The sequence below is a fragment of the Dendrobates tinctorius genome, unplaced genomic scaffold, assembly GCF_039654945.1.
Source record: "Dendrobates tinctorius isolate UK_male_01 unplaced genomic scaffold, ASM3965494v1 ptg000165l, whole genome shotgun sequence".
Classification (NCBI taxonomy): Eukaryota; Metazoa; Chordata; class Amphibia; order Anura; family Dendrobatidae; genus Dendrobates; species Dendrobates tinctorius.
The window spans coordinates 12,780,882-12,925,060 of NW_027361832.1; the positions used below are offsets into that span (position 1 = coordinate 12,780,882).

Below are 144,179 nucleotides of genomic sequence, written 5' to 3' on the forward strand. Positions count from 1 at the left end.
AGACATATATTTTGAATGTGTACGCTATCCATACATGTTATCCGGGGATACGGTACCCTTTCTAACCTTTGTGCAATCACGTGCAATCCATACTGGGCCTAACACCGTCTGAGCCTGCCTCCTGAGACATATATTTTGAATGTGTACGCTATCCATACATGTTATCCGGGGATACGGTACCCTTTCTAACCTTTGTGCAATCACGTGCAATCCATACTGGGCCTAACACCGTCTGAGCCTGCCTCCTGAGACATATATTTTGAATGTGTACGCTATCCATACATGTTATCCGGGGATACGGTACCCTTTCTAACCTTTGTGCAATCACGTGCAATCCATACTGGGCCTAACACCGTCTGAGCCTGCCTCCTGAGACATATATTTTGAATGTGTACGCTATCCATACATGTTATCTGGGGATACGGTACCCTTTCTCACCTTTGTGCAATCACGTGTAATCCATACTGGGCGTGAGAACGGCTGGCGAGCTGTTAAGCAAGCTACAGCACCTGTGGTTTGCACACGTAAGTTTTTCATTTTTTCAGGAATGACGGTTAGGCCTAATTCCGGAACTGCGGTTGACCTGCACTTACTGGGAAATCATCGTTCGCGGGTAATAATTGTAATCAGTGATCCCCATCACTAACGTTGTTCAGCGGGTTATCTGCACCTGTAAGCGACAAACGCTGGCCTTTTCAGTGTAGCGCACATGCAGCCACGGACATGTAAGGGCATGACACACCAGTTATTGGCCAATCTCATGTTCCAGAGCCTCACGTGTCCCTCTAGTAAGCCGGACTCGGACCACGGGGCATGACGGAGTCTCGTTCGTTAATGGAATTAAGCTTGCAATGTGTGCATCTGTTCTGTAGCTGGCATGGTTGAGGTTTCCCAGGTGGAGTCGAATTTAACCGTAGGCTCCACTCCTGGTGGTGCCCTTCTGGACATTCCTTTGAGGTTCAGCTTTGCAACCATACTGCCCACGTAAAACAAACAATTTGCCTTCATGAACGCTGTTTGGAGGGTCATGACTCGTGGGAATAACGCCGCCCAATCAGTTAACCTGCTAGAGAGATCCTTCGTTGCTCCCAAGCATGACATCACACTCCCTAGGAGGAAGGTAATGCCACTGTGGCGACCGTACTCCTGGGGGCGACACAAGTGCACTGATGCCCAGCCACTGCTCGATGAATCTGCTGGTACATTGACCCAGACCACTACATTCCCCTCGCACGCTACACGGCCTGAATCTGACCCTGATGAAACTCAGGTTACCCTTCCCATATACAGTTCCATCTTACACGGTGACAAAGAGGAAGCTGCAGATGAAAGTGCAGGTTCTGCCCACCCACCATCAGTCACACCACCGTACTATCAGGGGCCCTGTGCCAGTGCCGTCACCAACGAGTGGGCCCCCCCTGCTTGCTCAGGATCACAGCACTTGCAAGGTTGAAATACTGTGCAGTGAGATGGAAGATGGGGACGACGAGGAGTCCAGACTAGTACAGGGATTCCCTAGCGAGGAGACTTATTTGATTGTTTTCAATGTTGGGACAGCAATTTTTGGGGAGCACGTTACTCTGGAGAATGATAGATAGGGCCCGCCATACACTGGAACATTCCAAAGGTGGACATCAGACACTGGAGCAGCATTTACAGGGCCCATTATACATTAGAGCATTAGAAATGGGGCCCATTATGTTTGGAGCATTATTTGGGCCCATAAGACAGTGGAGCTTCATCCATGGGGACCAACATATACTGTAGCATTATGTGGAGCTCATCATATACTGTTTCAAACATTATATGGGACCAATGATTCCGTATGGAGAAATAGATGGGCCTCGTCATGAGATGTAAAAAGTGATGTATTTTTCATTGTACTATACCGCTATTTCTCTGCCGTATCGGAGCATGATGAGTTTTGGTATGTGTTAAAGGGGCGCTCTTTCGCCCAGGGCACATGAAAACCTGGAGCCAGCCCCCCCCCCACAACTTTAGCCAAATAACCTACATTTTTCAGTGCGTAACTTGTATTATGAAGTTAATTAAGGTTGACAAGCTTAAGTAAGAAGAATTGATGCTTTTGGCATTCAAATGGGCACTGTAGGTGTGTTTCCTGTCCTCCTCTCACTGCCGACTTTTATTCCCCATTGACTTACATTGGGTTTCGTGTTTCAGGACGACCCCGACTTTTCCCTATAATCGGACGATCTTGCTCGACCCGACTTTTGGAAAAGTCGGGTTTCACGAAACGAAACGCGACCCTAAAAAACCAAAAGTCGCTCAACTCTAGTCAGAACTGCTGCTGAAAGTGCTGGCAGTTTGTGCTCATTTTCGATGTTCTCACCATGTTGCTGGTCATCTGTCTGTGCTTCTTGCTTCACTTCTGCCTTCCCGCTCACTGCCTCATATATGATGTACCAAAAAAAGTTGGAACAACATCTTTCATATTCTGGAGAGACTGTGCGAGCAGCAGCAGCAGCCAGTAGTGGAGTTTCAGTTGCAGCACATACGGCTGAGTAGCTTTGCAGAACAACACCACTTCACCATCACTGAGTGGACCTCCATGCGGGATGTGTGAGCCATGTTGCATTGCTTTGAATATTCCACCAATATGGCCAGTGCTGATGACGCCATCATCAGCGTCATTATACCTGCTGGAAAAAACATCAGGTCATGATGGATGAGGTGGTGTCACTGGAGGAAGAGGAGCAGGAGGAGCAGGGCCAATTCCCACTGTTATCAGGCATGTCATCCACATATGTCTCGGAGGGTGTGTTACTGTCCCAACAGTGGTCAGGAAGACCAACTGTACAGGCAGGAGACAGTTTGAGAGGATGAGTAGGAGGAGAAACAACTATGTTCACAGCAGGCTGGCACTCAAATCAGCTCAAAGGCATCACTGGCGCATGACTGGGGGGATACAGAATACACAGACGATATATCTCCCACTGAAGACAGCTTGTCGTTGCCTCTGGGCAGCCTGGCAGACATGAGCCAATACATGCTGCAGTGCCTGCACAATGACTGCTTAGTTGCCTGTATTGTTACTAGCACTACAAGGACAATGTATCATCATACTTTCATCACTGGAATGGGATGAAAGTAACGGCAATACAAGCACATGCTGGCAGAAAAGTTACTAATGGCTTTCCCACCTGACAGTGGGCGCTCCGTAGAACAACAAGGCAGAGGCGGAGGCGGAGGCGGAGGAGGACTTTGCCAACATAGCACCTCTGAAGGCAGGGTTAGCATGTCCAAAATGTGGCAAAACTTTATGACCACACCAAAACATCCCGCACCACCTTGTAATAGGGTCCATATTATCAGGAGCCAAAGTTACAACAACATGGTGGATAGTGGAAGAGTAGCTGTCCACACATCTCCCCGAACTAACTGATGGGTCTGCCAAATTTAACTTTTGTGTCTCCAAATTGGACACATGGCCTGAACTCGCATTTTATGCCTTGGAAGTGCTGGCTTGCCCTGGGCAAGTGTACTGTCGGAACATATGTTTAGCACAGCAGGGGGTGTCATCACAGGCATGCATATCTGCAGGTCCACATCCAACGTGGGGAAGCTAACATTCCTTTAAATGAACCAGGCGTGGATCCCACAGGACTTGTCCATACCTTTGGATGACTAGACAACTAGAACAGCCACACCCAGCCAGTATCCAACTCTATTTGCCATTTGTTTCTATTGGATGCCTATACCCCAACTTAGAAAACCTATGAAACTGTGTTGGCTACCTCCTCCTCCTCTTTTTTCACCTTCACCACCATGTCCACGTCTTCCTCCAGCTGGACCTCCGCTCCCTGGTTGTAGCTTGTTAGTTTATTTTGGGTTCATTCTATGTTTTTTAAGTCAGTTTCCTATTAAAAAACAAAACAAAACAAAAACAATGTTGAATTACTCCTCCCTTGCATCTTCTATCCATACTGCCACGTTCATACAATTGGACGTACACCATGTGGTTTTTGATTGCTAGTTTTAGCTTTGTTAATACTAGGTTGTTTTAAGTCAGTTCCTTAAAAAATATATATATATACATATATATACAGTATATATATATCTAATATATAAAGCTCAAAGTGTGTATGTATGTATGTATGTGTGTATGTATGTGTGTATGTCTGGGATAGGCATCCGCACCGTCGCAGCTACAGCTACGAAATTTGGCACAGTCGCACGTCTGGACCCCGAGAGCGTCCTAAGCTATGTTGTGAGGCGAAATTTTAACCCCACGCATTCCAATTCATCAAACAATTTTGCCCCTGCATACTGGGGAAACAGCGTGTGCGTATCATGCCCCGCCCCTCATTATGATGTCACAATGGTTGCCATGGTGACACTGATGTCATCATAGGTTGCAAGCCCCGCCACTCATTATGATGTCAAAATGGTTGCCTATGGGATGGCGGATATGTATGATGGGTATATGGGCATGAGACTATGGGATGGCGAATATGTATGATGGGTATATGGGCATGGGACTATGGGATGGAGAATATGTATGATGGGTATATGGGCACAGGCCTATGGGATGGAGGATATGTATGATGGGTATATGGGCACGGGCCTATGGGATGGTGGATATGTATGACGGGTATATGGGCACAGGACTATGGGATGGAGGATGTGTGATGGGTATATGGGCATTGGACTATGGGATGGAGGATATGTATGACAGGTATATGGGCACGGGACTATGGGATGGACGATATGTATGACGGGTATATGGGCACGGGACTATGGGATGGAGGATGTGTGATGGGTATATGGGCACGAGACTATGGGATGGAGGATATGTATGATGGGTATATGGGTATGGGACTATGGGATGGAGGATGTGTGATGGGTATATGGGCACTCGACTATGGGATGGAGGATGTGTGATGGGTATGTGGGCACGGGCCTATGGGATGGAGGATATGTATGATGGGTATATGGGCACGGGCCTATGGGATGGTGGATATGTATGATGGGTATATGGGCACGGGACTATGGGATGAAGTATAATTATAATTTGTTATAACTAACCACAGTTAGTTACTATGCCCGGGCAGCGCCGGGCTCTTCAGCTAGTATATATATATATATATATATATATAGACAAGCGTGGTCAAAATTGTTGGTACTCCTTGTTTAATTACAGAAAAACCCACAATGGTGACAGAATCTGACAAAAGTAATAATAAATCAAAAATCTATGAAAATGAACAAATGAAGTTCAGATATTTCTTTTCAACCATGTTTCTACAGAATTTAAAAAAAATAAAACTCATGGTCCGCTAACAAAAATAGGTTTACTATTGGGTTCCTGGGAGAGTGCAGTGTTTTGGTGAAGTAGATTTTCATACTCACTTCCGATTCGCCTACCACGATTCCAATTCTTTCGGTCTTCAGAATGAGACAACCACACCAGCTTTTAGTTTCAAAACCCTCATTACTTATCAACACATTCTGATACAGGGAGTAGAATGTAATGCATTTTCCTTGATGTTATTTCACAGGCAACTGTATTTTCATGTTGATGAAGAACACAGGCACAGTTCTTACACTACAAATCACTGCAGAGTGCTTCAGCCCTAAGTGTTACTTAGTTTCCTTGAAACCTTGACGTAAGGGAGAGCTCCTGCTCAAGCTTACTGTTTCTGCAACCTAATTATCCTGAATCCACCTTATAGACAAGGTTTTCTTTTCCACCGGGTCCCCTCCTAATCATGTCCCCATTTTTGACAACCAAGAAAATAGAAGTGGAGTACAATTCCATTGTTCCTAGCTGGAGTATTCATGCATGGGGAACAGGGGGGCATGTTTGATGAGGAGAGGGGGTGTATCAAGGCCAGAGGAGCTTTTTTTAATTTTTTTTCTTTAATAACTTAATGTGTGGACATTCCGGCAGCCAATCAAGAGGCAGAAACCTTCCACACCGTCATGACACAAGGTCTTCTGTGATTGGCTGCTGAAATTACATGCTCATGTCCATATAAAAAGCGGACATCTTGTTTTGCTGGAGACATTTTCTCAATGACACAGTGCAGAGAAGGTGCTCCTACTAGTGCTGGTGCTGAAAGTGAACTTGTCACTTAGATAGATAGTATCCTGTCCTGCATGAAATCGATTTTCCAGCATCTAACTAGATTGTGCTAAAACTGTGTTGCAGTGTCAGGAGGCCCCTTTTGCTAATCAAAATCATTTGGGCAAAATCTGTGTTGCAGTGAGGAATCAGGAGGCCAGATTTCCTCTTAGAAATCGTTAGGCATAATATATGGGTTCAGCCAGGGGGCCTAATTTGCTAATCCAAATCGTTTGTGATAAAACTGTGTTGCGGTGAGGAATCAGAAGGCCACCTTTCCTCTTAAAACTCATTAGGCCTAATGTAATGGTTTAACCAGGAGGCCGTATTTGCTAATCCAAATCATTTGGGATAAAACTGTGTTTCAGAAGGCCACATTTCCTTATCAAAATCGTTTGGGCTAATAATCTGGTGCCGGTACCAGGCCTCATTTCATAATCCAAATCATTTGGGATAATAGTCTGGTGCAGGCACCAGACCTTATTTCATAATCAAAATCTTTTGTGTTAATTCTGTGTTTCCACCACCAGCCCACATTTCATAATATAAATCCTTTGTGCTAATAATGTGTTGCAGGCACCAGGCCTCATTTCATAATCCAAATAATTTTGGATAATAGTCTCATTTCATAATCCAAATCATTTGGGGTAATAGTCAGGTGCAGACACCAGACCTCATTCTATATTCCAAATCATTTGGGATAATAGTCTGGCATTCAAAATGGAAGAGTGGCCTGAGTTCACCTGCCATGCCTTGAAGATTTTGTCATGCCTGGCAGCCAGCGCTCTTTCAGAATGTGTCTTCAGTGATGTTGGTGTTGTCCTGACAGATAAGTGCATTCGGCTGTCTCATGAAAGTGTAGACTGCCTAACTTTCATTAAAATGAACAAGTCATGGATCTCCAATGACTTTTGCCTGAGGTGGAAGGTGTGTCAGAGGCCTGGTGTGTGACAATAATTTTTTGAAATGTTTAGACTACAAGTTGGGTGTTAGGCGTTGGGAATCCTGAGCCTTGCCATCTGCATTCTCCCATTCCCCTCTGGCTGCTGTGGAGCCTGCTCAGCAGACTCCACGATCCCGGCGTTCTGCCCACACTAGCATCATGGGTTTGGTTGCTGCTGCCACCTCTGGTCCAGTTATGGCAATGCAGCCTGTCCAGCAGCAAAAGACTCCAGAGTCTAAGTTCTCCCTTCGCTCCACTGAGCATGCTCAGGAGACGATCTGCAATTGGGGATCGGGAGTCACATGCTGAAGTCCTTCTCCAGTTCTGATTGGTCCATCTGGAGGATCAGGGAGGTCCCAGAAGGGCACAGCTATAAAAGGCGCGCATGACCACCCCGCCATGCGCTATGATAGACTCTGAGGCTATAGTACTAAGTGTATGTGTGATGATGGATGAATGAGCCTGGTGACTGACGCATTATAATTCCCCCCTCCTCTGATATTATGCATGTGTTAGGAATAGGAATTGGAGTCAGCACAGCAGTTCTGACACTGCATAGCGTCACAGTGTTCCTCATCATTTGCCTCTTACTAGAGTTGATCGACTTTGGTCGGATCGGGTTTCATGAAACAAAATTTGTTTCAGATGAAACTGGTCCGACTAGGACAAAAAAAGTTAGAGTTTCGTTCGAAACCCAACCCCAATGCAAGTCAATGGGGAATAAAAGTCGGCATTGAGTGCATGAATGTCATCCGCTCAATGCCGACTTTTATTTCCCATTGACTTGCATTGGGGTCGGGTTTCGGACGAAACTCTGACTTTTTTTGTCCTAGTCGGACCAGTTTAATCTGAAACAAATTTTGTTTCATGAAACCCGATCCAACCAAAGTCGCTCAACTCTACCTCTTACGCCTTGGGCGTCAGCCAATATAGGCCTCCTTGGCTACTGCTATCGCAGCGTCCGCTAGTTACGCCGTGCGCTTTAGTAGCGCTTTTCAGCCTGGTTATTAGGCTGGTTAGTGGCGTCCGTCAGGGTGGATACTGCACACGTTGCAGCAGTGGTTCACACCCCGTGACCTGTGACGTGTGGGTGTCTTGTTGGTTGTTAGCAAACATGTCTGACACACTTCAGTTCACCCCAACTGACCATGTTCTCTTCAACTAGGTTTTGTCCATGCGATTTGGCCAGCCATACCCAGAGATTGTGGATCCGAGGAGGAGACGCATGTTGGTCCATCCATTTTTGAGGCAACAACTCACAAGAGGTCATTTTCAGCCCCTCTATTCTTCACCGCGGGATCATCAGGAAAAATTTTACAAATACTGTCGAATGAGCCTTGCAACATTTGATCTACTCTTGGAGCTAGTGCGCCCTGGGATCCTGGGATAACCTTTCAGGACACAAGGATGCGCAAATCTAGATCTGCAGAGTAGCGACTTCTACTCACATTACGGTATGTACTACACAACCACATTCTCTATGTTCATGATGTGTTGCCCAAAGTATGTTTTTTATTTTGTCCTAAGTTTAATGCCCTCATCTTATTCCAGATATATATAAACTTACAGACCAGAATGTTATGTGTAATATGTACTGAATATCACGTAGTGATTGTGCGACCAAATATATGTGTGTTGGTAGATATGAATCACTAACAAGTTTGGTATGTATGTACGTGGTGTTTTGTTAATTTGTGCATTCTAAAATGTTCCATTTCTGCTGTTCTTCAGCTTCCTGTCCACTGGCCTGTCATGCCGCCCTTCACCATGATTTTCTCATTGGAAGATCTACAATTTCTGGCATAGTCAGGTCGACATGTAGTCAAATATGGTCAAGACTACATCAACTCGTCATGCCCCAGCCCAGGATGGAAGACTGGTTGAGGATATCAAGGGACTTTGATGAGGAATGCCACTTTCCTAATTGTATTGGGGCCCTTGATGGCAAACATATCCGGGTGTGTAAGCTGCCAAACTCTGGCTCACAATTCTTCAATTAGAAACAATACTTTTCTGTTGTATTGTTGGCTCTGGCCGACCCTCAATACAAGTTGATAATTGTTGATATTGGGGCCTATGGAAGGACAGGAGACTCTAGAGTCTTCAATACTTCCATTATGGGTCGGCGGATATGCACCAACCAGTTGGATCTACCACCACCACGCCAGCTACCAGGATCCACTCAAGAATTAGTCCCTTATGTCCTTGTGGCAGATGAGGCATTTCAGTTAACGCGCAATGTCATGAGGCCATATCCCCGGCGCAACCTGGACCACCGGCGCTGAGTTTGTAACTTGCGCCTATCACATGCTCGGCGAATGGTGGAGTGTTCCTTTGGCATTCATTGGGCCAAATGGCGGCTCCTACAGTCTGCCATTCAGCTGAGTGAACAGAATGTAAATTAAGTAATTAAATCATGTGGCGTTCGCCATTACTTCACCAGGATACATGATTGCTCCTCCTCTGCTGGTGTTGTGCGTTGGTCAGACAATGTACGTAGGGCGAGACCACCTATCAACCCTCAACGTAGACCGCTCTCTGGGCTCAAAGTGCGTGATATTTTCACATATTACTTTATGTCACCTGAGGGGGAAACTTCTTGGCAAGAGCATGCTGTGTCTATGTTGTAAATGTTTCTTTTTGGGCTTTGGGAAAATATATATATTACAACCCCTTATGTCTTTTCTCTGTTTATGAATCAATGTGTAAGCATATGGCAGCATGTCGTGATGTAAGTGCATCATTGATAAAGACAACAATTGAAAGTTAAAACTTTTTATGTATCCTTTTTTTAAAGGCCTTGTGAAGCCTTATGTTATTTAGCAAAATGGCCAGAATTGGCCTTAGAACACAAACAAATTTTTATAATGTTACAATACAGCATTTAACCACAAAAACACACACAATCTTATAAATTGTAGTATGTAGGGGGGGAGAAGGCGGCAGCCCAGCCTGTGTTGCCTGATGGCTAGTGTGGCCACCTTGGCCCTCGGCCTGAGTGGGGGCATACTCTTGCCCATGATGGAGGTAGTGGGCCAGCTCATGGGCTTGAGGTGGATACTGGGCACTATATTGGAGACAACTCTCCTGTTGAGACTGGTAGGGCCGTGAGTCTAAACCACCAAAATGGCCATGTCGTCCCCAACCAGATTGGGACCAGCCTCCAACATTGGCTGGGAACAAGTGGCTAAATTGGTGTGCTGGGTTATACCCTGACATTTGGGAATGATGTTGCCAATGTTGGGTGGGGGGAGAAGGGTGTGAGGTGTAGGCCCACGTGTAGGAGGATCCTCAGACCCTGATTGAGCAAGCACTTGGGGGTGTGGGTTAAGATGCATGAGATTCCTGGGTGACAGCTGCCACCTCTCCAGAAACTCAAACAGCTCATAAGGGGTATTGGGGAATGTGTGCTTGCGTCAATTAGGATCTGAATGGATCCTTGCACACGTAGCCGCACCTCACGAGGAAGGGAACAAAGATAATGGACAAGGCTGCGTGACTACTCCCCATCATCAGTGGCAACTCTGTTACGAGAATTTTGGTCCCCTGTATCCACATTGGTCCTGGTATCAGTTGCAGGGATATCGCGCCTTCGTCTACGTCGCCTGGATGGCACAGCAGGCTGGGGGGAGCCCTCTAGCCAAACAGTTGGGCTGCTGCTGTTGCCCTGTTCATCCTGGATGTCGGGTGGTGATGCAGCTGATAGTCCTTGTTGTGGCTCTGTTCCTGGTGGTGGTGTTTCTGGTGGCGGCTCAGGTTCTAGGGCAGGATCAGGTCGAGCCAGAGAAGTCACTTGGGCCTGGCTCCTTGAAAGGTCACAAGATGTGCCAGACACCTCAACCCCTCCACCTACAGGATCGATGATGGGTTGTAATTCAGACCCTGTCTCCCCTTCAGTGATGTTAGACTGAGTTCTGTGATTAAATATAAAATGTAGAAAAAGGAAATTTTTGATCGGGCCCTATAAAGCATTTGTGTCATGTGGTGTTTTTGTTATACTTATGGTCTGAGATCCATAATTGGAGCGAGGAACGAGAGGCAGTCGAAATAAACATATTTCTGCTTTGTGTGAGCCCCTGAACCACTTCTTGCCTGCTGCTGGCGCTCACGGCGATACTGGTCACAGATGCTGCGCCAGCGTCTCATCACACCTTCGACTGCAATGTGACATAAAAGAATGAAAACTTACAATTTGCCTAAAACAAGTTTTTGAACTAGTATCAAAGTCATGTGGCCTGCTACGGTGTGAGTTCTACCCAGGGTGGCATATAGCATTGGTACAACCAGGCCAGATGCACAGGGTCGCAGTAGCTCATGTGGCAATTAGCAACTCTTTAAACTGTTTTTGCTAGGCATTATGAGGAGCTTGGGGACAGGGTAACATTCTCTCAGGGTCAAACAGTGGGTCCAAAAATAATTTACAAGCCACAAGAGCCCAATATCAGAAGCACAGGATGTGGGGGGGCCTACTTGTAAAATGTTTTTTGGATGGCAGGTAATTTGACATACATAACACAGGTCAACGAAAAAAATTTTTTTTTCTGGTGTCCAAAATATTTTAATGAATTTGGGGTATTTTTGGGGTGCTGATTCTGAATATGTCATCAGTTTTGCCAGATTGGCTCAAGTTTTTGAGATTTTTGGTATCTTATTTATAGCACTTGTTGGTAAATGCGACGCATCATCTCATTAATTTCTTTGGATTAGTACTTGAACTGAGCAGTTCTCAATATAGTTTTGTGTTAATTAGTGTTCTAAAAGTTTGTTCATAGCTTGATTTTTGCACTAACTTTATGTTGTTGTCTGTTTTCCAGTGAAAAGCATGAACTCATCATGAAGAAGTTGTCTTAACGATCCAGACTCATTCTGTTACATTTGTGGTGAATATACACTGCCAAAACATAGAAGAAACATAACACACTTCGTAAAAAAAGTGTATTTTGCCTATTTTGGGGTTATGCTTGGGGACCAAGACAAGTTTTGGGCACCACACATAGTGTGCAAAGCATGTATCGAATTATTACGAAAATGGAGCAAAGGACAAAGAAAAAGCTTCAAATTTGGTGTTCCAATGGTGTGGAGAGAGCCAAAAAATCATCATGCTGACTGTTATTTCTGTGCAGTGCAAGTGCAAGGATTCAATAAGCATAAGAAACGAAAATGGGAGTAACATGGAATCTGCAAGAAGGCCTGTCCCTCATTGTGAAGATGTGCCTGTACCTGTGTTTACCATAAATAACAGTCATCATGATGATTTTTTGGCTCTCTCCACACCATTGGAACACCAAATTTGAAGCTTTTTCTTTGTCCTTTGCTCCATTTTCGTAATAATTCGATACATGCTTTGCACACTATGTGTGGTGCCCAAAACTTGTCTTGGTCCCCAAGCATAACCCCAAAATAGGCAAAATACACTTTTTTTACGAAGTCTGTTATGTTTCTTCTATGTTTTGGCAGTGTGTATTCACCACAAATGTAACAGAATGAGTCTGGATCGTTAAGACAACTTCTTCTTGATGAGTTCATGCTTTTCACTGGAAAACAGACAACAACATAAAGTTAGTGCAAAAATCAAGCTATGAACAAACTTTTAGAACACTAATTAACACAAAACTATATTGAGAACTGCTCAGTTCAAGTACTAATCCAAAGAAATTAATGAGATGATGCGTCGCATTTACCAACAAGTGCTATAAATAAGATACCAAAAATCTCAAAAACTTGAGCCAATCTGGCAAAACTGATGACATATTCAGAATCAGCACCCCAAAAATACCCTAAATTCGATGAAATATCTTTGGCACCAAAAATGCTGTTGACCAGTGTAATTTATGTGCACGTACTTATGTGCTGCTGCTCCTCACGTGGCCGATCACCAAAATCAGGGAACATTTTGCAACATATGCACCTCCATGCAGCCTCCTTTCTTGCCCGGTCGGCATAATATGCATCCCGTTGGTCCCATAATTCTGGTGCGATCATGCACAAGAACAATTAGCAGCTCCACATTATGATTCTGGTAGGGTGCCATGATGCTGTACTCCATGGAGGCGTACTTCCTGTATGTCCGGATCGCTTTTTTGAGCTAATTTACATGTCTAAGCTTCCTTATGATGGATTGGCCCATTTCCTGTCACCAGGAAAAGTCTTGCGTATTTCTCGCAAGTCACACGGGTGGTCCGTGTGTAATGCGATTTTTTTGCGCACACATAGACTTGCATTGGTGTACTACGGTCGTAATACGCTAACAATCGCAGCATGCTGCGATTGGCATGGACCGTAGAAAATATGCTAGAAAAATACGGCTGATGGGAGCTACCCCATAGAGAATCATTGGTCCGTGGGCAATGCATATTTTTATCGCCTCATACTCGTCAGTATTCCTCTCTAGTGTGACACCGGCCTTATACTGTTCTCTACTCTGTGGAAATTTGTAGGTTAAGAATAGTCCAATTACAATGGTCATTACCAGTCTATCAATATCAGCCTGCAGCTGTCTGCTTTCCCTTAGCTGGTTATTAAAAATAGGAGGACCCCATGCCATTTTTAATTCTTTTATTTATAAACACACTCACACGTAATTTTTTTTTCCTTTTTTCTCAAATTTTTCTGTTTGCCCTGGCAAGCAGGGTAATATTTTGGGGTTGATGTCAGCTATGTAACGTCAGCTGACATCAAGCCCACAGGTTAGTAATCAAATCAGTAAGTAATCAAATGCCCCCATTACTAAACTGATAAGTGAGTTGTTAAAAAAAACACAGACACACAGGAAAAAAAATACTTTATTTGAATAACGACTCCACCACACTCGCTAGTTTACCTATTTATCAATTCAAAATAAATCCAGGAAGTTTTGGAGGTAATCCAATAGTGAAATGTCCCAGGACGCCCATCGAATCCTATGCAGTCTCTTTCTGAGAAAGTTCTCAGGACGAGACTTCATAGTTCACTTGCTGTCAGTGCCAGGCACAGAAATTCTCACTCTCCTGCCTGATGCATACTGCTAGCGAGCTTAAGGAGTCTCATTCTGAAAATGAAGAGCAATAGAGTTACTCATGGTCAGTGAGTGAAATATGAAGTCTCATCCTGAGAACTTTCTCAGAATGAGGCGCCATAAGATTTGATGGTCATCATGAGACCTTACACTCTTAGATTATCATCGGAACATTCTGGATTTTATTTTTATATAACAAATGGATCTGCTTTACTTGTGCTTGTTATCAAAAATAAATGGGGCCGGAAGTGCACACATCGGGAAAGCTTGATGATTACTTGCGCTGCAACCTTTCAACAAGCTTTGGTCGGGCTGCTGAATCCAAACAGTAACACGGATTTCCATGAGAAGACTGTGTTTGGGGTTCGTGCACAGACACTAAGTGTCTGATACAGAACTGCTGGCAGCGGATTATTCAGGATATTCCCCAAGCGTGTGACAACAGAGCTTCTTTATTCAGGAACAATCAGGAACAATATATGATAAGCTTAATAGATCAGGAATAAATCATTTGTGTGTTTCTATCTGTGCATCATCTGCAGCAGGCTGCTTCTCTCAAACACAGACACAGGAAAAACAGGAAATACAGTCACATGCTATCCCTGTGTGAGCCTCTTGGAGTATTTTTATGTTCTAACTTTATGAACAGCATACAAATCTAGCAACTGAACACTCAGGCAGGACTGGAGTTGTTGCACCAAACATATTCAAGCATAGAGGATGTGTCCCATGTGTTGTAGTATAAAGAGGATCTGTCAGCCATCCTGCATGGTATTGTATATAGAGGATCTGTCAGCCCTCCTGCATGGTGTAGTATATAGAGGATATGTCAGCTCTCCTGTGTGGTGTGGTATATAGAGGGTCAGTTTGCTCTCCTGTGTGGTGTGATATATAGAGGATCTGCCAGCTCTCCTGTGTGGTGTAGTATATAGAGGATCTGTCGGGTCTCCTGCATGGTGTAATATATAGAGGATCTGTCAGCCCTCCTGTGTGGTGAAGTATATAGAAGATGTGTCCTGTGTAGTATATATAGAGGATATGTCCTGTGTGGTATACAGAGGATCTGTCAGCTCTCCTGTGTGGTGTAGTATATAGAGGATCTGTCAGTTCTCCTGTGTGGTGTAGTATATAGAGGATCTGTCAGCTCTCCTGTGTGGTGCAGTATATAGAGGATCTGTCAGCTCTCCTGTGTGGTGCAGTATATAGAGGATCTGTCAGCTCTCCTGTGTGGTGTAGTATATAGAAGATCTGTCAGCTCTCCTGTGTGGTGTAGTATATAGAGGATCTGTCAGCTCTCCTGTGTGGTGCAGTATATAGAGGATCTGTCAACTCTCCTGTGTAGTGTAGTATATAGTGGATGTGTCCCGTGTGGTGTAGTATATAGAGGATCTGTCTGCTCTCCTGTGTGGTGCAGTATATAGCAGATATATCAGCTCTCCTGCGTGGTGCAGTACATACAAGATGTGACCCGTGTGGTGTTGTATATAGAGGATCTGTCAGCCCTTCTTCTGGTGTAGTATATAGAAGATCTGTCAGCTCTCCTGCGTGGTGTAGTATATAGAGGATCTGTCAGCTTTCCTGTGAGGTGCAGTATATAGAAGATCTGTCAGCCCTCCTGTGTGGCATAGTATATAGGATCTGTCAGCTCTCCTGCATGGTGCAGTACATAGAGGATGTGTCCCGTGTGTTTTAGTATATAGCAGATCTGTCATCCCTCCTTGTGGTGTAGTATATAGAGGATCTGTCAGCTCTCCTGTGTGGTGTAGTATATAGAGGATCTGTCAGCTCTCCTGTGTGGTGTAGTATATAGCGGATCTGTCGGCCCTCCTTTTGGTGTAGTATATAGAGGGTCTGTCAGCTCTCCTGTGCAGTGTAGTATATAGAGGATCTGTCAGCTCCCATGTGTGGTGTAGTATATAGAGGATCTGTCAGCTCTCATGTGTGGTGTAGTATATAGAGGGTCTGTCAGCTCTCCTGTGCGGTGTAGTATATAGAGGATCTGTCAGCTCCCATGTGCGGTGTAGTATATAGAGGATCTGTCAGCTCCCATGTGTGGTGTAGTATATAGAGGATCTGTCAGCCCTCCTGTGTGGTGTAGTATATAGAGGATCTGTCAGCTCTCATGTGTGGTGTAGTATATAGAGGATCTGTCAGCTCCCAAGTGTGGTGTAGTATATAGGGGATCTGTCAGCTCTCATGTGTGGTGTAGTATATAAAGGATCTATCAGCTCTCCTGTGTGGTGTAGTATATAGAGGATCTGTCAACTCTCCTGTGTGGTGTAGTATATAGAGGGTCTGTCAGCCCTCCTTGTGGTGTAGTATATAGAGGATATGTCAGCTCTAGTATATAGAGGATTTGTCAGCTATTCTGTGTGGTGTAGTATATAGAGGATCTGTCAGCCCTCCTGTATGGTGTAGTATATAGAGGATCTGTCAGCTCTCCTGTGTGGTGTAGTATATAGAGGATCTGTCAGCTCTCCTGTGTGGTGTAGTATATAGAGGATCTGTCAGCTCTCCTGTGTGGTGTAGTATATAGAGGGTCTGTCGGCTCTCCTGTGTGGTGTAGTATATAGAGGGTCTGTCGGCTCTCCTGTGTGGTGTAGTATATAGAGGGTCTGTCGGCTCTCCTGTGTGGTGCAGTATATAGAGGTGAGAAGGAAGATCCGGCACTGGAGACTTGATAAAATCCACGATAAGTTTTATTCACATAATTTCATGATAAAACCATAAAGGGGAAAACAGACCCCCACGCCTGACGCGTTTCGAACCTTACAACAGGTTCTTCCTCAGAGACATGAGTCTGAGGAAGAACCTGTTGTAAGGTTCGAAACGCATCAGGCGTGGGGGTCTGTTTTCCCCTTTATGGTTTTATCATGAAATTATGTGAATAAAACTTATCGTGGATTTTATCAAGTCTCCAGTGCCGGATCTTCCTTCTCTCTTCATGTTTGCAACACATGGTGGTCAGCCATTTGATCCCTAGGCACGACCGGCTTATAGGACTATTTTGGTGAGCACAAATTTCCACCACCATGCTTTACAGTAGGTGTGGTGTTTGATGGATGCAACTCAGTATTCTTTTTCCTCCAAACACGACAAGTTGTGTTTCTACCAAACAGTTCCAGTTTGGTTTCATCAGACCATAGGACATTCTCCCAAAACTCCTCTGGATCATCCAAATGCTCTCTAGCAAACTTCAGACGGGCCCGGACATGTACAGGCTTAAGCAGTGGGACACGTCTGGCACTGCAGGATCTGAGTCCATGGTGGCGTAGTGTGTTACTTATGGTAGGCCTTGTTACATTGGTCCCAGCTCTCTGCAGTTCATTCACTAGGTCCCCCCGCGTGGTTCTGGGATTTTTGCTCACCGTTCTTGTGATCATTCTGACCCCACGGGGTGGGATTTTGCGTGGAGCACCAGATCGAGGGAGATTATCAGTGGTCTTGTATGTCTTCCATTTTCTAATTATTGCTCCCACAGTTGATTTCTTCACTCCAAGCTGGTTGGCTATTGCAGATTCAGTCTTCCCAGCCTGGTGCAGGGCTACAATTTTGTTTCTGGTGTCCTTTGACAGCTCTTTGGTCTTCACCATAGTGGAGTTTGGAGTCAGACTGTTTGAGGGTGTGCACAGGTGTCTTTTTATACTGATAACAAGTTTAAACAGGTGCCATTACTACAGGTAATGAGTGGAGGAAAGAGGAGACTCTTAAAGAAGAAGTTACAGGTTTGTGAGAGCCAGAAATCTTGATTGCTTGTTTCTGACCAAATACTTATTTCCCACTATAATATGCAAATAAAATGAAAAAAAAACAGACAATGTGATTTTCTGGATTTTTTTTTTCTCAGTTTGTCTCCCATAGTTGAGGTCTACCTATGATGTAAATTACAGACGCCTCTCATCTTTTTAAGTGGTGGAACTTGCACTATTGCTGACTGACTAAATACTTTTTTGCCCCACTGTATCAGCTCTCCTGCGTGGTGCAGTACATACAAGATGTGACCCGTGTGGTGTTGTATATAGAGGATCTGTCAGCCCTTCTTCTGGTGTAATATATAGAAGATCTGTCAGCTCTCCTGCGTGGTGTAGTATATAGAGGATCTGTCAGCTTTCCTGTGAGGTGCAGTATATAGAAGATCTGTCAGCCCTCCTGTGTGGCATAGTATATAGGATCTGTCAGCTCTCCTGCATGGTGCAGTACATAGAGGATGTGTCCCGTGTGTTTTAGTATATAGCAGATCTGTCATCCCTCCTTGTGGTGTAGTATATAGAGGATCTGTCAGCTCTCCTGTGTGGTGTAGTATATAGCGGATCTGTCGGCCCTCCTTTTGGTGTAGAATATAGAGGGTCTGTCAGCTCTCCTGTGCAGTGTAGTATATAGAGGATCTGTCAGCTCCCATGTGTGGTGTAGCATACAGAGGATCTGTCAGCTCTCATGTGTGGTGTAGTATATAGAGGGTCTGTCAGCTCTCCTGTGCGGTGTAGTATATAGAGGATCTGTCAGCTCCCATGTGTGGTGTAGTATATAGAGGATCTGTCAGCTCCCATGTGTGGTGTAGTATATAGAGGATCTGTCAGCTCCCATGTGTGGTGTAGTATATAGAGGATCTGTCAGCCCTCCTGTGTGGTGTAGTATATAGAGGATCTGTCAGCTCTCATGTGTGGTGTAGTATATAGAGGATCTGTCAGCTCCCAAGTGTGGTGTAGTATATAGGGGATCTGTCAGCTCTCATGTGTGGTGTAGTATATAAAGGATCTATCAGCTCTCCTGTGTGGTGTAGTATATAGAGGATCTGTCAACTCTCCTGTGTGGTGTAGTATATAGAGGGTCTGTCAGCCCTCCTTGTGGTGTAGTATATAGAGGATATGTCAACTCTCCTGTGTGCTCTAGTATATAGAGGATTTGTCAGATATTCTGTGTGGTGTAGTATATAGAGGATCTGTCAGCCCTCCTGTGTGGTGTAGTATATAGAGGATCTGTCAGCTCTCCTGTGTGGTGTAGTATATAGAGGATCTGTCGGCTCTCCTGTGTGGTGTAGTATATAGAGGGTCTGTCGGCTCTCCTGTGTGGTGTAGTATATAGAGGGTCTGTCGGCTCTCCTGTGTGGTGCAGTATATAGAGGGTCTGTCGGCTCTCCTGTGTGGTGTAGTACATAGAGGGTCTGTCGGCTCTCCTGTGTGGTGTAGTACATAGAGGGTCTGTCGGCTCTACTGTGTGGTGTAGTATGTAGAAGATCTGTCAACTCTCCTGTGTGATGCAGTCTATAGAGGATCTGTCAGCTCTCCTGTGTGGTGTAGTATATAGAGGATCTGTCAGCTCTCCTGTGTGGTGTAGTATATAGCGGATCTGTCGGCCCTCCTTTTGGTGTAGTATATAGAGGGTCTGTCAGCTCTCATGTGCAGTGTAGTATATAGAGGATCTGTCAGCTCTCCTGTGCGGTGTAGTATATAGAGGATCTGTCAGCTCCCATGTGTGGTGTAGTATATAGAGGATCTGTCAGCCCTCCTGTGTGGTGTAGTATATAGAGGGTCTGTCAGCTCTCATGTGCAGTGTAGTATATAGAGGATCTGTCAGCTCTCCTGTGTGGTGTAGTATATAGAGGATCTGTCAGCTCCCATGTGTGGTGTAGTATATAGAGGATCTGTCAGCCCTCCTGTGTGGTGTAGTATATAGAGGATCTGTCAGCTCTCCTGTGTGGTGTAGTATATAGAGGGTCTGTCAGCTCTCCTGTGTGGTGTAGTATATAGAGGATCTGTCAGCTCTCATGTGTGGTGTAGTATATAGAGGATCTGTCAGCCCTCCTGTGTGGTGTAGTATATAGAGGATCTGTCAGCTCTCATGTGTGGTGTAGTATATAGGGAATCTGTCAGCTCTCATGTGTGGTGTAGTATATAGAGGATCTGTCAGCTCTCCTGTGTGGTGTAGTATATAGAGGGTCTGTCAGCCCTCCTTGTGGTGTAGTATATAGAGGATATATCAGCTCTCCTGTGTGCTCTAGTATATAGCGGATTTGTCAGCTATTCTGTGTGGTGTAGTATATAGAGGATCTGTCAGCCCTCCTGTGTGGTGTAGTATATAGAGGATCTGTCAGCCCTCCTGTGTGGTGTAGTATATAGAGGATGTCAGCCCTCCTGTGTGGTGTAGTATATATAGGATGTCAGCCCTCCTGTGTGGTGTAGTATATAGAGGGTCTGTCAGCTCTCCTGTGTGGTGTAGTATATAGAGGATCTTTCAGCTCTCCTGTGTGGTGTAGTATATAGAGGGTCTGTCAGCTCTCCTGTGTGGTGTAGTATATAGAGGATCTGTCAGCTCTCCTGTGTGGTGTAGTATATAGAGGGTCTGTCAGCTCTCCTGTGTGGTGTAGTATATAGAGGGTCTGTCAGCTCTCCTGTGTAGTATATAGAGGATCTGTCAGCTCTCCTGTGTGGTGTAGTATATAGAGGGTCTGTCAGCTCTCCTGTGTGGTGTAGTATATAGAGGATCTGTCAGCTCTCCTGTGTGGTGTAGTATATAGAGGGTCTGTCAGCTCTCCTGTGTGGTGTAGTATATAGAGGATCTGTCGGCTCTCCTGTGTGGTGTAGTACATAGAGGGTCTGTCAGCTCTCCTGTGTGGTGTAGTATGTAGAAGATCTGTCAACTCTCCTGTGTGATGCTGTATATAGAGGATCTGTCAGCTCTCCTGTGTGGTGTAGTATATAGAGGGTCTGTCAGCTCTCCTGTGTGGTGTAGTATATAGAGGGTCTGTCAGCTCTCCTGTGTAGTATATAGAGGATCTGTCAGCTCTCCTGTGTGGTGTAGTATATAGAGGGTCTGTCAGCTCTCCTGTGTGGTGTAGTATATAGAGGATCTGTCAGCTCTCCTGTGTGGTGTAGTATATAGAGGGTCTGTCAGCTCTCCTGTGTGGTGTAGTATATAGAGGATCTGTCGGCTCTCCTGTGTGGTGTAGTACATAGAGGGTCTGTCAGCTCTCCTGTGTGGTGTAGTATGTAGAAGATCTGTCAACTCTCCTGTGTGATGCTGTATATAGAGGATCTGTCAGCTCTCCTGTGTGGTGTAGTATATAGAGGCTGTTAGCTCTCCTATGTGGTGTGGTATATAGAGGTTCTGTCAGCTCTCGTGTGTGGTGTGTTATATAGGATCGATCCTGTGCGGTATTTTTACATAACTGCATGGTGGGCACCAAGAATGATTTTTCTCTGATGGGCCTGTAAGAAGGGGCCAGAACAGTAGTCGTGGCCGAGGATACCAGGGCCTTGGTATCATGGCCTCCTCTCACAGAAAAATTGTCATCTTCTACTGGCTTACCTGTTTGGGGTCCTGATTCACCGTCAGGGATTCCACTGCGGTGTTGCACAGCTCCTGTACACTCAGCTTCAGTGCATAGGGTGGAAAGAACGGACACAGATACCGGTTCAGATGCCAAACAAATTATTTTACTTTTCTCTTCAACGATCCCAGGCACATCCGTTACATTACAGTCCACAGCATTCCTCCTGCACTTTCCCTTTCCTGCTTTCTTGTCCTCACGCACATTACGGGGTAGTAGCACCCTTGGCGGTACCGCAGCATCACTTCTGTAGGACCTCAAGACATAGGGGATCCCGTTCATCGGTTTCGCCCCTGACTTACAAGCTTCAGCCCTATTTAAGACCTGCCACATTGTGAATATTCTGCGCCCTGCATGACTCTTGAACCACGTTATTCTCACCTTTCGTTGCTGCCGTGGAACACCGTAACTCCTGGGGTGCTTGGGTCTCATCCAACACCCACCTGACTGTGCCCGTGCACTTTTCTTCTAACAGAACTTTTCGTAGCTGCTATGTCGTCCTTGGCCTAGAGCCCTTGTGGACACTTAGTGCGTCTTTGCCCATTTAACTTATTCCTATCTCCTACACTTACTTAACCCAAAGCAGATCCTCCTACAGTTAACCCTCTGTGAACTTCCTATCAGCTATACCTAACAAGGCCCACTAGTATACCCCCATCTAGTGGCCAACTACAGAACTACTCTTACTCATGTCTAAGAACTCTAATAGTGCCCTCCTCTGTTGAACCCGAAGGATGCACTAGCTTACCCTAATCTCTACATACATATACGGAACATTATATAATAAAATATATTACAATTTTACAGCATGGTAACACATATATGATGTGGCAGTACCAATAAAGCAATGGCAATACATTATAAGTGTAGCAGTACCAAGAATAATTACACATTTTACATTAGCACTTCTTAAAGGGAGGTGACATTAAAGGAGACGTCTTGCTTCACTCCCTTACAGGCCCAAGGTACTCCAGTCCGACGCTGATTATATTCCACCATAGTATGGCATGTAACGGAATATGCCATAATCTTTATGAAAATCTGTATGAAATGGAAGACACCTGTGCAGCCACACAGGAGCTCAAGTGGTAAGGGGCCCATTTTCACCAGCAAAATATCAGGATCCTGTCAGCGCTGGAGGACTGCCACGGCTGAGCAGGGTCACTCTCCCAGACTACGGGAGGGCCCGGGGTCCGAAACTGCAGGGAAAGTTCTGAGAACAGGACCTGTGACACTAAAGGTAGTAAAGAGTACAAGGACCTACGATCATGTGACCACAGGGGGCGTGGCTTAGCATCCTGCTGCAGTAGATGACTGTAGGATTCTCTTACAGGAATCCTGGAGTAAAGATTAGGGGAACTCAGGTCAGACAAGCGGGGGGGTCATACACAGAGTGGGCAGCGAGGTACCAGAGGAGCAAGCAGAGAATAGTCAGAGCGGAAGCAATGAGTCATACACAGAGATAGCAACGCAGTACAAAAGGAACAGGCAGAACTCGTAACAGGGACAGAACCAGGTCAAAACCAAACAAGCATAAAGTATCACAGTCACAAAGCACACCAGGGTCACAAACACTCAGCCAAGGATCTGAGTATAAGCGACGAGGAATGAGCCCACAATGAGGCTATAAAAAGTCTCCCAGAATCTCAGAGTGAAGCCGTCCAGATTAACCTCTGACCTACCTAATCCAATGAATTAAGCAGATCATGACACAAAACAGGTGCAATTATGCATTATGACGAGCTATTGGACTGTAAGGGTGTGTGCAGACGCTGCGGAATCCGCTGCGGATTCATCCGCGCGGATTTTGCAAAAACCGCAGATAAAACCGCAGGTCAAAAGACCTGGGGTTTATCTACGGTTTAGCCTGCGGTTTGGTCCTGCGGTTTCACCATCTCCACAATGGTGGAGATGGGAAACCGCTGCGGATTCCGCCGAAACAATTGACATGTCAATTCTTTCTGCGGTTTCAAAACCGCAGGAAAACCGCACGGATAAATCCACACCGTCTACACAGCGGTTTTTGGTTACCATTCATTTGAATGGTACTGTACACCACAGCTAAAACTGCTGCGGGTCCGCAGCAGCCAAAACCGCTGCGGAACCGTGTGCACGTAGCCTAAAGGGCCCACATATTTTGTTTTTGCACAGAGGCCCTCTCTGTGTTTTCCAGTGAGTTGAGGGCCTTAACAGCGAATGGATACAGTATTAGAGTATGTGTGCACTTGACATTTTTTCAGGCGAACACACACTTTAATCTACCTGAAAAAGCAGAAAGCTAGCACTAAAAAGAATGAATATTTGCACTGTATTATGAAAATGACTTCTTGAGCACATGTTCCATCTTTTGCACTTCTTTAACCGCTTCTAAAGATGCAAAGAGGTTAAAAAAAGTAAACTGACCATTCTTCAGGTAGTCTCCACTTGGAAGATACACAAGTTTATTGGAGTGAGAAAAAAGAGACAAGGGAAAAATATATCACAAAAAAACAACCCAAAAGATGCCAATAAAGGCTCCTTGAGACAAAAGATGCTGTTGTGTCATGATCATGAAGCATCTTCCTCCTGAAAAATGTCTAAAGGACAATGGTGCCGATTCATCAAAACTGGTGTAGCAAAAACTCGAGTAGCGACAGTCTCGACACAGGACACGATGCCAGATTCAGTAAAAGGAGCACTCTATCTAATAAATTCAGCTCCTCTACTACGTGGCGAGCACTTCCATGTGCTGCGCCAGAGCTGTTACTCCAGTCGGGGACTAGAATAGCATTTCTGCAGTAAGCAACCTTAACAAATTTGAATAATTCACCCGGACGATGTAGCCATGCCTCCTTTTCTCCCCAGCTCTGCCTATTCCCGCAGAGCTAATCCAAAGTGATGTGAAAATGCCAAAAGTAGCAGATTTGTCCCATAATACTTGAAAGTGGGGAGAACTCCTAGATTTCCTAGATAGTTGGGAGATCTCCGGCCACTGCTAATACTCATAATTTCATAATCTGCTGTGCTGCTAACTGAAAAACTTGTTGAGTATTTTTAGAAGGTTTTTTCACTATTTAATAGTGCTACTCTTGAATATATGTATACCGTATATACTTAAATATAACCTGAATTTTTCAGCACATTTTCTTGTGCTGAAAACATCCCCCTCGGCTTCTACTCAAGTCATTGTCCCAGAAGATAGAGGGGGAGCGGCAGCAGTGGAGCAGGGGATCACAGGAAGCAGGAGCCGGTGGCTGCGACTAAAGCCTGTGTCCGCTGCTAAAGATAAATTAATATTCATTGTGCTGGCTGTGAATATTCATTTTTCTGTATTAGCACGTACAGTGTAAGCCGCAGCCGCCGACATCCAGCAGCTGCCGGGTGGTTACGTTTGTCCACTACTTAAAAGAATTGAATATTCAACTCTCTGCACTCCCATAGGTGCGGAGAGAAGTGAATATTCATTCCCTTAAGTAGCGGCTCACGTGATCGCCTGGCCGCTGCGGCTGACACTGTACACGCTACTTAATAGCAATGGATACTCACTGCACTCCACTCCACACTCCACACTCCACTCCCGGCATGGAGAGCAGTGAGTATTCTGGCAGCTATGCTCTGATTGTAAGCAGCGCATGACATCCCTGCCATATGCTGCTTACAAGCATAAAGCAGCTGTTGGCACCAGAACAAGATGCACACGCTGCGAGGGAGCACAGGAAGGGTAAGCAGGATGGTTTATTTTTTTATGCTTTTTTGATGAGAGCCATGCATACCAGGCTAGAGATGAGGGTGTCATGCATACAAGGATAGGGATGAGGAACCATGCATACAAGGAAAGGAATGAGGGTGTCATGCATACAAGGATAGGGATGAGGGTGCCAAGCACACAAAGATAGGAATGAGGCTGACATGCATACAAGGATAGGAATGAGGCTGACATGCATACAAGGATAGGAATGAGGGAAGCATGCATACCAGGATAGGGATGACGAGCCATGCAAACCATGATGGTAATGATTAACCATGCATACCAGGATGGGGATGAGGGGGCCATGCAGACCAGGATGGAGATGAGGGGGCCATCTATACCAGGATAGGGATGAAGAGGCCGTGCATACCAGGATGGGGATGAGGAGGTCATGCATAGCAGGATGGGGATAAAGGGGCCATGCAGACCAGGATGGGGATGAGGAGTCATGCATACCAGGATTTGGATGAAGATGCAATGCATACTCAGCTTATACTCGAGTCAATAAGTTTTCCAAGTTTTTCGTAGCAAAATTAGGTGCCTTGGCTTATATTAGAGTATATACGGTATACATCATAGCATAAGCTCCACAGGACTTGTAGGAATATTACTGACCATTTATAATTAGCATATTTCCCAGAGAAGCATTGCAGCTTTAAGTCTCCTCACCTCGACATGCTTAGCATGTCATTCTCCGCAAGGAGAAATGATACTTCTTGGATAACGGTTCGGTCAGACACCTCTCACAGCCAAACCAGATATCACACTTTGCACTGATGAGGGGCAGTAACCCAAAACACAGTGTCTGCAAATTGAGATTCTGGCTTGGCTTTTATCCTAAGTCGTGTAACAAGGCTCGTTAAAGGGTCGACATTGACTTTTAGGATTGCTAATTCCTATAGGTGGCACTAGAGTTCTAGTCCTCTTCCTCGCTGAAGAGACAATTTGCATAATTGACCATTTATAAACATAGATGCCAAGTTTACATTGTACAGTGCATTGAAGTATTCAGAACTTGTTGCCCCATTATAATACAACTTGGCAGGGTCAGGCTTGCATACTAGACACAATTCTTGTACTGGCCATACAAAGTCTGAACCAAAGGTGTAAAATGTGTAAGGCATTGAAAACAATTGACAATCATAATCAGTTACAGTCGTGAATGTATTTAAATTGTGCAGATTATCTTCTCTTTTTTTCTTCAAGCCACAGAGATATGAGATCCACAGACAGGTAATTAACAATCTAAAGGACAAAAGCAGTTGGAAAGTTAATTATGTGTGATTATCTTACAAAAGAAGGTGATTATGCAGCTGAATGACAAAGGAAAAGTGTTCAATGGAGACAAAAAAATGCCATGCTACAAACTGATGGAACCAGGGCCACCCATTGCTAAATTAGAAGCACTACATTCCAGTTTGTTGTTTCCAATATAACAGCGTTTCCAACAAAGTTAGACAATGGTAGCTTCAGAGATTAAAGCCCACCGCTTTTTTTGTTTTAATCTTCCATACATTTTATCTTTAGGAATCCAAGTAAAATAAATGAAATGACAGAGTATATGGCAATTATTTTTAAGTGGGGTGTACTACGCGACAACGGAGGTCACATGGCAGAATATTGGTCATGTTTAGCAGAAATAATACAAAGTACATGTTTTTGGCTTTGTGAACATAGCAAAGCTACAAGAGTAGACTTTGTAGGGCGGCACACATGGTTCCTATTCCGCAAAAGTACAATTAGGCCAATTTCGAACATTTATAAAACACTGACCGTTATCACATCAGAAGAGTCTTTCAACTTGAGTAAACTGCTCATATAAAGCTAATCCGAAGATATGGATAACAGAAGGAATCCGAAAAGGACAGAGCTACCGTATGAAGAAACTTATTAACAGAAGCAGACAAACCATCGGTCCAGCTACACTGGGACAGAGGTAAAGAGGCAACTATCACCTCCAAAGCAGGTGGAACCATTCATTATGATTAGCCATTGGACTGAAAAGTCCCCATATACTGGTTTTGCCCAGGGGCCCTCTTCTGTCCATATCCTCCCCTGCTTATTAGCCAAGACTAGCCATAATAGAGTTGGGTAAACTAGTGATCCAATATTATTTCAAATAAAAAAAAAGATTGGCAAAAGGCATGCAAAAATACATTTCACTTAGTAAAGTTCAGAAAACTGAATGGGAGGAGATACAGTTTAGATATTAGAAAAAACTTTTTGACAGTTAGAGTGATCAATGAGTGGAACAGGCTGCCACAAGAGGTGGTGAGTTCTCCTTCAATGGAAGTCTTCAAACAGAGGCTGGACCGACATCTGTCTGGGATGGTTTAGTGAATCCTGCATTGAGCAGGGGGTTGGACCAGATGGCCCAGGAGGTCCCTTCCAACTCTACCATTCTATGATGAATTGTGTAAAAATAATAATAATAAAAAGTTTATACAGCTGCTATTTTATACTCTTTCCAAAAAATTATTAAAGGTTTATTCTTCATATTGCTGCATCTAAAGATGGACAAAAAAGTTGGCTATGATTAGGATGAAACACAAATCAAATTAAAAAAAGAAATACACCGCGCTATACTGGGAAATGAAAAAATAATATAACTGAGTACTCACTTGCTGGTGTGTGAAAAAATCACGTGGTGGTGGATGTGTAGCAGTATCCTGAGACTATTCACCTTGTCATAGATGTATATTGCCTTTCATTTGGATGCCAAAACTGCTGAGTAGATAATATAGGGTTAAATGGGGGTGAGCCCATTAGTGTGTTTCAGAGGAAAAAAAAAAAAAAATGAACTAATCTTGATTTACTCACTTGAGTATGTCAGAACCATATAAAATACATGGTGTAAATGTAGCTGTTGCTAGGTATTAAGATTGGAATGTTGCAGCCTGTTTCTGATGTAAAAAAATGTAATAGTTGAAAAATAAAATGAAAGAGGGGGATAAATAGATGTTTGGGATGATAACTGAATGCTGACCTTACTGCATGCCAATTTCAACAGGCAAGGTCAGAATGATTAATCCTGTGCAAAACAAATGATGGCACAGGTCCAGCTTGTGCCCGCTAGTGGAACGGGGTGCTTGATTCTGGTGCACTTACTTGCAGGGCCAGTGCTCAGTGAGGCAGGCTTGGGTGCTCAGCGTGGGGGCTGCAGCAGTAGCTGCTGCTGCTAATCCGTATGGAAGTGGAGACCGCCGCTGCCTTGCACGCTCCAGCCGAGAGCAACGCTGAGGGAGTCGGCGTGTGATGGGGCGGGGCTAGCGTGACGTCACACTGGGGGTAAGACGGTGGCTCAAAGGCGGCACAATACCGACATGTTTCGAGAGATAGCTACTCTCTTCATCAGGGTAGCTCTTTAAAACAGGCACCAGCACAGAGCCTGTTATTCACCAGCTGCATCTGGGAATAGTGGACCTTCCTTCTCTGTCCAAGTGGACTGGTGCCAGTGTGTTAATCTTAAACTAAATCAAATTAAAATTAATTTTATTTAATTATAATAGAGTTAGATCCAGGCTATAAAGAAGCTAAAAATGGTTATCCTGAAATAACCTGACAAACATATGATAGAAAAGCAAATGTCATTTCTATAGGGTTGAAATGATCCTATACATCATAAAAACAGTATAGAGAGAGATGTTTTATCAAAAACATAATTTTTCCGTAGACGATAAACAACAGAAGGGAACACGTGGCTGTCCTCTTATGGCCACATCATAAATATGGGATTTAGTTTTCGATTCTATAGAGATAAAAAAAGAATGCTGAGAGGGTTCAAAGATGGGCACTTGGGCAATAAATTGTAGGATGGAAGGGTTCCTAGGTTGCGTTCACACGATGCACCTGTGCTGCTGCCAAGGAGCACTTACAAACCACCGCAATGTTGAGCCAGTGAGATCTTTTAAGGTTATATGCACACGGTGCGGATTCTGCTGCGGATCCGCAGCAGATTTGGCCCTGCGGATTCGCAGCAGAACTGCATGTGATGTACAGTACCATTCTTTTCTATGTAAAACAAAATTCGCAGTGCACATGCTGCATTTCTTTCCACGCAGATTTGGTGCGGAATAATAAAAGCAGCATGTCACTTCATTTGTGCGCTTTTGCTGCGGTTTTCCACCTGCTCCATTCTAGAAATCCGCAGGTGGAAAACCACAGTGGAAAACCGCACAAAACATGCATTAAAACCACACAAAAAATGCACTAAATCCGCAGGAAAAATGCAGATCATTTGACCTGCCGATTTAGTGAATTCTGCACAGAAAATTCCTAAGCAGAATAAGCGCCGTGTGCACATAGCCTAACTGCTTTTTAAACGCTCACATTATTTTCAGGGCAACCAGTTGCATCAAGAACAAAACCATGTTGCTGTAGTGTTTTGTCACACCATTCCTAAAGTATGTAAACACAGTTTTTAAATGAGAGGCTGGACATTATGCTATGTTCCTACGCTTGGAGGTGATCTCAACATGAATAAATATACCACCCCCAGAAAAAGTTTTCATGAGACAATTGCGTCAGGAGTCATGGCTCTTCATTGCCAACTGTGAAACAATTTTCTACAAACTGTTCTCTTTTTCTTTCTTTCAATGCTCTTTTTATTGGAAAAAAAAATTAAATCTAACAAACAGTCGAAGCCGTATCAGAAATAAAAGCTTCAATAAGTACTATCGGCAAAAATTTTACAGAAGCAAGTTTTTGTATAAAAAACTCAATCATTGCGATCAAGAAAGTTATTGAAACTTTCATTATTTGTTGTAAAGAATGAGATAGGAAAACCGAAGAGAATCCGGAAGAGAGAAAGGGAGAGAGGCAGCCGTAGGGAGGGGGAGAAAATTGAAGAGGAGGGGGAGGAGTAGGAGTAGCACCCTGGGATATGCGTTTAGTACGGTTTGACGGTTTAACTTTTATGACGTAATTACAGCAAAGTTGTTGTGTAGTGGGTGGGACTGTAGAATTCCAATTAGGCTCTTTGGCTCCCCGAGGAAGCATAGCGAAACACGTATTTAATGTGGGAGGTGGAGGTTACATGGAAACATATACTTTAGAGATGCTTTAAGTCTGGTATTTTTATGATTACCTTGTGACATTTAATGTGTTGTGCTATGTTGTGGTACTTTGATGCTTGCTTATTAGTTTTTCTTTCATCCAGTATTGACATTGATACATTAGCATATGTTGTGTGTCGTCACTCATGTAAAGGTACTGTCACACTTAGCGATATCGCTAGCAATATCGCTATAACTTGTGACGTTATAGCGATATTGCTAGCGATATCGCTATGTCTGATACTTACCTACGACCCGCTCCCCCGCTGGTTATCGCTGATCGCGCGAGAACGTTCAGGACTGTTTCTCGTCGTCAGCTTCCTGCGGCGCTTCCTGTGGAGAGACGAGCGACGAGCGTGGAGCAGGGCGGGAGGATGTCAGGATTGCCTCGTCTGACAGGTAAGTAGCGACCCCCGACCCCTTCGATGTCGCTGGTGAGATCTGCCTGTGTGGCAGCTCACTAGCGACCACTTAGGCCGGTTTCACATTAGCGCTTTTTAAGCGCACGCACGGCCGGGGGTAGCTCCGCCCCCGAGCCGGCACTCTGCCCGGCGTGCCCGCCCCTTGCTTGTAGCGCCGCCTACTAGCGGACAGCGGCGCCTGCGATCGGCGCACCCTATCTTTAGCATGGGGTGCGCAGATCGTGCGCAGGCCGTGCGCTAGTTGCGCTTTGACCTGCGCTGCGCACTTTTGACGGTGCGCCGTGCGCGCCAAAATCAAACTTTTCGGATTTTGGCGTGCACGGCGCACCGTCAAACGTGCACAGCGCAGGTCAAAGCGCAACTAGCGCACGGCCTGCGCACGATCTGCGCACCCTATGCTAAAGATAGGGTGCGCCGATCGCAGGCGCCGCTGTCCGCTAGTAGGCGGCGCTACAAGCAAGGGGCGGGCACGCCGGGCAGAGAGCCGGCTCGGGGGCGGAGCTACCCCCGGCCGTGCGCTAATGTGAAACCGGCCTAAGTGATGCACCAGCGATCCTGACCGTGTCATATCGCTGGTCGGGATTGCTGGTGCATCGCTAAGTGTGACAGTACCTTAAGGTGGTTCATTTCTGACCTTCTAATTATATTTATCACCAATACATAGTTTTTTATTATATATTTATCTTTAGGATGGTCAGATATACTCCACCCAATCATGCGGCTTTTAGGTCTTGATTTTTACTGATATTCACTTTAGCACCGCTCCTACATTCTTTATGGAATAATCATTAGGTTATTTTCATGACTACTGTCCCATGCATTAATAATGTTGTGTTCCTCCACCGCCTCTGGTTTTAATAATGTCTTGTCTTGTTGTGTTTTCATGACTAGAGTTGAGCGAATATGTAGAGATTTGGTCACCGAATATGAATTTACCATATTCATGCCATATTGATACCATATTTGTACCAAATTTGTTTTATGATCAGCTCCGAACATATTCGGTCACTTCTACTCCCATTGACTCCAATGTCGTTTGGCTATGCTCGGTGAATGTTGAAAAAACAATTTTCACCGCCAATTGTAATCGGAACAGAATTTAGAAAAATTTGCTCAACTCTATTCATGACATCTAATAGGGTTGTCACCATGAATAAAGACAATTGTAATAAAGTCGGGAGGGTTTTGTGATGACAGTTAGAGCACTTATCTAACTTGGAACCTACCACTACAGATTCAAAATGTATTTTCTCATCAGCCTGTATATTCAGAGGAGAATAAAATACAAATTTAGGGCATATATAACTATTTATTCTGTTTTCCGCTTTTAAAAGCTTGTGTTCTTATTTACAGTGCCTTGTGAAAGTATTCGGCCCCCTGGAACTTTTCAACCTTTTCCCACATATCATGCTTCAAACATAAAGATACCAAATGTAAATTTTTGGTGAAGAATCAATAACAAGTGGAACACAATTGTGAAGTTGAATGAAATTTATTGGTTATTTAAAATTTTTGTGGAAATGCAAAAACTGAAAAGCGGAGCGTGCAATATTATTCGGTCCCTTTACTATCAGTGCGCAAACTCACTCCAGAAGTTCATTGAGGATCTCTGAATGATCCAATATTGTCCTAAATGACTAATGATGATAACTATAATCCACCTGTGTGTAATCAAGTCTCCATATAAATGCACCTTCTCTGTGAAAGTCTCAGGGTTCTGTTTGAAGCACAGAAAGCATCATGAAGACCAAAGAACACAACAGACAGGTCCGTGCTACTGTTGTGGAGAAGTTTAAAGCTGGATTTGGATACAAAATGATTTCCAAAACTTTAAACATCCCAAGGAGCACTGTACAGGCGATCATATTGAAATGGAAGGAGAATCATACCACTGCAAATCTACCAAGACCCGGCCGTCCCTCTAAACTTTCATCTCAAACAAGGAGAAGACTGATCAGAGATGCATCCAAGAGGCCCATGATCACTCTGGATGAACTGCAGAGATCAACAGCTGAGGTGGGACAGTCTGTCCATAGGACAACAATCAGTCGTAGACTGCACAAATCTGGCATTTATGGAAGAGTGGCAAGAAGAAAGCCATTTCTCAAAGATATCCATAAAAAGTGTTGCTTAAAGTTTGCAACAAGCCACCTGGGAGACACACCAAACATGTGGAAGAAGGTGCTCAGGTCAGATGAAACCAAAATCGAACTTTTTGGCAACAATGCCAAACGATATGTTTGGCATAAAGGCAACACAGCTCATCACCCTGAACACACCATCCCCATTGTCAAACATGGTGGTGGCAGCATCATGGTTTGGGCCTGCTTTTCTTCAGCAGGGACAGGGAAGATGGTTAAAATTGATGGGAAGATGGATGGAGCCAAATACAGGACCATTCTTGAAGAAAACCTGTTGGAGTCTGCAAAAGACCTGAGACTGGGACCGAGATTTGTCTTCCAACAAGACATTGGTCCCAAACATAAAGCAAAATCTACAATAGAATGGTTCACCTAAATCCAATCGAGAATCTGTGGAAAGAGCTGAAAACTGCTGTTCACAAATGATCTCCATCAAACCTCACTGAGCTCGAGCTGTTTTTGCCAATATTATTCGGCCCCTTTAACTTAATACTTTGCTGCACCACCTTTTGCTGTGATTACAGCTGCAAGTCACTTGGGGTATGTCTCTATCAGTTTTGTACATCGAGAGACTGAAATTATTGCCCATTCTTCCTTGGCAAAAACAGCTCGAGCTCAGTGAGGTTTGATGGAGATCATTTGTGAACAGCAGTTTTCAGCTCTTTCCACAGATTCTCGATTGGATTTAGGTCTGGACTTTGACTTGGTCATTCTAACACCTGGATACATTTATTTGTGAACCATTCTATTGTAGATTTTGCTTTATGTTTGGGACCAATGTCTTGTTGGAAGACAAATCTCGGTCCCAGTCTCAGGTCTTTTGCAGACTCCAACAGGTTTTCTTCAAGAATGGTCCTGTATTTGGCTCCATCCATCTTCCCATCAATTTTAACCATCTTCCCTGTCCCTGCTGAAGAAAAGCAGGCCCAAACCATGATGCTGCCACCACTATGTTTGACAATGGGGATGGTGTGTTCAGGGTGGTGAGCTGTGTTGCCTTTATGCCAAACATATCGTTTGGCATTGTTGCCAAAAAGTTCGATTTTGGTTTCATCTGACCTGAGCACCTTCTTCCACATGTTTGGTGTGTCTCCCAGGTGGCTTGTTGCAAACTTTAAGCAACACTTTTTATGGATATCTTTGAGAAATGGCTTTCTTCTTGCCACTCTTCCATAAATGCCAGATTTGTGCAGTCTACGACTGATTGTTGTCCTATGGACAGACTGTCCCACCTCAGCTGTTGATCTCTGCAGTTCATCCAGAGTGATCATGGGCCTCTTGGATGCATCTCTGATCAGTCTTCTCCTTGTTTGAGATGAAAGTTTAGAGGGACGGCCGGGTCTTGGTAGATTTGCAGTGGTATGATACTCCTTCCATTTCAATATGATCGCTTGTACAGTGCTCCTTGGGATGTTTAAAGTTTTGGAAATCATTTTGTATCCAAATCCAGCTTTAAACCTCTCCACAACAGTATCATGGACCTGCCTGTTGTGTTCTTTGGTCTTCATGATGCTTTCTGTGCTTCAAACAGAACCCTGAGACTTTCACAGAGAAGGTGCATTTATATGGAGACTTGATTACACACAGGTGGATTATAGTTATCATCATTAGTCATTTAGGACAATATTGGATCATTCAGAGATCCTCAATGAACTTCTGGAGTGAGTTTGCGCACTGATAGTAAAGGGACCGAATAATATTGCACGCTCCGCTTTTCAGTTTTTGCATTTCCACAAAAATTTTAAATAGCCAATAAATTTCGTTCAACGTCACAATTGTGTTCCACTTGTTGTTGATTCTTCACCAAAAATTTACATTTGGTATCTTTATGTTTTAAGCATGATATGTGGGAAAAGGTTGAAAAGTTCCAGGGGGTTGAATATTTTCGCAAGGCATGGTATCTTAGAAACTAAAGTTTGTGTTCAAACATAGTGGCCACAATAGATGTACCGTCATTTTTTTCAAGTAAAACAACAAATGTGACACATTTGATTGATGTGCCACATTTGTTTTTTTCTCTTGAAAAAGACGATGGAACGACGTTGAAATGCATTGTGAATAAAAAGCATTTTCCTCATCATCATTTCAGAAGAATTGATTCACTCCAGCAGTGCAACCCAACTACATCCAACTGGATCCAATATCTCCTGGAGGATTTATCCACCAACCATAGGGCAGCAGCAGCTATTTTTCTTCATGCCTACATAGGAGTTGTGCCTGTTACAAGTCCATCAGCTGAGCAAAATCAGTACTCTCCTACTCTCCCTCCTTGGAGTATCACCCTATTGTGTGCTGTGTTTCTCACTCCTCGATTTACACAATAAGAGAGATGTTCCATACAAGGATGCCCAATTCCATTTCACCATCATAAAAACTGCTCATAGATGGTCTAGTTCAAGATCACTATTGTGTATGGAAGAAGTCTCAAAATGTTTTTATCTTTTGAGCTGCATTCAACTTTGTGTGATGGCTGCTTGCCATATTCAACCCAGAAATTGAAATAAGAAATCCTGAAATGTCAAACATTTGTAGATAAATTAAGACACTGGAATTACTGTATGTCATCCATATTGCTAATCTATATATATAAAGTTGAGTGTATGTATATCTGTATGTGTATGTATCGAGCAACACCCATTCCACAGAGCCCTTCCCACTCCGCATAGCCACAGAGAAAGAGACCCTGGTCCAGGGACACCTGACAACAGTTGTGACACACAGCTTGGCATCACATACAGTACACTGCACATATATACAGGAGGAGATGACATACAAGTATATACTGTATACAGGATGAGATACCATACAGGTATATACTATGTACAGGGGGAGATGACATACAAGTATATACTATATACAGAGTAGATGACAAGCAAGTATATATTATACTGTATACAGGAGGAGATAACATACAAGTATATTAACCGACCGCTGCGCTATGCAAATGACTTTTGACTAACCACTGCCCTAATCCGTACCTCCCACTCCCGACTCCAAGACTTCTCCCGTGCTGCGCCAATCCTCTGGAATGCTCTACCCCAAGATATTAGGATCATCCACAATTTGCATAGTTTTAGGCGCTCGCTCAAAACGCATTTGTTCAGAGCGGCCTATCACATTCAGTAATCAAAGTCATGTTATGTTTGTGTGTGTGTAGCCCATTCACTATCTCCATCTAACCCCCACCCCCTGAAGATGGCTGGACCGTCATTGTAAATACATCATTGTAAATACAAACCTATGCTTTGTATCTCCCCCACCTCATTGTAGATTGTAAGCTCCACAAGCAGGGTCGTCTTATTTCGCTTTAATTATTGTATTGTTAACGTTGTTACTTATGACTGTTGTGTTTGAAACTGTTCAACTGTAAAGCGCTGCGGAATATGTTGGCGCTATATAAATAAAGATTATTATTATTATTATTATTATATACTATATACAGAAGGATATGACATACAGGTATATACTATATACAGGGGGAGATGACCTACTGGTATATACTGTATACAGGAGGAGATGACATACAGGTATATACTACATATAGGGGAGCTGACATACAGGTATATATTATATACAGGGGGAGATGACATACAGGTATATACTATATACATGAGGAGATGACATACAGGTATATACTACATATAGGGGAGCTGACATACAGGTATATATTATATACAAGGGGAGATGACACACAGGTATATACTATATACATGAGGAGATGACATACAGGTATATACTACATATAGGGGAGCTGACATACAGGTATATATTATATACAAGGGGAGATGACATACAGGTATATACTATATACATGAGGAGATGACATACAGGTATATACTATATACAGAGGAGCTGATATACAAGTATATACTACATATAGGTGAGCTGACATGCAGGTATATATTATATACAGGGGGAGCTGATATACAGATAAATATTGTATACAAGGGGAGATGACATACAAGTATATACACGTGGATATGGCATACAGGTATATACTATATACATGAGGAGATGACATACAGGTACAGTGGGGAAAAAAAGTATTTAGTCAGTCAGCAATAGTGCAAGTTCCACCACTTAAAAAGATGAGAGGCGTCTGTAATTTACATCATAGGTAGACCTCAACTATGGGAGACAAACTGAGAAAAAAAATCCAGAAAATCACATTGTCTGTTTTTTTTTTCATTTTATTTGCATATTATGGTGGAAAATAAGTATTTGGTCAGAAACAAAATTTCATCTCAATACTTTGTGATATATCCTTTGTTGGCAATGCAGAGGTCAAACGTTTTCTGTAAGTCTTCACAAGGTTGCCACACACTGTTGTTGGTATGTTGGCCCATTCCTCCATGCAGATCTCCTCTAGAGCAGTGATGTTTTTGGCTTTTCGCTTGGCAACACGGACTTTCAACTCCCTCCAAAGGTTTTCTATAGGGTTGAGATCTGGAGACTGGCTAGGCCACTCCAGGACCTTGAAATGCTTCTTACGAAGCCACTCCTTCGTTGCCCTGGCGGTGTGCTTTGGATCATTGTCATGTTGAAAGACCCAGCCATGTTTCATCTTCAATGCCCTTGCTGATGGAAGGAGGTTTGCACTCAAAATCTCACGATACATGGCCCCATTCATTCTTTCATGTACCCGGATCAGTCGTCCTGGCCCCTTTGCAGAGAAACAGCCCCAAAGCATGATGTTTCCACCACCATGCTTTACAGTAGGTATGGTGTTTGATGGATGCAACTCAGTATTCTTTTTCCTCCAAACACGACAAGTTGTGTTTCTACCAAACAGTTCCAGTTTGGTTTCATCAGACCATAGGACATTCTCCCAAAACTCCTCTGGATCATCCAAATGCTCTCTAGCAAACTTCAGACGGGCCCGGACATGTACAGGCTTAAGCAGTGGGACATGTCTGGCACTGCAGGATCTGAGTCCATGGTGGCGTAGTGTGTTACTTATGGTAGGCCTTGTTACATTGGTCCCAGCTCTCTGCAGTTCATTCACTAGGTCCCCCCGCGTGGTTCTGGGATTTTTGCTCACCGTTCTTGTGATCATTCTGACCCCACGGGGTGGGATTTTGCGTGGAGCACCAGATCGAGGGAAATTATCAGTGGTCTTGTATGTCTTCCATTTTCTAATTATTGCTCCCACAGTTGATTTCTTCACTCCAAGCTGGTTGGCTATTGCAGATTCAGTATTCCCAGCCTGGTGCAGGGCTACAATTTTGTTTCTGGTGTCCTTTGACAGCTCTTTGGTCTTCACCATAGTGGAGTTTGGAGTCAGACTGTTTGAGGGTGTGCACAGGTGTCTTTTTATACTGATAACAAGTTTAAACAGGTGCCATTACTACAGGTAATGAGTAGAGGAAAGAGGATACTCTTAAAGAAGAAGTTACAGGTCTGTGAGAGTCAGAAATCTTGATTGCTTGTTTCTGACCAAATACTTATTTTCCACCATAATATGCAAATAAAATGAAAAAAAAAACAGACAATGTGATTTTCTGGATTTTTTTTCTCAGTTTGTCTCCCATAGTTGAGGTCTACCTATGATGTAAATTACAGACGCCTCTCATCTTTTTAAGTGGTGGAACTTGCACTATTGCTGACTGACTAAATACTTTTTTTCCCCACTGTATATACTACATATAGGCCAGCTGACATACAGGTATATATTATATACAGGGGGAGATGACATACAGGTATATACTATATACAGAGGAGCTGACATTCAAGTATATACTACATATAGGGGAGCTGACATACAGGTATATATTATATACAAGGGGAGATGACATACAGGTATATGCTATATACAGGATGAGATGACAAGCGGGTATATTCTATATAGAGGGGAGATGACATACAAGTATATACTATGTACAGGGAGAGATGACATACAGGTATATACTATATACAGGAAGAGATGACATACAGGTATATACTATATACAGGAGGAGCTGACATACAGGCATATACTATATACATGAGTAGATGACATTCAGGTATATATAATCATTATCATTTGTTATAACTAACCACAGTTACTTGCTATGCCTGGGCAACGCCGGGCTCTTCAGCTAGTTACATCTATAATATTGTCAATGTGGATGTGGTATTGCAGCTAGTGCATATATGGTCATGCCTTTGGGCTTCAATTGTGAGTTGCAGAAGGGATTGCAATCAACATGTGGTTGCTAACCAGTGCTATATAGTCATGGCCGGTTTTAGACAAAGTAGGGGCCCTGGGCAAAAGTTAAAAGCAGGGCCCTAAACGCTCACATATTGCACCATCACACACAAACATTAAGTTGGATTTACATGCGCTAAGTTCAGACTGTGAAAGGAGGGTTGATAGACAATATTCAATTCGTTCGGTGATTGTTTTCCGGCCCCTTTACACCGGCTGATGAAGAATGATGGACACAGAACGATCACTATTAAGGCCCCGTTACACATAGCGATCTCGCTAGCGAGATCGCTGCTGAGTCACAATTTTTGTGACACAACAACGATCTCACCAGCGAGATCGCTGTGTGTGACAGCGATCAGCGATCGGCCCCCCTGCCGGTATCGCTGATCGCTGCAGGAAAGGCCAGGACTTTTTTTGGTCGCTGATCTCCCGCTGGCCACCACGCATCGCTGCGTGTGACAGGCGGGAGACCAGCGATCTGCTACACATCGGGTATCCAAGGGACGTGCGTTCCTTGATACCTGATGTGTTCGTTAGTTACCAGCTCCCTGCATCAGCGCGCTGGTTACTATCGTGCACAGCGACACCGGGCACTCGGCGTCGCTGTGCTGATCGCTGGTGAAGCTGTCTGTGTGACAGCTCACCAGCGATCACATAGCGATTCATCAGCGATTCTGACACATTGATATCGGTGTCAGGATCGCTGGTGAGTCGCTATGTGTGACTCCAGCCTTAGATCAATCTGTCTCCGTTCAGTATCATGTTCTCAGCAGCACATCTACAGTTTACACCAGGCAATGTGCTGCTGAGAACATTTATTTTTGTTGCGACAAACAATCCAATCACCCGATGAATGAGCAGCATTCTGCTGATTTATTGGGCGATTGCCAACATGTTTACAGCTATGAACGTTTGTCTGTGCAGCTGTGATTTATAAATGGTTACTACATACGCACAGTATGTAACACACACATATGTATACACACAGATAGCGCCCACACATGTATACACCAAACACATGCACACTCAGGAGCCCATCTATTCTGATATCTTTACTAATATATACCAACAGGAGGCCATATATTCTAAGCTCAACCCCAAACCAACACACACAGACACACACACCAAATGGACATGCCAGATCACTCTGTCCCGACACATCATCTGTTGGGGGACAATCAAGAGGCATCCATACGCATTGGACTGTCAGCTGAACCGATCAATATCAGCACGTTCATCTGATATTAATGTCATTTGTATGGGGGCCTTTGTTTTGCCATTTTATAATCTTTCAAAATTTAATAAGGTGTTTATGACATTATTAACCCATACTTACACACAAATTACAATTATGAAATAAGTGAAATGAGAGTCATGCATCCTATAAAATTCCTAGTTGGTGACTCATTATGGTGTTTGCACCAGAAATCTGGCATAAACACCTTAATATATTGCAATATTTTTGCTTCGCTAAACTAGAAGATGACGGTACTCTAGCGAGCTCTTTATTATGAATAGCGTGCGCTACGCCAGTGTTTATAAATTGCCAACATAGTGTACATCAGGTTTTGGCCATGAACATTTCAAAAATATATCAAAGTTGATTCATCAAAAATCATCCATTCCTACCATAAATTCCAGATTACAATTAATAATTTCTTTATTAGAATTACATGCAACAATTGACCTTTTGTATAAGTAGAAGACCAATAAATGACCAATAATCAGGAAAACAATTATTGGCAAACAATTGTTTAATATCTTAACTATAAAAGCAGTGTATAATATATGTATGATTGAAGCATAGCTCCAATTGAATTCTTTTCTAACTATCGCTCTAGTTTTGAAAAACTTTGGCAAGGAATCCATAAGAAAAGAAGATAATGGTGGAATGGAAAGCTAAAATCTTAAAGAGAATCTATTCAGAAAATTACTCAGATTTTTGAATCACATTTATTTTTTCTTTATTTTTTGACATTCTTATTTCTTAGAACACGATCTTTAAAGAAAAAATACAGTTAGTAATCTTGCAAATTTCATTATGGCAAGTAGGGCTTTTTTAGATTCTTACTGTCCTTTTAGGAAAACTTTTGAATAAGGCAGAGGCAGGATTACTACAACAGGTATCATTTCTATACGCAGCAGATAACACAGGATCCACCAATCACAATAGGCGATAAGACGGAGTCTGAGCATTCCTTCTACTGTATGTACATGTGTTGTTTCATGAAACAACAGGAAGCTAGAATCTAAAAAAAAAAGTACTAATGGTCTGTGTGAATATTGCAAGGTCTCTATTTTTAATTTTTCGCACAGATTTTTCTAAGAAAAAAATATCAAATAAAAAATAGATGTAACATAAAAACCTGATTTAAACAATAGGTGGTTTTCTGATAAAAGCTTCCCTTTATAATGGAGGCGGCTGACTGCTCATTTCAATATCTACCCCCACCTCAGTTTATACACTTCCTGAGACAGAGCAAGTAGATGGCTCAGCTATTGAAATGATATTAACTGCAGACTCCTGTAAAATAAAAATTGAAATAGCGTTTCATAGGGCAGAACATCTGTAATGGGGTGAAATATAACATTTCCTAAGACCCCCCCCCAAAGAACGTCTCTCACCTTTATTTGTTGTGTTCAGAAGTTATATGGAAGCTGGCATCCCCTCTGCCGGCACCAGACTGGTCCTTATAGGAAATCAGAATCGAAAATGGCAAAATTATGGTGACATTTGCCGCTGTACATTGACTGAAAGATACATATAAGTCTCTTTATTAATGTGATCACACCCTTTGTTAAGACATTTGCATATGACAGTATTGTATTCCAAACAATGTATGTAAATGTAAATGTTTAATGAAGGCACCAGAACCAGAATGTCAAATGTGTATCTTAAAGGGAATCTGTCAGCAGGTTTTTGCTATGTAATCTGAGGACAACATGATATAGGGACTGAGACACATATTTCAGTGATGTGTCCCTTATTAATCTGTGTGCTGTTGTTTCCATACAATGAAAGCTACATCAGGAAGAGTTTATCACTGCACCGACTAGCCCTCTCCTGCCAAGTGATCCGACCATGCCCCCTCCTCTGATAAGCAGCTTACTGTCAATATACAATGTACACAGGAAGCTGTGGTGTGGGTGGGGGCAAGTTTCTGAGCTCTGCTTCATGCTACATCTAAAAACAGATTATGTCACAACTATGCAAAAGAAAATATACAAATTAGCCATTACCACCAAAGAGCTGCATCAAATCCATCTAAACCAATACCCTGCTCTGTAATGAAAAGGAGCAGGAACAATAGCTGTCAATATATGGGAGAAAAATGGTAAAGATATGTGGTCAGATCCCAAATAACCAAACTGTGGCTTATCCCGTTAATCCATTTTATTTTTAGTTGAAGGTGTAGATTATGACATATTGAAAAGAAGAAATTAGATGTGATTTTATTTGATATTTTGGAAGCATCTAGGGGTGTCTGGTAGGACAAAGTTTATTGTTCAGAATTTTGAGTATAAATAGAGTTATTAACATTTATTAAATGTTGCATTCCTTGTCAGTTTGCTTTGTTGCAACTAGCCATATGTACTATTTGTACAGTCATTGTTAACACTTGTAAGTGTGGGCTGGGATTACCTTGGAGGGGCATAATTAAGTGACTATCGGGTTTTGCTAGAGCCTCTGATGGTGAAGATAGGCTTTGTAGCCATTAGTTAACAAGTACCACTTCAAGTCAGTCCTTGGGTCAGCAGCAGCTGATTGAAAGTTCAGTGGCTCAGGTCTGCAGTAAAGAGGGACGAGACAGAGGCTTAAGGCCCCGTTACACATAGCGATGTCCCAGTGATCCCCCCAACGATCCAACATAATGGGATCGCTGGGATATCGTTAGGCTGATCGCTGGTGAGCTGTCACATAAACAGCCCCTCCAGCGATCAGCACCAGCGACCAGCACCAGCGATCAGCGACGCTGGATGCTTGTTTCTAATGTAAAAGTCGGGTATCTAGGAGCCCAGCGGCTCTTGGATACCCGCTGTTTACCTTGGAAACCAGGGTACACGCTGGTTTCCAAGGTAAATAGCGGATATCCAAGAGCCGGGGGTCTCCTAGATACCCGACGTTTACATTAGAAACCAGCGTCCAGCGTCGCTGATCGCTGGTCTCTCGAAGCCACACGCAGTGATGCGCGCTGGGCAGCGGGAGACTAGCGATCAAAAAACGGTCCAGGACGTTTGAGGACTATCAGCGATAACCAGCAGGGGGGCCGGTTGCTGATCCCCGTCACACACAGCGATCTCGCTGGAGAGATCGCTGATGTGTCACAAAATCAGCGATCTCACTAGCGAGATCGCTGTGTGTGACGGGGTCTTTAGTCAGATGATCTGAGGACAAGGCAAGCAGGAGAGTAAAGTGGATGAGGTCAAGAGCAGAGAGGTCACACAGGATGAGTAAAAAGGTAGCTTGTTTCATTAACGGGAAATGGAATGCAGGCGAATGCATAAACGTGTGCTACAAGGTAGGAAACAATGTTCGGGCTGGGAATAGTAGGAGAAGCTGCCTAATAAAGGCTCTTCTAACACGACATAGCCCAGAGAACCTACTCTCTGCAGGACCTAGCAGTATTAAATTATTGCAGAGACCGGCAACGCCCTATAAGGCTAAATGAATTCCACAACCAGATGCAGCAAGGCAGCATGAGGAAGACTAGTGGAACAGCCTGTCTTGGAGAGAACCACATGGTGAGTAGAGAGGCACCGAGGAGGCATGCGAGTTACCTCCATCACAGTACCCCCCTTATGCCCCCTCCTTACTTGGCCAGACCGTCGGAGCAACCTCTCAAGGATGACAGGGGAGTGGATGTTTCCATTCAGCTCCCAAGACATCTTTGGAACACAAACCCTTCCAGAGTCCAAAATGTCGTTTACATCAAACACATCTGGAGGGCCTCCAGCAAAGGACATAGGAGCAGGAGAACAAACCTTGGAGAACCGGTTCGGAACTACTGGCTTCAAGAGCAAGACATGGAAGGCATTTGGAATCCAAAGACTAGACAGCAGCAGAAGCTTATAGGACACCAGGTTGATCTGTCTGAGAATCTTGAAGGGACTAAAGTACTGAGGAGCAAACTTGATAGGCACCTTCAGCTGAATTTTCCGAGAAAATAACCAGACCTTATCTCTGGGGTGATACTGAAGAAAGGAACGTCTCTTCTTGTCTGCATACATCTTCATCCGAAACAAGGCCTTAAGGAGAGAAGCTTGTGTCTTCTGCTAGATCTGGAGGAAGTCTCTGTGTGAGGCATCAGCTGCAGAAATCCCAGAAGGAGCAGACATAGGAGAGGATACTTGAGGATGCTGGGAGTATACCACGAAGAATGGAGATGCTCCGGAAGACTCCTCAACACGGTTATTGTAGAAAAATTCTGCCAAGGGGAGTAGTAGCACCCAGTCATCCTGACAGGCAGAGATGAAGTGACAAAGGTAGCTCTCGAGGATCTGGTTTACCCGTTCCACTTGCCCACTGGTCTGCAGATAGTACTCAGAGAGAAGACCAGCTGGACATTCAGCAGTTTGCACAGGGCTCTCCAAAACTTAGAAGTGAATTCGACTCCATGTTTAGAGACTATGTGAAGAGGGAGATTGTGAAGACAAATTGACAAATTACATGCTGGAAGAACTGTGTGGCAACCTGAGGAGCGGAAGGAAGGCCGGTCAGAGGTATGAAATGAGCCATCTTAGATCCACCTTGACCAAGATGGTGTTGCAAACCTCGGAGATGGACACATCCGTGATGAAATCCACAGCGATATGTTGCCAGGGAGCAGAATAAACTGGCAGAGGCTGGAGGAGGCTAGCAGGCATATCCCTGGAAGACTTGTTTCTGACACTTTGTGAATAAGCAGTTACAATTTACCGGATGTCTTTGATCATTGAGGACCACCATTAAAGGTGAACAATCAGCTCGGTGGACTTACATATGCCCATATGACCAGCAAACTTGAACTCATGTCCCTAGGACAGAATTTTCTTCCTTATAGCAGAGGGAACAAAGGTCTTGTTAGGAGGAATGTCCTTAAAAAGGACAGGGGCTTCCTCAATAATCCTGAGCGGGTCGATGATGTCCTGAAGCTCTTCCAAGGAATAGGTCACATCAAAGGATTGAGACAGGGCATCTGCCTTAACATTCTTTTCTGCAGGAAGGAAGTGCAATTTTAAGTTAAAATGAGTGAAGAAGAGTGCTCACCTGGCTTGGCCAGGATTATACCACTTTATGGACTGCAAGAAGGTCAGATTTTTATGGCACATGAAAATTATCACTGGAGAGCTGGCACTCTCTAGTAGATGTTTCCACTCCTTAAGTGCCATCTTGAATGCCAGAAGTTTGCTATCCTCAATAGTATAATTTTGCTCAGCCATGCAAAAGAGTTTGGAGAAAAAACGCAAGAGAAAGACTTTCCAGAAGAAGTTCTTTGCAGACTCACTGCTCCGACACCATCAGATGAGGCATCTACTTCCAAGAGAAACTGTTTGCATCGGAGTGAAGCAGCCCCGGAGCACTCACGAAGGCCTGTTTCAAATGCTGAAAAACTGACACTGTGGACTCCAACTAGTCTCTGGCATTGGCTCCCTTCGTGATTAAGGCAGAGTTACTGTAGGTACTAGAGTTGAGCGACTTTTGGTTTTTTAGGGTCGCGTTTCGTTTCGTGAAACCCGACTTTTCCAAAAGTCGGGTCGAGCAAGATCGTCCGATTATAGGGAAAAGTCGGGGTCGTCCCGAAACACGAAACCCAATGTAAGTCAATGGGGAATAAAAGTCGGCAGTGAGAGGAGGACAGGAAACACACCTACAGTGCCCATTTGAATGCCAAAAGCATCAATTCTTCTTACTTAAGCTTGTCAACCTTAATTAACTTCATAATATAAGTTACGCACTGAAAAATGGGGGTTATTTGGCTAAAGTTGAGGGGGGGGGAGGGCTGGCTGCAGGTTTTCATGTGCCCTGGGCGAAAGAGCGCCCCTTTAACACATACCACAACTCATCATGCTCTGATACGGCAGATAAATAGCGGTATAGTACAATGAAAAATACCTCACTTTTTACATCTCATGACGAGGCCCATCTATTTCTCCATACAGAATCATTGGTCCCATATAATGTTTGAAACAGTATATGATGAGCTCCACATAATGCTACAGTATATGTTGGTCCCCATGGATGAAGCTCCACTGTCTTATGGGCCCAAATAATGCTCCAAACATAATGGGCCCCATTTCTAATGCTCTAGTGTATAATGGGCCCTGTAAATGCTGCTCCAGTGTCTGATGTCCACCTTTGGAATGTTCCAGTGTATGGTGGGCCCCATCTATCATTCTCCAGAGTATAGTGCTCCCCAAAAATTGCTGTCCCAACATTGAAAACAATCAAATAAGTCTCCTCGCTAGGGAATCCCTGTACTTGTCTGGACAGGTGCTGTAGCTTGCTTAACAGCTCGCCAGCCATTCTCACGCCCAGTATGGATTGCACGTGATTGCACAAAGGTTAGAAAGGGTACCGTATCCCTGGATAACATGTATGGATAGCGTACACATTCAAAATATATGTCTCAGGATGCAGGCTCAGACGGTGTCAGGCCCAGTATGGATTGCACGTGATTGCACAAAGGTTAGAAAGGGTACCGTATCCCTGGATAACATGTATGGATAGCGTACACATTCAAAATATATGTCTCAGGAGGCAGGCTCAGACGGTGTCAGGCACAGTATGGATTGCACGTGATTGCACAAAGGTTAGAAAGGGTACTGTATCCCCGGATAACATGTATGGATAGCGTACACATTCAAAATATATGTCTCAGGAGGCAGGCTCAGACGGTGTTAGGCCCAGTATGGATTGCACGTGATTGCACAAAGGTTAGAAAGGGTACCGTATCCCCGGATAACATGTATGGATAGCGTACACATTCAAAATATATGTCTCAGGAGGCAGGCTCAGACGGTGTCAGGCACAGTATGGATTGCACGTGATTGCACAAATGTTAGAAAGGGTACCGTATCCCCGGATAACATGTATGGATAGCGTACACATTCAAAATATATGTCTCAGGAGGCAGACTCAGACGGTGTTAGGCCAGGTATGGATTGCACGTGATTGCACAAAGGTTAGAAAGGGTACCGTATCCCCGGATAACATGTATGGATAGCGTACACATTCAAAATATATGTCTCAGGAGGCAGGCTCAGACGGTGTTAGGCCCAGTATGGATTGCACGTGATTGCACAAAGGTTAGAAAGGGTACCGTATCCCCGGATAACATGTATGGATAGCGTACACATTCAAAATATATGTCTCAGGAGGCAGGCTCAGACGGTGTCAGGCACAGTATGGATTGCACGTGATTGCACAAAGGTTAGAAAGGGTACCGTATCCCCGGATAACATGTATGGATAGCGTACACATTCAAAATATATGTCTCAGGAGGCAGGCTCAGACGGTGTTAGGCCCAGTATGGATTGCACGTGATTGCACAAAGGTTAGAAAGGGTACCGTATCCCCGGATAACATGTATGGATAGCGTACACATTCAAAATATATGTCTCAGGAGGCAGGCTCAGACGGTGTTAGGCCCAGTATGGATTGCACGTGATTGCACAAAGGTTAGAAAGGGTACCGTATCCCCGGATAACATGTATGGATAGCGTACACATTCAAAATATATGTCTCAGGAGGCAGGCTCAGACGGTGTTAGGCCCAGTATGGATTGCACGTGATTGCACAAAGGTTAGAAAGGGTACCGTATCCCCGGATAACATGTATGGATAGCGTACACATTCAAAATATATGTCTCAGGAGGCAGGCTCAGACGGTGTTAGGCCCAGTATGGATTGCACGTGATTGCACAAAGGTTAGAAAGGGTACCGTATCCCCGGATAACATGTATGGATAGCGTACACATTCAAAATATATGTCTCAGGAGGCAGGCTCAGACGGTGTCAGGCACAGTATGGATTGCACGTGATTGCACAAAGGTTAGAAAGGGTACCGTATCCCCGGATAACATGTATGGATAGCGTACACATTCAAAATATATGTCTCAGGAGGCAGGCTCAGACGGTGTTAGGCCCAGTATGGATTACACGTGATTGCACAAAGGTTAAAAAGGGTACCGTATCCCCGGATAACATGTATGGATAGCGTACACATTCAAAATATATGTCTCAGGAGGCAGGCTCAGACGGTGTCAGGCACAGTATGGATTTGACGGCCCAGATTACACAGCGGAGGAGCAGGGAGAGGTAAAGATTGCAAATGCTGGGGCCCTGCCCAAGCAAGGGGGGCCCACTCGTGGGCGTCGGTACTGGCACTGGGCCCCTCATAGTACAGCGGTGTGTCTGACGGCGGGTGTGCACCACCACCGTCAGAGACGCTTGATTGCACTATGAGGGACCCTGTGCCAGTGCCCGCGCCCAAGAGTCGGCCTACCCACCTGTCCAGGGCAACGGCACTCGCACGGTGTCGTGCGCTAGGTGGTGACCCGGCCATGGGGGGGGAGGCAGCACAGTTAGGGAGTTTTAGAAAGTGGCATATGTTGATGTTGGACATTCAGCTGATGCAAAAGGCGAAATAGGTGAAGTACCAGGAAGAGGTGGACCAAAGCAAGCCATTTTTCTGTCACCCTATGTGTCATCAGGGGAAGGTGGGACAAAATCCTTGGAAACCCATGCGTGGTTCATTTTAATGAAGGTTAGATCATCCACATTTTGGGTTGACAGACGGGTCCTTTTTTCTGTCAGGATTGATCCAGCTGCACTGAAGACTCTTTCCGATAGCACACTTGCAGCTGGGCAAGCGAGCTCCTGTAAGGCATATTGGGCCAATTCAGGCCAGGTGTCCAGTTTAGCGGCCCAATAGTCAAAGGGGAATGACCTGTGTGGGAGAACATCGATATGGGAGGAAAAGTAGTTTGTAACCATAGTTGACAACTGCTGTCTCCTGTCACTTTCCATCGATGCAGTATTACCAGTTGTGTGAGCGGTATTTGAAAAATCAGTCCACAACATTGTCATGAAACCCCTGTCTCCAACGCCACTTCTGCTGTGTGCACCACGAACACCTCTGCCAAGCTGCCCCCGGCCCGTACGGCTCGTGTGAGAACCATCACCGCTGCTGTGTGCGGGGAATGCCTCAAGCAACCGATTTACCAGAGTTGCTTGTTTATTAGCCAATATTAGGTCAAGGTTCTCCTGTGGCATGATGTTTTGTAATTTGCCTTTATAGCGTGGATCCAGGATGCTGGCCAACCAGTAGTCGTCATCGTTCATCATTTTGGCAATGCGGGGGTCCCTTTTTAGGATCCGCAAGGCATAATCTGACATGTGGGCCAATGTTCCCGGTGTCAATGATGCACTGCGAGTGCTGGGTGGAGGAGCACTTTCTGGCAAATCCACATCCCTCCAGTCACGCACAAACCCTGTACCAGACCTTGCCACGCCAACATTTTCACTTGCCCCACGAGATGCATCCTCCTCCCCTAAGTAATCATCCCCATCATCCTCCTCCTCCTCTTCTTCCTCCACCTCGTCCAGGAGAGGTCCCTGAGCAGACAATGGCTGAATGTCATCAAGGATTCCCTCCTCCTCTTCCTCCTCATCAACATTGGCTGCAGACGCCTGCTCCTTAAGGTGCGTCAAAGTTTGCATGAGCAGACGCATAAGTGGGATGCTCATGCTTAGGATGGCGTCGTCTGCGCTTACCAGCCGTGTGCATTCCTCAAAACACTGAAGGACTTTACAAAGGTCTTTCAGCTTCGACCACTGCACGCCTGTCAACTCCATGTCTGCTCTCAAAGTGCCTGGCCGTGTATCCTCCCACAAATGCATTATGGCCTGCCTCTGCTCGCACAGCCGCTCCACCATGTGCAGGGTGGAGTTCCACCTTGTTGCATTGTCGATAATGAGGCGGTGGTTGGGAAGGTGGAGCAATCGCTGCAGCTTCTGCATACGAACGGAGTGTACAGGCGACCGGCGGATGTGCGCGCACAGTCTTCGCACCTTCTGGAGCAGGCCTGTTAACTCCGGATAATTTTTGAGGAAGCACTGCACCACCAGGTTCAAGGTGTGAGCCAAGCAAGGTATGTGGCTGAGTTTTGAAAGGGCTATGGCTGCCACAAAATTACGCCCGTTATCACTAACTACCTTGCCTGCCTCAAGATGTACACTGCCCAGCCATGACTCAGATTGTCGCTTCAAGTACTCGGCCAGCACCTCGGCGGTGTGTCTGTCGCCCAAACACATCATCTGCAACACAGCCTGCTGACGCTTTCCACTAGCTGCTCGATAGGGGGACACATCGTGTGCAACAGTGGCAGCTGCAGATGGAGTGCTCGTACGACTGCGCTCTGTGGACGAGCTTTCGCTTCTGGAGGAGGAGGAGGAGGAGGAGGAGGAGGAGGAGGGTCGAACGCCTACAGCCAACTGTTTCCTATACCGTGGGCTAGGCAGCACTGTCCCACCACCGCTGTCCCCTGTGGACCCTGCATCCACCACATTAACCCAGTGCGCAGTGATGGACACGTAACGGCCCTTGCCAATCTGGGTCAACAACTGGGTCATCCATCACCCCCTCTTCAATGTCATGTGCACCTTCCTCTGTGTCACCGTGTATGGTGGTATAGTGTGCGGGAAGGGGCACCTGAGTCTCATCAGGGTCAAAATCTGGCTCTGTACACTGCGAGGACAATGTAGTGCTCTGAGTGAATGTACCAGCAGAATCATCCATCAGCGGCTGTGCATCAGTGCACTCCATGTCAGATTCATCTTGGCCTGGGTAATTCACCATTTGACTTGATAATCCAGGCATGGAATGTGAAAACAGCTCCATGGAGTAATCAGTAGTATGGCCTGCGTCATCCTTCAATCTTGGTTGGGGTGAAGGACACAAGGAAAGGTGTGGTTCATGAACATGAGCCTCCAATGACGACTCAGTGCTTTTACTTTTTACAACTGAAGAAGAGGAGGCGATAGAGCTGGAGGCTGAGTCAGCAATGTAAGACAAAACTTTTTCCTGATGCTCTGCCTTTAAAAGCGGTTTGCCAACTCCTAGAAAACTAAGCGTTCGAGGCCTTATGTAGACAGACGATGACGCAGGGTCAGCACCTCCTGCATTCGGTCCTATTTTGCTCTTGCCACTACCATCAGATCCACCACCAACACCATCATTACCAGCTGCCAACCCCCGCCCAATTCCACGGCCTCTTCCACCAGCCTTCCTCATTTTTGGTAGAAATGTAGACAAAATCCAACAAACTATATAGTAATGTAAAACAAGGTACAAGGTGTCTATAGGACAGGGGAGATTTAGAATTTCTGCACACACTTGTGGACAGTGGACACTTTTGGATTGTGTGAGGCCCACTGATATCTGAGCGCTATGTGACACGCTCGATGGCACAGCTGCCTGTGACCAAAGTGACGAGAGGATAATGGAGATTTTGAATCTCTGCGCACACTTTTGGACACTGGACACTTGTGGATTGTGTGAGGCCCACTGATATCTGAGCGCTATGTGACACGCTCGATGGCACAGCTGCCTGTGACCAAAGTGACGAGAGGATAATGGAGATTTTGAATCTCTGCGCACACTTTTGGACACTGGACACTTGTGGATTGAGTGAGGCCCACTGATATTTGAGCGCTATGTGACATGCTCGATGGCACAGCTGCCTGTGACCAAAGTGACGAGAGGATAATGGAGATTTTGAATCTCTGCGCACACTTTTGGACACTGGACACTTGTGGATTGTGTGAGGCCCACTGATATCTGAGCGCTATGTGACACGCTCGATGGCACAGCTGCCTGTGACCAAAGTGACGAGAGGATAATGAAGATTTTGAATCTCTGCGCACACTTTTGGACACTGGACACTTGTGGATTGTGTGAGGCCCACTGATATCTGAGCGCTATGTGACACGCTCGATGGCACAGCTGTGACAAAAGTGACTAGAGGATAAGGGAGATTGGATTGCTTTTAAAAAAGCAGTTTGCGGAGCAGTGGGTAAACAGCAATGCCAGCATGTCAGGAAGCCTTAAAAGGCAGCCCAACAACCAACACCACTGATACACCACTATATAGCCTCCCCTTGCACTGCACACACAGTGACTTGTGTGTTGTGCAGGCCAAATCGCTAGCAGCAGAAGCAGTTTTTTTGTCTTCTTCCCTGCCTAACGCTCTCCCTACAGAATCAGCAGCAACCTCTCCCTATACTAAGATCGGCAGAAGTAAGATGGCGGTCGGCGTGCACGCCCTTTTATACCCCCTGTGACGCCCACCAAAGCAAGCCAATCACTTGCATGCCCTTCTGAAAGATGGTGGTGACCCGTGCCTAGGTCATCACGTTGCCCACAGTGTCCGTGGATCCTGATTGGCTGAAAAAGAGCGCAAAACAAACTTTTGAAACGCGACTTTGGCGCGTAAGTCGCCGACCTCGTGGCCGACCTCATCCTAGGGTCGGGTTTCGTTTCATGAAACCCGACTTTTGAATTTTTTAGACCCGTTTCGCTCAACTCTAGTAGGTACCATAAGGGATGCGAAGTGGGGGTTAATTTGCCTGTAGAAGTTATCAAAACCCATAAAGCACTGGATGGCACGCAGACCTTGAGGATAGTGCCAAGATAGAACAGCCAAAACCTTCTGAGGATCCATTTTGAGACCTTGGTTTGAAACAATGTAGCCTAGGAAAGGGCAAGGAAGTTTTTACAAACACAGGATTTGGATAACTTGGCAAACAAGTGACTCTCCAGAAGATGCTGCAGATGTCAGGATTCGAACCCAGCAGCACTTGTGCACCAGCTCTTCCCTCTGAGCTATTCACCTCCCTGGATAGTTCCTTGCTAAATCAGATACTAGAACCTATGTTGTTCCTGATGTCTCCACCCCAAGTTCCTGATTGTCTCACCCTGTGGTCTCCTGATTGTGCACCCTACTTATTAAACCTGGCACTGCACTTCCTTCATTGCGAGATTATTGAGCTCTCAGACTTTAGTCTAGATTCTTCCCACCTGCTGCTTATCCTCAAGATCCTACTGCTGCTCTGTGTACCGACCTCTGGCTATATCCTGACTACGTTACCTGCTTTTCCTCCCAACTCTACTGCAGCTCTGTGTACTGACCTTTGGCTATATCATAACTACCATTCCCGCTTATTCTCAAGATCCTACTGTTGCTCCGTGTACTGACCTCTGGCTATATCCTGACTATGTTACCTGCTTTTCCTCCCAACTCTACTGCAGCTCTGTGTACTGACCTCTGGCTATATCATAACTACCATTCCCGCTTATTCTCAAGATCCTACTGTTGCTCCGTGTACTGACCTCTGTTGCTTATCCTTCCAACTACACTGCTTCTCTGTGTACCGACCTCTGGCTATATCCTGACAACACTACCAGTCCTTAACAACAGAACTTGATTAACATGTTCTCTGTGGGAAAGAAAATGAGGATAGACTATCAGGATGTCATCCAAGTACGCAAACACGGAAACATAGAAAAGTTCCTGAAAGATTAATAGACTCCTGAAACACGGCAGGCGTATCTCACCCATATTGCATGATGAGATACTCTCAAAAAAAGAGGAAATTGAGTTCATGCTAATAGGTAAAAACATGCATTTTATTAGAAAAAGTTTAATAACAATTATAGACATATAAACACATAAGTAGTGGGCAAAATAAGGATGGAACAGTGACAATTTTGCCAACATTAAGCCAGAGCCAGAAGTGCTGCTTAGATCATAATGGTTGCAGGTAAATATATGCACATGTTCTCATTAAGGACACATTTTCAAACAATAACCAACCTGCAACCAATCAGGATGAAAGGTACATTTAAAGCAAGCGCATGCATGTCCGCAAAATTCAGTGTGAGGTGAGCTAAAGGGATGTCAAGTAATTAAAACACTTTGTCAAAAGGGAAATAACTCCACATACCAATTTCATCCAAACACTGAATGCGGGCATGATCTAACATCCATAATGAAAGTACATAATGCAAGCAAGTGGGAGGATGGTAATAGAGAGAAACAAGTTACATATGACAGTAATTACCCATTAGTAGTTGCGGCCAAGCGCCAAATGCCCCTCATGACCGTATCAGGCTGACAGGCAAGTCCACGGCTGCGGAACACGCACAGTACCAGTGCACATATGCCTCATTCCATACGGTGAATGGTTCCGACCGATAACATGATCGGAGGAACCGGATATTTATGGAGGGGCACTTGAGATATTAGGTCACGCCCCTGAGGAAGCGACATAAACCAAAATGCACGTCGGGGATAGTGAGCCAGCATGCTGCTATAACACCACTAATAGGTACCGTAATTACTGTCATCTTTAACTTGTTTTTACCTATTAGCATGAACTCAATTTCCTCTTTTTATGAATACAGTTGTGGCCAAAAGTATTGACACCCCTGCAATTCTGTCAGATAATAGTTTCTTCCTGAAAATGATTGCAAACACAAATTCTTTGGTATTATTATCTTCATTTAATTTGTCTTAAATGAAAAAACACAAAAGAGAATGAAGCAAAAAGCAAAACATTACTGCGGATCAGGGAGTATATGGCTTGTTTGTTATTTTCATATTTTTCCTTAGATGACACTGGCTTCGGGGAACAATGTGACAAGTATTGGTGAGTATATACTCTGTGTTATATGTACTGTATGTCTATGTATGTATTGTATGAATGTATGAATGTATTGTATGTAGTATGTATGAATGTATGTATGTTGTATGTATGTAGTATGTATGTATGTTGTATGTATGTAGCATGTTGTTTGTATGTAGTATGTATATAGCATGTATGTAGTATATATGTATGTTGCATGAATGTAGTATATATGTAGCATGTATGTAGTATGTATGTAGTATGCATGTAGTATGTATATAGTATGTATGTAGTATGTATATATGTAGTATGTATGTAGCATGTATGTAGTATGCATGTAGTATGTATGTAGTATATATGTATGTTGTATGTATGCAGTATGTATGTAGAATGTATGTAGTATGTATATAGTATGTATGTAGTATGTATATATGTAGTATGTATGTAGCATGTATGTAGTATGTATGTATGTTGTATGAATGTAGTATATATGTAGTATGTATGTAGTATGTATGTAGTATGTATATAGTATGTATGTAGCATGTATGTAGTATGTATGTAGTATGTATGTATGTAGTATGTATGTAGTATGTATATAGTATGTATGTAGTATATATGTATGTTGTATGAATGTAGTATGTATGTAGCATGTATGTAGTATATATGTATGATGTATGTATGTAGTATGTATGTAGTATATATGTATGTTGTATGTATGTAGTATGCAGTATGTATGTAGTATGTATGTAGTATGTATGTAGTATGTATGTAGTATGTTTTTTTTGTTTTTTTTTACATTCAACACATTAGCCGGTTGATGGGACTACTACTGTCCCATCATTGGCTAATGTGTCAATCACTGTCAGTGTAGCAGGCATCGCCCGATGGGACTTGTAGTCCCATCGGACGATGCCTGCACACACACAAGACCCCCGGCAGGCCCGCACAGACCACCGGCAGCCGGCACAAGCCCCCTGGCAGGCCCTTACAGACCCCCTGCAGCCCGCACAGACCCCCGGCAGGCCCGCACAGACCACCGGCAGCCGGCACAGGCACCCGGCAGTCGGCACAGACCCCTGAGATGCCCGCACAGACCACCGGCAGCCGGCACAGGCACCCAGCAGGCCCCTACAGACCACCGGCAGCCGGCACAGACCCCCCCGCAGTCGGCACAGACCGCGCATCATGATGACGTCATTTCAGCAGCCAATCACAGCCATGCCAATAGTTAACATGCCTAACAGGATGTGCCCACACTTCTGAGGATTCTCATTGGCTGAATCAAATCGAGCAGGCTGATAGCTTTATGGGAACTTCCGATTCCAGTATCCGATACGAAAAAAGTATCGGAAGTCAGTATCGGAATTCCGATACAGCTAATATCGGCCGATACCCGATACTTGCGGTATCGGAAAGCTCAACACTAGCGATGAGGCAAGGTACGAAGAGATGGGAGGTGGTGTCTTGGGTGTGATCTTGGCTAGGTAATTCCTTAATTCGACTGGACAGACCCTGCCAGAAGGTTGGCACCAGAGCTTCTTTGTGCCAAGTCAGCTCCACCAGCAAGGTACAGAAGCGTGAGGCATACTGGGCCACGGAATCCATGCTCTGCCCTAGACTCAACAGAAACAAAGCAGCAAAAGAGGTTTGGCCTGGAACAATAAAAAACACGAGTAACATTGTAAGGAAGTGAAATGCAATGTTTTCTTGTTTCTTTCCTCAGAGTTGTCCCTCCTATGAAACTATGTATATATTGCTTTATTATAATGTTTCTGATTAATTGTCTGCAGTACTGCTACATAGAAATATGTATTATCTTCAGTCTTTAATGGTATTGCCACATTTACATGTTACCATTGTGTATTGTATGATATTATGTGTCTGTTGTCTATGTACAGTTAGAGTAAGCTAGTGCATCCTTCATGGGACATTAGAGGAGGGCACTCTTAGTACACATAGTTCCCCCATAGACCAGGTAGATGTAATTATGTTGTAGGCCACTAGATGGGGGCATACTAGTGGGCATGATAGGATGTTCATAGAGAGTTAATTGTAGGAGGGGCTGCTGGGAGTTAAGGTTAGTGCTGAAGAGCAGTTTAGTCAGACAGGGCCAGGGCGCCCAAGTGTCCACATGGGCTATAGGCCTGGACAGCTCGGCCGCCATGTAACATTAAGTCGTTATTAGTGTTGAGCGATACCACCCGATACTGAAAAATATCGTATCGGAATGGATCGGCCGATCTAAAAAAGTATCGGGCATCGCCGATTCCGATCCGGGAAGTCCCATTCAAGTCAATGGAACAGAAATATCGGAATTAAAAAAAACCCTTTCTTTCCCTGTCGGTTAATTCTACATGAAGAAAAACAACTAATAATAATGTAGAATGTATTGTGGGAGGTGTAGGAGACATTAAAGCCATAGAGCTTTAGCCCAATCAAATGGAATAGCAGGATTTTTTTTTTTTTTAAAGACGTTCGTAGTTACGAAGATATTGACTATGTTAAAGTCTTTAATTTTTTGTCAGATATGTATGTTTCACTACTTCCATGCTCTTCACCTTCTTTTTTACTTCTCCCACACTTTCTCCTTCATCATCTTCAGCATCAGCAGTATCTTCTTCTTCTTCTTCTTCTATTCTTCATATTCTACTTCTTCTTCTTCTATTCTTTTTCATATTCTACTTCTTCTTCTTCTTCTTCTTTTATTCTTCTTCATATTCTACTTCTTCATCTTCTTCCTATTCTTCTTCATCATATTCTTATTTGTGTCAGGCATTCCTGTAGTTGTTATCTATAAAAGTTTGAAGATTACACCTTCCGTTCAGCCTGTCACAAAAGATTTACAACAGGATTTGTCCGCGTTCAGATTGGCCTGCAGCAGCAGGCCTTTTCCAGGGGCACCACGAGGAGGAATGGACTCACCCCCATACACTGCTTAGTCTTCTTCTGCTTATAAATTTGATAATCTCATTTGCTCAGATTTTTAGTCTTATGCTTAATGTTCTTCTGCTTTTGGTTTTTATGCTTCTTGGTCTTCTGTCTCTTGTTGCTCTGCATCTTGGTGGTTGTCTTCCTGTTCTTTGTCCTCTTGGTCATCTTCTTCAGGGTCATCTTTAAGGTATTCTTCTGTGTGGTCTTCAGGGTCGTCGTCTTCAGGGTCATTGTCAGGGAGATCCAGAGTGAGAATCAAAAACCATTTCCACAAGCTTGAACTTTGAACAGTAGCAGAAGTTACAAGAAGGCTGAGGAACTGGCGAGAACCAGCTGATGGTACTGGAACCCGGAGTGGCAGCAGAATGAGCAAGAGCCAATGGCACAACTGTGGACCAGCTGATGGTGCTGGAACACGGTTAATAAGCAGGAGGTACCTGTGCTCCAAAGCACTACCAAGGACCAGCAGACGTTGGTGGAACTCGGATACCGACAAGGAGGCACCTAGGCCAAAGGCTCTGCCGAGAACCAGCTGACGGTGCAGGAACCCGGATGGGTAGCAGAAGCTGCAAGAGCAAATGACACTAGCGAGGACCGGCTGACAGTGCTGGAACTCGGAGGGGCAGCAGAAGGAACAAGAGCCAATGGGACAACCGTGGAACAGCTGACGGTGCTGGAACATGGTTACTAAGCAGGAGGTACCTGTGCTCCAAAGCACTACCAAGGACCAGCAGATGTTGGTGGAACTCGGATACCGACAAGGAGGAACCTAGGCCAAAGGCTCTGCCGGGAACCAGCTGACACTGCTGGAACCCGGATGGGTAGCAGAAGGTACCCATGATTAACAAAGTGTCGCGTCCGCGAGCAGGCCGCAGTTACCGAAACCCACAGTCCTACAGGGGGTGCTTTTCGTATTGGCACTATGGAACCAGCCTTTGTTACCAGAACCCGCAGTCCACATAGGAAGCACTGAAACTGCAGGCACCATAGACTCGGCTAACCCGACCGCAACACGACAGGACAACGTATCAGTGGCAAAGTGACGTTGACACTACCCGGAAACAGCAGGCTTGCTGTAACCAGGCTGGGCAGGAGGGAGTACCCGTGCCAAAGACACTGCCGAGAACCAGCTGACGGTGCTGGAACCCGGAGGGGCAGCAGAATGAACAAGAGCCAATGGCACAACCGTGGACCAGCTGACGGTGCTGGAACATGGTTACTAAGCAGGAGGTACCTGTGCTCCAAAGCACTACCAAGGACCAGCAGACGTTGGTGGAACTCGGATACCGACAAGGAGGCACCTAGGCCAAAGGCTTTGCCGGGAACCAGCTGACGTTGCTGGAACCCGGATGGGTAGCAGAAGGTACCCATGATTAACAAAGTGTCGCGTCCGCGAGCAGGCCGCAGTTACCGAAACCCACAGTCCTACAGGGGGTGCTTTTCGTATTGGCACTATGGAACCAGCCTTTGTTACCAGAACCCGCAGTCCACATAGGAAGCACTGAAACTGCAGGCACCATAGACTCGGCTAACCTGACCGCAACACGACAGGACAACATATCAATAGCAAAGTGACGTTGACACTACCCGGAAACTGCAGGCGTGCTGTAACCAGGCTGGGCAGGAGGGAGTACCCGTGCCAAAGACACTGCCGAGAACCAGCTGACGGTGCTGGAACCCGGAGGGGGAGCAAAAGGAACAAGAGCCAATGGCACAACCGTGGACCAGCTGACGGTGCTGGAACACGGTTTCTAAGCAGGAGTTACCTGTGCTAAAAAGCACTACCAAGGACCAGCAGACGTTGCTGGAACTCGGAACTCGGATACCAAGAAGGAGGCACCTAGGCCATAGGCTCTGCTGAGAAACAGCTGAAGGTGCTGGAACCCGGCTGGGCAGGAGGGAGTACCCATGGCAAACACACTTCTGAGCAGCAACATGCGATGTTGAAGCCCAGGGGTTAATCATGCAGCAGGCTGAGGCCAACTTGGAGCGAGTTTTATATTGGTTGTACACAACTACTGATTGTAACCGTGCTCCACTTTGGCCTCTGGCTCTACTGTCTCTAGTATTTCCCCTGGCCTCCAACCACGCCAGTTGCTGCTCTGCAGTGTTGTCTGCACAATCCACACTTGTTCCTGAGTTACTGGGGCTCAGTCACGTCAGTTGATCCCCTGATGTGTGTCCGGCAAGGTGACCTGCTCTGTCCACATTCCCACAACTATTAATGGGAATGGGGACATAGCAGGAGACATTGCCGGACACACATCAGGGGATCAGCTGACATGACTGAGCCCCAGTAACACAGGAACAAGTGTGGATTGTGCAGACGGCACATCAGTGCAGCGACTGGCGGGGTTGGAGGCCAGGGGAAATACTAGAGACAGTACAGCCAGAGGCCTAAGTGGACCACGGTTAAAAGTCAGTAGTAGTGTGATGTTGGAGGCAGCAGTAGACTTTGCCATCCGCACAGCAGGGGAACAGCTGGCGTTACTAAACCCCACAGACACAGGAGCGAGTGATTCTATCTGTGCAGACGGCACTTCCAAGCTACAACTGGCTGTGTTGAAGCCCAGGATCAATGCTCCGAGCAGGCTGAGGCCTACTTGGAGCAAGTGGAAAATAACATGTAGTGTGATGTTGGAGGCAGCAGGAGATTTTGCCATCCGCACAGCTGGGGAACAGCTGGCGTTACTGAACCCCACAGACACAGGAGCGAGTGATTCTATCTGTGTGGACGGCACTTCCAAGCTACAACTGGCTGTGTTGAAGCCCAGGATCAATGCTCCGAGCAGGCTGAGGCCTACTTGGAGCAAGTGGAAAATAACATGTAGTGTGATGTTGGAGGCAGCAGGAGATTTTGCCATCCGCACAGCAGGGGAACAGCTGGCATTACTGAACCCCACTAACACAGGAGCTAGTGTGTGTTTCTCTGTGAAGATGGAACTTCTGAACACCAACTGGCATTGTTGGAGACCAGGATGAGGCATGGAGCAGGCTGAGGCCTGATAGGGTTGGCATGTGGAGGCAGCAGGAGACTTTGCCATCCGCACAGCACGGGAACAGCTGGCATTACTGAACCCCACTAACACAGGAGCTAGTGTGTGTTTCTCTGTGAAGATGGAACTTCTGAACACCAACTGGCATTGTTGGAGACCAGGATGAGGCATGGAGCAGGCTGAGGCCTGATAGGGTTGGCATGTGGAGGCAGCAGGAGACTTTGCCATCCGCACAGCAGGGGAACAGCTGGCATTACTGAACCCCACTAACACAGGAGCTAGTGTATGTTTCTCTGTGAAGACGGCACTTCTGAACACCAACTGGCATTGTTGGAGACCAGGATGAGGCATGGAGCAGGCTGAGGCCTGATAGGGTTGGCATGTGGAGGCAGTAGGAGACTTTGCCATCTACACAGCAGGGGAACAGCTGGCATTTCTGAACCCCACTAACACAGGAGCTAGTGTGTGTTTCTCTGTGAAGACGGCACTTCTGAACACCAACTGGCATTGTTGGAGACCAGGATGAGGCATGGAGCAGGCTGAGGCCTGATAGGGTTGGCATGTGGAGGCAGCAGGAGACTTTGCCATCTACACAGCAGGGGAACAGCTGGCATTACTGAACCCCACAGACACAGTAGCGAGTGTGTTTTTCTCTGTGAAGACGGCACTTCTGCACACCAACTGGCGTTGTTGGAGCCCAGGATGAGGCATGGAGTTGGCTGAGGCCAACTTGCAGCACGTTTTATAGAGGTTGTAGACTACTACTGATTGTAACCATGCTCCACTTAGGCCTCTGGCTCCACTGTCTCTAGTATTTCCCCTGGCCTCCAACCCCGCCAGTGACAGCTCTGAAGTGGCGTCAGCACAATCCACACTTGTTCCTGTGTTACTTGGCCTCAGTCCCGTCAATTGATCACCTGATGAGTGTCCGGCAAGGTCTCCTGCTCTGTCCTCATTCACACTACTAGTAATGGGAATGTGGACAGAGCAGGAGACCTTGACGGACACACATCAGGGGATCAACTGACGTGACTGAGGCCAAGTAACACAGGAACAAGTGTGGATTATGCAGACGCCACTTCAGAGCTGTCACTGGCGGGGTTGGAGGCCAGGGGAAATACTAGAGACAGTGGAGCCAGAGGCCTAAGTGGAGCAGGGTTAAAAATCAGTAGTAGTTTGAATGTGGATGGAGCAGGAGACTTTGCTGTCCACACAGCAGGGGAGCAGCTGGCATTACTGAACCCCACTAACACAGGAGCGAGTGTTTCAATCTGTGCGGACGGCACTTCCAGGCTACAACTGGCTGTGTTGTAGCCCAGGATCAATGCTCCGAGCAGGCTGAGGCCTACTTGGAGCGAGGAGAAAAAGCGTTGTAGTGTGAGTTTGAAGGCAGCAGGAGACTTTGCCATCCACACAGCAGGGGAACAGCTGGCGTTACTGATTGTCATGATTTGTAGTCTTGCCCTGTCCTGTATTTTGTATAATAGGTCATTTAACTTTCCTCTGATTCATTTGCTGTAAATTAACCATGTCTCCTTCCCCCAATACTTTGCAATGTCTTGTGATGTACCTGGACCATAATCTAATTTAGGCTTGTGTCAACAGCTAGTGGAACTTTGGCTATTGTTTTCCTAAGCAGATGATAACCTACAATACACATCCTGTAGACTCAGTGGAGCCCTTACATTTCTAGAATCTTCTGATGGACCAAACCATTGAATAGTAGGTGTGACCCCTACCCCCCTTCAGATGGACTGATCCCAGGAGCCCTGACAATACATTCTTGCTTTAAGATCAGATGTGAGTTGGATGCTAAAAGAGAAGGATGAGGCTGTCTGAGGAAGCTTCGGCCTCTGTGTGATCGTGGTGGATTTCTGGGACTCTTAAAGGACTATGGTTTTGTGATCTGGCACAAGGATTGTCGGGAGGTGCCCCCGAATCAGTTTCCTGTGGACTTATTTTGGGACTCTGCAAATTACCTTCGTGTTGTTCCTGTTTTTTGGTCAATAAATCTGTTGGATTATTCCCAGGCCTGTTGTCCCTCCTTGCTCTGGAGAATACTCCCGTCACAAACTGGTTGGCAGCGGTGGGATCGGAGCAGAAGAAATGGAGGACAACGGCCCATCAACTTCTGGAACCAGAGCATCAGAGTACAAGAACTGGACTGCAAAGAACCTACAAACAAAGGCCCGTGAACTGGGAGTCAGCTGCAAGGGACTCTCCAAGGAGCAGCTGATTGAAGCTTTGGAAGCAGTTCGCCTGCAAGATGATGCTGAGGAAGGATCCTCACAGCAAAGAGAGGAAAGGCGGCAGTCGGAGGTAAATACCCAAAAAAGTCAGTGGGTTGTGTGGTACGAGGAGGAGATGGCCTTACTGGGAGAAGAGGCTACCATAGAAGATAAGAGGGAGGTCATGCGCACAGCCAAGGAGAGGCAGCGCAGGATGGAGGAGAGGGCAATGCTGGAGAGGGAGATCGCTTTGGAGGCAGCGAGAAGCTCCAGACAGACTGTACCCACAGCATCCCCCATGAGGGAACTCCCCAGAGTGTCCCGCAAAGACTTGAAGCCGTTTAATGAGGCTTCCGGTGACATTGAGGGCTTCTTCCTGGACTTTGAGCATCAGTGTCGATTAATGGAAGTCCCGGAAAGGGAGCGCGTCCGACATCTTGTGGGGCTCTTAGAGGGTGGAGCTGCCACAGCCTATAGAGCTATGGACCCTCGGTGGAACTGTGAGTATGCAGAGATTAAACGGACTGTTCTAGAACATTATGCTGTGACCCCAGACACTTACAGGACCCAGTTTCGTACTTTAGCCTGTAATGAGGAAGTGTCTTTCAAGATGTATGCCCACAGACTCAAACAAATATGTAATCGCTGGCTGGAGGCAGAGGAGGCCTTAACCTGGAACACCTGTCTCCAGGTTATCCTAAAAGAACAATTTTTTGCCCAGTGCCCCGCTGAGATCAGGGAATGGGTGCGTGAGAGGAAACCTGCTACAGTGGAAGAAGCTGCATCTCTCGCTGATGAGGCTCTCACCATCAAGCCTCGGTGGAGAGTTCTGTTGGAGGATGGAGAGAGGCCTACCAGCTCCACAACACCGGTGGCCCCCAGTTCTTCTGTCCCCATTGTTCCCCGTTCCTCTGAGCCACCACCTCGTGTTGATACCTGTGTTAATGTGCCTCCTGTTGCTTCCACTGCGTTTTCTGGAATACGACGAGGAGAGGAAGTAGCAGAGCGCAGGTGTTATGGTTGTGGGCATCCGGGGCATCTGCAGGCCTCATGTCCAGCCAGCTCATGGAGGAATCGTCCTCAAACCCCTACAGCACCTTCAGGTGGGAGCCGACCGGCAGGTTCCCTTACTCCTCGCCCAAGAGGACGCATTGGATGGAGTGAGACACAGCACAGATGCTATCGATGTGGGCAGCCTGGGCATCTGCAAGCCTCCTGCCCAGCTGTTCAAATGAGGATTGATCCTGTACCCAATCATATTATTAATTATGTACAGCCAAGTGCCATGGAGGAAGACGTGTCACCACTAAGTGAGGACTGGCCTAGTGCCTCACCCACCCATGTTGCACCACTAGGAGTTTATGGTGTGCGACCCGCAGCTATGACGACTTCAGCTCATCGAGGTAAGCACTTGCAGGAGGTCGTGCTGGATGGACAAAGACTTGTTGGATTTTGTGACTCAGGAGCTTTCCTCACGCTGGCTGATCCCCGAGTGGTTCGGCCTGAGGCAATCCATAGAGGACCTGGAATTGTCATTGAACTGGCTGGTGGACAATGGAGGACTATTCCCACAGCCACTGTGGATCTGAACTTTGGTTTTGGGGTCAGGCGATGTTTGGTTGGGGTGATGGGTGGTCTGCCTGCAGCTGTTCTCCTGGGCAATGATGTGGGAAAGCTACGATGCCAATTCGTGGCTGCATGAAGCCACATGTAAGTTACGCCATGCCTGTGTGTACTTAACCAGTGACCTGTAGAGGTCCCTAGTACGTACACAAATTAGGAGGGGAAGGGATTGTCATGATTTGTAGTCTTGCCCTGTCCTGTATTTTGTATAATAGGTCATTTAACTTTCCTCTGATTCATTTGCTGTAAATTAACCATGTCTCCTTCCCCCAATACTTTGCAATGTCTTGTGATGTACCTGGACCATAATCTAATTTAGGCTTGTGTCAACAGCTAGTGGAACTTTGGCTATTGTTTTCCTAAGCAGAAGATAACCTACAATACACATCCTGTAGACTCAGTGGAGCCCTTACATTTCTAGAATCTTCTGATGGACCAAACCATTGAATAGTAGGTGTGACCCCTACCCCCCCTTCAGATGGACTGATCCCAGGAGCCCTGACAATACATTCTTGCTTTAAGATCAGATGTGAGTTGGATGCTAAAAGAGAAGGATGAGGCTGTCTGAGGAAGCTTCGGCCTCTGTGTGATCGTGGTGGATTTCTGGGACTCTTAAAGGACTATGGTTTTGTGATCTGGCACAAGGATTGTCGGGAGGTGCCCCCGAATCAGTTTTCTGTGGACTTATTTTGGGACTCTGCAAATTACCTTCGTGTTGTTCCTGTTTTTTGGTCAATAAATCTGTTGGATTATTCCCAGGCCTGTTGTCCCTCCTTGCTCTGGAGAATACTCCCGTCACACTGAACCCCACTAACACAGGAGCGAGTGTTTCAATCTGTGCGGACGGCACTTCCAGGCTACAACTGGCTGTGTTGTAGCCCAGGATCAATGCTCCGAGCAGGCTGAGGCCTACTTGGAGCGAGGAGAAAAAGCGTTGTTGTGTGAGTTTGGAGGCAGCAGGAGACTTTGCCATCCACACAGCAGGGGAACAGCTGGCGTTACTGAACCCCACTAACACAGGAGCGAGTGTTTATATCTGTGCGGATGGCACTTCCAGGCTACAACTGGCTGTCTTGTAGCCCAGGATGAAGCATGCAGCAGGCGGAGGACAACTTGCAGCTGGTTTTATAGAGGTTGTAGACTACTACTGATTGTCACCGTGCTCCACTATGGCCTCCGGCTCCACTGTCTCTAGTATTTCCCCTGGCCAACAACCCCTCCAGACACAGCTCTGAAGTGGCGTCTGCACAATCCACACTTGTTCCTGTGTAACTGTGGCTCAGCCCCGTCTGTTGATCCCCTGATGTGTGTCTGGTAAGCTCTCCTGCTCAGTCCTCATTCACACTACTAGTAATGTGAATGTGGACAGAGCAGGAGACCTTGCCGGACACACATCAGGGGATCAACTGACGGGACTGAGCCACAGTAACTCAGGAACAAGTGTGGATAGTGCAGACGCCACTTCAGAGCTGTAACTGGCGGGGTTGTTGGCCAGGGGAAATACTAGAGACAGTGGAGCCAGAGGCCTAAGTTGAGCACAGTTACAAATCTGTAGTAGTTTGCATATGGATGGAGTAGGAGACATTGCCATCTACACAGCAGGGGAACAGCTGGCATTTCTGAACCCCACAAACACAGAAGCAAGTGTGTGTTTCTCTGCGAAGACGGCACTTCTGAACACCAACTGGCGTTGTTGGAGCCCAGGATGAGGCATGGAGCAGGCTGAGGCCTGATGGTGTTGGCATGTGGAGGCAGCACTAGACTTTGCCGTCCACACAGCAGGGGAACAGCTGGCATTACTGAACCCCACAGACAGAGTAGCGAGTGTGTTTTTCTCTGTGAAGACGGCACTTCTGAACACCAACTGGCGTTGTTGGAGCCCAGGATGAGGCATGGAGTAGGCTGAGGTCTGATGGTGTTGGCATGTGGAAGCAGCAGGAGACTTTGCCGTCTACACAGCAGGGGAACAGCTGGCATTACTGAACCCCACAGACACAGGAGCTAGTGTGTGTTTCTCTGCGAAGACGGCACTTCTGAACACTAACTGATGTTGTTGGAGCCCAGGATGAGGCATGGAGCTGGCTGAGGCCAACTTGCAGCACGTTTTATAGAGGTAGTAGACTACTACTGATTGTACCGTGCTCCACTATGGCCTCCGGCTCCACTGTCTCTAGTATTTCCCCTGGCCTCCAACCCCGCCAGTGACAGCTCTGAAGTGGCGTCAGCACAATCCACACTTGTTCCTGTGTTACTTGGGCTCAGTCCCGTCAGTTGATCCCCTGATGTGTGTCCGGCAAGGTCTCCTGCTCTGTCCTCATTCACACTGCTAGTAATGGGAATGTGGACAGAGCTGGATACCTTGCCGGACACACATCAGGGGATCAACTGACGTGACTGAGGCCAAGTAACACTGGAACAAGTGTGGATTATGCAGACGCCACTTAAGAGCTGTCACTGCTGGGGTTGGAGGCCAGGGGAAATGCTAGAGACAGTGGAGCCAGAGGCCTAAGTGGAGCAGGGTTAAAAATCAGTAGTAGTTTGAATGTGGATGGAGCAGGAGACTTTGCCGTCCACACAGCAGGGGAGCAGCTGGCATTACTGAACCCCACAGACACAGTAGCGAGTGTGTTTTTCTCTGTGAAGACGGCACTTCTGAACACCAACTGGCATTTTTGGAGCCCAGGATGAGGCATGGAGCAGGCTGAGGCCTGATGGTGTTGGCATGTGGAGGCAGCACTAGACTTTGCCGTCCACACAGCAGGGGAACAGCTGGCATTACTGAACCCCACAGACACGGTAGCGAGTGTGCTTTTCTCTGTGAAGACGGCACTTCTGAACACCAACTGGCGTTGTTGGAGCCCAGGATGAGGCATGGAGCAGGCTGAGGCCTGATGGTGTTGGCATGTGGAGGCAGCAGGAGACTTTGCCGTCTACACTGCAGGGGAACAGTTGGCATTACTGAACCCCACAGACACAGTAGCGAGTGTGTTTTTCTCTGTGAAGACGGCACTTCTGAACACCAACTGGCGTTGTTGGAGCCCAGGATGAGGCATGGAGCAGGCTGAGGCCTGATGGTGTTGGCATGTGGAGGCAGCAGAAGACTTTGCCGTGTACACAGCAGGGGAACAGCTGGCATTACTGAACCCCACTAACACAGTAGCAAGTGTGTTTTTCTCTGTGAAGACGGCACTTCTGAACACCAACTGGCATTGTTGGAGCCCAGGATGAGGCATGGAGCAGGCTGAGGCCTGATGGTGTTGGCATGTGGAGGCAGCAGGAGACTTTGCCGTCTACACAGCAGGGGAACAGCTGGCATTACTGAACCCCACAGACACAGTAGCGAGTGTGTTTTTCTCTGTGAAGACTGCACTTCTGAACACCAACTGGCGTTTTTGGAGCCCAGGATGAGGCATGGAGCAGGCTGAGGCCTGATGGTGTTGGCATGTGGAGGCAGCACTAGACTTTGCCGTCCACACAGCAGGGGAACAGCTGGCATTACTGAACCCCACAGACACAGTAGCGAGTGTGTTTTTCTCTGCGAAGACGGCACTTCTGAACACCCTACTGGCATTGTGGGAGCCCAGGATGAGGCATGGAGCAGGCTGAGGCCTGATGGTGTTGGCATGTGGAGGCAGCACTAGACTTTGCCGTGTACACAGCAGGGGAACAGCTGGCATTACTGAACCCCACTAACACAGTAGCGAGTGTGTTTTTCTCTGTGAAGACGGCACTTCTGAAGACCAACTAGCGTTGTTGGAGCCCAGGATGAGGCATGGAGCAGGCTGAGGCCTGATGGTGTTGGCATGTGGAGGCAGCAGGAGACTTTGCCGTCTACACAGCAGGGGAACAGCTGGCATTACTGAACCCCACAGACACAGTAGCGAGTGTGTTTTTCTCTGTGAAGACGGCACTTCTGAACACCAACTGGCGTTGTTGGAGCCCAGGATGAGGCATGGAGCTAGCTGAGGCCAACTTGCAGCATGTTTTATAGAGGTAGTAGACTACTACTGATTGTAACCGTGCTCCACTATGGCCTCCGGCTCCACTGTCTCTAGTATTTCCCCTGGCCTCCAACCCCGCCAGTGACAGCTCTGAAGTGGCGTCAGCACAATCCACACTTGTTCCTGTGATACTTGGGCTCAGTTCCATCAGTTGATCCCCTGATGTGTGTCCGGCAAGGTCTCCTGCTCTGTCCTCATTCACACTACTAGTAATGGGAATGTGAGTGTGAGGATGACTTGGAACGTGGTGCTGTAGGTGGAATGTCACAGGGTCTCCGGACAACAGTGCCAGAGGTTCTTCCTTGGCGATCCTGTGAGGAAGCCGAACCAGCTGTGTCTGAGCTGGAGGAGGAGGCCCCAACATGAGCTGAAGAGGTGGTAGGTGGTGCTGTACGTTGGTCTACATCTTCAGTGTGTCTGTGTAACTCCACCTCATGCTTGGTCCACACATGTTTCCACATATTAGTGGTATTGAGGTTGCTGACATTTTTCCCTCTTTTGACTCTCTGATGACACAGCTTGCATGCAAGCCTTGGGAGCGCCCGTTTTGCCTTTTGAAAGTGGAATGCTCCTAACGGGTGCCGAAGTGGAGGCTACAGGTAACCAAGTCTGCCCCCTCCCTCTCCCTCCGGTTTTGGCCGTTCGGGGAATCTCTTCCTCAGAGCTGCTCCCACCACCTTCCTGTTCCTCACGCCATGAAGGGTCAAGGACCTCATCATCTACACTCCCCTCTTCAAACACCTGCTTCTCCTGGGTTGTCTCGCCAGCACCGTACGCACCAGAAAGTGGTAACTGAGTCTCGTCATCATCTGATGCGTACTGAGGTGTGCTGACCATAGCACTGGCCCACCCGCCTCTTCAGATTCAGAGGGACAAAGAAGTTGTGCATCACTGCATACTCCCTCTTCTTCACATTCTGGAATGCTGCTTGGCTGGGCCCCTCTTTTCAAACCAACAGATTCCGAGAACAGAAGTAGAGACTGTGATGGCTCCTGTCCAGGGCTCTCTGACTGCCTGGGCACTTTCGCAGGTGGTGAAGAGACAGATGGTTGCTCTTCGGTGCTCTGGCCCTGAGAGGATGTGGAAGTAATTGAAGTCGATGCGTTAGCTGCCATCCATCCCACAACGGCTTCAATTTGTTCCTCCCGCAGCAGTGGGGTACGGTGAGGTCCTACAAAGCTGCGCATAAAGGACTGTTGCCTGCTAAAACTGGGGGATGCTGACTCACTGGTGCCAACAGCAGACACAGATTCCCCACGTCCTCTCCCTGCAGAATCCCCACGTCCTCTCCCTGCTGAATCTCCACGTCCTCTCCCTGCTGAAACTCCACGCCCACGGCCACGTGCCTTACTCCATGCTTTCTTCATCTTGCTAGACTGAGAAAGATAGGCAGAAAAGTACAAAGGTATAAGAAACACTAATTTTATGAAGTGTGTGTGTGGACTACACTTTAATGGGAGCTAATGTGGCCTACACAACTTTCAAATGTAGTGTTTGGTGAACTTTGTTGTTCTTTTGGGGGGAAAAAAAACTAAAAGGATGTGACCAAAGATTTGAAAGTCAGAGTATCACCAACTTTCTGGAGCTATTACAATGCAGGCAGGTAACCTACAATGCAAAAGATGAGGCTCCAAAAAAATTGGGTAATACTAATCTGGCTGCAGCTGAAGGGCACAAGCCAGATTACTCCTATATAGTGTTTGCAACCAACCAATGTAGATGGATATGGATGGATGCACACTAAAAGGAGAAGAAAAAATGAGCTGCAATTAAAGAAAAATATGTGTGAGGTAGTGACGCGCGCTGAGCGGCCTACAACCAGACGTAGCTGCAGGACACACAACTCAGCGTGAGCTGCACTCACACACAGTCAGAGACCTCTCAGACAGCCGTGAACAGTACAGCTAAGTGGGCACTAGCACTGAAAGGCTGCAGAAAGGCTCCGCTGTCTACTACTAGTGTTTGCAACCAACATATATGGATACGGATGGAAGCACACTAGATAGAATTTTTTAAAAATAAGCAGCTCAAAAAGAAAAATATGTATGAGGCAGCAGTGAGGCACGCTGGGCGGCATACAACCAGACGTGGCTGAAGGACCCACTCCACAGCGTGAGCTGCACTCACACAGCCCTTGCAGACAGCTGTGAACACTGCTGCTAGGAAAAGAAAGCTACAGTGGTGGTTTATGTAGCCTGGGTAAAGCACAATATTGTTTTGAGAATCGCTATTTCTAACTGTCCCTCACAGTCTTCAACAGCAGCCTGTCCCTAACTGAATTCACAGCAGAGTGACCAGAAATGGCGGTGGCGGAGGCTTTTATAGTGCATCATGACATAATTTCAGCAGCCAATCACAGCCATGCCAATAGTTAACATGCCTACATGCCTAACAGGGTGTGCCCACACTTCTGAGGATTCCCATTGGCTGAATCAAAGCGAGCGGGCTGATAGCATTATGGGAACTTCCAATTCCGGTATCCGATATGAAAAAAGTATCGGAAGTCAGTATCGGAATTCCGATACAGCTAATATCGGACGATACCCGATACTTGCGGTATCGGAAAGCTCAACACTAGTCGTTATAGCCCACATTACGCACGGCCACTGCGTGTCTTCACAGTGGGCCAGAACAGGAAAGGAAAGATGTGGCGTCTAATTGCCTGGGCCAATGCTTTTAGGGCAGAATGTTAGGAGTGGTGGAAGCCGCTAAATAAAATATGAATAAAGCGCCTTCGCCACTCGGGGTCCACCGTGCAGAGGATGTAATAACTGCTGCTAGGTGACGGCTGAGCAATCTGGCGGTAGTGTGCACAGTACACGAAATTATAAACACAAAAACGCTGAGTCTGTTTGGGACACAGAACTACAGCGCTGCACCCGCGGTGTGTGGTCACAGGAGTAACACTAGATGGCGGTACTTACTCCGTCTAGACCTACCGACAAAAGATCGGGTGCCGAGCGTCGCAACCGCGAACGCATGCAGAGCTGCTACTGCAGCACGGCTAGAACAGAGCCGCTGCAAAGACGCTGCTAACATGCAGGCGCAATGCTGATGCTAGACTGCTGAGGCGATGGAGCAATAGCGCGCTGGCGCTGGCGCTGATACTGGCAGTAACTCAAGCACTCTCACAGATTTAGTATCAGAGGGTAGGGGTTTCCAATGAGTCATTCACCAGTCCATGCATCCATCAACAAACATACAGCAGCAGCATGGCTATACTAGCGCATGGCGGAACAGCCATGCACGCTTTTTATAGCGAACGGGACCTTCCGGAAATCTCCAGGTCTCCAAGAGGAGCCAATGGGATCCGACACAGGACCTGAACACCTGACTCGCGAACTCCAATGGGAGTTTGTCCCATGAGCATGCTCAGATGCAGGAGAAGAGGACTTAGCCTCTGGAGAGAGTTGCCGCAAAGCACTCTCCTCTGCAGTCTCCTCTACAGCAGATGAAGAGCAGGAGACTGCAGAATGTGAGGATCTACATTTCAGCAAAGGAGAGGCAGAAATCTGACTCCTAACACAGAAGTTGGCTGGACTGAGGAGATGAAGGGAGTTGGAGTTTCGACGAGATCGGTACAGACAGGCCGGATGCATCACCAGGGGCCACCAAATGTAGTGACTGATGAATTCGTGTCTGGGGCGAAACATGCTGAAGGAAATGTCACTATAGCAAGGTCAGGCCAGGAAGGAACTGGGAAGCAGTCTAAGATGGTCCGGTCTGGGCGTGTAATGCACAGAAGTGACAATCAGCAAGGGAAAGATGAGGAAGCAAGCAAATGTTATGATGTACCAACTGTGGATGTAACGTGCGAAATCCAGTGTAAAGAAAGTATTAAAGTTGTCTTGGACTGTACCTCCATTGATGGGGTCACCTAGAAGAAGGACCATTATGGCCTGGGAAGTGCCCGCGTGAAGCTGAACCTGGAGATGCAAGTATGACGAGGAGATGAGTATTATTTCATGTAGGTGAAGGATGGGACACAGCTGCTACAGTAATACAGGTCACAACTACAGTCCTGTCCCTCCCTTGCAACATCTCCAGGAACGTCTCAACATCGTAGGTTTCCCAACCACCATGCTCCCAAATGGGACCACTACATTGATGGCCTGCACCAACTGGACCTGATGCTCACATTGAGAGTGGGCCTCCTAATATAAAACTGGTACAATCGTTTTGGGATCCCTGGGTCCAGACTTGTTAGCGGGGTCAAACCACAAATTTCAGGAAATTCAATTCAATCTTTATCCTCTGAGGATCAGTCTGCTCATCTCTGTTATTCACTAAAACATCTCTTTAACTTCGCAAAACCTAGAAGTCCTTTAACGGCATCAAACTTGTAAGGCATTCTAATGATTAAGTTACATTGTAAATAAAGCAGGTTAAGTACTAATTTCTTAAAACGTAACTGTACACTGTAGACGAGGAAGTGATAGAACTGGCTTTACTACCTTCCACAGTTTGATAGCTCAGCTGTTTCACTACAAGATTTGGCTGCCAAGTCTACTCAGTATGTGCACATTTATTATGCTTATAATTAATAGGCCCTGTGCTTGCTAAATTTTTGGAAAGCAACTCACAGCCTGCCCAGGTAATGCCTTTTGACAACGTTTTGAAGAATGATTATGTCATTTGGCAGAGTTCTAGCAAAAAGTTGCTTTTTTTTTTTTGTAATGCATAGCCCGCCATATGGCTAGAGAGAGAAGGCTTAGCCGGATTCCACAGGCATGTATTGGATAATATCCCACAGCACTTGGAAAAAAATACGACTTTCTTGCCAAAATGTGGACTCTGTTAATCTCCTATTATTGTGAGGGAACCAATTCATCTGTATTAATTATAAACAAATTTTAATTACTTCTGTTAAAGCTCATTATGTACATATTGGTTGCCAATCCAAGTGTTTGAACTCTGAAAAGCCTTTAACTAAAAAATTAGGCTTACAAATAACAGTAATTTCTTTTTATTGAACGGGATAAAGTGATAACATGTTTTTTGTCTGTATGTATATGTGGCGCCCCTGAGGCTCAGTCGCCACAGAGGTACTGCACCTCCTCCTGAGGTGTGGTGTCCCACCATCCAGGTAAGTTGGAGGCTCCTGACCACGCTCCAACACTCGCACCCCACACAACAGAGTAGTTCAGCAAAGCCACATTGCGGCTCCTTGCTTAGAGAGTAGCAGAGCACCTTTGGTGGTTCCCTGCTTGGAACACTAAACATGCTGGGAGGCGGGTGGAGTTGAGGATACATAAAAGAGCGGGAATGTTTAGGATTACAGGTCAGTCTGAGAGAGGAAGCCACTCAGAGAGGAGTGAGGAAAGAAGATCCCTGAGAGAGGGATGGAGGAAGGAGGTGCTGCAGCAGACCTCAGTGACCTGGGTCTGCTGGCACGGGAAAGGAAAGAAGGAGAAAGACATTGAACTGAAACCTGATCTTCCATAAGAGAGAGAGATTAGTACGGAACGAAGGAGTAAAAGGGAACAGAGGACGTGGGTTAGGAGAGAACCCTGCGTAGAAGTTCTAAGCGCAAGGCTGGGGCCCGGTCCCCGAGTTTGTATGGATGCCAGTGGTCCTGCAGCAGACATCGGTGGAGTAGTGGGCTGTAAATGCACTACTCCCATCTAAGACTTGGGGCACAACAGCAACTTGGATAGTGAGCTGGGACTCTGGAGTGAGGAGTCCCCGAAGCAGGCTACAGCTGTCTGCCGTACAAGTAGAGTTCTTGGGAACATCTGTCAGGAGGAACTCCAGTGTAGCTTAGTACTAGGAGATCTTCACACTTAAAGGCGCTATAAGAGGAGACGTTCAGAAAGGTACATGTTGGCGGAGTGTTGGAAGGGAGCATTCCATCTTGCCTGGAGGTTGACTGAGTTCCTGACCCGGAGGACATGGCACGGAGGCAGGCACCTGTGTGTACTACAGACTGTGAGTAAAGCTTTGGAACTACAAGCCCTGGTGTCCTCCATTCATTCTTGCGCCAATGCACCCAGCACCGCTTCATCTGGGTACCAGCTTCTACACTGCTTGTGCCTCTCCTCTTCCCCTACATCTACACTACCCTGGGGCTACAGCTCCACCTGTGGAGAGCTTCACCATCTTGGCTGCAACACACCACCAGCCCCAGAGAATCTGCATGCAGCGTCGGCCTAACATCTCACTTGCCGAACACCACAGGTGGCGTCACAAACTATTCCATTCACTACATTCTACCATTCAATTTCCCCCATTAATTGGGCGCCCAGGGCCACAGACCGGGTCACGGCTGCTGTGACACATCCCGCCGACACCGGCCCGGTACCGAGTACCCCACAGCCCTGGGAGGGCGACCCAACTTGGCGTCACAAACAGGATGACGAGACCCAATGCCATCGAACAGGATGACGAGACCCAATGCCATCGGGTTCTGTGTGCCTAAGATTTGTTGGACTTAAAACTTTTGAGAATGTGCTGAAGACCCAATTTAATAGGCTGTAAAATGAACATTAAAAATGGCCGCTGGCACGGAGAAGGACGTGACAATATGGGAGGTCCTAGGAAAAGACCGCAAACAGTCTTTGGGCCTCCCCTGCCTGAATTACTATGTGACCGCAACATGGCCCCCCCCGAGGAGTTCGTATACTGGCTTGGTATGGAGGCGCTGGAAGAAGATGCCGCCCCAAGAAGGAGGGGCAGAAGCCATTGGTGGGAAAAGAGCCGAGACAGGAAGAAGAACGCCAGAACGCCATCTTGGAGAGAGACGGGAGGAGGACTGCGGAGCGCAAGGAGGTTATGCTGAATCTCCCTGGTGCCATGGCTGAAGGCTCCAACCCAGTATCTGAGATGAACCGCCAGCAGCTGGAGGACGAAATTGCCCAGCTGACGCGCCGCCTGCAACTGAGGCAGGAAGCGCTATGGACATTGAATCTGCAGCGCGCCCAGGAGGGGCCTACACCTGCGGTACCCACGACAGCTGCTGCACCGGAGCTTCCCCAGGCTGATTCCGTGGAGCCTGCCGCCGCCATTACACCACCGGCAGCATCCGGAGCCCCTTCGCTGCCGTCACAGGAGGAATTGTATGAGGCCCTGGGAGCCAAAGCGGAGGAAGAGGAGCTCCAGCCCGAACCTGCGCGGCTGCGCAGGTCCCGTCAGAGGCCCCTGCGGACCCAGAGCCACCGTTAGTTCCACTGCCGCCCCCGGTGTCCCACCGGGCAGCGCCCACCACCACTACGCCTGCACCGGAGCAGAGACCACACCGCCAGGAGGCCCCAGGTACGTCTGATGCCCCTACACCTGGGAAGGCCCTGGGGTGTACCACGGTCGCAGCGGCTGGCCAGGTCGTGCTAGATCTGGTCTGGGAACAGGATACCTGTCCCCGGGGGAAACACCAGAACCCCTAACGGTGGCGCCGCAGTACAAAACCAGCCTGGATCGCTCCCGGGAGGAACGGGAGGATGATGACAACTGGGCTAGTTGTCAAGCTACCATCCGGCAACTGGCAACTGAACACCGGGAGAGGGAGCGGCGCCGGCTAGCGGTACTAGGTCCAGATTTGGACCAGAAGGAACAGGTCAGAGCCGGTCACTACGGTCCCAGAGATGCGGCAGATTGGGGCCACGTCCTGAATGTGAATCATGAGAGGGGTTTCGGCTTTATCCATGACCCTAGCCAAATCTCTGACCTGTTTTTCAATCGGAGAGAAGTGGAACCTCATTTGAGAAAAGGGCACCCTGCCAGGAACCTGAGCCCAGGAGATCACGTAACCTTCACCAGACACGAAGGTCTGAGAGGCTGGTATGCTATGAACATTAGGCGAGTCCCGGAGGAATTCATTGAGACCTACAGGCAGAGACTGCCCACTTCCCCCATGTGTCAAGCTCGAGCCGTTCCAGTCCCACAGCCAAAGGTACAGAATGCCACACGTTTCAGCCCACTGGAGGAAGAATACCTGAGTGTCAGGAACACTGCACTGAACTTGCTCACTGAGCCAGTGCGCGTGTCCTGAGTAATGCGAACAGTGCTCAAAAATACCCGTGGAGCAGGCAGCAGCCGAGTAGATGCGTACTTCAGAGCCGCAGGACCTGAAGCACGTGACTGCTAGGGGCGTGGCCTAAACTACACAGAGCTAGGAGCTGCAAGATAACTCCTAGCAGGGTAACTGCGAGACAAAGTTACCAGGGGGCATAGACAGGGAGAATAGTCAAGATGTAGCCAATGAGTCACACACAGAGATAGCTGCAAAGGTACAAGAGGGGCGAGCAGAGAGTAGTCAGGTCATAGGCAATGAGTCATACACAGAGATAATAACGCAGTACAAAATCAACAGGCAAACTCACAACGGGAAACAGAACCGGGTCAGAACCATATAAACAAGCTATAGCAACAAACAGGCACACAGGGGTCAGCACACTAGGCCAAAGGCAAAAGTATAACTGGCAGGGATTGAAGCTTCCCAGGGGTTTAAGAAGCTCTCCCAGAACCAGAAAGAGGCCACAATCATTAACCCCAGGTGTGCAGGTCAAAACCTGCACCGAGCTCCAGACATTAACCCCAGGCGTGCAGCTCAAAAACCTGCACTGGGATCATGACACTGAGGACTGCCAATGCATTTCTCACATCTGGTAGCAGTTCCCAGTCATCAGCTTCCAGTCCAGAAACCCCAGGAGGAAACAACAACCATTAGTAAATCTCGTTACCCAAGAGGGTTTACTTGTACAGTTGTGCTTTGTGTTTCTTTTATGTTTTAGTTTTGGTTTTTTAGTTGCCCAGTTTTGTTGGCAGCCTTTATACTTGAACTATAGAGATCATGAACGCTGAATGGTCCAGAACTGCAATTGTAAATAGTTGCACCTCTTTAGGTGCCCTCTCTTGGTTTTATGGGTCGCCCTCGCACACCCAGGGCAGCGGGGTACTCGGTACCGGGCCGGTATCAAGGCGGTAATGTGTCACAGCAGCGGCGACCCGGTCCATGGCCCTGGGCGCCCAAATATCAATGGCGGTGATGTTAACCCCTTAAGCCCCAAGGGTGGTTTGCACGTTAATGACCAGGCCAATTTTTACAATTCTGACCACTGTCCCTTTATGAGGTAATAACTCTGAAACGCTTCCATGGATACCGGTGATTCTGACACTGTTTTCTCGTTACATATTGTACTTCATGTTAGTGGTAAAATTTCATTCAAATAACTTGCGTTTATTTGTGAAAAAAATGGAAATTTGGCGAAAATTTTGAAAATTTTGCAATTTTCCAACTTTGAATTTTTATGCCCTTAAATCACAGAGCTATAGCACAAAAAAACTGAATAAGTAACATTTCCCACATGTTTACTTTACATCAGCACAATTTTGAAACCAACATTTTTTTTTGTTAGGAAGTTATAAGGGTTTAAAGTTGACCAGCGATTTCTCATTTTTGCAACTCCATTTTATTTTTACGGACCACATCACATTTGAAGCCACTTTGAGGGGTCTATATGATAGAAAATACCCAAAAGTGACACCATTCTAAAAACTGCACCCCTTAAGGTGCTCAAAACCACATTCAAGAAGTTTATTAACCCTTTAGGTGCGTCACAGGAATTTTTTTTAATATTTAATAAAAAATGAACATTTAACTTTTTTTCACTAAAAAAATACTTCAGGTTCAATTTTTTTTAATTTACCAAGGGTAACAGGAGAAATTGGACTGCAAAAGTTATTGTGCAATTTGTCCTGAGTACGCCGATACCTGATATGCGGGGGGAACCACTGTTTCGGCGCATGGCAGACCTCAGCAGGGAAAGAGCGCCATTTGACTTTTTCAATGCAAAATTGGCTGGAATACAGATCGGACGCCATGTCGTGTTTGGAAAGCCCCTGATGTACCTAAACAGTGGAAACCCCCCCCAAGTGACCCAAGTTTCCTATCTTCAAAAAGGGGAAGAAGGTGGACCCAGGCAACTATAGGCCGGTGAGTCTGACTTCTATACCAGGAAAGATCTTTGAACAAATTATTAAACAACATGTATGTCAGTACCTGGATAAGAATGAAGTGATTAAACAGAGTCAGCATGGGTTTGTAACTAATAAGTCATGTCAGACTAACTTAATTTCCTTCTATGACGGAATCACTGATTGGGTGGATCAAGGAAATGCTGTAGATATAGTATATCTTGACTTCAGCAAAGCATTTGACAAAGTATCTCATACAATCCTTATTGAAAAAATTACTAAGTATGGAATGGACAAGGCAACTGTTAGGTGGATTCATAACTGGCTTAGTGATCGGACCCAAAGAGTGGTCGTAAATGGCTGCACATCCAGTTGGAAGAATGTCTCAAGTGGGGTACCACAGGGCTCTGTCCTGGGCCCTTTATTGTTCAACATCTTTATCAACGATTTAGATGAAGGAATTGAGGGTAAACTGATTAAATTTGCTGATGACACAAAGCTAGGAGGGATAGCTAATACTAGAGAAGAGAGAGAGAGGATTCAAAAAGATATAAATAAACTGGAGAAGTGGGCAGCAACTAACAGAATGGTTTTTAACAGGGAAAAATGCAAAGTACTACATCTGGGCAATAAAAATGAAAAAAGCATATACAGAATGGGAGGAATAGGCCTAAGCAACAGCACATGTGAAAAAGACTTGGGTATACTAATAGATCACAAACTGAATATGAGTCAACAGTGTGATGCAGCAGCAAAAAAAGCAAATGCAATTCTAGGATGTATTAACAGAAGCATACAGTCTAGATCACGTGAAGTCATTATTTCCCTCTACTCCTCTTTGGTCAGACCTCATCTGGAATATTGTGTCCAGTTTTGGGCACCACATTTTAAAAAAGACATCAACAAACTGGAGCAAGTTCAGAAAAGAGCAACCAGAATGGTGACCGGTCTGCAAACCCTGTCTTATGAGGAAAGGTTGCAGGATTTGGGATTGTTTAGTTTGCAAAAGAGAAGACTGAGAGGAGACTTAATAGCTGTCTACAAATATCTCAAGGGCTGTCACATTGTGGAAGGATCATCTTTATTCTCATTTGCACAAGGAAAGACTAGAAGCAATGGGATGAAACTGAATGGGAGGAGACACAGATTAGATATTAGAAAAAACTTTTTGACAGTTAGAGTGATCAATGAGTGGAACAAGCTGCCACGAGAAGTGGTGAGTTCTCCTTCAATGGATGTCTTCAAACAGAGGCTGGACAGACATCTGACTGGGATGATTTAGCGAATCCTGCTTTGAGCAGGGGGTTGGACCAGATGGCCCAGGAGGTCCCTTCCAACTCTACGATTCTATGATTCTATGACCCCATTTTGGAAACTAGACCCCCCCAAGGAACTTATCTAGATATGTGGTGAGAACTTTGAAGCTACATGGGCTTCACAGAAGTTTATAACGTACAGCGGTACAATTAAAAAATCATATTTTTTCCACAAAAATGATCTTTTCACCCCCAATTTTTATTTTTCCAAGGGTAATAGGTCCCTAAAAGTTATTGTGCAATTTGTCCTGAGTACACTGATACCCCAAATGTGGGTGTAAATGACTATTTGGGCGCATGACAGAGCTCGGAAGGGAAGCAGCGCCATTTGACGTTTTTGGCTGGAATTGAGATCGGACACCATGTCGCATTTGGAAAGCCCCTGATGTACCAAAACAGTAGAAACCCCCCACAAATGACACCATTTTGGAAACTAGACCCCCCCAAGGAACTTATCTAGATGTGTGGTGAGCACTTTGAACCCCCCAGTGCTTCACAGAAGTTTATAACGCCCGTGCGTGAAAATGCAAAAATCGTATTTTTTCCACAAACATGATCTTTTAGTCACCAATTTTTTTCATTTTCCCAAGGGTACAAGGAGAAATTGGACCCCAAAAGTTGTCCAATTTGTCCTGAGTACGCTGACACCCCATATGTGGGAGAAAACTACTGTATGGGCACACGTCGGGACTCGGAAGGGAAGTATTGACGTTTTGGAATGCAGACTTTGATGGAATGGTCTGCGGGTTTCATGTTGCCTTTGGACAGCCCCTAATGTACCTAAACAGTGGAAACCCCCCACAAATGACCCCATTTTGGAAACTAGACCCCCTAAGGAACTTATCTAGATGTGTGGTGAGAACTTTGAACCCCCAAGGGCTTCACAGAAGTATATAATGCCCAGGCATGAAAATAAAAGAATCGTATTTTTTCCACAAACATGATCAATTAGTCTCCAATTTTTTTATTTTCCCAAGGGTAACAGAAGAAATTGGACCCCAAAAGTTGTTGTCCAATTTGTCCTGAGTACTCTGATACCTCATATGTGGGAGAAAACTACTGTATGGGCACACGTCAGGGCTCGGAAGGGAAGTAGTGACGTTTTGGAATGCAGACTTTGATGGATTGGTCTGCGGGTGTCATGTGCGTTTGGAGAGCCCCTGATGTACCTAAACTATTGAAACTCCCCACAAGTGACCCCATTTTGGAAACTAGACCCCCCACGGAACTTATCTAGATGTGTGGTGAGCACTTTGAACCCCCAAGTGCTTCACAGAAGTTTATAACGCCTGGGCGTGAAAATAAAAAAATCATTTTTTTCCACAAAAAATGATATTTTTGCCCCCAATTTTTTATGTTCCTAAGGGTAACAGGAGAAATTGGACCCCAAAAGTTGTTTTGCAATTTGTCCTGAGTATGCTGATACCCTATATGTGGGGGTAAAACACTGTTTGGGCGCATGGCAGAGCTTGGAAGGGAAGGAGCACCATTTGACTTTTTCAACGCAGAATTGGCTGGAATTGAGATCAGACATCATGTTGCATTTGGAGAGCACCTGATGTGCCCAAACAGTGGAAACCCCCCAATTATAACTCCAACCCTAACCCCAACACACCCCTAACCCTAATCTGAGCCCTAACCCTAGCCCTAACCATAGCCCTAACCCTAGCCCTAACCCTAACCCTAACCCTAACCCTAACCCTAACCCTAGCCCTAACCCTAATGGGAAAATGGAAATAAATACTTTTTTTTAATTTTATTATTTTTCTCTAAGTAAGGGGGTGATAACGGGGGATTTGATTTACTATTTATGGCGGTTTTTATGATTGGCGGCTGTCGCACGCTAAAAGACGCTTTTTATTGTAAAAATAGTTTTTGCATCACCACATATTGAGAGCTATAATTTTTCCGTATTTTGACCCACCGAGTCATGTGAGGTCTTATTCTTTGCGGGACGAGTTGACGTTTTTATCGGTACCATTTTTGGGCACGTGACATTTTTTGATCGCTTTTTATTCCGATTTTTGGGACGCAGAATTAACAAAAACCAGCGTTTCATGAATTTCTTTTGGGGGGGTGCGTTTACACCGTTCTGCGTGCGGTAAAATTGATAAAGTGCTTTTATTCTTTGCGTCGGTATGGTTACAGCGATACCTCATTTAGGTCGTTTTTTTATGTTTTGTCGGTTTTTTGCAATGAAAACAATTTTATGTAAAAAATAATTATTTTTGCATCGCTTTATTCTGCGAGCTATAACTTTTTTTTTTTTTTGCAGATGATGCTGTATGGCAGCTCGTTTTTTGCGGGAAAAGATGACATTTTCAGTGGTACCATGGATATTTATATGCGTCTTTTTGATCGCGCGTTATTGCACTTTTTGTTCAGTGGTATGATAATAAATCATTTTTTGCTTCGTTTTTTATTTTTATTTTTTAAGGGGTTCGCTAAAGGGGTTAACTAATGGGACAGTTTTATAGGGCGGGTCGCTACGGACGCGGCAATACCAAATATGTGTACTTTTATTGTTTGTTTTTTTTAATTTTCAAAAAATGAATTTATTGGGGATTTTTTTTTTTTTACTAATTTATTTAGCGATTATTTTTACACTTTTTTTTTTTTTTTACTTTATTACATAGTCCCAGGTGGGACATCACTGTCCTGTGACAGATCGCTGATCTGTCACGTCACAGATCACTGTGACAGATCAGCAATCTGTCACAGGCAGTTCTGCAGACTTCCTCATGCCTGCGCTTTGCAGGCAGTGAGGAAGTCAGCTCCCTACAGGCCCCCGAAGGCCCCCGTCGCCATCTTGCATCCGGGGGCCTGTAGGGAAAGAGCCCCCCTGCAGCAGCGCTGCACATTGCGCTGCCGTGGGGGGCTCAGGGAAGCACGGAGGGAGCTCCCTCCCTGCCGATGCTTCCCTTTAACCCCTGGTACACCGCGATCGTGTTTGATCGCGGTGTACAAGGGGCTAACGTGTCGGGGGCAGTCCGTGACCGCCCCTGACACATTGTGCCGGGTGTCAGCTGTGATAATCAGCTGACACCCGGCCGCGATCAGCGGCGCTCACCACGTGGGCGCCGCTGATCGCATTAGACGTACTATCCCTTCCTTGGGAATTAAGTCCCAGGGCACATGGACGGGATAGTACGTCTAATGGCAGAAAGGGGTTAATGGTGTTAAAGTTTCTATGACTAGTTTGTGACGCCACCCGTGGTGTTTGGCAAGCAAGATGGTAAGCCAACGCTGCATGCAGAACCGCTGGGACTGATGGTGTGGTGCAGCAGAGATGGTATAGCTCCCCACAGGTGGAGCTGTAGTCCCAGGGGAGTGCAGGTGCAATGGATGAGGAGAGGCGCAGAATGGTATGGAGGCTGGTCCCCAGGTGTAGTGGTGCTGGAATAACTGGAGGACACCAGAGTATGCGGTTCCAAAGCTTTACTCACTGTTTACAGTTCACACAACTGCCTGCCTCCGTACTGTGTTCTCCAGGTCAGGGCTCCAGCCAACCTCCAGGCAGGATGGGATTCTCCCTTCCACACTCCGCCAACATGTACCTTACTGAACGACTCCTCCAATGCGCCTTTAGGTGCGAAACACTCCAGTACTTAGTTACCCTGGAACGCCTCTCTCTAGTTGTTCCTTGTCTTTACTTGTATGACAGACAGCTGTACCCTGCTTCAGGGACTCCTCACTGTGTCCCGGCTCTCTATTCAGTTGCTGTTGTGTCCCAAGTCTATGATGGGAGCAAGGCGTTAGCGGCTCACTACTCCTCCGGTGTCTGTTGCCGGACATAAAGATCCAATCAACCTCAGGGACCGGGCCCTGGCCTTTGCGCTCTCTGGACTGGAAGGGTTCTCTATCTTTCTTCAACCAGCTTCCCACCGTCCTTCTATTCTCCTTCGTTCCGATCTGTTCTATCTCTCTTATGGAATCTGTAGTCTCCAGTCTATGTCTCTTTCTCCTTCTCTTCCTTCCCTAGAGAGCTCGTTCCACTAAGACCAGTCCTCAGCCTCTCCTGACTGACTGCCTTCCTCCGCCTTGAGCTCCTCTCAGGCTGACCTGCTGTCAGCCTGCTCTCTCTCTCTCTCAGACCCTCGTCTGACTGACCTCCTTCTCTGGGACTCACCCCAGACTGACCTGAAATCCTACACCTTCCCTCTCTTTTATATCTAACTCTACCCGCCTCCCCAGCAACTCTCGTGTTATGAAGCCAGGGACCACAAAAGGCACCCTATGACCTTTCCAGCATAAAGCATGGATGGGTCCCTGCTGAACTATCCTGTGTGTGGGGTGCAGGTGTTGGAATGCAGACAGGAGTTCCCAGCCTACCTGTATGGTGGGGCACTACACCTTAGGAGAAGGTGCAGTACCTCTGTGGCGACTGAAGCCTCAGGGGCACCACATTTACATAGACAATTTTAGAAGATAAGGTCTACCTCATCTGGAGTATGACTCCAATCAAAGGACACTGCAAGATATCCCGGCTGGGAGCGGTGTCCAGCGTTTACAAGAATTGTTGAAAGTTTTAATGTGAAGTATTTGATAATGATGTGTCTTATGAGAGTATTGGTAACTAGGAAATTACTTTTATATAGAATTAGGAATGTTTTGACAGAGAGATGAGAGATTTGAATAAAGAATTGAAAATGTAGGTGATGAACCAGGCACCACGGTTGTGACTCAGAGTTAAAAGAAACTAGAAAATGTGCACTCAAGATGGAAAGAAATGTGTTGATGAAGAATACTGAAGTGATAGTGAGTAACAAACAATAGCACTTTGAATTACATATTGTATTGAAAATTGCACTTTTGACTTAAGATTTTAGATAGTTAATTAAGAATTGTTTGCAACGTTCAAGAGTGAGTGCCTCCCACATTGGGAAGTTTATTTTAAGAAATGTTTATTCAGCATTACAAAAATGTGTATGTTCCTGTGTTGTCAACTTTGCTTGCCTTGCAGCCCGCGGACGTGCTGTGTTTAACGGGGGTATGTGGCGCCCCTGAGGCTCAGTCGCCACAGAGGTACTGCACCTCCTCCTGAGGTGTGGTGCCCCACCATCCAGGTACGTGGGAGGCTCCTGACCACTCTCCAACACTCACACCCCATACAACAGAGTAGTTCAGCAAAGCCACATTGCGGCTCCTTGCTTAGAGAGTAGCAGAGCACCTTTGGTGGTTCCCTGCTTGGAACACTAAACATGCTGGGAGGCGGGTGGAGTTGAGGATACATAAAAGAGCGGGAATGTTTAGGATTACAGGTCCGTCTGAGTGAGGAAGCCACTCAGAGAGAAGTGAGGAAAGAAGATCCCTGAGAGAGGGATGGAGGAAGGAGGTGCTGCAGCAGACCTCAGTGACCTGGGTCTGCTGGCACAGGAAAGGAAAGAAGGAGAAAGACATTGAACTGAAACTTGATCTTCCATAAGAGAGAGAGATTAGTACGGAACGAAGGAGTAAAAGGGAACAGAGGACGTGGGTTAGGAGAGAACCCTGCGTAGAAGTTCTAAGCGCAAGGCTGGGGCCCGGTCCCCGAGTTTGTATGGATGCCAGTGGTCCTGCAGCAGACACCGGTGGAGTAGTGGGCTGTAAATGCACTACTCCCATCTAAGACTTGGGGCACAACAGCAACTTGGATAGTGAGCTGGGACTCAGGAGTGAGGAGTCCCCGAAGCAGGCTACAGCTGTCTGCCGTACAAGTAGAGTTCTTGGGAACATCTGTCAGGAGGAACTCCAGTGTAACTCAGTACTAGGAGATCTTCACACTTAAAGGCGCTATAAGAGGAGACGTTCAGAAAGGTACATGTTGGCGGAGCGTTGCAAGGGAGCATTCCTTCTTGCCTGGAGGTTGACTGAGTCCCAGACTCAGAAGACACGGCATGGAGGCAGGCACCTTTGTATACTACAGACTGTGAGTAAAGCTTTGGAACTACAAGCCCTGGTGTCCTCCATTCATTTTGCGCCAACGCACCCAGCACCGCTACATCTGGGTACCAGCTTCTACACCGCTTGTGCCTCTCCTCTTCCCGTACATCTACACTGCCCTGGGGCTACAGCTCCACCTGAGGGGAGCTTCACCATCTTGGCTGCAGCACACCACCAGCCCCAGAGGATCTCCATGCAGCGTCGGCCTAACATCTCACTTGGCGAACACCACAGGTGGCGTCATGAACTATTCCATTCACTACATTCTACCATTCAATTTCCCCCATTAATTGGGCGCCCAGGGCCATGGACCGGGTCACCGCTGCTGTGACATATCCCGCCGACACCAGCCCGGTACCGAGTACCCCACAGCCCTGGGAGGGCAACCCATATAAAAGACATCCATATTATTCCTATAAGAGATGACAGCAAGTAAATTCCTGGGATATGCAATCCAAAAAAAACAAATGGTAGCAGGCAGTCAGGAAATATAGTAATGAAGTAATATGGATTATGGGAAATAGTGATAATGAAGAAGCAGGAGCACATTATTTATTGCATTGATAGAAATCCACATTTGGAAGAGTACTTTCAGTATGAATGCCAAAAGATTCCATTATATTTGACACTGCTTGCCATACATAATAAAAACAAGTACAATAATCATGAATAATACAAGTATTCGACTGGTAAAGGAGGAGAGAGGACCTTGACCGAGAGGGTTACAGTCTACAAGGGATGGGTGATGATACAGTAGGTGAGGGTAGAGCTGGTCATGTAGTGGTATAGTGGAGCTAGGGTTACTGCAGATTGTAGGCTTTTTGGAAGAGATAAGTCTTCAGGTTCCTTTAGAAGATTTCTACGGTAGGTGAGAATCTGACATGTTGGGGTAGAGTGTTCCAAAGTATAGAGGATGCACGGCACAAATCTTGTGTACGATTTTGGGAAGAGGAGATAAGAGGGGAATAGAGAAGGAGATCTTGTGAGGATCGGAGGTCGCGTGCAGGTAAGTACCAAGAGATTAAAGCCCCCGTTACACATAACGATGTCCCAGTGATCTCACCAACGATCCGACATGGATGGGATCGCTGGGACATCGTTAGGCTGATCGCTGGTGAGCTGTCACATAGACAGCCCCTCCAGCAATCAGGACCAGCGAGCAAGCTGGTTTCCAATGTAAACATCGGGTATCCAGGAGCCGCGGCTCTTGGATACCCAAAATTTACCTTGGAAACCGGCGTACACGCTGGTTTCCAAGGTAAACATCTGGTATCTAAGAGCCCCGCAGCTCCTGGATACCCGCTCTTAACCTTGGAAACCAGCGTGTACGTCGGTTTCCAAGGTAAACAGCGGGTATCCAGGAGCCGTGGCTCCTGGATACCCGCTGTTTACATTAGAAACCAGCGTCCAGCATCACGGATCGCTGGTCTCTTGCTGCCACACGCAGTGATGTGTGCTGGCCAGCGGGAGACCAGCGATCAAAAAATGGCCCAGGCCGATCGAGCACAATCAGCTATACCCGGCAGGGGGGCCGGTCGCTGATCCCCGTCACACACAGCGATCTTGCTGGCGAGATCGCTGTGACATCACAAAATCAGCGATCTCGCTAGTGTGTGACGGGGCCTTAAGTCACAAATGTATGCAGGAGACAGGTTGTGGATGGCTTTGTATGCCATGGTTAGGGTTTTGAATTAGAGTCTTTGGGCAATGGGAGCTGGTGAAAGGATTGTCAGATGGGGAGGCCGGGGAATAGCAGGGGGGACAGGTGGACTAGTCAGGCAGCAGAGTTTAGGAGATTGGAAGGTTGCGATAGTGTTAGAAGTGAGGCCACAGAACAGGAGGCTGCAGTAGTGAAGGCGGGAGATGAAGGGATGCACTAATGTGTTTGAAGGTTTGGGATGAGGTAGGACAGGATCAGGTCAAGTGCACTGGTGGCAAGATGTGATCTGGAAAGTAGAGAGGAAACTTTATCTTCTGTAATGGCAGATTAGCTGGTTTTGAAGGAAGAGTGATGAGTAGTTATGAAGAGGGGTTTGTGGGGATTGCAGGCCAAAGCTTTCTCTGACTTAGCCAACCTTCTGCTTGAAGAATGAGGCAAAGTCTTTAGCTGAGATGAGAGGAGAGTGAGGAGGTGCTGGGAGATGGAGGAGAGAATTGAAAATATTGCATAGCTGTTTAGGGTTGTGAGAGAAGGGGGATATACGAGATGAGAAGTAGGTTTGTTTTGCAGAAGTGAGTTTGGGCTTGGTGAGGGACTGTTTGTATGTGGTGAAGTGCTTGTTGGAATGGGATCTCTTGGATGCTGTAGTGGGTGTAGATGCAGACAGAGTGCACCTTATAAGAAGGAAAAGTAACGGAAGGTGGCAGTGGAATTGGTGTGTAGGAGCAGTTAACTGACAGGGTTAAACCATGTCCTCCATCATGCTTGTTACTGGGGTGGGGGATGTGAGAAATATGGAATTCACTATAAGAAAGTGCAGCTAAAGGGGCTTTGTCAGAGGAGGTGAGCCAGGTATTGGTGATGCTAAGGAAGGAAAGTTTGCTAGTGATTAAAGGATCATGGATGTATGAAAGTTTATTGCAGACACAGCGGGTGTACCATAGAGCTCCTGTGGCGCCCCAGGAGTATGGTCGCCACAGTGGCATTACCTTCCTCCTAGGGAGTGTGATGTTATGCTTAGAAGCAATAAAGGGTATCTCTGTCAGGTAAATACAACACACAGCACAGTTCCCACTCCAGGCCAGAAGAGGGAGCTCTGAACTGGGGGAAGAGCTGCTCTCTGGGGGCCAGGAAGGGGAAGTTTAGTAGTTTGTGTGAGGAGGGCAAAGTGTGTGGACGAGAGGAGAAGAACTCGAGGATTGAGCAGAGTTCAGGCTCACTTCTAGCGTGGCGCATAGTTCCAGATTCCGGTGTCCGAGGTTGTATGGATACTGATGTTCCTGCAGCAGAAACCGGAGGAATAGGAAGCTGTAAATGCTCTGTTCCCGCATAAGACTCAGAGGCACAACAGCAACGTGTGAGCCAGAAGAAGGAGGCTACAGCTGTCTGCCATATGAGGGGGTTCTAAAAGAGAGCAAGCAAGAGGAACTTCAGTGTAACTCAGTACTGTATGTACCTCAGATAAGCACTAGAAAGGAGACTACACAACCCACCTGCATAGAGAGATTCCTGAGTTGCTTCCAGGCTGGCCAACTCCTGTTCCATCTGTAATCTGGATCCTGGACTGCACTTGCAAAGCAAAGTAAAGGTAAAGGAAACTGCTCCCTATTCTTCCTGCAACCCCCATCTCTGTGCCTAACACTGCACCCTCTTCCTCAACACCTATTCTCACTGCCCTGGGACTATAGCTCTACCTGTGGGGAGCTATGACATCTTGCTGTCTTATACCATCTGTCCCAGAGGATCTGCCTGCAGCGTCGGCTTAACCCCTTCACTGCCGAGCACCACAGGTGGCGTCACGTATCATCCACTTATAAACTTTAATCAGCCACGCACAACCTCTTTTACATGGACGCCCAGGGCCACGGACCGGGTCACCGCTACTGTGACCCTTCCCTCTGAGATACTGGCCCGATACCGAGTACCCCACTGCCCTGGCGGGCGATCCATTTTGGCGTCACAAACAGGATTTAAGAAGCCCGGTGTCCCCGGGTCCTGTGTGCCAGAGACTGTGTGTGTGTCATAGGCCAATTGCGCCATTGCCGCCATTGCCCCGCCATTTGGCGCGTGCGGGAAGCCAAAGGGGCAGGCCGTCATGGGCGGAGCCAGCCGGAGAGCGCGAAAAGTCAAGTGCTGCGCGGGGAGAGACCAGCACGCGGGAAGTGAGAAGCAGAGGCCTGCAGTCCCGGCATCCCCCGATCATCCAGCCTGCGGAGCGGCAACCGGTGAGCCAGCGCAACCCAGGGCCTGGCCAGCGTTAACAAGGGGGGGAAGGAGATTGACAGAGGCAAGAGAAGATGCAGTGGTGAACGCCACTGCACCCCCCACAGCGCCGCAAGATGCAGGGGCCAGCGCAGCTGCGGCCCCAATGGCACCGCAGAATCCAGCGGCCAGTACCGCTTCCAGAGCGCAGCAGGAACAAGCGCCCATCACAGCAGTCCCCATAATGCCGCTGTCCATGCCCTATATACCGGGAGCAGCCTGGTTACCGCAGTACTCAGGGGAGTCACATACCCTGAGTGAATTTAAAGCGAGCCTGTGCAGTTTGTTTGAGGTGTATCCTCTGACTGATAGCCAGAAAGTGAACATCCTTATTGGGCAGCTAACTGGTGAAGGGAAGTAAAAGCCTGGCAGGACACTGATAACGAGACTGTTAAAAAGATTCTGGCTAAGCTAAGAAGCACCTTTGACATCCGCACTGCAGCTGAAATAAAAATGAGATTCTTTAGGTGTAAGCAGAGAGCGCAGGACAGTATACAGGACTATGCTCTTAACCTGCAGGAGGCGCTGCGATCCATAAAGCAGATTGACCCAGACAGTGTGAAAGATGGAGACAGACTGTTAAAGGAGCAATTTATTGAGGGACTCCTATCCAGTACCCACAGAGCACAACTGCGCATCATAGCCCTACAAAACCCTGACCTAGACTTCAAAGACAGGGCTATCCGGGTGCTGCATGAACCAAATGTCAGCCGTCCAGCGCCCCCTAGGTGCCCAGCGATTGCATACCACCAAGAAGCGGCATCTTTCCCTCCCAGCCCTGAGTGGGCTGATGCACAGACTCTGGATAATGATCCATCTACAGAACTGCGCCTTCAGGTCCAAGAGCTGGCCAAAAGTATGGCTGCACTTGCCAAAACTGTGCAGTCCATGCAGGTGTCCTCAAAGGAGAAGATCCAGCTGGCCTCCAGTCCAGAGGATGTCCCGTGGCTACGGAAGAAGAGGATCCCGCCACGCCGAGGGAGAGACAACGATCGTTATGACCAGGATGGACGTCCCATCTGTCGTCGCTGCTAGGCAGGCCACATCGCAAGATTCTGCCACCCTGGGGCAGAGGGCAAACCCCCAGGAGTAGGACCACAAGGCCCAAAGAACTGGTGAGCCAAGTATGTTGGAGGGCGACCGGTCCTCCCAGTGGTGATTGACGGTATCCCCATGAACGCTTTGCTGGACACTGGCTCTCAGGTGACAACTATGCCATATATCCTTTACAAGCGGTATTGGGCTGACTCTGAACTTTCTCGTGGCCCAAGTGATGAACTGACCGTAGTTGCCAGCAATGGTCAGTCTTTGCCGCAAGTAGGATGTAAAGAGATTACCATTAAAGTGGGGCGAGTAGAGTTAAAATCTCAAAGTCTGATAGTTGTAGACATTGATCGACGAGAATGTAACCCAATGACCTTAGGTACTAATGTGATTGAAAATTGTCTCGCCGAGGTTATTGTTTTGTTGCAACAGGTAGCCAAGACTGCTGGTTCCAGTGAACAACGAGTCCTGCAGAAGGAGATCAAGGCCCTGATGCAAAGACAGCAGGTAGAACTGTCTGGCGGAGAAATTGGCAGCATCAGAGTGAGTGATTCTTTCCCCGTTGCGATACCCCCCAGATGTGAAATATTAATTTGGTGTCGGGCAGCCATCGGCCTCAGAGGAAAAGATTACCAAGCATTGGTAGAGCCAGTGTACTCTGATAGCAGTCCCACTGTCCTGACAGCCAGAGGGTTAGTTGATGTCCGCAAAGGTAGAGGACCAGTACGCCTCTTGAATTGTGGGGAAGAGGAAGCCACAATACCTCGGTATGCCACAGTTGCTAAGCTGCTTACTGTCAGTAACAACGCAATACAGGCAGCAGAGCCCTTGGTCTCGTCCAACCAGGCGGGGGACAATGGCTCTGTAAAGCAGCTGGAGGAGTGGTGTCAGCAGCAGCATGTGGGAACTGACTCCACCCCTTCATTCCAAAAGAATGGGATTTACCGAGTGGCTCAGGAGTATGATCGGGTATTCAGTAAACACCCCCTAGACTTTGGGAAGGCAAAAGGGGTTCAACACCATATCCCCACAGAAGATCATCCACCCATTAAAGAAAGGTAACGGCCTATACCCCCGACACAATATCAATGTGCCAAAAGTATGTTGAGGGAAATTAAGGAGGCTGGGGTGATCAGAGACAGTTGTAGCCCCTGGGCAGCTTTAATAATCTTTGTGGAAAAGAAAGATGGTACCATGAGAATATGTGTTGATTACCGAAAAATTAATAGCATTACACATAATGATGCCTACCCATTACCCAGAATTGAAGAGTCATTAGCTGCACTTAAAACTGCTTACTATTTTTCCACCTTAGATCTCACTATTGGGTATTGGCAGGTTCCCGTGGCAGGGGCAAACAAGGAAAAAAAGCGTTTACTACACCAATGGGTCTCTGAAAGTTCAACTACATGCCGTTCGGGCTCTGCACCACCCCAGGGACATTTCAACGGCTAATGGAGTGCTGTCTTGGACACAAGAACTTCGAGACAGTCCTGTTGTACCTTGATGATGTCATTGTTTTCTCCAAGACTTATGAAGACCATCTGAAGCACCTGGCTGAGGTGTTTGAAGCCTTGGCCAACTTTGGCCTGAAAGTGAAGCCTTCCAAATGCCACCTCCTGAAGCCCAAGGTACAGTACCTCGGTCATGTAGTGAGTGCAGAAGGTGTGGCACCGGATCCTGACAAAGTCACAGTCATCCGGGACTGGCAGAAGCCCAGCAACCTCCATGAGGTACGTCAATCCCTCGGGTTAGTAGGCTACTAACAAAGGTTCATCAAAGGCTTCACTGAGATAGCCAAACCTATGCAAAATCTTCGGGTGGGCCAGCCCAAGAAAGCCAGAAAGAAGAGTCCTACATTTGAATGGAATGAGGAACTGTAGAGGTCCTTCACTCGACTGAAAATGGCTCTCACAGGAGATGAAGTTCTGGCCTACCCAGATTATGACCAACCATTTGTTCTGTATACTGATGCCAGCAACGTGGGACTGGGAGCAGTACTGTCACAGGTACAGAATGGCAAAGAAAGAGTGATCTCCTTCGCCTGCAGGAAGCTGCGTCCCACTGAAAGGAACCCTGACAATTATAGTTCCTTCAAGCTGGAGTTCCTCGCCATATTCTGGGCTGTGACTGAAGGATTCAAGCATTACCTAGCTTCAGCCAAGTTTACCATCTTCACGGACAACAACCCGTTGACTCACTTGGAAACTGCCAAACTAGGTGCACTGGAGCAGCGATGGATGGCCCGGCTGTCTAACTATGAATTCACCATCAAGTACTGAGTGGGGCACAAGAATGCCAATGCTGATGCGCTGTCCGGAATGCCTAATCTGCCAGATGCAGGAGAAGACCCTGAGGCACACGAAGAAATAGAGTTACCTGCCTTCCACCGGCCAATTGCGGCCCAAGGAGTGAGAAACAGACGATCTATCGTGAAAGAGGCCACCCTAAATCCATTGCCTCATCATGACTGGGCAGAAACGCAGGATAGCGACCCCGCAGTCCACCTGGTCAAGGAGATACTGTCACAAGCTGACTCACGCCCAGGTCCAGATGCTCCTGAAGAAGCCCAGCAGCTGTGGAAGGAAAGAGACAGGCTGTTCATCTATGAGGGAAAGCTGTGTCGGAGGAGTATCAATGCCCGCACTCATGAGTTGGTCTGGCAGGTGGTAGTCCCAAAGAGGGAGGTATCAATGGTCTTGGAAGCATACCACAATGGAGCTGGACACTTCGGATGGAAGAAGTTGGAGGCCTTGCTCCAGGAGAGATTCTACTGGGCTGGTATGAGGAAGGCCATTGAAAATTGGTGCCAGGAGTTTGGACAATGTAACCTGCGCAGGAAGGACCGTAACAGCCAGCAAGCTCCTTTGCAGCCAATAATAACCAAACAACCACTGGAGTTGGTCGCCCTGGACCATATGAAACTGGTCCCAAGTCGTTCAGGCTACATTTATGCTCTTACCATCGTTGACCACTACTCGAGATTCCTGGTAGTTGTGCCTGTCAAGGATCAAACAGCCAGGACAACAGCCAGAGCATTCCAACAGCACTTTTGTCAACCACACGGATATCCCGAGCGAGTGCTTACAGATCAAGGTCCAGCCTTTGAGGCGAAAGTGTTCCAGGAATTCTGTAACTTGTACAGTTGCAAGAAGCTCCGGATAACACCATACCATCCACAGACCAATGGCATGTGTGAAAAGATGAATCAGGTGGTGATCGATCTACTGAAGACCTTGCCTTTGGAAGAGAGGAATCTGTTGCCAGAGAAGTTGCCAGATCTGATAGAACTCTACAATCACATTCCTGTGAATTCCACCAACTGCACTCCAGCCTACCTAATGAGAGCGAGGCCTGGCAAGCTGCCTATTGATTTGGATATGGGAGTCCTGAAGAAAGGTCAGCACTGTACTCGGAGAATTTCCTGCAAACTGGACAAGAATGGATCAAGCCATCGTAGTTCCTGTCCTAATCTTTCCCCAGCCTACTGCAACTGAAGTAGCAGAGACTCAAGACAACTCTGAAAATCAGGAAGTTCAGGCAGCAGATGCCACACCAGCAGTGGAGCCAGAGAATCCTCGCCCTGCTAGTGGTGAATCTGTCATGCCTACAGTGAGTCTAAGAGTTCATAGACAGCTACTACCCAGTTTACCAACAGCAGTAACAGGCCCACTAAACCTAAATAGGCCATTAGAAGTACCCATGCTACGCAGATCTACCCGTAGTACAAAAGGTGAGATCCCAGTTAGATATAGAGATTAAAGTGCAAATAAAAAATGTAAACTGTACATGTACATCTGCCACTTTTCAAGTTTATGTGCCTACAGAGACTCTGTAAGAACCCTTTTCGAAGATCTCATTTTGTTTTGATGAACAATTGGACCACAGGACTATGTGTGGCCAAAGCAATCCTTGTATATAGTTACCAACTGCTCAGGAAATGGACCATGGACATTGACGCATGGACTAATCTTCATCAGGGCTATTTTTGAGCTTTGGTTTTTGAAATTTTTCATTTTTGAAATCCTGTTACATTTACAAATGTTCAATTGCTTAATATGTTTGCATGTTTTCTTCAGTCCGGGAGTACTGAATTGCACTAGGGGGGAATGTGGCGCCCCAGGAGTATGGTCGCCACAGTGGCATTACCTTCCTCCTAGGGAATGTGATGTCATGATTGGAAGCAATAAAGGGTCTCTGTCAGGTAAATACGACACACAGCACAGTTCCCACTCTAAGCCAGCAGAGGGAGCTCTGAACCAAAACTGGGGGAAAAGCTGCTCTCTGGGGGCCAGGAAGGGGAAGTTTAGTAGTTCGTGTAAGGAGGGCGAAGTGTGTGGACGAGAGGAGAAGAGCTGGAGGATTGAGCAGAGTTCAGGCTCACTTCTAGCGTGGCGCATGGTTCCGGATTCCGGTGTCCGAGGTTGTATGGATACTGATGTTCCTGCAGCAGAAACCGTAGGAATAGGAAGCTGTAAATGCTCTGTTCCCACATAAGACTCGGAGGCACAACAGAAACATGTGAGCCAAAAGAAGGAGGCTACAGCTGTCTGCCATACGAGGGGGTTCTAAAAGAGAGCAAGCAAGAAGAACTTCACTGTAACTCAGTACTGTATGTACCTCAGATAAGCGCTAGAAAGGAGACTACACAACCCATCTGCATAGAGAGATTCCTGAGTTGCTTCCAGGCTGGCCAACTCCTGTTCCATCTGTAATCTGGATCCTGGACTGCACTTGCAAAGCAAAGTAAAGGTAAAGGAAACTGCTCCCTATTCTTCCTGCAACCCCCATCAGCACTGCTACATCTCTGTGCCTAACACTGCACTCTCTTCCTCAACACCTATTCTCACTGCCCTGGGACTACAGCTCTACCTGTGGGGAGCTATGACATCTTGCTGTCTTATACCATCTGTCCCAGAGGATCTGCCTGAAGCGTCGGCTTAACCCCTTCATTGCTGAGCACCACAGGTGGCGTCGCGTATCATCCACTTATAAACTTTAATCAGCCATGCTCAACCCCTTTTACATGGACGCCCAGGGCCACGGACCGGGTCACCGCTACTGTGACCCTTCCCTCTGAGATACCGGCCTGGTACCGAGTACCCCACTGCGGGCAATCCACTCCTGTTAGAGGAACTGGTGTAGCGGGGGCTGGGTGAATGGGTATAAGGATAAAAAGGTTGCAGAAATTCGTGATAGATTATATGGATGGAAGACAGAAGTAACAGAATACTTGTTTTCCCGATTCGCACTAGGATCACACTAGGACATACCCTTTATCCAGTTTAACCCCTTTACCCTCCAAGGCTGCACCTTCATGACAAGGTCAAAATTTACAATTCTGACTACTGTCATTTTATGAGGTAATAACTCTGGAACGCTTCAACGGTTTGAAGCGTTAGCTCAAGTTTGCAAAAAAGTACAAAGAAAGTGGACAGTAGAAGATTGGAAACGGGTGATTTGGAGCGATGAGGTAAAAGTCAAACAACAAGGCTCTGATGGGTGAAAGTGAGTCTTGAAGAAACAAGGGAATAAGGGGCTAACAGATCGAGAAATTGAAGGAACAGTCAAGTTCGGAGGAGAAAGCCTGATGATATGAGGTGGTCTCAAAGCCAAAGGTGTTGGATACTTGACCAGGATTGATGGTGGTCTCAATGCTGAGCTATATTTTAGTATCCTACAAGACAAGTTACTTTGTACATTTGAGTACTATGGGTAGGAAAAGACGACATAGTGTTTCAGCAGGGCAACAACCAAAAGCTTGCAATGAGAATGGTGAAGAAATGGTACAATGAGTAAAGGTGCCAGAATGGCCCTCACAGCCCCCAGACCTGAACCCAATCAAACACTTGTAGGTAGAGTTGAAGAAAAAACTGTATACATACCCAAGTGAGTTGACCAGTATGCACCAACTTTGGGAATGTGTAGAAGAGAACTGGGATCAGATTTCGGTCGAGACATGTTTGAATCTGACTGAGCGCAGCCCAGAAGGATTCAGGCAGTGTTGAAAGCCAAAGGTGGACTTACAAAATACTAACAAAATAATAAACATGAAAATGTATATTTTTAGGAGCAAAACAGTAACAATGCAGTGACATGACAAGAATCTGCATAACTAATCATATGCCAAATAATTGCAAGTCAAATTTATGTATGCGATAGCCAAGATGATTGTGTATAAAATGATGGAAGTCTCAGGTTCGAAGCAGTAGTGGGTTGTGAGATATGGTGCCTGAAAGTCAAAAGTTCAAAACATTGTTACCCTTTTGCTTGTCATTGTACTTTATTTAAACATTCCCTATTCTTCCCTAACTACATTATTAAACTGCTTTATTTTTTCCCACTATTTCCTCTTTAATGATGCTTCAAGTGAGAATCCCAGTGCATGCTGGGATACTCAAACGAAGCATCATCGCGGCAGTGACCACAGCCACTGCCCCCTCCCTGAAACAAGGCATCATCAGTGTTGTCCATTTCAGGTTGTCCCTGTCATGCTTAGCAGGCGTTGGTGTTCAATTCTGACAGATGCTTAGTAGATTCCTGTCAGTGCATATTGACAATACGCTCTCTCACTGGCTCTGATCAGAAGGGATGAGATGGCAACAGAGCGCACTGTCCTTGCACAGTATAAGTAAAGGACAAGCAATCAAAGACCCGTGTCACTCACTTAAGTGATGTCAGGTTTGCTAAGTGGTTTGTCACGCCCAAAGCACTTAAAAGATCATTTGCATATTATTATTATTATTTATTTATATAGCGCCATTAATTCCATGGTGCTGTACATGAGAAGGGGGTTACATACAAAGTTATAGATATCGTTAACAGTAAACAAATTTACAATGACAGACTGGTACAGAGGGGAGAGGACCTTGTCCTTGCGGACTTACATTCTATGGGAATGAAAATGTCAATTTCTGAGAAAATCAGCAACAAATAGAATATATAAAGGTGGTGGTTTATTATTTACATTTCAAAAAGTTGCATTCCCATATATCCCGTTGGGGGGGGAGGGAAAATTGAACTTATTAACACATTCTATTTAAAACACCTGAGTATGGAACACAACGTAGGTAATAATAAGAGTAGGCTCCTATGGGAATTTTCTGCTGCAAAAATCTGCAGCAAAATCTAAAGCTGTAATAACTTCCTACCCTAAAAGCTATAGAATAACTTGCAACCATAATAGGGGTGCACAAATGCATCCATTTGGTTAGGACCCGTTACAACCTACTGGGTGCTGGCCTTCTTACTTTGGGCATCCCTATCATTTTTCCTTTGCTCTATTTTTTCATAATTCTCCCCAGCATGGAAGCAGGTGTTAAACATGAAAACTGATCTTTCTTTTTATTGCACCTTCCTTTTTTCATAAATAACCCTCCATCCTCTTGCTGTATTCTAATTTGTAGGGAGCGACGTGCGCCTAATTTGTTTAGGAAAGTAAATGGCCGTGTTTACACATCTGTAAATGTTATTAGTAATGTGAGTAGGGCTGTCTCTCAGTAGGGAATGAAATGTGATCCGGGATGTATGAGAGAGCACAGCAATGATTTGCTCTCGGAGATCTGAGATGTACCCATTTGTGTTGCAGATGTCTGCAGCATCCCAAAATACTAAGCCCTATAGGATGCAAATACTCTGGAGGTCCTATTGGTCTTCGGAGATTTGGCACAACAGACTTCATCTCTGCTTTTTAGGAATTAGTTATTGTCCCTGACACTCTTGCATTGTTTTTTTTTCCCTTACTCTTGTTTTGGTAAACAGTTTTTACGATCATTTATTTTATTACTTTCTTATAATGTACTCCAATTGTATAATGCAGGTGGCAGCACAGCAGGTGTGGAGGTTCAGGAACCGTGTGAGCGTCTCTGTATACGTCTCAGCAACGGTTTCCCTTCTACAACGGTTAATATAATTCTTATCCCTTCCAGGAACCTCAACAGTAACATATTTCCTGCTTTGCTGCAATTGATGCTGACGGCAAAGAGAACTGTCATCGTTTAGTTGTGGATGGACTTTTTTAACGCATTAATTGTTCATTCAATGCAACCTGCTAATAATTACCCCCCCCCCCTTGGCAGCAGACCAGACTAAAAGATGATTGTTAATATCTTAAACATTAACTAAAATGATCATTTTAATTGCTGCAAATTCAAATAACATAGAAAACAAATACATAGCTTAGCAGAACACAATATATTACCTAAAACGGGTTCCAGTGGTTATTGGGCTATCACACATCGGGGCTTGGTAGTATTTTGATCACTATGTTAGTTTATGGCCAGGTGCCACACTGTAGTTTTTTTTAACAGCCTTCAGTTCGATCTCGAGCCACAGCGACTTGATGGATGAACTCTCTGTAGGAAGATAGATCTTGTGCGAGCCTAGATAGGTCCACCAGGGTCTTCTCCTCCATTATCTTGGTTGTATCAAGCCCTCGGGTTGGTGGTCTTCTTCACCTTGTTCCTTCTATTCTTCAGACCATGATGTCCTTCTCCAGTGATTGCGTCTATGAATGATGTGTCCAAAGAAGGCAAGTTGTAGCTTGGTGATACTTGCTAAAATTTAGGGTTCTATAAAATACATAATACAATGTACTAAGCTAGACAATTTTGAGGAAATGCCAAGGGTGATGAGATAGAAATTATTCCCAGACCTTCATACATAGAGGGGTCCTTGAAAGATGTGAGTAGAAAATTAATTGAGCGGATAACAGATTTATAGGGATGCCCCATTTCCTATTTTTTTAAAAAGGCCCCCCCTTAAAATAAATAAATAATGTTGCAAAGGGGCAATACATCTTTTCTTCATGTTGCTACCCTCTTGCCAATTATAGACTGATACCATCATCTCTCCCCCTACATTGCTTCCACTGACCCCCCCCTATGTCTTAAAGGGAAAATGTTGCATATAAAAGTGAAATCTTGGTGACGGATTCCCTTTAAGGAACTATGCCCAAGATCCATATGGTAGTCAATATTTGAGTCATTGAGTGGACAAATATCATGATTAGATCATGGAGGTGATTACATGAAACTGCTCATATTCTCTCTCCTTTAATAGAAAAGAAAGGTCACCCTAAAGGGAATCTGTCACGTGAAAAAAGCTGTTAACCTGCAGATATTGAGTTAATCTGCACGTTTATAGCGTTCTGAACCTGCTCAGAGCTGGCACTTAGAGCCCTGCTGCCGGGATGAAATTAACTTATTCCTCCCTGCAATGTTCGGAATCCAGTCATAGGGGGCTGTAACCGCACCCCAGGCACTGACTGACAGCTGGTCCTATAAAGGAGCCTACTGTCAGTCAGTGCCGGGGGGCGCGGTTACAGCCGCCGCTCCCTGTACACAGAGCGGTGACTGAAACTTTCCCGGTGCCACCACCATGACTGGAAGCTGAACACTGCCAAGGTAAATAAAGTTCATTTATATCAGCTAGTTAATAATTTCATGTAATCACTCCATGATCTAATCATGATATTTGTCCACTCCATGACTCAAATATTTACTGCCATCTGGATCATGGGCATAGTTCCTTAAAGGGAATCCGTCAGCAGGATTTCACTTTCCAAAATAGACAAGTCCACGCTTTGCCAATACCTTCATTCCTCCATTACTCAGACATCAACATTTTAATTAATATGCAACTGAGGCTAAATAACTATTTGTAGATCTGAAGCCTTAGTCACTCCAGCTCTATTCCATACTCAGTGCCGCCTCCTCCTGATTGACTGATAACTCCTTTGCATGAAGTTACACAATATAAAGACTGTCAGTCAAGCAGGAGGATTCAGTGCTTGCCAAGGAATAGAGCTGGAGTGACACAGGCTTCATATCAACAATAGGTCTTCAGCCTCATTTGCATAGCAATTAAAATACTGATTACTTAGTGACAGAGGATCAGACTGGCCATGTAAAGGTATTGCTGGACTTGTCTTTGAAAGAGCTACATGTGCATATAAATAATTTGGGATGTGAAATAATGCTGACAGATTCTTTGTAAATTCTGGTGAATACAGTTGTGGCCAAAAGTATTGACACCCCTGCAATTCTGTCAGATAATACTCAGTTTCTTCCTGAAAATCATTGCAAACACAAATTCTTTGTTATTATTATCTTCATTTAATTTGTCTTAAATGAAAAAACACAAAAATAATTGTCCTAAAGCCAAATTGGATATAATTCCACACCAAACATAAAAAAGAGGGTGGACAAAAGTATTGGCACTGTTCGAAAAATCATGTGATGCTTCTCTAATTTGTGTAATTAACAGCACCTGTAACTTACCTGTGGCACCTAACAGGTGTTGGCAATAACTAAATCACACTTGCAGCCAGTTGACATGGATTAAAGTTGACTCAACCTCTGTCCTGTGTCCTTGTGTGTACCACATTGAGCATGGAGAAAAGAAAGAAGACCAAAGAACTGTCTGAGGACTTGAGAAACCAAATTGTGAGGAAGCATGAGCAATCTCAAGGCTACAAGTCCATCTCCAAAGACCTGAATGTTCCTGTGTCTACCGTGCGCAGTGTCATCAAGAAGTTTAAAGCCCATGGCACTGTGGCTAACCTCCCTAGATGTGGAAGGAAAAGAAAAATTGACAAGAGATTTCAACGCAAGATTGTGCGGATGTTCTATAAAGAACCTCAACTAACATCCAAACAAGTTCAAGCTGCCCTGCAGTCCGAGGGTACAACAGTGTCAACCCGAACTATCTGTCGGTGTCTGAATGAAAAGGGACTGTATGGTAGGAGACCCAGGAAAACCCCACTTCTTACCCCGAGACATAAAAAAGCCAGGCTGGAGTTTGCCAAAACTTACCTGAAAAAGCCTAAAACGTTTTGGAAGAATGTTTTCTGGTCAGATGAGACAAAAGTAAAGCTTTTTGGGCAAAGGCATCAACATAGAGTTTACAGGAGAAAAAAAGAGGCATTCAAAGAAAAGAACACGGCCCCTACAGTCAAACATGGCGGAGGTTCCCTGATGTTTTGGAGTTGCTTTGCTGCCTCTGGCACTGGACTGCTTGACCGTGTGCATGGCATGTCAGAAGACTACCAACAAATTTTGCAGCATAATGTAGGGCCCAGTGTGAGAAAGCTGGGTCTCCCTCAGAGGTCATGGGTCTTCCAGCAGGACAATGACCCAAAACACACTTCAAAAAGCACTAGCAAATGGTTTGAGAGAAAGCACTGGAGACTTCTAAGGTGGCCAGCAATGAGTCCAGACCTGAATCCCATAGAACACCTGTGGAGAGATCTAAAAATGGCAGTTTGGAGAAGGCACCCTTTCAAATATCAGGGACCTGGAGCAGTTTGCCAAAGAAGAATGGTCTAAAATTCCAGCAGAGCATTGTAAGAAACTCATTGATGGTTACTGGAAGCAGTTGGTCGCAGTTATTTTGGCTAAAGGTTGTGCAACCAAGTATTAGGCTGAGGGTGCCAATACTTTTGTCTGGCCCATTTTTGGAGTTTTGTGTGAAATGATCAATGTTTTGCTTTATGCTTCATTCTCTTTTGTGTTTTTTCATTTAAGACAAATTAAATGAAGATAATAATACCAAAGAATTTGTGTTTGCAATCATTTTCAGGAAGAAACTGAGTATTATCTGACAGAATTGCAGGGGTGTCAATACTTTTGGCCACAACTGTATGTGAAGACGTGTGCATGTAGACGTTGGCACAGGTGACATATGTGAACTCAGTACATCCTGTGTTTTAAATGTAGAAGATGTGTATTTGGCCCAAACATAAATGGATGTTTTACAAACCTTTACACTATAGAAGAGTTGTCGACGATAATATTTATATCCATATTGTGGCAGCTTTTGAAAATATCTACCGTATTTTGCAGATTATAAGGCGATGCTTTAGGAGGCCGGTGGCGCCATTTTTCCGAACCCCACCGCAGGGATATCATAGGGAAAATAAACTCCGTTCATTGGTGCCGAGTCACCTTCTGAGATCCCGGGCACCGCAGCATTGCCTCGATCGGGCCACAGCCGCCGGCTTCCTGAAGCAGTGACCCTGCATCCTGTTACCCCGCTCCACGGACGCTGGCTCCCGGTAACCTAACTTCAGATTATAAAACAGGCCCCCATTTCCCTCACAAATTTGGAGGAAAAATATGCATGTTTTAATCCAAAAAATATGGTACTTTAGCCATTCTAACCTTCCCCAGCTCCGGCGCTGACTCTCTGTTATTGCTCATGTCTTTGTTGACAAAGTGATGTCATGACTACAGCGCACATGACCACTGCAGCCAATTATTGGGTCCAGCAGCCTATACCATCTGCACCTGCAAAGCCACTGATTGGCTGCAGAGGTCACGAGCGCTGTGATAATTATGCCACTGTAGTAATTACATCACGGCTGCAGCCTGTATACAGTTACCGGGAATACGAAAAATATGTTAATACTAGAAGCTGACCGCTGAGATACCGAACTGTTTATTAAAGTCCTTGCCAGGATCTCTGTAATTAACCCTAAATTTCCAGCCCTGATTAACCAAATTGTGACAGTAGAGTTAACATGTCAAAATGATTTGTGACCACATTTCGCGTTTCCTGGGCATCTGTGACTGTGACAAGGGAGAGGAATAATGTGGTTAACTACAGCCACGTACTTTGAGGTTTTGAGGGGAGTTAGGCTTCAACTGTCTCTGGAGACAACGCTCTTCTTCATATGGAAGAATTCAGAAGCATCTTGTCCAGATTGGTACAAGAGGGATGACACAAGTAAATCATTTCACACTGGGTCACTATTATTTGTTAGGCCTGTTTCACACTTCAGTCTTTTGGAATCAGTCAAAATCGGTCAGTGTTTAAAAAACGGATCCATTGCAGATTGCAAAAAACTGATGCACCGGATCTGTTTTTTTGACGGCTCCATCGCAGCAGCTATGTATGAAATTTAAAGGAACAGGACTCTGGAAAGGAGAGAGAGAGAGAGAAAATTCCAAACACGAATCTGCAACATGTGCACATACCCTCAGTCCATTTCTGCTGATACCCATGTGAAGAATAGGAAGTAGGAATCTAATATTAAGCCTAGTGGAGTGGTCAGTGCAAGATTATTTTTTTTCATATGAATTAAAATAAATTAAAAAAAATAACATAGAAAACAAATCAGTATATTTAACATAAAAAGGTAATTTAAACAATAGGTAATTTTTTGGATTGTCCAGATGTTGTTTTCACTTTCATGGTTTTCTATGATGATTGAAGCAATAGGACATAGATCCCCTCCTGCCAGGATGTCTCCTCCACGTATTGTGCACCCTAGAGATAGTTCCTGCACTGTAATCTATGAACGCAGTTGTCATTTAATGTGAAGAGGCTATTTCTTACCAACACAGTCTAGGAATCTTCTTTGTGGAGTACTGAGAACGTAGAGGATGGGATGTCCATGGTTGCCTGGAAACCAGCGGAACAGCTGATGCTAAACAACTTTGCCCATTCTTCCAGCGTGATGATAAGTGTGTTTAATAGAACTGGAGGATACAGAAAGAAATTAGACTTGAGTGATGTGGCGTGGGGGTGCAAATATCAATTTTTTTTTTAATTTCTGCCAACTTCCTGAGGATAAAATGCTATGTTTTTTAAGTAATGTTGGTTATCTGTGTCATTATGTTTGAGGTAGCAGTAGTACTAGCGTCTTCCAAAATGTGTATCCTAAATTTCAACCAGGTGATAACCTTAGGGTTCACCTGATATACCTAAGTGACTAGGTTCCGGATGCTTGTAAGGCTGGGATCATACTGCGTTATGGCAGTCCGTTTAACGGATTGTGTTACACCGCGGCATAACGGGATGTATTGCAATCCGTTAGCGCTGCCATTAACCCCCATTACCGAGCGCATCGCTAATGCATACCATAATCGGCATACGCTAGCGATGTGCCATCATTCTGTGACAGAATCTCTGACGTGGGCTGCAGCGTCCGAGGGTCCATCACCGCTAGCGCAGATGAAGCATCTGCGCTAGCGGTATAGCACAATGCTATAGCATTAACGCAGTCTGTCATTGCTATGCGTTGAACGGACTACTTTAATGCAGTATGAACCCAGCCTAAGGCCAGGTTCATACTGCATTAAGGCAGCCTGTTCAAGGCATATCGTTGGCGGGCTGCGTTAACGCTATAGCATAACGCAATCACGTTATGCTATACCACTAGCACAGATGATTCATCTGTGCTAGCAGTGACGGAGCCTCAGATGCTGCAGCCGGCGTCCAAGGCTCCGTCACAGAATGACGGCACATCGCTAGCACATGCCGATTATGGCACGCGTTAGTGCGCCCGATAATAGGGGTTAATGGCAGCGTTAACGGACTGCGTTATGCCGCGGTGTAACGCAGTCCATCTAACAGACTGCCATAACTCAGTATGAACCTGGCCTAAGGCTGGTTTCACACAGCTGTGAAACATGGATGATCATTGGGTCAGAGTACCCAGCCCAACCTCTCGGTCTCCTTCATGAGCTAAGTGCCTTTAATAAACCCATGGTTATGCTCACAGGGAGGTTTTTTAACTCCTTTACCCCAAAAGGCTGTTTGTACCTTCATCACCAGGCCAAATTTTACAATTCTGACCACTGTCAATTTATGAGGTAACAACCCTCGAACGCTTCAACAGATCCCACTGATTCTGAGAATGTTTTTTTCGTGACATATTGTACTTCATGATAGTGGTAAAAGTTTTTCGATATGACTTGCATTTATTAGTGAAAAAAACTAAGATTTAAAAATGCTGCAATTTTCATCCTTTTAATTGTCATGCCCTTTTGTCACACAAAATAGTTAATAAATAACATTTTTCACATGTCTACATTAGCACAATTTTTGAAACATGATTTTGTTTTGTTAGGAAGTTATAAGGGTTAAAAGTTGACCAGCGATTTCTCATTTCTTTTAACAAAACTTAGAAAATCATTTTTTTAGAGACCACATCACATTTGAAGTGACTTTGAGGGGTCAGTATGACAGAAAATACCCCAAAGTCACACCATTCTAAATACTGCACCCCTCATGGTGCTCAAAACCACATTCAAGAAGTTTATTAACCCTTAAGGTGCTTCACAGGAATTTTTAAAATGTGCAAGGAAAAAAAATGAACATTTAACTTTTGTCACAAGAATTTTAATTTAGACTCCAATTTTTTTTATTTTCACTAGGGTAAAATGAAAAAAATTATCCCTCATTTCTCCTGAGCATGCCGATATCTGACATGTGGTGGAAAACCAATGTTTGGGTGCATGGCAGGACTCAGAAGGGAAGGAGCGTCATTTGACTTTTTGAATGCAAAATTTGCTGGAATAATTAGTGGAGCCCCTGGTATGCTTAAACAGTGGAAACCCCCCACAAGCGAAACTATTTTGGAAACTAGATGTGGCACCCTGGGTGTACGGTTGCCACAGTGGCCTTGCCTCCCTCCTAGAGGGAGTGATGTCATGCCTGGAAGCAATGAAAGGATCTCTTTATCAGGTAGTTCCGGCATACAACACAGTTCTTGCTCCAGGCCAGTAGAGGGAGCTCTAATCCTGACTTCAGGGAAGCTGCTCTCTCTGGTCAGGAGGAGAAAGTTAGTTAGACTGTGGACAGGGAAGTGGGAGGACATGGAAAGAATGAGCTGGAGGGCTCATCCCCAGTCTTGAGCTCCAGAGACCGGACACTGGAGTCTGAGGCTGTGTAGATGCTAAAGGTCCCACAGCAGAAACCGGAGGACAAGAGGCTGCAGATCCCCTGTTTCCAACTGAGACTCGACAACACAGCAGCACGTGTGAGCCAGAGACACCATTGAGGAGCGATTCATGAAGGAGGCTACAGCTGCCTGTCATGCGAGTGGAGTTCTAAGTAACAGACAGAAAGAAGAACTTGAGTGGAGTTTACAACAGCAAGTACCTCAGAGAATAGCGCTAGAGAGGAGGCCTCACAACCCACCTGTATAAGGAGATTCCTAAATTGCTTCCAGGCTGACCGACTCCTGTACCAACTGTAACTTGAGCCCTGGACTGTACCTACAAACCACAGTAAAAGGTAACAGAAATTTCACCTTGTTGTGTCCTTTGAATTCTTTCTACAACACCTCAGCACTGCTACATCTCTGGCTAAAAACTACATCACCATCTTCCTCAACATCTTTCATCTGCCCTGGGACAACAGCTCTGCCTGTGGAGAGCTATACCAACTCTGCTGCATCACCATCTGTCCCAGCGGATCTGTAGTGCAGCACTGGTCGCTTCTGATCAGATACCACAGGTGGCGTCACGAACACCGGGTACCCCACGGCCATGGTGGGCGCTCCATAGACACCTCAGGGATCTTGTCTAGATGTGTGATGAGCACCTTTAACCCCGAGGTGCTTCACAGAAGTTTATAACATTGAGCCATGAAAATACAAAAAATCACATTTTTCCAACAAAAATATTTTTAGCAAAAGATTTAGCATTTTCACAAGAGTAACAGGAGAAATTGCAGCATACAATTTGTTGTTCAACTTCTCCTGAGTACACTAGTACCCATATGTGGGTAAGAACTACTGTTTGGAAACATGGCAGGACTCGGAAGGGAAAGCATGTAATTTGACTTTTTGAATATAACATTTACTGAAATAATTAGTGGATGCCATGTCGCGTTTGGAGCACCCCTCATGTGCCTAAACAATGGAAACCCCAAACAAGTGACCATATTTTGGAAACTAGACCCCTCAAGGAATGTATCTAGATGAGTTTTGAGCACCTTGAACCACCAAGTGCCTTTACAAAAAGTTATAACATAGAGCCGTGAAAATAAAAAAAATCACATGTTTTCCCACAAAAATGTTATTTTAGCCCCTTTTTTTACTTTAACAAGGATACCAGGAGAAAATGGGACCAAAATTTATTGTGCAATTTTTCCTGAGTACGCTGATGCCCAATATGTGATTAAAAACTTCTTTTTAGGCGCAGTGCAAAGCTCAGAAGGGAAGAAACCCCATATTGGAGTTCAGATTTTGCTGTACTGGTTTGAGTGCCATGTCACATTGGCAAAGAATCTGAGGGGCTAGAATAGCAGAACCCCCCATAAGAGACATAATTTTACAAACTACACCTCATAATGAATTCATATAGGGGTGCAGTGATCATATTGACCCCATAGGTGGGTCATAGCATCGCTATGTAAATTAATAATAATAATAATAATAATAATTGGGAACTAAAAAATAATAATTGCATGTTTACCACCAAAATTTTGTTTTACAGTGCCCCTAAGCGCAAGAAGAGCAGAATACCCCCTCAAGTAAGCCAATTTTGGAAATTATTTTGACTCCATGGGTGTTTTCCAGAAACAGGTAACAGAGTGGATGTTGCTGAGTAAAAACTGCAAACTGCCATTGTAATGACCAACATGTTGTAGTGACCAGTATGTTGTAGTGACCAGTACGTTTTGCCCAGCTCATGATTCTGGAGACGTGCACCTGTAAATTAGACGGACTGTTATCACTACAGAAATTAAAACGTGTGGATGCTAAATGTGTTTTAGGCAAACTGTGAGGCTCAAAAGGGAGGGGGCATTTGGATTTCAGAGCACAGAACTTGCTGATTTTTTTTCGGGGGACGAGGAGCCATGTCTCTTTTTCAGAGCCTTTGTGCTACGAGTAACATGGAAGCCCCATATTTTGCCATTGACAGATGACGAACCAAAGTGGGGACTTTTTTCTTTTTTGTGGATTGAGTTGAAGCTTTTATTGGGAACATGTTAGATAACATTTGGGATCACATTTATCTTGCACTCTACGCTGAGCACTTACTTTGGCGTTTCCATCTAAATCTCTGAGTAACGTGATTCAAATGAAACCCCCTAAGGATTCATTCACTATAATAAAGCAGAAGAGAAGAATTTTTTTAAGTTTTGGCTTTCTCACACTAAAAACTATTTTATAGAAAGAATAATTAGATTTGTATTGTTTTATTCTGAGAGCTATAACTTTTTTATTTTTCTGAGTTTTCAGTGATACCATTTTTATTTACATTAATCTTTTTTATCACATTTTATTACACGTTTTGTTCGGTGGCATGATGATAAAGAATCGTTTTTTTACCTCATTTTTTTTTCTTTTTTTGCATTGTTCACTAAACAGGATACTAGTGGGACAAATATATGTCCTTTTTTCATAAAAATATTTATTTATGAGTACAATATATATTTTTAAATTATTTTGTTATTTTTTATTTTTTTTTAAAAATCACTTAATTTTTGACTTTGTCCCACTATGGCAGTATGATTGCTTGTAAAGCATAGAAAAGCAGGAGTTTTGCTATGTTTTACAAACTGTCAGTGCTGCACCCGGATGTCACCTTAGCAACGATCAGCCCCTTACTATGACGTCGTGGGGGCAGCGATTGGAGAGTAGAAAGGGCTCCCTCCTTCTGTTTGCCTGCTAAATTCTACAATCAATATGGGTGCGGTGCATGCCGAGTTCCGAGTGTCAGCTGTCAAAATCAGACTGTGTACGCAAACTCACCATGACATATCCATACATTCAAGGTTGGTAAGTACCAGCCTCCCTGGACGTATGGATATATCCAAGTTCTTAAAGGGGTTAAAAGGATTCTTCAGCCAGAATTTGCATAATTTCAAAGAAAAAATACTTTTAGAAACAGTCTGAGGATAAGGTGACTAGGATAACTAGTCCAAGAGGAAGATTTCCGGTGAATTTTCCCCACCTTCCTCCCCTAAACTGACAGGTCTGTTCCTATGTGTGTATGTAAGAAGACACCTGTTAGTCAAGGAGGAGAGGGCAGGAAGAGACCACCGGAGACTCGCCTCTTGGGCTAGTCATTCTAGTAGCATTGCCCTTTAACATAATGTTTTCTCTGAATGTTTGGCATAGGTGTAAGAAGATGAGACTAGACAGAATCAGCAGTGTGCAGAGCCCTTTAAGGCTGTAACTATCAGGGCTGTCACCACTGCTAGTGGATGCAATTTCCTCTGGGAGGGAGAAACCATCTGGTCAGACAGCAGGGGGCGTGGGGTACTTAAGGGGGACTGAGCGCGGGAACGGGGCAGACTTGGCGGGAAGGCGACAGGAGATGGTTGACACCCTCTCTGCAGCTCCTGCTGATGACTCCCCTGCATCCAGGTCCACATGTGCTGACTCAGAGATTACCCCTGACGCTATTGAGTTACCGTCTGTGAGCAAACTTTTGGATATTGTTGTTTCGGCTAGGATACTGTCGGCACAGCCTCTGAGAAACCCTGAACTGCTGTGGACAGTGCATGTGCTTGCGGCCCGTACCCGGCGCCATTCCTGGGACATTCAGTCAGAGGATTGTTTCCATGCTACAGCGCATTAAAGACAAAGAGGACTGAATCCTTCGGCACTGTCGGGTGACAGTGCTATTCTTTCCTGCGGAACAGAGCCAGAGACATTGTGTGCCATTTGCGCTGCCTGCGTGAGATATTTCAGCCTTCCCCCTGCCAGAACTTCAACCGATAACTGCACTGTTTATTTTGTATATTTCTGTTACCTTATTTCATTGCCTCCCTGCAAGGAGTATTGCTGTGAAATACTGTTTAGTAAAAACTTTTAACCCTTCTCTGTCTCCGGTTACTCACTGCATCAGACAAACTGCTTTCTCTATGTGCATCGTAAGGTATTTGCAGCAGAAATTTCTGCACCATTGGCAGGAAAAATACTACATGAAATAGTCGTGTTTTTGCCACTTTTTTATGTGTTTTGCCATTTTTTTGATGCAGATTTTTCACAACTCATTAATATGGTTTCAATCTGCAGCAAAAACACTGAAAGAATTGACATGCTGCAGATTTAAAGGTTTATGGGCCCCTTTAACTCACAGATATGAGCCATACAACACCAAAAAACCCTATTAATAATGGTAGTTGAGTTGCCTGAGGGAACAGAAAGTTAATGAATGACCTCTGGCTCATATTTGTGCACATCAATTCCCTGATATGCCTTTGATCTTCCAGAGACACAATAACATCGATTCAATGGGCTGCAAAGTTCCCTCTGAAAGACCTCCATGTACAAGTCCAAAGTTCATGAGTTAAAAGTAGCTGCATCATAATCATAAAAAAATGTGCTCAGAAGTGTAAAAATGACGTCTAAATATTTTTAAAAAATGTGTAGTCAACAGATTGCAGAAAAATATCTCATGTTGGTATTCTTTCATTCCTTTTCTTTTTGTATTTCTTATTTTCTTTCTTTCTTTCAAACACTTTCATGCAATCCTTTTATTTCTTTAAATCTTTCTTTCTCTTCCTATCTTTTTCTTGGTTTCTTTTTTAATTCTTTTCTTTCTCTCTTTTCCTTCTTTTTCCAATTTCTTTCTTTCAATCTTTTTTCTTTCATTTAATACTTTTCTTTTTTATCTTTCTTATTTTCCTTCTTTTTTCAAACACTTTCATTCAAACTTATTATTTTTTTAAATCTTTCTTTCTCTTTCTATTTTTCTTCTTCTTTTTCGATCCTTTTCTTTCTTTCTTTCTTTTTCTTTCTTTCAATCATTTTCTTTATTTCTTTCCCTTTCATTTTTTCTTTCTCTTTCTACCTATCTTTCTTTCAATCCTTTTTTTTCCCTTTCGTTTTTTCTTTCTTTCTTCCTTTCTTTCAATCCTTTTCTCTTTCTCTTTCTTTCTCTCTAACCATTTTTCAATCCTTTTCTTTCTTTTTCTTTCATTCAAACATTTCTTTCTTTCTCTTACTTTCTGTTTTCTTTCTCTTTCTTTCTTTTTCTCTTCTCTTTTCTTTCATTTTCCTTACTAGTTTCTCTGTTTCAATCTATTTATCTATCTATTTATCGATCTTTATTTATCTAAAGATAGTTCATATTTTTAGATCTACTTTTAGAATAAAATTTTACCAACAGAAGGAATTTTCCACGGGGAAATGAAAAACAAACACAACATGATATTAGACCTCTTGATAGACAAATCTGTGCTGCTTCTTTTTTATTAATCTCGGCATATTTTAATGAGAAAATAGAGGGTATTAATTACATCTCATTATGTTAATATATATCTTGGCATGTTATGTGCATTGCAGTCATAGGGTTGCACTGTCATGGTGCCAATTTCATAAGAAAAAAGTTAATGAAAAATAATTGTGCTAATTGTCTTGATTAAACATGTAATTAACATTGTTCTGAACATTTTTGATGATGCATATTTAAGCCTATTGATCTCTTCTTCTTTGACTCTTAGATGCAAGTTGTATTCCACAAACGCCAGTTACTTTTAGCATTGACTGAGTAGAAAAGAGAATGTTCAAGGTCTCCTGTTAAGTCCAATGATAATGGAGGTGAGAGGCTAACCTGTCTCATCAAGCACTTTGCCAAATATTCCCAGTAGGAAGACTCATTTTTTGTGACCTATCTACATACACTACAGTGATCGAGAAGACAACTATTGTGACCGGCCTTCATCGCATAAACAAGAGGACCTCGATTATGCTGCCAGTCCTGGGAAAGCAGCCACATGACAGCCGCACTATGTGAAAATTCTCCTTTATTGCTAAATTAGGAATTATTTGGGTAACATTTAGTTGAGGATTTCTTATAACTCACATGTTAGTTCAAAAAACAGAAAGAGATGCTGTAGGTCTGTCATCAGATTTCACTCTACAGACTGAATACTTTATTAAATCTCTTAGACCTGGTTACTTACTTTGAAAATGTATTTTAAAAATGGCTGTATAATACTGTATGAAACTATAAACTCAATTTCCACCAATCTAGCTTGATTAACATCTCCTCAGTGTCCCTCCTCCCTGTTGCTGCTACTGCTGAGATCTCACACTTCTCAGTACAAGCTGCAGCTGTCATTTAGACTTGGTGGCTGGAGATTCAATACACTTGGACTCATGAGCTCTTTCACTCTTTGGCAGAACTCATAAAATGTTCATTTTAACCCCTTTATGACTGGGCATTTTTTCAGCTTTTGTTTTTATTGCCCCCTTCCTCTAAGACCCCTAACTTCTTTTATTTCAACATCAATACAGTTGTACATGGGCTTGCTTTTTGGGGACAAGTTGTGATATTGATTGACACCATTCATTTTACTATACCAGGTGCTAAAAGGCAGGAAAAACTTGTAAGTGGCGTGAAACTGTGAAAAAAGCAATTCAAACATGTTTTGGGGTTTCTTATTTGCGGTAAAAATTACTTGGCAATATGAATTTTGGGGTCAATACAATTATTGCCATACTAAACTGGCTTATTTTATACCTTACTGATTGAAAAAAATCAGATCTTTGTAAAGTATAATTTACGGCTTGTGCTTTCATTTTATGAGCTCCAGAACACTTTATAACTCAGTCGACGGACCCGTGTGAGGGGTTGTTTTTGGTGGCAAGCTGTAATTTATTTTTTATTCCATCTCAGGGTATCAGGACATTTTGCTTACAGTATTTTTTTTTTGCATTTTTTGGTAGAGGAATAGCAGCAATTCTAAAATTTCGATTTTATTTTTCCCTTTGGACAAATATTCTGCAACCAGAGAGTGTATTTAAAAATATATTGTAATATAAATGTCTTCTTTATTTTTTTTACAAATAATAAATACAAAGACATTACAACACTTAAAAAAAATTAGACCAAATCGTGATAAAAAATAAACCATAACAGACGGGAGAAACTGTACTGGTAAAAAAAATAATGCAGTGACAAATGATAAAAATTACAACAAAAAAGTTCCTAATAGGTAATACACTAATTCCATAAATTCCAATATATCTAGAGGCTGAGGTTTTTTTTCCCATGCTTCCATTTACTTTACCAATAGCTCTGTTTAACCAGATTGGCTAATGAATTTTACTACGAGCCCGCCATCCACTTCCTGAGATGTTTGTGCATGTATAGGGCTCGCTCACACTGCCGATTCGGCAGGAGAAAACAATCGCAGCATGCTGCATGTGGCTCTGATATTCAGATCATGCGCACCCATACAAGTTTATGGGTGCTTGTAAGACATCAGAGTGCAGTCCAATGAACATGCACCAGAGACAATGGAGAAGATGGAGAATTTAAGTTCTCCATCTTCTCTGCACCTTTGATGCGATTCTCACATGTGAGAGAATTGGACCACACTCAGATGACAGAATTAGAGCCGAGTGTCATTAACGTAATTGGCCCGATTCTCTGGCAAGATAGACTCGACACTAGGGTGAGCGTCCCCTAAAGGTGATGATGGAATTATTATAAAATAGAACCAACTAAACGAATGAGAAATAATTAATAAAATAAATGCATAAAATTCGTAAAGGCAATCTGTCACTAGGATGCACCCTCCTAAACCGTCTATATGGGCATGCAGTTCATAGGAAGCTGATTAAAATGATAACTTGATATCTATAATCCATTGTCTTATTATAGGGAAAACCATGTTTTTGTTATAGGCAAATGAGCTGTTCAGGACTATGGGCCTGACACTGATCTGAATACTGAGCTAAAAGGAGATGTTATCAGCGTGATTTGTGAAGTCCACTCTCTGCTCTCCTGATCTCACTGCAGAGCTGTGTGTGATTATAACTGACACATCTGCAAGTGTCCTATAGTTGCAATAAAGCAGAGTTGTGAGAGCTTCAGCAAATGTGTTTGTAAGGAGACAAAGTTGAGTTCTACCGTTCTGTGTTATTTACATGTCTCACACTGGTAACGCCTCTTTTTGTTTATCATAATTTCTGGAGTCAGATTGTCAGGTAGATCTATGTCTATCCCATAGCCTGGAACAGCTCATTTACATAAAAGAAAAACATGGATTTCTGTGGAATAAAACATCAAATCACAGATATCAAGGTATCATTTTATTCAGCTCCCTATGACTTACATGTCCATATAGATGGCATAGGAGGGTTGATCCCACTGACAGATTCCCTTTAAAGGGTTGTACCCCTTGAATACTGACATCAGCCAAACCAGACACCTTTTTGCATTTTTTTACCTTCTCATCAGTACAAAAGACTGGTGCTCTAGGTAAATAAAACATTTTTCACACACCTTTTGGGGGTATCAGATGTCCTTTTGCAAAAGAGCTAATTTGCATACTTCTGTTTTTTTTTCTGTTTGCCTCAAATCTGTTTTACATGAACAAAAAAAGATTCATTTTCTCCTAAATCTGATTTTTTTGTGATTTGCTTGGTGCAAGTTTTGAAGACTCAGTGAAGTGATTCAAATAAAAAAACATGCTCATGTCACCACTTACAGGTGCTTCTCACAAAATTAGAATATCATCAAAAAGTTAATTTATTTCAGTTCTTCAATACAAAAAGTGAAACTCGTATATTATATAGAATCATTACAAACAGAGTGATCTATTTCAAGTGTTTATTTCTGTTAATGTTAATGATTATGGCTTACAGCAAATGAAAACCCAAAAGTCATTATCTCAGTAAATTAGAATAATTAACAAAAACACCTGCAGAGCCTTCCTAAGTGTTTAAAAAGGTTCCTTAGTCTGTTTCAGTAGGCTCCATAATCAAGGGGAAGACTGCTGACTTGACAGATGTCCAGAAGGCAGTCATTGACACACTCCACAAGGAGAGTGAGCCAAAAAAGGTCATTGCTAAATAAGCTGGCTGTTCACAGAGTGCTGTATTCAAGCATATTAATGGAAAGTTGAGTGGAAGGAAAAAGTGTGGTGGAAAAAGGTGCCAAAGCAACCAGGATAACTGCAGCCTTGAAAGGATTGTTAAGAAAAAGGCCATTCAAAAATTTGGGGGAGATTCACAAGGAGTAGACTGCTGCATTGAGTCATTGCTTCAAGAGCCACCACACATAGACGTATCCAGGACATGGGCTACAAGTGTTGCATTCCTTGTGTCAAGCCACTCATGACCAATAGACAACACCAGAAGCGTCCTACCTCGGCCAAAGAGAAAAATAACTGGACTGTTGCTTAGTGGTCCAAGGTGTTGTTTTCAGATGAAAGTAAATTTTTCATTTAATTTGGAAATCAAGGTCCCAGAGTCTGGAGGAAGAGTGGAGAGGCCACAATCCAAGATCAAGTGTGAAGTTTCCACAATCAGTGATGGTTTGGGGAGCCATGCCATCTGCTGGTGTAGGTCCACTGTATTTTATCAAAACCAAAATCAGCGCAGCCGTCAACCAGGAAATTTTAGAGCACTTCATGCTTCACTCTGCCGACAAGCTTTTTGGAGATGGAAATTTTATTCTCCAGCAGGACTTGACACATGTCCACATAGTCGAAAGTACCAATACCTGGTATAAAAACAACAGTATCACTGTGCTTGATTGGCCAGGAAACTCGTCTGACCTTAACCCCATAGAGAATCTACAGGGTATTGTCAAGAGGGTGATGTATGTGTAAGGGGGTGAGATTTGATGTCTTTCTTGTTCTCCTTCCCTCTGATTGTATTCCGGTTGTTAATGTTTACAAATGTGTCTATGATAAATGCCTGCAGTACTGTTACATATAAATTATGTATTATGGCTCATCTTTAATGGTATTGCCACATGTATGTGTTACCATTTTGTAGAAAGCTGTAATATATTGTCTTGTGTTCTTGTATCATATTATTGCATAATATAATGTGTTTGTTGTACATGTACAGTTAGGGTAAGTTAGTGCATCCTTTTGGGGACATTAGAGGAGGGAACTTTCAGTATATAGTTCCTATAGACAAGGGTAAGTGTAGGTCTGTTGAGGGCCACTAGATGGGCATACTAGTGGGCCTGATAGGTTTAGCTGACAGGATGGTTATAGAGGGTTAATTGTAGGAGAGGCTGCCGAGTAGTAAGAGGAAAGTTGGTTAGGAAGTTAGGTCAGGCGGGGCTAGAGTGCCCTATCGTCCTCATAGGCTATATTCCCGGACAGCTTGGCAGTCCCGTAACATTTAAGCACTGCAACCCATATTACCCACGGCCACTGTGTGTCATAGCAGTGGGCCAGTGTAGGAAAGGAAGAATGTGGAGACTTATTGCCTGGGCCGATGCTTTTAGGGCAGGAATCGGTTGAACAGCTGAGATGAAGGAAGTTGGAGCTTCGACGAGATCGGTACAGACGGGCCGGATGCTTTAACAGAGGCAACCAAACTTGATGACTAATGATTTATAGTCTGGGGCGAAACAGGCAGAAGGAAATGTCATCATGGTGAGGTCAGACCAGGAAGGAACTGGGAAGCGGTCTAGGATTGTTCGGTCTGGGCATATACTGCACAGAAGCGACAGCCAGAAAGGGAAAGATGAGGAAACAAGTATATGTCTTGATGTACCAACTGTGGATCTATCGTGTGAAATACTCAGTAAAGAAAGTGTTAAAGTTGACTTGGACTGTGTCTCCACTGCTGGGGGTCGACTGGAAGAGGGACCGTTATCACCTGGGGAGTGCCCGTAGGAATCTCATTCTGGAGATGAAGGTATGCAGAAGAGAAGAGTACATTTTTCTGTAGGGGAAGGACTGGACATGGATACAGCATTTATTCAGGTTACGACTACAGTCCTGTCCCTCCCATACAAGAGACACCAGACCTAACAATGCAGATGAGCTGAAGGCTGCTATCAAAGCAGCCTGGGCTTCCACAACACCTCAGCAGTGTCACAGGCTGATCGCCTCCATGCCACGCTGCATTGATGCAGTAATTGATGCAAGAGGAGCCCCGACCATGTATTGAGTGCATTTACTGAACATGGATTTCAGTAGGCCAACATTTCGGATTTTAAAATCATTTTTCAAGCGGGTGTTATAAACTATTCTAATATACTCAGATAAGGACTTTTGGGGTTTCATTGGCTGTAAGCCATAATCATCAACATTAACAGAAATTAGCACTTGAAATAGGTCACTCTGTTTGTAATGACTCTATATAATATATGAGTTTCACTTTTTGTATTGAAGAACTAACATAAATTAACTTTTTGATGATATTCTAATTTTGTGAGAAGCACTTGTACCTGTCCCCCCCACACTGTTCACCACCCGGTCCTCAGCTGGCTTCTGTTGGTCTTTTCAGGCCTTCATAGCTAATGATGTCCTCTTCTATATCATCCTCCTCTGAGTAGGCTTAGAGCAGGGCACGTTATGAGCCGAGAAAGGATAGGACAAGGAGCTGAGGTGGCTGAGGTGGCAGGACCGGTGAGCAGCATGACGAGTAAACTTGTTTATTTTTTAACCCCATAGTTTATTATAGTCTATTGTCTAGAGTAGTGTTTCTCAAACTCACCTAAGGAAATACTGAAAACATGATGTGTTGAAGGGCCATGAGGACAATGTCGGGGAAACACTGGTCTTACGAAACCCCTGAACTATAAGGGACTTTGTGACTTGAATTTCTGAGCCAAATTTGAGCAAACTACCAAATTCGAATTTTGTAGATCTTACTCTTCTTCACTAATAAAAACCAGTACACCCTGCACTCGCCCTAGTTCTAAAACTAAAAGGGATTCATGTTCACCACCATCAACAGCATCTTGACCCATCACAAATTTAAGGTGGATTTTAAGATGGATATTAAGATGGATTTCACGTAGGTTTATAACATTTGATAACAAAGGGAACCAAACATTTAAACAAAGATTAATTGAATGTCAATTCTCAAAATGAGATAAAGTCTGTCCTGATAAATCTACATGGAATTTGACTGATTTATGTCATGGACTGTTCTGCCCTATGTCTCCAGTTAAGAAGTCCAGTTTCCTAGCTCCTTCGAGCCAATCCTCCTATTACATTATTTAGCATTTCACTAATTTTTGACCCTTTTAAGGAAGGAACTAATGCATTCTGACAACAAAACACATTGAGTCTAATCCAAAGTCATATTTTGAATTATTGAGTATAACTGATACTCTCTAAATCTTTACTGTGTATTAATAGCTAACAAATAATATATGAGATGCATTTACAATATTTAAAATTCCAATTACATCACAGTCCAAGTTTACAAGAAGTAAATGATGTTCTGTGCAGTGATGGGCACATACAAGCTATGTATAAGCTGTTTAATCCTGGGCAGCCTGGCTAACCAAACAGTGCATACCATCAATATATACACAGCGTGGAAGGAACCTCTCGCCGTATATCTATCAACTGGCTCCAATATGTCAGACATCCTTCCAGGGAAATTTCAGGTCTGCCAGCTATCATTTTTTTTAACCATGGAAGGAAAATCTTCATAAATGCTTAGTTTAGTGGAAGTCAAACAATTCATCAGAGACTTGTTATTTCACCCGCCAACATACATCTTCCCTGGGTCAGTTCATCAAAGTGTCTGGATCATGACCCTGTTTTTTTTCGTCATGTCCTTATAGAATTGAAAAGGTTTTCTATTTTCACGTCTGGAAAGTTTGTAAAAGGAAAAATGATGCAAATTTCTGATCTACTCTATGTATAATATCATTTGGGTCCTCAAGATCTGTTAGAGATCTGTGAAGGGAAGCATCTTGCTTAGGGTACAATCACATCTGTGCATGTAAAGTAGCTGAGATTCTCAGCCAGAAAAGTTGGAGGGGGTCAGGCAAGTGTCATGTGTCTTTTTTCTCACCTAACATCCTTATGACATGCATATGCAGTCCGTATGCAATGCGCTTTTAACATCAGCTTTTACATACAATAATTTTCTATGTCATTTAAAGCTAATTTTCTAACTAATAAAACAATCTTACATACAGATCTAGATAGATAGATAGATAGATAGATAGATAGATAGATAGATAGATTATATAATGAGTACTTTTCGTGTGTAGTTTTTTGTACATATACATTGTGGTCCAAAAGTAGGTGGACAGTATGTGTAATAGGGTTATGAAGGGGGAGATTTATCAAACATGGTGTAAAGTGAAACTGACTCAGTTGCCCTCAGCAACCAATCAGATTCCACTTTTCATTCTTCACAGACCCTTTGGAAAATGAAAGGTGGAATCTGATTGGTTGCTAAGGGTAAGTGAGTCAGTTTCACAGATCCAGTTTTCACAGCTAAATCTCCCCCAAATCTGTTTTCTTTTCAGATAATTCTGATAACCCATAATGGCAAACAATTTAAATACAGATCAAAGAAAATGGATTTTAAAAGAGTATTGGAAATCTCAAAATGCTGAAACAGTTAGAGCAAATTGGGTTGAATCATTTGGTACTCAAGCCCCAAAGAGACAAACCATTTACGGCATTCATAACACATTCGATGCCACTGGCTCAATCCTTAATGCTCCAAAATCTGGTCAACCGAAAACAGCCTGTACAGGAAATAATAAACTACTGGTTGCTGAAACGTTTGTTCAGAGTCCAAAGCAGTTCACCAGAAGAGTCTCTTTAGAATTGGGAATTTCACGAGGTTCCATCATGCGAATCCTGAAATCTATTGGGTGGAAAACTTATCGTCCACGTCTAATTCATGGTTTATTGGGGGATGATCCAGACAGGCGGCTGCAATTTAGTGAGATTATGCTTAACGAAATTGAAGAAAATCCAGTAATTTTAGATAACATTATGTGGAGTGATGAAGCTTCTTTCAAATTATCTGGACATATTAACAGACATAATTGTATTTACTGGTATAATGAGAACATGCCTTTAACATTAGAGCAACAACTAAATGAGCCTGGTGTCAATAGTTGGGGTGGTATTTCAATTTTTGGTGTTTTTGGACCATTTTTTTGATGCAACAGTCACAGGAGATAAGTATCTTGAAATTCTAATGAATCAAGTTGTTCCCCAGTTACAGCAACAGCCTAATTCAAATGACCTTTATTTCCAACAAGATGGGGCCCCTCCATATTATTCAAGAGTAGTCCGCAAGTATCTTGATGAAACATTTCCTAATAAATGGATTGGCCGGCGAGGCCCACTTAATTAGCCGGCACGTTCACCAGACTTGACCCGAATGGATTTTTTCTTTTGGAGAGTACTCAAGGACAAAGTTTATAGTCGAGAACCAAAAAGTGTGAGTGATTTGAAAAATTACATAAGAGCATGTTAAAATTACATAATTTTCAAGAAATTAATACCCAAAGAGACTTGTGCAAAAATGTTTGTCGAAGCGTAAGAGGCAGACTTCAAAGTTGTGCAAATTGTGATGGAAAACAGGTTGAGCACCTGCGTTGATAAAATTTAAGGGCTTTTGTATTATTGTTAAGAATAAAATGTAATTGTCAATGTTATGCTTGTGTTATTTTCTGTGCACCTACTTTTGGACCACCCTGTATTTAGCTAATAAATAAAAGATAAAATTTATCAGCCCTCAGCTGACTGCTTAGCCTTTACTGATTATTAAAAAGGGGGACCCCAAAAAAATGATGTGTTTCCACCCTATTTTTAATAACTGGCAAAGGCTAAGCAGTCAGCTGAGGGCTGATATTAATAGGATGGGAAGGGATCATGGATATCTTCTCCCTCTCAAGCTAATAACGGCATCCCTCAGCCACCTCCATAAATGCGCTAATTGTGGCACTCAGCCCCGGAAGTTCCCACTTGCCCTGCTGAGTTGGAAAGCGAGGTAGTGGTTTTGGGGTTGATATTAGCTTTGTAATGTCAGCTGACATCAAGCCCTTAGGATACTAATGGAGAGGTGCCTATAAGACATCCCCATTACTAACCCTGTAAATTTAGAGCCAAAACACACAGAGCAAAGTGCTTTATTTGAACAAAAGAATCTCTGACTTTCTTTTACCCATTTATTACTTTTAACAACTCACATATTCCAAAAGGGTCCGCCATAAATCCGTCCCACATCTCAAGACGATCTCCAAATTTGCTACATCCAAATGTGTGTTGAGTGGTGACATGATGTGACTGGTCAGCATACCAGCCAGAACACATTGACAGTAGTGTGAGAACGTGCCTGCTTTGACGAGCAGTGATGTCAGTAAGGTGATCGGAGTTCTTCGGCTATGAAATGTGGTACCCCTACTGATGTCAGCGCCCACAGCGTGTGCCCACGTCATTTTTTGGGGGTCCCCCTATTTAATAACCAATAAAATCTAACTAGACAGTCATGTGCTGATATTATTAACCTGAGAAGCTCCATGTTTATTGCCCCTTTCCCAGACTATTAAGACCAGCTCTCAGCTGTGTGCTTTCCCCCAGCTGGTTAATAAAAATAAGGGGGACCTTGGGCCATTTTTTAATTTAATTTATTAAATTTATAGCTACCTTAAATACATATACAGTAAGCTACACATGCACTGCACTAATTATATATCTCACTGACATCTTCCTATCTATTCTATCTATGTATTTATTTTATCTATTCTATTTTGATGGTTCACACTATAAATATAATGTACTTGGCTGATGAAATGTCGGGCTTCCTGTGAGATGGGTGCATAAAAATCGCATTGCCGTGTGCTGTGGGTTGATTTTCTCACACCCATTGATTTGCATTGGTGAGTTTCAGCCATTTTATACTGCCATACGCAGCATGCTGCGATTTGTTTCCTCACGCAAATTCCAGATGAGCAAAAACTTACAGATGAACACGGCCTAAATGAATAACATAGTACCGAGTGCAATGAGATTTTTTCATACATTGCACTCACTGAGTTTATGCGTAGATGTGAGCGAACCCTTATAGTCAGATACTGAAAATTTGTCATGAAAATAAGTAAAAACAAGATGGGGATGTCCAGCCATCATACCGCTCAGGAAGGAGACGGGTTCTGTGTCCCAGAGATGAACGTGCTTTGGTCCAACATGTGCATGTCAACCCAAGGACAAAAACAAAAGACCTTGTGAAGATGATGGCAGAAGCTGGTAAGATTGCGCCATTATCCACAGTGAAACGAGTATTGCATCAACATGAGCTGAAAGGCCACTCTGTCAGAAAGAAGCCATACCTCCAAAAATTACATAAAAAGCCAGATTAATGTTTGCAAATGCACACAGAAACAAAGACCTTAATTTTTGGAGACATGTGCTGTGGTCTGATGAAACTAAAATTGAACTTTTTGGGCATAATGACCATCGTTATGCTTGGAGGAAAAAGGTAGAAGCTAGAAGCCTAAGGGTATGTGCACACGTTGCGGATTCGTGTGCGTAATTTTCCGCGTGTAATCTGCTATTTTTGGCAGAATCCGCAGGTCAAAATCCGCACGTTTTTCCTGCAGATTTATTGCGGATTTTGTGCGGATTTGGCATGCGTTTTTACATCTTTGGATTCCTGTAATGGAATAGGTGTAAAAACGCTGTGGAATCCGCACAAAGAATTGACATGCTGTGGAAAATAAACCGCTGCGTTTCCATGCGGATTTTTCCGCAGCATGTACACAGTGTTTTTTTTCCATAGATTTACATTGTACTGTAAATCACTAGGAAAACTGCAGCGGATCCAAAATGTGTGCACATACCCTAAGAACACCATTCCAACTGTGAAACACGGTGGTGGCGGCATCATGTTGTGGGGTTGTTTTGCTGCAGGATGGACTGGTGCACTTCAAAAATAGATGGCATCATGAGAAAAGATGATTATGTGGCAATACTGAAGAAACAAGTCAAGACATCAGCCAGGAAGTTAAAGCTTGGGATTAAATGGGTCTTCCAAATGGACACTGACCTGAAGCATATTGCCAAAATGGTGACAAAGTGACTTAAGGATAATAAAGTCAATGTGTTGGAGTGGCCATCACAAAAGCCCTGATCTCAATCATATTGAAAACTTGTGGGCAAAGCTGAAAAGGCCGGTGCGAGCAAGGCGACCTACAAACGTGGATCAGTTACACCAGTTTTGTCCGGAGGAATGGGCCCAAATTCCGACCAACTATTATGAGAAGCTTGTGGAAGGATATCCCAAACGTGTGATCCAAGTCATTCAGTTTAAGGGCAATGGTACCAAATACTAATGAAATTTATGTAAACTTTTGACTTTACAGTAAGTAATAAAAATGGCTTAAAACATTCTCTCTCTCATTATTCTGGCATTTGGCAAATATTAATAACTAGCTGAAGAGCCCGGAGCTGCCTGGGCATAGTAACTAACTGTGGTTAGTTATAACAAATTATAATTATCCTCCATCCCATAGTCCCGTGCCCATATACCCATCATACATATCCACCATCCCATAGGCCCGTGCCCATATACCCATCATACATATCCTCCATCCCATAGTCGAGTGCCCATATACCCATCATACATATCCATCATCCCATAGGCCCGTGCCCATATACCCATCATACATATCCTCCATCCCATAGTCGAGTGCCCATATACCCATCACACATCCTCCATCCCATAGTCCCATGCCCATATACCCATCATACATATTCGCCATCCCATAGTCGAGTGCCCATATACCCATCACACATCCTTCATCTCATAGTCCCATGCCCATATACCCATCATACATATTCTTCATCCCATAGTCCCGTGCCCATATACCCATCATACATATCCGTCATCCCATAGTCCCGTGCCCATATACCCGTCATACATATCCTCCATCCCATAGTCCAGTGCCCATATACCCATCATACATATCCTCCATCCCATAGTCCAGTGCCCATATACCCATCACACATCCTCCATCCCATAGTCAACCATTATGACATCATAATGAGCGGCGGGGCTTGCAACCTATGATGACATCAGCATCACCAGGGCAACCATTATGACATCATAATGAGGGGCGGGGCTTGATACACACACACTTTTTCCCCATTATGTAGATAGGGGCAAAATTGTTTGGTGAATTGGAGCGCACGGGGTTAAAATTTCGCATCACAACATAGCCTAGGACGCTCTCGGGGTCCAGACGTGTGACTGTGCCAAATTTTGTGGCTGTAGCTGCGACGGTGCGGATGCCTATCCCAGACATACACACATAGGTACATACATACACACCCACATTGAGCTTTATATATTAGATTATGGTAATCCTAAGTGACCAAAAACGGGAAAGGTTTACTCTGATTTTATGTCAGATATTGAGAAAAACATGCAGATGTGTCTTTTTATATAGTGTATGGACTCTCCGGGTTTCAAATGTATATATATATATATATATATAATTTTATTATGCTTTGCTTACATAGAGCCATCATATTCTGTAGTGCTTTACATAATTTTTCATCGCTGTCTCCATCGGGGCTCACAATCTACATTCACTATCAGTGCTGTATGTCTTTGGATATATATATATATATATATATATATATATATATATATATATCTCCATCCTCAATTTTAGATTTTATAACAGTCCTTTTTTACTTAATCAATATTACCCGGCACAGAGAGGAGTTAATATCCAGAGATGTCTGCAGTGGTTAAATAATCAATAGACGTGTTTGAGGCCTTATGTTCGAATACAGAGGACATCTGAAGTTTTCAGAAAAAAAACCCCTCCAGAATGCTGAGCCTGAGCTTTCTGTCACTGTTGGAACATGTTCTCAGCTCAGCCTAATGATTGTGCAATGGTTGTTCACAGGACTGTGGTTAACAATTGGAGAAATTCAATTTCCTTGACTGTGGAAACATTCTTTGGGGAAATCAGCTCAGTCTAAGATGTGATATGATCCGATGATATTCATGCAGACCATTAATTAATCAATGGGATTTCCGAATGCTGATAAAACCCCTCTGCGCCCCTGACAGAGGCTGTGGGTAAATGCACAGCTTCTGTACTGTAGGGTGGAAACTGCTATGGCAAAGGTTTGGAAAAATCGCAAATCACACAAAACAAACAAGGCTAATTTCACTCTGTCCAAAACCGGGGCATTTCATCATCCAAGTTATGGTCACAATACTCAGACTTTTTGTGACTTGCCTTCTGAATTTGCATTTTGGCTTCCTTTGATTATGGGGCAAGTCAACGACATACTGTACATAGGCCAACAAGCCATTCAGCCTTGGCCAGGGAAATTTAAATACAGGTCTAGGGCCAATAACCTTTTTTTTCGGCCGGAGTGAAGGAAAGACGCCTCTGTATGACAGCTCTTAATAAATCCTGAGGGATCCTATTAACTTATAATAGAGCTGTCAGGTTTCTGCCTATCATTACAAAATTAGTGGAGACTAAAGTGATTTTGCCATCAGAAATACTGACACCCCAGATGGAAAGTGAAAAAGGTCAGCAGTAAAAAAAATAATGACCTTGGGGGACATGAAATAAAAATACTTTTCTGATAAGACTTGTGTTAAAGGGGTTGTCCATCCTGCAGTCTGCAGACTTGTAAATCCGCACATTCCACACACTTTGCGCTGTGGCTAAAACTAGTATACAATTTCCATACATCCAGCCACATTTAGACTAGACGTGTACACACACGTCTAGTTGGCACTTGAACGTATGTAGGCAAATTGCATTCTTGCAGTGACACACCCACTGCTGCCGATGCCGGAGAATCCTTACAGCACACAGTGCGTGCAATGGGAGGATTCACAATTCTGCAGACACATAGATTGAAGGCAGACTTGTACCCTAAAGCAGGACAATCCCTTTAAGAGGTTGAAGCTTAATAGGGCTTAAGAAATCATTTTGGAAGCCATAGACATTTTTTTAAATCAAAATAATTTTAATATGTGATTTCCATACATGCGGTCACATGCCAACCAGATGTGCGTGGCAGCATTCAATGAAAGTGTATTGACTGAGGCTGAACACAGTCTAGTTGGAATGAGACCAGAAGTATGCAAATCTCATACTTGCAATCCCATGATCACACGCTTCTACTCTGGCAATATGAGTATTTACATGTCTGCAGTCACATACAGTGACTGCATTCTTGTAGCCTACGGTTGGAGAGCCCCTTTAAAGCGAACCTCTCAGCAAGATTTTGTTAAGTAAACTACAGGCATTGTCAGGTTGACAGTGTTAAGGCCCCGTTACACATAACGATGTCCCAGCCATCCCACCAATGATCCGACATGGATGGGATCGCTGGGACATCGTTAGGCTGATCTCTGGTGAGCTGTCACCTAGACAGCCCCTCCAACGATCAGGACCAGCGAGCAAGCTGGTTTCCAATGTAAGCAGAGGGTATTTAAGAGCTGCGCAGTTCTTGGATATCCGCTGTTTACCCTGGAAACCAGCGTGCATGCTGGTTTCCAAGGTAAACAGAGGGTAACTAAGAGCCAAGCGGTTCTTAGATACCCGCTGTTTACATTGGAAACCAGCGTCGCTGATCGTGGTCTCTCGCTGCCACACACAGCGATGCGCGCTGGCCAGCGGGAGACCAACGATCAAAAAACGGCCCAGGACGATGGAGCACGATCAGCGATACCCAGCAGGGGGGCCGGTCGCTGATCCATGTCACACACAGCGATATCGCTGGCAAGATCACTGTGGCATCACAAAATCAGTGATCTCGCTGTGTGTGACGGGGCCTTTAAACTGATTTAAATGATACCTGGAGTGAAGAAATGTGTCTTGTAGTTCTTGTGTAATCAGTGTTAGAAGTTTCCAGTTAATGAAATGTCCATGCTTTAGGGTGGGACTGTAGGTCTTATCTTCCTGCTCTTAGCCAGAGAAACCAAGAAGAGACCTGCCCACAGGTCACCCCAAAGCACAAACATATTCCTTATCACAGTGACAGAGAGAAACAGACTGTTTGTGCTTCGGGGTGGCCTGTGGGCAGGTCTATCCTTGATTTCTCTGGCTTTGAGCAGGAAGATAAGACTCTGCCTACAGTCTGGCCACGGACCATGGGCAGATGATTAACTGAAAATTCTAACACTGATTACACAAGAACCACAAGACAGATTTCTTCACCCCAGGTATCATTTTAATAAGTTTAACACTGCCAGCCAGACAACGCCTATAGTTTACTTAGCAATATCCTGCTGGTAGGTTTGTTTTAAGTATGGGAGCAGCCTTGCAATCGGTAGCGTAAGGGCTCAAACTGTACAATGAAAGACTATAAGAATTGAAAAAATGTATTTAATATGTACCTGTAATTTTAGGTGACAATTTAGGATAAGCTTTCATGTGTGTAAGTAAGAACAATTTCTGGATACAATATCCCTTATATCCTTCACTTTTTGCAAACTTCATATAACATAATTTAGCTTTTGCTGAAGAAGCGATAGTAAAGTAGCTGCTATGATGTCTCCCATACACTATACACAGAAATGAAGGATTTCTGCTCCCCCTTCTTTATGTAGCTCATGTCCCAAAGCAGCAGCAGCATGTAGAACATGGTACTGTAGTACTGAGTAGTGTACCTGTGAATCCAGCTCTGGGGTAAGATCAGTGGTGGACACAGACAGAAAAGGGCCCCTGTCAAGACCAGTAAATAGTCCCTATGAAGTGCAATATCTGTCTATTAGAGAAGCTGCTTTCTACTTTGGTGGTGGTAGTGGGCCCCCTTACCTCTTGGGCCCCTGTGTGGCTGCACAGGCTACACCAATGATATATCCAACCTTGGGTAAAATAAAACATTTCATAGGATGCAGCAGAAATCTGTCTATATCTCTTTATTTCTATGTTCCCCCATCCATAGACTTCAATAGGCAGCTGTAATCTAATTCCTCAGTGAGCTCACAGTCCATCCTGTTTTGATCAACACGGATTTGATGTTTTTCAGATGGGTTATGAATTCAAGAAGCAGAGTGAGGAGAAGCAGTGGCTCATAAGTGGAGAAAGAAGCATCTTTTTTCCGATAAGATATATTACAATGTTTCCTATATTCACTTGCCCGTTTAAGACTCTGTTCACACCTAGTATGTTGAAGCCTCATCAAAGCCATGACAGCTGTGACGAAAATATGTTTAAATTGGATCCCAACAAAATCTGATGCTTCTCAGCTTGTTTTCCTTTTTTTTTTAGATCCCCTTCAGGTTTTCGTCATTTTTTAACAGCACCCCTGACTATGGTATCCCTGCTATTGCTATTTAATGGTAACGTAAAAGAAATAGGACCGATGGTCATGTCAACGATGCTTTGAATAGATCCGGTGGAGAAAACACAAAAGAACAAAAGATAAAGCAAAAAAAAAATCATCTAAAACACAAAACATAGCCAAAATAATTCTTACCTACTCCGACCCAGCAAAACAAAGCAAAACATGGGCCCAACACCCCTCACCCATTGATTGGTATATGTCGCCAGGTTCTACGCTTCTATTTTCCGTGCAGCTTTATGATTAGGCACCGGATCCACAAAGAAAGACTATAAGAACGTATCATTCCACGTAGATAAGAAACGGAGATACATTAGATGGGAAGGATCAACGAAAGCCATAGGACAGCGGCAATTCTTGCATTAACCCTTAGAACCCTACCCCAAGAGGTTGGAGGGGGGGGGTATTATTGCAAACTGTAACCGAAGGGATTTAAAATGTAGTGGATGATGTATAAAAATGTATTACAATAATAATGATTAATACTTAAGCCAAATTAGGGAGCGGAGAAAGAGCATTTAACGTTATTAAACCGGTCCCAAAACATTGCAAGTCGCTTTATTTATAATGGACCTCCATGTATTATTCTCATATCTTTATCTGTGCGGGTATATTGTCCATGGACGGAATATGAAGAACCAGTCACTTGGGGTTTCATAATGCAGGTCGTATTTGTATAACTAAATTCACCTCCTTCATTAGAAATTGATTATCTGTACTAAGGTTATACCCAATAATGTTTTGGATCACTTTTGAGCGCCTGGTAGAAAAAGACCCTGACTATATAGTATATACAGCAGATGTATACAACTGTTCGACTATGGCTCATAATAAAACAAACTGTGCAATTCCATTTTTCTGGACAGAGTTCTATTAAACTTTCCAATACATTTGAGGCAGCACAATGTATAAATATATGACAATGGGACAGCCAAGTCTATGGATCAGTGACACATCAAGAATTTCCCACCACATTTACTGCTATTTATACCTGATGGGTCAGTCCAACATTACCTGAAATGCAAAAACACAAGTTTACAAATAGAAAAATATTCAGAATTGAGAGTCCTCAGTGGTTGATACCTTTAAATGGCTCACTGAAAAGATGGTAACACGAGTTTACAAATAATAATGTATCGAGAGTGGAGACAAAATATTTTTTTTCTCTCAACTGTTTATTTTATTTATCAACATAATAATACAAATTGATAATAATGTGAAGACTATCAGCCATGGCATTGTCAACTGAACTAACCCGAATCACATATACAAATTATTTTTAATTTGTCCTCCAATCTGACCAGCGTGTAAAAGTTGGATTAAAAACATAAAAAAATAAATAAAATGACCAGAAATAAAAAAAAAGAAAAATCACTGTATAATAAACCTACGAGTCAACAATGTCAGAAAATGAATGTTAAGTATACAAAAGTCTAAGAATGATTTTCTAACGTATCTTCGGATTAAAACGTAGACTTCTGATATTGGGTGAATGGGTTCTTGCGCCTTCAGTTCTGTTATATGCTGTGCATCTTACTTCTGATGTTGGGTAAATTGGTTCTTCAGGACCTTTGGGTCTATACGTACCTTCAGTTCTCTTATATACTGCACATGTTCCTCTGTCTTCAGGGATGATCCTCTGATGCAGAGCTGGGATCTTCTGCCTTGGGTCATGCTGAGCCACCTGGAGACCTTTGATGAAGAGAGGTAGGGAGCAGTTACACCTCTTTGTGTTCTGCACAACCATTACTTAATGCAAAAACAAACAGACTGAAAAAAAAATGAAGTAACAGAAGGGGATTAGTGGAGACATGTGAAAGAGAGGCTGGGATTGTAACTGCACTGTCTACACAGTGATGAGTCCCAGGCAGAGAGGCAGCCAGGAGGAGCTCTGCATCCAGATGGCCAGGGAAAGTGCTGCTCTTGGGTTACTGCAGGGCAGGCAGCTTGGGAGCATGTTACAAGTCCACCAGGTCTGAGAGAGGAGAGAACAAGGGAGAGTGTGAGTAGAAAGAAGTAACTGGCAATGTGCTCTCCCCATTGTTAGCATTACTTGACCCCCTGTGACCTGTGCAAGACACAGATGTCTGCTACCTCTATCACCTCCCACTGCTGGGAGCCCTCCCACACTTGCACCTGGGTAGCTGAGCCTGGCTGTCTGCTGCCAGTGTGCTGCCTGACTTTACAGGGAGAGCAAGAGAAATAAACATAGAGGAGAAGGAGGAGGAGGAGGGGAGGACGAGATTGCAGCCTTATGCTGGAGATCAGAGCAGATCAGGCTCCTTCCTCCTCCAGACAGAACCACACACCACTGCTGCTTCTCTGCAGACCACCAGTGACAGCAGCAACCCTTGACTTCTCAAGACCACTCTTGTCTACAACACCAGGATCTTGTCAGCCCCCCAGTCCTGCTTATTCCCCTTCCCCACCCCCTGCCTCAGTCTTGAGGAGCTTGTGGGCAGCTGGAGTTCTTCACTTAGTTTGGACTTGGATCATCTGGACTTGCAGCATTCCTCCTCCTTCCTCTTCTTCTCCACCACCAGCACCTTGGTTGCTCCTACAACCTCTCCACTTCTGCTCATCACTAGACAACAGGAACTTTTATTTGCAGTTACTGTACAAGCCTGTGGCGAATGGTGGGAATTTCAAGCCCCTTCCAGTGTAAGTAGCATCAAGTCACGTCCCAGATCTTCTCAATCAGCTGGTAGACCTGGGACCTCTTCTTACCTGGTTCCTTCAGCTTAATTTTGTGGGATGTAGGGTGTATGTGGCCATGATGTCAGTGCTGCTGTTTATGGGGAGCAGCAGTTGGGACTTGTGTCCTATAATTATGGAAATGCACTATATTTATATTTTATTGGGATCATCTGCATCTGAGGTTTGTAGGATCTGAAAGTTTTAGGTCTTTGGTGATGTGTTGTGGTGTTCTGTATCTATGGGGTGACAACTCATGAATGTTGTATCAATAGGTTTGTGCAAAGTGCGGAGATCAGTCATTGATTCGGTGTGCTGGAATCAGGGGGCTTTGTATAGTCACCTACATTGCTGCCTTATAGAGAGTATTTTCCATTGTATGGGCTAATAATCTTCTCCTTGGCATCCCTATGTCGGACATAAGGGGGTTCAGCTTCTAGTTACAGAACAAAGACTTCTTTATAAAACTTATGAGGCTCAGATGCCTGGACTGGCTGCAGATCTGGAATATAAGAGTATTATACTGGGGGACTGTATGGCAGCATATACTGTAATGGGGTATACAGCTAGTGCTATACTGATACATATAGAGAGAGACATAGCAATAACTGCACACCACATTATATATATGTTATACAGTTAGCACTATCTGGGTGTGTGTGTATATATATATATATATATATATATATGTGTGCATATAGCAATAACAGTATTCCACATTATATATGTATATATATACATATTCAGCATTCAGTCTGATATTGTCTGTCTGTATAGATAGATAGATAGATAGATAGATAGATATAGACACACAGAATATCAGACTGAATGCTCCTGCTGATAGCATCTATCCATGTATGTCCATCTCTGCCTCCTCTACTGTATACAGTCAGACTGTATGTACACTATGGTGCAGGCTGGCTGACATAAAACAGACGCTGGTTCACACTCCATATACAGTATGTTAATAGCCACCCCAGGGCCCAGATGTAGTGGCTGCATAGTCTTACCATCGCAATGGCATTGGAAAAGCTAATATTACACACCACAAGAACAGAATATAGTAAGAGGAAAGGTTTCCAGTGAGTGAACCCACATGGATGTGGCCCCCCCATAGTGTCACATGGATGTGGCGCCCCCATAGTGTCACATGGATGTTGCCCCCCCATAGTGTCACATGGATGTTGCCCCCCCATAGTGTCACATGGATGTGCCCCCCCATAGTGTCACATGGATGTTGCCCCCCCATAGTGTCACATGGATGTGCCCCCCCATAGTGTCACATGGATGTTGCCCCCCCATAGTGTCACATGGATGTTGCCCCCCCCATAGTGTCACATGGATGTTGCCCCCCCATAGTGTCACATGGATGTGCCCCCCCATAGTGTCACATGGATGTGACCCCCCATAGTTTCACATGGATGTTGCCCCCCCATAGTGTCACATGGATGTGCCCCCCCATAGTGTCACATGGATGTTGCCCCCCCATAGTGTCACATGGATGTTGCCCCCCCATAGTGTCACATGGATGTTGCCCCCCCATAGTGTCACATGGATGTTGCCCCCCCCATAGTGTCACATGGATGTTGCCCCCCCCATAGTGTCACATGGATGTTGCCCCCCCATAGTGTCACATGGATGTTGCCCCCCCATAGTGTCACATGGATGTTGCCCCCCCATAGTGTCACATGGATGTGGCCCCCCCATAGTGGGTATATTCAGTGATCAGTGCTGGCTCCCACTTCTTGGCTGTAAGTCCCAGCCACATGATGTCCCCTGTCACTGATTGATGTCCCCCTGGAGGGGCCTGCAGTCTGGGATCAGGCTATAGGGGCTGACAGTGGACTGTGTTTCTATATTGTTGCTGGAGCCTTTAATCCTGGGGTGGAAGTGAGCAGCATCTGGCCTTGCTGCAGAGCAGATTGAGCCTGGCCAGAGATAAGCAGCAGCAGCTCTGGGTGGCTGATAGTGAGCTCTGGGTTTCCTGGTGGGACACACAATGTCAGGCATGGTTTCCTTGCTGTGGAAGCAGATTTCCTTAGGAAACACAGGCAGCTTCCTCCAGTGTTTTTCAGGCTCCAGCAAACCTTTCCAGGAAATGATCCTTCAGATCAATGGCTGCAGTTGGGAAATGTATAGTTTGTGGGTGCAGATGTTCCTTCTGGACAGACATATGGACAGTGGCAGCTCCCAGCAGCCTGCCTGCTTCTAGATTGGGTGACACTGGATCATTTTACTAATCCGGCTGTGTGGCTGAGGCCAGTGCTCACTGTACAGTGATGGAGGCTTCATACAGGGCTGCAACATTGTCAATGGGTCAACTCCAAGAAATCAGTGTGTGCAGAGAGGAGCCGGTCTCTAGCCTGGACCTGCAGCAGGGAGACACTGAAGGGTGGGCACAGGGTCATCATCTCTAGAGGGCATTATACAGTTAGCTTTTTTTCTTGTAGAACTATAAGTCCCAGCATGATTTGACATTATGCTATATAGAGATGAGAAATCCATACTTTTTAGTTTTTGACACTGTATATAACATGAGCATCATCATCATTACTATTATTATTGTTTTTGACACTATGCTGTGTATAATATCATTCGTTTTATTACATAGTTACATAGATACACAGCTTATATAGATCCAGCAAGTTCAACCTTTCTCCACCAATTTCTTCTTCTTCTTCTTCTTCTTCTTCTTCTTCTTCTTCTTCTTCTTCTTCTTCTTCTTCTTCTTCTTATTATTATTATTTTACTTTTGACACTGTGCTCTACATAACATTATTATTATTATTATTATTATTATTATTATTATTGTTATTATTAATATTGTTTTGACACTGTGCCCTACATAACATTATTATTATTATTATTATTATTAATTATAATATGGAAAATGGATGATGATAATAATGATAAAAATAAAAAGGATGATGATAATGATAATAACAGTAGTAGTAATAATAATAAGACCTAGAATCATTTAGTATAAATCTATAGTATTATTGGTTAGATGATGTTGATTCTTCTGCACATAGTAGTAATATACTTCTCTCCTCATCTTTTGATGGGACATAGATGCCTGTGATTTTCTAGTGCCACCTGGTATAGTGATGTGACAGTCATTGTCCGCCTCTTTGAGATAGCTAGCCATTGTGGAGGGGTTTATCAGGACCGTGCACTAGGCAGCTCTGTGCACCTTTTAATGATGTCTCTTTTCCAATTAAAGAAGCAGCTGATTGTGATAGTAGATAGCGGAGTGCATATTGTGTGAGGAGAGCCCTGGGTGCTGTGGGAATCAGTCATGTGTCCTGTTATCAGCCCCTGCCATGGAGGTGATCTGGGGACTGTGTGCTCGGTTCTCACGCTCAGGTCTGACTCCCTCCTACAGCAAATGCTGGGGCTCATCATCCTCATCATCCTCACTCCCAGCACCAAGGCACAGCCTGTCCACATCAATATGGTGGGAACCAGAACAGTAAATTATATTATATATAAAGACATCTAAAGGTTATATATATATATATATATATATATAGTATTATCCACCTATCCCATATCTATCTATCTATCTATCTATCTATCTATCTATCTATCTATCTATCTCATATCTGTCTATCCATTATCTATTTATCTATTTATCCATCTCTACCTACCATTAATCAGTCAGTAATGTGTCTATTTGTACATTACTGGGTTGAATAACATAGTAGTTATTTGCAATCTTATATATTGAGTACAAACTGTATCATAGGTTGATCAATATATGAAAAAAATAATATATATTTCTATAATAAATGAATAGTGTAGTGAAAAATAAACTAAAAACTCGAACCCCTTGTGATTTATCAGCAGCTGTTATTGTAGCTGACTGTAGGTGTGAAGTCTACATTGTAGCATGTAATACATATTGGTGTTATGGATGGCACCTGTATGACCTGATAAGTAAAAGAACAGGATTCAGGCTCTGGAAAGAAGCAAACAAACTAGTGTTCATTAAAATAAAATACAGAAGATTGTCTACAGATTCATATCCTATTATGTAAATGCTTAACTTTAACTTAAAACCAGCCAAAGATGTCCATAATTATTGGATGAAGTATATATGTATGTATATGTATAAATAATAACTATATATATAGTGATCTTATTTTTTAAAATGGTGTACAAAATGTGATACATGTGTATACAGTGAAATACATATTTTTACATATATATATATATATATATATATATACATACACACAAGTATATGCATAAATACTGTATATCAAATAAATGTGATGTATCTGGAAAAATATGTAAGTAGATAAACAATTAGTATATACACACACATATGCAGGTAACAGATACATATTTTATATTAAGCATATAAATATAAATAAAGAGATATTTGCTAGATGGATAGATATGGGAAAGAAAGAAAGAAAGAAAGAAAGAAAGAAAGAAAGAAAGAAAGAAAGAAAGAAAGAAAGCTAATAGATAGTGACATGAATGGCCAGGACATGTGTGTACAGTCGATATGAGAATAATGGAGATGAGAGCTCTGTTTGTCATCTGCTGCATCTCTCACATTATCATTACACGGTGCACTGCACAGCTCTGCCCTCACCCTGCACAGCTCTGCCTTCTACCTTCACAGCTCTTCCCTCACCCTGCACAGCTCTGCCCTCACCCTGCACAACTCTGCCTTCTACCTTCACAGCTCTTCCATCACCCTGCACAGCTCTGCCCTCACACTGCACAGCTCTGCCTTCACCCTGCACAGCTCTGCCCTCAGACTGCACAGCTCTGCCCTCACCCTGCACAGCTCTACCCTCACCCTGCACAGCTCTGCCTTAAACCCTGCACAGCTCTGCCTTCACCCTGCACAGCTCTGCCCTCACACTGCACAGCTCTGCCTTCACCCTGCACAGCTCTGCTCTCACACTGCACAGCTCTGCCTTCACCCTGCACAGCTCTGCCCTCACACTGCACAGCTCTGCCTTCACCCTGCACAGCTCTGCCTTCACCCTGCACAGCTCTGCCCTCACACTGCACAGCTCTGCCCTCACACTGCACAGCTCTGCCTTCACCCTGCACAGCTCTGCCCTCACACTGCACAGCTCTGCCCTCACACTGCACAGCTCTGCCCTCACACTGCACAGCTCTGCCTTCACCCTGCACAGCTCTGCCCTCACACTGCACAGCTCTGCCCTCACCCTGCACAGCTCTGCCCTCACCCTGCACAGCTCTGCCTTCACCCTGCACAGCTCTGCCCTCACACTGCACAGCTCTGCCCTCACCCTGCACAGCTCTGCCTTCACCCTGCACAGCTCTGCCTTCACCCTGCACAGCTCTGCCCTCACACTGCACAGCTCTGCCTTCACCCTGCACAGCTCTGCCCTCACACTGCACAGCTCTGCCCTCACCCTGCACAGCTCTGCCCTCACCCTGCACAGCTCTGCCTTCACCCTGCACAGCTCTGCCCTCACACTGCACAGCTCTGCCCTCACACTGCACAACTCTGCCCTCACACTGCACAGCTCTGCCTTCACCCTGCACAGCTCTGCCCTCACACTGCACAGCTCTGCCTTCACCCTGCACAGCTCTGCCCTCACACTGCACAGCTCTGCCCTCACCCTGCACAGCTCTGCCTTCACCCTGCACAGCTCTGCCCTCACACTGCACAGCTCTGCCCTCACACTGCACAGCTCTGCCTTCACCCTGCACAGCTCTGCCCTCACACTGCACAGCTCTGCCCTCACCCTGCACAGCTCTGCCTTCACCCTGCACAGCTCTGCCCTCACACTGCACAGCTCTGCCCTCACCCTGCACAGCTCTGCCTTCACCCTGTACAGCTCTGCCCTCACACTGCACAGCTCTGCCCTCACACTGCACAACTCTGCCTTCTACCTTCACAGCTCTTCCCTCACCCTGCACAGCTCTGCCCTCACCCTGCACAGCTCTGCCTTCTCCCTGCACAGCTCTGCCCTCACACTGCACAGCTCTGCCCTCACCCTGCACAGCTCTGCCTTCACCCTGCACAGCTCTGCCTTCACCCTGCACAGCTCTGCCCTCACACTGCACAGCTCTGCCTTCACCCTTCACAGCTCTGCCCTCACACTGCACAGCTCTGCCTTCACCCTGCACAGCTCTGCCCTCACACTGCACAGCTCTGCCCTCACCCTGCACAGCTCTGCCTTCACCCTGCACAGCTCTGCCTTCACCCTGCACAGCTCTCCCCTCACACTGCACAGCTGTGCCCTCACACTGCACAGCTCTGCCCTCACACTGCACAGCTCTGCCCTCACCCTGCACAGCTCTGCCCTCACACTGCACAGCTCTGCCCTCACCCTGCACAGCTCTGCCTTCACCCTGCGCAGCTCTGCCCTCACACTGCACAGCTCTGCCTTCTACCTTCACAGCTCTTCCCTCACCCTGCACAGCTCTGCCCTCACACTGCACAGCTCTGCCTTCACCCTGCACAGCTCTGCCTTCACCCTGCACAGCTCTGCCCTCACACTGCACAACTCTGCCTTCACCCTGCACAGCTCTGCCCTCACACTGCACAGCTCTGCCTTCACCCTGCACAACTCTGCCCTCACACTGCACAGCTCTGCCCTCACCCTGCACAGCTCTGCCTTCACCCTGCACAGCTCTGCCTTCACCCTGCACAGCTCTCCCCTCACACTGCACAGCTGTGCCCTCACACTGCACAGCTCTGCCCTCACCCTGCACAGCTCTGCCCTCACCCTGCACAGCTCTGCCTTCACCCTGCACAGCTCTGCCCTCACACTGCACAGCTCTGCCCTCACCCTGCACAGCTCTGCCTTCACCCTGCTCAGCTCTGCCCTCACACTGCACAGCTCTGCCCTCACACTGCACAACTCTGCCTTCTACCTTCACAGCTCTTCCCTCACCCTGCACAGCTCTGCCCTCACACTGCACAACTCTGCCCTCACCCTGCACAGCTCTGCCCTCACACTGCACAGCTCTGCCCTCACCCTGCACAGCTCTGCCCTCACCATGCACAGCTCTGCCTTCACCCTGCACAGCTCTGCCCTCACACTGCACAGGTCTGCCCTCACACTGCACAGCTCTGCCCTCACCCTGCACAGCTCTGCCTTCACCCTGCACAGCTCTGCCCTCACACTGCACAGCTCTGCCCTCACACTGCACAACTCTGCCTTCTACCTTCACAGCTCTTCCCTCACCCTGCACAGCTCTGCCCTCACACTGCACAACTCTGCCTTCTACCTTCACAGCTCTGCCCTCACCCTGCACAGCTCTGCCCTCACCCTGCACAGCTCTGCCCTCACCCTGCACAGCTCTGCCCTCACACTGCACAGCTCTGCCCTCACCCTGCACAGCTCTGCCCTCACACTGCACAGCTCTGCCCTCACACTGCACCTCACTGCCCCCTTGGCACTGCCAGCCCTGGAATCACCCAGAGTTTCACACCACTTTACCTATCGATCAGAAAAATGTAATCCCATAGAGCTACACTCGGCTCTGCTTCATCTGTCTCCTTTTTTTTCTATCAAACATTTCTTTGTTGGTATTGATGGTATGTTTTATTTGCTGGGAAATATTAGTTTATTTGTGAAACACAGTAGTAACATTGTGATAAATATCACATCACACCATGATGGGGAGCAGCACTGAGATAATAATAATATCTGATGTCTGCTCAGCTGCTGTCACTGATCTGTCCAGAAATAGATGAGCTGGATGAGGGACCATCACCCCCGTGGGTCTACATTATTGGATGAGTGCTGGATCTGTGGGAGACCCCCGTGTGCATGCAGTGATCCTGGCAGTGAGAAGTGTCTGCCCCCCCACCCATCACACACAATACATACCTGGTATAAACCCTATATAAACCCTCTCTGGCCCTGAACTCCCTGCATCACACTGCACATCAATGACTGATGATAACCGATCACAGAAAGAGATCTGGCACTGTGGAGAGCACCTTAACACTTCCTAGCTGTCTAATATATATATCTGTTTATTTGAATTTATACATCATTTTTACATCTGCCAGTGCTTGTGTCTATCTGTAGTCTATTTTTAATCTATTTTTCTATAGACTCACTATTTTTGTCTCTATGTGTAAACAATTTTATGTAAAATAAGTTATATATCCATCTACTAACTGTCTATATATATACACATAGATACATTTGAGATGTATAGATAGATAGATTGATAGATAGATAATATAGATATTAGATAGATATTAGATAGATAGATAGATAGATAATATAGTTAACGGAAGCAGTTGGTCGCAGTTATTTTGGCTAAAGGTTGTGCAACCAAGTATTAGGCTGAGGGTGCCAATACTTTTGTCTGGACCATTTTTGGAGTTTTGTGTGAAATGATCAATGTTTTGCTTTTTGCTTCATTCTCTTTTGTGTTTTTTCACTTAAGACAAATTAAATGAAGATAATAATACCAAAGAATTTGTGATTGCAATCATTTTCAGGAAGAAACTGACTATTATCTGACAGAATTGCAGGGGTGTCAATACTTTTGGCCACAACCGTATCTAACTATCCCTATCTATCTATCTATCTATCATCTAACTATCTATCTATCTAGCTAACTATCTATCAAAAAAGTGTTTCGCCTGCAGAGTGTGAACCTTCCTGAAGCCTTTGGAGCTCAAACGTCGCCACATGGGCTATTAAACTACAGTAGCTTTTTTTCACACTGACTATAGTGTGCTGTTTCCAAACTTTTTTGCTATATTTGTGGCTTTGCACCCACTTTTGCTGGTGCTGATCTTGTCTTTTTCTTTTATCTATCTATCTATCTATCTATCTATCTATCTATCTATCTATCTATCTATCTATCTATCTATCTATCTATCTATTATCTGTCTATCTATTATCTATCTATCTATCTATCTATCATCTATCTATCATCTATCTATTATCTATCTATCTATCTGTCCATCATTTATCTATCTATTATCTATCTATTTATTATCTATCTATCTATCTATCATTTATCTATCTATCTAATATATATATATATACATGAGGGATTAATGCCCCCAGGAACAGGATGATCAGGAGCCACCATTGCGCTCTCACATGCCTGACTTGCCCTCCGCCCCTCGGCCTGTGCCTGCGTCTGCACGTCGCCCCCTGTATATATAATGCCATATACAATCATTGTCAGTAATTAGCCTGAATAATTAATAAAACCAGTTAATCGCCGTGGCGCTCCATATTTCGGAGCATCTGCTGGCAGCGAGCTGCTGGGATTCTATACTGGAATTTTCATTCTTCTTCTTATACTCGCAGCTTATGTTTCCCGTAATTAATACTTGGAGGTCGTGTGACCCCAGAGCTGTGTGTGCAGATGTAGCAGAGCTGAATTCATCGCTTGCTCCTTGTCATTTGTCATACAGAGAAGTTCATATAGATATTGAAAAAAAGTATTGTTTGCACGACTCTATTGTTTGTGTTGCCGTTTCTTCGACAATGGCCGCCTCTGTGACGGATCCTTAAATAAGAAATGAGGCTTGAAATGGCGAAACGTGATGGGGCGACACATTCTCTACATAATTGATGTAAAATTAAGGTAGTGGCGTTAATCAATGTGGCCAAAATGTGGTCAGATTCTCTATTACAAATTATATTTATTTAACACAGAAAAATGAATAATCAGGCTGAAAATAAGCGCTGAAGTTATAATCCAGGTGCCGCTCACACTCGGCTCTGCTACATCTGTATATGGATATATTTCAGGTACCAAGGAATGGAAGGTGTGCTATGGATGTATATGTGCATGTGTCAGGTTTGCTCACCAGGCCCGCTCTTACGCTCTGTGCATTGCCTCGCTACTCTTTTTTTGTTTGCTTTTGTTTGCTTTTCTGAATCACTGTCTTAAATCTTTGCCAATTTCTCTGCAGCCCGCACCCCCTGCCTCCGCACCCCCTGCCTCCGCCCCCCCTGCCTCCGCACCCCCTGCCTCCGCCCCAACTGCCTCCGCACCCCCCTGCCTCCGCACCCCCTGCCTCCGCACCCCCCTGCCTCCGCACCCCCTGCCTCCCCACCCCCCTGCCTCCGCACCCCCTGCCTCCGCACCCCCTGGCTCCGCACCCCCTGCCTCCGCACCCCCCTGCCTCCGCACCCCCCTGCCTCCGCACCCCCTGCCTCCGCACCCCCCTGCCTCCGCACCCCCCTGCCTCCGCACCCCCTGCCTCCGCACCCCCTGCCTCCGCACCCCCTGCCTCCGCACCCCCTGGCTCCGCACCCCCCTGCCTCCGCACCCCCCTGCCTCCGCACCCCCTGCGTCCTGTGTGGCGCACACCTTCCTCTTCCATGTGGGACCTGCTGATACTGTAATCAGCCGCTGCACATTGCTGTCTCCTCAGCCTCACATTGTGCTGATGACAAGGCCTGGCTCTAGATAAGGGCAGAGGCTGCTCATGACTACAGAGGCCACTGTACCTCCACACTGTACCTCAGCACTGTACCTCCACACTGTATCTCAGCACTGTACCGCAACACTGTATCTCAGCACTGTACCTCCACACTGTATCTCAGCACTGTACCTCCACATTGTATCCCAGCACTGTACCTCCGCATTGTATCTCAGCACTGTATCTCAGCACTGTACCACCATACTGTATCTCAGCACTGTACCACCACACTGTATCTCAGCACTGTACCTCCACACTTTATCCCAGCACTGTACCTCCACACTGTATCTTAGCACTGTACCACCACACTGTATCTCAGCCCTGTACCTCCACATTGTATCTCAGCACTGTACCTCCACACTGTATCCCAGGACTATACCCAGGACCCCAGCGCTGCACTGAGCCACTGTGCTGCCCGGTTTCTGTCTGTCTATAATAATAATAATAATAATAATAATAATAATAATATCTATCTCTTTATTTGTCTTTCCTATATCGACTTCATACAGCTCAATCTTAGATCAGTTTTCCTTTTCATCCACTTATGCCATGATGCATAGTTTTGTCTTACAATTATTATATATGCGCAGTGTACGTTTATAAGTAGTAGGTGTATGTTGCATATTTGGCTTTTTGTATATACGTTTTTGCCTGTTTGTGTCTATACATATGTAGTGTATATGCCTATGTGTAATACATGTCTGTGCACATGCCTTTATAGACTGTACATGTTTGTGTGTATATAAGTATATAGTGTATGTGCCTCCATGTGTGTGTTGTATAAATAGTGTATGTTTCTGTGTGTATCACAAGAGTATATGTCACATAGAATGTGTGGTTGCATGTGTATATAGTGTATATGCATGTGTGTGTGTGTACATATCACGGTTTGTGTTAACTGGCTGTATGAATATAGGATGTATGTGAATCTCTGAGTCCCTTTGAGTATATAGTGTTTCTGTGTGTGTATGTGTGTTTGTCTTTGTGTGTTTTTCTGTGTTTGTGTGTGTGAGTTTCTTTGTGTTTGTGTATGTATGTGTGTATGCATGTTTCTGTGTGTATTTGTATGTGTGTGCGTATGTTTATGTATGTGTGTTTGTACATGTGTGTTTGTGTATGTGTGCATCAGGTACAGACTGAGACTGAATTTCAGCCCTGGCATTTGAAATCGCACAGGCCCATGCTGTCCCCGTCCCCAAGCACTAGACGGGATATATTACTAGATTTACTACAAAACTAATATTTTTATTGATACCCAAGGCCTGCTGGGGTAAGTGATGGAGTCAGCGACTTTCCGCCACAACTCTTAACTGTATGGGTGTACTGAGAACACCGATTGTGCTAACTACATAGCAGACAAAGCAACCCACGACCAGACAGGCCCATCTGTCATTTGCCAGAATTGCCAGATGGCCAGTCCGGCCCCGGTGTGTATGCATGTTTGTGTGTTTATGTGTGTGTGTTTTTGTGTATGTGTAAGTAAGTAGTGTGTTTGCGTTTGCGAGGCTACAGTTTATGCTCTGTGTGTGTGTCATGGTATGTGTCATACTGCCTGCTCCAGGGTACATCTTGACTTTATCTGCCATCACCTCTTTCCTCAAAAGCACTTCCAAAAGTGAGATTAGTAGAGCCCTTATCGGGAATTTGGGGTTAGTTAGTCAGTCTACACCACAGAGCTGAGACCACTGGAAATTTATGATCTGAGGACCGCTTAACTCAAACAGAAAATGGAGCGGGACTTTAATATCTGGAGGAAGTGAGTCACACGGTGCTGGGAGCGCTGATTTACAACAGATCTGACTTCCTTCATCCCATCATTTATTTATCTGGAGATCGATCTGCTGATCGTCCACTTTCCAAAGCTATATATATATATACATACATATATACATTGGTTGAACTATTAGCACTTATCCACCGTATCCACTTGACCTTTCTCTTTTGGCATAGGACAGGATCAGAGCTTTTGAAATCAAAGAGTTAATTTGAAGCTTCTGAACCCCAAATGCAAAATCTGTAATGGGGTCCCCACATGTCATGTCATTTACAGCTGTGCCTTCTGCACCACTTATAGTTAAGATCCTGCCTAATACAACAAAATTAAAAAATTTAGCTTAAAGGAATTGTCCGTTACCGGACAACCCCGGATAAAATGTTTTCATGCCCCGTATAACATAAACACAACTGATGCGCTCCTCTTATAGTGTTATCATTCCGGTGATGTCGGTGAAGCTACTGTCAGCCGGTTAGATAAATATTGGTGAGTCTCGTGAACACTGCAGCCAATCAGAGGAGGCTGATCTTCAGTATTCCGTCAGAATGTACGCCGCTCTGCCAGAATGCTGAAAGGCTGCGGTTAATCAGCAGCTGCTGATCGGCTGTAGTGGTCACTCGAAACGACAATGTTATGTAAACACCGCTGTGGGCAGTGAATATTGATCGATATTGAGTGGGGCAGGAAAGGGATTAAGCAGGGGTTGTCCAGTATTGGAAAACCCCTTTAATCGATATAGTGTCGTGACGGTCTCCAAGAAAACTTGATTGGCAAAAAAGAGTTTCGATTTCCCAACTTCAGGTAGGACATGTAAGGTGGATATGGCTGGATTCCTATGTCCCCCAAAATTTTACACCAACCGGCAATTGTACCCACCGATGATCATTTTTTTCTGGTGGAACCTACAATTGTATTATAGTAAGTGTGATTTCGCACTGCAATATGACGTTGGTCCCGTCGGGGCTTAGGTCCGAATGTCCCCGCAAAACAGTATTTGGGCGTATGCGCTGACGGGGACATAGACTATAAGGCCTGTTTCACACTTCCGTTTTTGACCATCAGTCAAAATCCGCCGTTTTTGCATAAAAA

At 45.0% G+C, this 144,179-nt stretch overlaps 1 protein-coding gene and 1 long non-coding RNA gene across 2 annotated transcripts in view; both read left to right on the forward strand.

Annotated features, from left to right (window-relative positions):
- Nucleotides 1-26,242: 26,242 nt before the first annotated feature.
- LOC141053063 (uncharacterized) lies at nucleotides 26,243-109,898 on the forward strand. Its single transcript, XR_012220953.1, has 3 exons — nucleotides 26,243-27,012; nucleotides 107,670-107,758; nucleotides 109,637-109,898. It is a non-coding gene; the product is annotated as an uncharacterized lncRNA (long non-coding RNA).
- Nucleotides 109,899-129,988: 20,090 nt separating this feature from the next.
- The window catches only part of RUNX1T1 (RUNX1 partner transcriptional co-repressor 1), a 194,394-nt gene continuing 180,203 nt past the window's right edge, over nucleotides 129,989-144,179 (forward strand). Inside the window, exon 1 of the mRNA XM_073550498.1 lies at nucleotides 129,989-130,869. Within this exon, the coding sequence (XP_073406599.1) occupies nucleotides 130,842-130,869 (28 nt within the window). The 5' untranslated portion in view covers nucleotides 129,989-130,841. The remainder of the gene's footprint in view (nucleotides 130,870-144,179) is intronic.